The 114,417-nt window shown below is 40.4% G+C and overlaps 1 protein-coding gene across 8 annotated transcripts; it reads right to left on the bottom strand.

Moving 5' to 3' along the window:
* Positions 1–41,579: 41,579 nt before the first annotated feature.
* Positions 41,580–112,779, bottom strand: SLC39A12 (solute carrier family 39 member 12). 8 transcript variants are annotated; one of them, XM_070408085.1, is made up of 14 exons: positions 112,700–112,779; positions 111,491–111,835; positions 102,923–103,204; positions 95,599–95,806; positions 90,588–90,760; positions 87,998–88,108; positions 85,504–85,675; positions 80,585–80,757; positions 77,149–77,301; positions 75,228–75,338; positions 72,226–72,292; positions 68,198–68,356; positions 66,132–66,319; positions 41,580–42,202 (listed from the first exon to the last, which is right to left on the bottom strand). In XM_070408085.1, the coding sequence occupies exons 2-14, from the start codon at positions 111,749–111,751 to the stop codon at positions 42,074–42,076; spliced, it is 2,187 nt and encodes a 728-aa protein (XP_070264186.1). In that variant the 5' UTR covers positions 111,752–111,835; positions 112,700–112,779; the 3' UTR covers positions 41,580–42,073. The 8 variants fall into 8 exon arrangements, with proteins under 8 accessions (XP_070264186.1, XP_070264205.1, XP_070264195.1 ...); XM_070408104.1 differs by having other exon boundaries at positions 68,198–68,293; XM_070408094.1 differs by having other exon boundaries at positions 75,228–75,335.
* Between the last annotated feature and the right edge of the window lie 1,638 nt (positions 112,780–114,417).

Below are 114,417 nucleotides of genomic sequence, written 5' to 3'. Positions count from 1 at the left end.
GCTTTAACCAATCAAGTTACATTGCTAATGTGGTTTGTTCAAGCAAGAAATATTGGTCAGAAGGCACAGAATACAAATGCATCAGAAATGGTGTTGCTGTTCTGAACATATCTTAAAATAGAATGTCTCTGTAACCATGGACTGAAACATTAAGCCTAACCATTCACCACATATCTACATGTCTAAATAGTTGGACAGGCAACCTTAAGCATTAATCTTCCAAAAAATGGTATAGGCCTGCACCTGAAGGAAATCTGGTGTTCCAGTTCTACGTAACAAGTATTTGTGGTAAATGCATCAAGACCAGGATAAGGTCTCTTTCACCTATGTACAAAACAAGTGGGATCTATAGTCACAATCAAGAAGACTACCAACATTTTCATTATCCAACTTGGGCATTTTAACCTTTTCTATATTTACTTAGTTTACCCTTCCTCCTGCTAGACTGAAACTTCTTCAGAACAGGATTTGTTTATCATTATATTCTCAGTGCCTATATTGCCTGGCAAAGAGTAAATGCTCCACAAGTATTGAATAAATGGTATTTTTGAATAGACTTGTGGATTACATTGTAGTAGCTGTAATCAATGGTCAAATCCAAAGGGGGACTCTGAAATTTTCCTTCCTAACATCTTAAGAGAATTTTTCATTTTCTGTATGAGCAAGTACAGGCCATGCCAGCAGAGGGCAGTATGACAGGTTATGGCACTACTAGTTTCACAGAGGATCTTTTATAAGACACTGGGGTAGCAGATGTTGTTGACATGTGAAATACCAGGTTATTGTCTGTACAGAATATGTACTGTACACTCATTTTTCTTAAAAAAATAGTTTTGACACTTAGTGTCATATGTCCAGTAGAATGTTCAGGAAAGAAGGAATCCCAGTTTCTGACTGATGCCCAAGTAAAGGGGAGGGCATTGCTTCCCCAAAGTGACTTGGGTCCCGCTGGACCATGAGATGCATGTGCAAATCACTATCATGAATTAACATATTGCAATGTGGCTCTTCAACAGAAATCCAGGTTCTAAAGAGAGATTCCATGCTCATGAAAACAGAAACAAAAATAGAGCAAGTTACTTCCAACAGTCCTGAATGATTGAGTGTGTATCTGACAAGGGGAAAGACAAAGGACATTTATTTTCCCTGCCATGAACACCAGAAGGCATTAACATTTTTGGCAGTGGGGAAGAAAATGCAGAACATTGCTGTAGTTCATCCTCAAAACCCTATATGCCCATTCATTTTCTAGAACACAAGGAAGTATTTTGACTATCCTTTTTGGAACAGAGTAGTGAAGGTCATTCTGAAAGCAATGTGTGTCTGGAATTATTATTTTAGTATTAACTTTCTAGAGGCCCAGTGCACAGATTTGTGCACCAGTGGGGTCCCTTGGCCTGGCCTGTGGGGATCGGGCCGAAACCAGCAGTCCGACATCCCCTGAGGGGTTCCAGATTGCAAAAGGGGACAGGCCAGGCCGAGGGACCCCACTGGTGCACAAATTCATACACCAGGCCAGTTTTGGCCCGATCCCTGCAGGCCAGGCCAAGGGACCCCACTGGTGCACGAATCCATGCACAGGTCCTCTCTCTATATAAAAGGCTAATATGCTAAGTGTCCGACTGTCTGACTGGTCACAATGATGCGCGCTGACCACCAGGGGGCAGATACTCAACGCAGAAGCTGCCGAGCTGCAGTGACTTGGCAGCAGTGGTTCTCCGGTGATGCACCCTGAAACCAGAGAGGAGGGAGCCCGAATCCTCATGGGGCCGCACGATTCCACCTTCAGCCATGGGTTCTGTTGTTGCTGAGGCACTGTTGGCCCCAAATCTGATTTACTGCACACTTGAGTTTGCATTCCACATTCTTTATGACAGCAACTTTGCAGAGTACCCTCTTGCACTCCAGGACCCCTCAGGGGATGTCAGAGAGCTGGTTTCAGCCCAATCCCCGCAGGCCAAGCTGAGGGTCTCCACCTGCCAAAGGGTTATCACTCACTCCTTTCGAGCCATAGTGCTATCCCAGGTGCGGCCAGCCAGGGAGGGACCATGGGAGGTTGGCTCCAGGGCGTGTCAGGCCCAACTCACCCAATCCTGCCCCACTGGCCACCTTCTAATTCATTTCCTTTCAATGTGCATGAATCCATGCACCAGCCCTCTAGTATGCATATAAGATCTTTGGTTAATCTCTTCCTTCCCTTCCCCCTACCCTTTTCCCTGAGATTAATCAATCTTTTCCATATTTCCATGCCTGTGCGTTGAGCGTCTGCCCCCTGGTGGTCAGTGTGCATCATAGCCACCAATTGGATGGTCACTTAGGCTTTATAGATATAGATAATAACTCCTGGTGATTATGGTTTTTTTCCCCCAGTTCATTTTAATAACTATGGGAATGTTTAGAAATCTGAGATATTGGAGACAATGTACCTTTCAGAGCACTCCTTAGTACCCTCAATGCAATAGACATTTATTACTTATTTGCAGTGTGTTATATACTCTACTAGTCTCATTTTTTCAGTCTTCAGGGAACTCTGTCTAGTTTCTTAACACCTATAATGAGTCTACAGAATATAGAAGTTGAGCTGCTGGAGTCCATTATCCCCTTCTTCCTTCCTCAAGATTTTATTGTCCTTGGCACTTAAAAAAATTTATTTTTAGCAACATGTATTGGTTCCCTAAGAAGGGCCTAGCATTTGGAAGGTGCGTAAAAGAATCGTAGAACTTGCTAAGTATTAGGGAAATTCTGCAAATGTGGAGGGTTGAGAATTAGGAGATATGGATTCTAAAGTTGCTTTACCACAATATTGAAAGTATTCTTGTTGGGTGCACAAATATTTGGTCAAACATTATTCTGGGTGTTTCTGAGGGTATTTGGGATGAAATTAATATTTGAATTGGTAGGCTCAGAGTAAAGCAGATTGCTTTCTCTAGAGTGGGCCCTTCTAATCAGTTGAAAGCCTGAATAGAACAAAGAGGCTAACCCTCCCATGAATTAGAGGGAACTCCTTCTGTCTGATTGTCTTTAAGCTGGGACATCAGCGTTTCTTTTTGCCTTCACAGTTGAACTGAAATATGGGTTCTCAAGCTTGCTGGTTTGTGGAATGGGTCAGCTCACCCTCTCCTGGAGAACCAGCCCTACGTACATCTAGGGCCAGAAGGGTAGGCCACTTACTACCTATCCAAGAGGAACTCAGCATTCCAGTTTCCAACTAAAATTAATGCAATGACTTGGGGAAAATAGGATGGCATTTTCTTCCCATAATCACCATAATGAACCTACTTTAATAATTAAGAATGCCATGTACCAAAAATCCAAATCAATCTCAAGAGTTCATCAATAAAATATAAAGGAGATTTTTCTCTATTAAAAACTAAAAGAATTTGAAATGAAGTCAATCTGGCTTAGGAGTTTTGTTTCATTTTTTAACCAACACAGATTTCAACAGGGTGATGTTCTGAATTTGTTGTTTAGTGTAGAGAGAATTAATAGTAGTAGTTCAAGCAACGGAATGGAAAAGTTAGCAGAGTGAATGTATTCCACAAAATCAGCTAATGTCTCCCAACTCTCATGATGCTCCCCAAAATCAGTTACCCAAATGAGGTTGGTTGCCTGAAACACAACTTTGGCTTGACATTGAAATGCAGAAATTAAACTGGAACACGTGGTTTTTCCTCTGGGCAGGATGCAAAGGTGATTTCCCAGGTTCTTGTCCAGGTGGATTTGAAGAATGAAGCCACGGACAAAAGGTGGTATAGGAAAAGGTGGACATTTGGGAAACAAGCAGACTCCCACATGGGGAGGGGGAGGGAGACCCACTAAGTCCCTCTTTTCTAAGGGATATTTGTGTCCTGATATCCCTCTGATTAGTCACTGCAGCAGCTTCACATTGGGTTCCCCTCTTTTTTCTCCCTCTTGTTTTTTATTCCCTGTGGCCTTCCTCTTTTAGGTTTTCTCTAATAAACAACATAAATCTATTAAAAGTGTTTGTCTGTGTATTACTTAGAGCCAACTCATGTTTCCCCTTCTATCCACATATCACACTTTAGGAATAAAGGAATAACAAGTAAGTTTCTCTAAAGAAAAGCAGATGAACATAAACTGGTTAAGGATTTGTGCAGAAAATAGATTTGACCAGGGACTTTGGGGTGAATAAAATCAGAAGACTCAGACAAGAAACAATTCTAAATGCTTGAGCTAATCAGTACCCCATGAGGTCAATTAGATCTTCATATATCAATGAGGCAAAGCAATAGGACACAAATGAATGGCAATGTGCTTCACTTGATTTGTGGACCCACAGCTGATCAGAAAGAGAATAACATATGCAGAAACTATGTCCATTTATGTGGGATTACTGAAACTTAAATAAAACAATGAGGTAATATACATCAAGTGTTTCTCATTGTGCTGTAGAGTTCTCAATAAATGGTGGCTATCTATATATATAAAAGCCTAAGCGACTGAACAACCAGTTGACCGGTTGCTGTGATGTGCACTGACCACCAGGGGAAAGACGCTTAATGCAGGAGATGCCCTCTGGTGGTCAGTACACTCCCACAACCAACCTCCTGTGTCTGGCCAACCTCCTGTGGTCCCTCCCTGCCGGCCAGCTGGGTGGTCAGTGTACTCCACAGTCAACCTTCTGCGGCTGGCCTGGGCGAGACTGGGTGAGACGGCCCTGATTGGCCCCAATTGCCGGCCAGGCTGAGGGGCCCCACCCATGCACGAATTCGTGCACCGGGCCTCTAGTTATTATAATAATATAATTCTTATTATCATAATTTATCACAGTGTTACCTATAAGTTTCAACAATTAAGTGCCAAGAGAAATACAACAGGGGCTCCATATCTGGCAAAGAAAATGTTCCTATGGACTATATGCAGGTACTCCAGAATGAAAGTAAGACAATTTAGTCACTTTTGAAAGAACACAACAGTCTGGTGAACCAATGAAATATAAGATCTTGTTCACACTCTCTTCTCTAAGGGACCCTGGGCACTTTCTAAGAAAAATCCTGTCAGAAAATGATAGAGTATGCAATTTTGTTTATTGTTCATATTTGCTTTACACTCTGAGGATTCACTTGGCTATTATAACAGATACCCAATTTATTTAAGGAGGGAGCAAAGGGCAGTTTTCCGGAACCTCCAAGAAACTGGTAAACCTGCAAGAAATCCAGATAATTCACATGAGCTCAGGGAACAATTTCTAGTGGACACAACCACTGTTTCTGTTTCCATCTGTTAGCTGCAGTAAAACAGTAGTCATATTCGTAACTCAGCTTTGCTTTTTCACAAAATGCAATAAACATGAAAATTCACTTAAAGGCAGTTGAACCGAACCAAGAGAGTAAGACTGTAAAGTTTGAGAGAATCCACATGGGCAAATATGGTTTAATAAAATCAAATAAAAGGCATATTTTGCTAACATGTTAAAAAGATAATAATCTTGTATTTCCAGAACTTCTCTCTCTGATGAACTCAAAATATTTTATGAGAATAAAAAAGCATTTAGTATTCCTGCAAGACAGAAATGGAGACAATACTCCTATTTTGCAAAGAAGAGCAATTATGTGATTTTCTGCAATCTTCACCTCCCTTCAGAGTTTAATAGTTTGTGAAATATGTTGCCTATGGCAACTGTTTAAATCTTAGTGATTTAAAATATTCACCAGTAGGGCATAGACAAAGGACTGTCACCTCTTTAACAAGTTCAGAGCAAATTTTGTGTGGTTTTTGTTCTAATGCAAGAAAGCATCCTGGGTCTTGGGTTTTAACCTACCCTGTTTTTTGAAAGACAGTCACACAGAAATCTGACTTTACCTTCCTTTTTCTTCTTTTTAAAACAACCCCATTTAGTACATTCTCATAGCCACAAATCACTCCGGCTGCAACAGATAAATAAATAGTACACGAAGTCAAATCATATCCCTGTTTCAGAGTGCTTAAAATACCACACAAACAGGGGCCCCACAGCACAGTGGGCTCAGGCATTTCCTACCCCCCCAAAGTAGGGATGCAGAGGGGCCTCTTGAGAAGTGTTGAAGTGAAGGATGAGTGGAATCAAAACTCTGAGTGCTCCTGGCCATGCCTGAAAATCCTGTTAAAATGTGACCTTCTTAGGGACATTCTGGGAATTCTTTTCGGAGCCTTGGCTTTGATACCACTTTCTGAAATAGCCACGTGTTTACAGATAGTGCTGTGATGTCAAAAGGAATGTTACCAGGGCCCAGGCATTATGCTATGTAAGTCAGAATACCAGGAAAACAATCAGGGACCAACAACTCGCACTGAGTCATCTTCACTTGTTAGGAGGAGGTATTATTGCCTCCTAAAGGCAATTTTGTGGGTAGGAGTCACCTAGATGACTAGTTATGCGGTGCCAGAGTCTGGAGGCTGAGTCTACCTGCCACAAACAAATTCAGAATGTACTGGTGTTGAAGAGTGAGTACAAAAGACTGCACTTCCTCCTCTTCATTCGTGATTCTTTTACATAGTTGCTCAAAGGTTAGAGTTCCCGCAGCCTGGGACCCTTGCCAGAGAGCTGGTCAGTAGCCAGTGGGGCAGACTATTGGCCAATCAGAATGCCTTTGCTACTGTAATATGGCCAAAGGAGGTTCGAGAGGAGGAAGCCAGGTCCATTGCCACTGAAAACCACACATTTGTCCCTGGATTGATACAAACCTAGTTATAGAAAGACATGAAAATCCAAGCCCCAAATCCTTTTTTTCTTTTCTTTTTTTCCCTAAGAAAAAATTATTGTTTAGAAATCTTATCTTTCCTTTTTCTAAAATCTCTTTGTAGATCTCAGATCTAGATCATTCTGAGCTGGCCATGCAGGACATGTAGGGGGCAGTGGAAATCACATGGGACATCTGCTATATGCCAAGTTCTGTTTATTTACTTATCTATCTATCTATCTATCTATCTATCAGCTATGTATATCAATAAGCCTTCAAGGTTAGCACTGTTATTTCAGTATTGCATATGAGACATCCCCAGGGAAGTTAAAGGAGCTTATTGTAGTCTAAACAGTCATGGAACTAGGATAAAAAGACAGGTCTGTCTGACCTCCTAATACTGTTATTTTTACCTGACCATAAGGGCACCTCTGACTTTGATATTTGTGTCTGAGCCCCCAGTAAGGGCTCCATCAGTGTACCCTTAGACTAAAGTCACTTTGGGGAAGTAATTCCCAGTGAAAATCGAGTGAGGGCTGCACAAAGTAAGGAGGTAGGACCACAGTCTGGGGAAGCCTGAGGCTTCCTGTGCAGAGCGATACAATACACCTGCTCCTCTAGTTCTGCCCTCACTGACACTTCTTGGAAGGCTGGAGCTCCTTGGAAGACTCAACTATCCTCCTCTCCTTTTTCATAAGCTCTCTTCAGTTGAAACATTTTATTAGAAGGGAGTGCACACCATTCCCTCCTTTGACACAGGAATGACATTGTTATCCTAATTCAAAAAGAATCTTTTCATATTGGCAACTAAGGGATCCTCAATTACTCTGACAATGTTGGACTATGCCTGGAAAGCGATTCTGTCTGTCAATGGAGGGAGTTATTCTGAGGAGAAAAGACCTGTTAGGTAGATGAGTAGGTAGGAAGACAGGGGGTAGATAGGTATAGAAAGATAGATAGATGATATATATGATAGATAATAAATAGATGATAGAAATAGGTGATGGATAGATAGATTGGATGGATGGATGGATGGATGAGTGGATGGATGGATGAATGGATGGATAGAAGATAGGTAGATAGAAGGATAGATAGATGTGGATGCAAATATTTATGATTTATTTCTGAAAAATTGATTTAACTTTCCAATACTAATGGAAATCTAAATAAAACTATGGGTGATACAATCAGCAGCTTTAGGGGTCTTTGCTAAGATTTCATACAACTTGTAAATGTCTCCAATCTGACAGTTACCACATTGTATTATAATTATCTGCTTACCTGTGTTACTTATTAGTATCAGGTTTTCCACCTTTCTAGGATTATTCTTCATTTTAATATTCAAATAAACATCTTAAGATACAATTCTTTGTGAATTCTAGCACATACTCCCAAGAATCCTGTGGAATCTCCAGCTAGGGGTGGTTGTTTTAATGGTCTTCTCCTCTTATGAATTCTAACTCCTAATATATTCTCAGTCCTTGCTTATTTCCTTTTTCCTGTTGTTCACAGTCTGCACAAATTTTCTCCAAGTGGGGCCCCCATCTTCCCTCTTAATGGTCCTTCCCCTCCCTCTTATGTTCCTTCTTCTCCCCTTTCTTTTCTTTTGTTAAAAGGTATTTTTTCATGCTCTGTATCTGCAACTAATACAAAATAATATGGAATGTAAACTCTAATTTAAAAATTTTTTAAACATAAAAATTTTTTTAAAAAAGATAATTTTTAAGATTATATCATGATGCTCATATAAACATAAAATGAAAATATGCCGATTTAATTTATTAATAAGGGAACCAGTAAGATGTTATCATTGCTTCAAACGAGAATTTAAAAAAATACAGACACATATGCTGAAAAAAATTTACAGATCAAAGCAAAAATGATCGAGACTGCATGGACATAATCAACTGCATCTCCACACAATTTTCACTTTGATGGAATGAGAATCAGTCACCTTCCTACTGCTAGGCTAGCCGTAAAAGAGCTCAAAGACAATGAAAACTGGAGATAAGACAGAAGGGCACTCTGGACCCTCAGTAATCTTTTCTCCATTACAAAATCTGTCATAATTTTTCTTGATATCTTTTTTTTGTTCTATGAAAATATTTTTAACATTTTTATTAACATTTAGGATTATTAAAAACTTAGATAATAGCACAATATAGAAAAGCAGGAGATGATTTGAAATTACTTTAGTTTGATAATTGGGCATCACTTTACTTTGACACCCACCCTCCACCCCCACCCCCAGTCATCTGAAGCAATGAGGCTTTCCCACTGGCCAACTTTCTCCTTAGAGAAAAGTCCTCCTCATTAAACTGTCTATCGGCACATTTTCCCTCTCTTGTCTCCCAGGAAGCCAGCCTCTTTCCCTTTCTCACTGTGACTAGCTCTAAAATTTACTCATAGACTCTAAAGACCTACTGGGTGTTGTCTCATATAAAGACCATTTTTCTACTGAAGCAGTATCCTGTTCCTCTGAGGCAGTATGTCCAAAACTCTGTCAGCTTTCACATAAGAACAGTTTTCTTTTGCTCCATAGCACTTAGGCTCTTTGAGAATAACCTTGGAATTTCCAACGCTTAGCACGCATTGAGCCTTCAGTAGAATCCTGTTCTTTTACAACTTAAGTGAACAAAACCAAAAGAGTGCCTTGAACTCAGACAATTTCCTCCCTTGTGCCCTAGGCCCTCGGCTTCCCACATCAAGATCTGAACCTATATGATAATCTGAAATAATGACAATCAGAAGGCTAAAAATGAATTCAAACACAACATTTCTTGTACTTTAAATCATTGCTATTTGATGTATTTTCAAAATGTAATAAGCCAAACACTCAACCTTGTTATTACAGAAATTAAGGTTTGTATTAAAAAACAAAACAAAACAAACATTCACTTAGGAAAAGACCAATTTATTTACAAGATAATTGCAGCCAATACAGAGACATTCTTTTTTAAAAATTTACTGTTTATATTCAATATTATTTTATATTAGTTTCAGGTATACAGCATAGTGTTTAAACAATCATATAATTTACAAAGTGTTTCCCTTAGTATTTCCAATACCCAAATGATACCATACATAGTTATTATAATATCATTGACTATATATCCTCTGTCGTACTTGACATTCCCAGGACTACTTTGTAATTACCAATCTGTACTTCTCATTCCCTTCACCGTTTTACCCAGTCCTTCAACTCCCCTCCCCTCTGGCAAACATCAGTCTGTTCTATAATACAGAGGCATTCTTTTTTCTGGTGAACTATCTCACCTGGTTTTTGTTTGTTTGTTTGTTTTGAAATTTATTTTTATTGTTGAAAGTATTATAGATATCCTCTTTGTTCCCCCATTGACCCTACTCCCACCCCACCCCAGGCTTTCACGGCACTATTGACTGTGTCCAATGGTTATGCATATATGCATAAAAGTTCTTTGATTAATCTCAATGAACAGAGACATTCTTTTTTAAAAAATATATTTTATTGATTTTTTACAGAGAGGAAGGGAGAGGGATAGAGAGTTAGAAACATCGATGAGAGAGAAACATCGATCAGCTGCCTCCTGCACACCTCCTACTGGGATGTGCCCACAACCAAGGTACATGCCCTTGACCGGAATCGAACCTGGGACCTTTCAGTCTGCAGGCTGATGCTCTATCCACTGAGCCAAACCAGTTAGGGCAACAGAGACATTCTTGACAGGAGGACTAAATCAAAGCATGGTAAGAAGAAGAACCCCTGCTGATACCTTTTTTTTTTTTTTTTTTTTTTTGCTTTGTTATATTGCAAATGCTACTATCTATTGGAGTTGGGTTGGGGAGACAGGAAGAAAAATTAAGTGTATAAAGTGAGAGGTATGTGTACAGTCTGTGTATACATACACATCATGGCTTTGCAACTTGAAGGACAAATATCTCCTGGAAAGTCTATGCTGGTATTTGGCAACCTATGGCCTATAATTTGGGACTAAATGTTCCTCCCCCAAGGCATGGGTAGGCCCTGGCAATGCACAAGTTTTCAGGTTCATATTCTTCCTGCACATACAAAGCTCAGATATAAAAAGTACAGGGTGAGTCCCAGGTACCACCAATTCACTAAGCCTGGATGTTGAGGGACCCAAGTGAGTCACAAATGGTAAACAATGATGCTAATGAAGTGGGCAGACCTGAACTTTCTTGTCACTGGCTCCATGAAGAGACTTACCAAAAGGGCAGATGGGATATTTAGGCAGCACCTAAACCGAGCACCATCTAGATGGAGGCCCATGCCAGGCTGACTAGATTAGGTCTTCCTGGAATGGCTCAAACAGTCTTTGTTTCCAGGTCAAACAGTCATGGTGAGAAAAGAGTGGGTGAGCACGCAGGGCATAAATCTGCCCAGGGTCAGGATACTGGTGAGGGCAAGGTCATTTTCCAGGGATCCTAGGGGACTCTCAGCTAGGGCCTTGAAACTCAAAAAGATGTTGACCGAACTCCTAATGTGCATGCACCCGGTGCATATTTGCCAGGGGCAGGCTATGAAATTATAGTCCTGATCCCAGTTGTCTCTACTTAGGAGCTCTCAGTAGCTCCCCAACTAGCAAAAGATACCACGCGACAACTCCCCACTTACCCAACTTCTCATTTCAATGTTATCTAATGGGCTTTGACTCAAACTATATTGTGTTTCCCGTTCCCATTCTCTCCTCAACCCACAACCATCAGTTCTAACCTCTCACAGAATTATGGGCCAGTTGTTCTCTAAGTGACTTACCTTTCCACACATATAGCCTTTTCAATATTGTTTTAAAATAACTAAAGGATTTTCTCTAAAAGACCCCAAAATATTATACCTTCTAAAAAGTGAATCCCCAATGTTTGTTTGTTCGTTCGTTCATTCATTCATTCCACGATCACTTACTGAGCATTTGCAACCTGTCAAGCACTGTGCTAGGCTCTAGGGAAAGCATCCAAAAAAAACCTAGGCACTTTCCTCAAGGAGCTTACGCAGTTCCTGTTGAAGGACAAAGTTTTAAAATGTCATTTTATGTTCCCTTAATCCTCATTTCTTCACAAAGAATCACTCCAGTTCTCTCACATATTGCACCAATGCTGCTCATAAGCATTCAAAACCAAACATCGACTGATCATAGAGCATTATTGTATTTGGCTCATCTTTAAAGAATATGGACAAGTTAGGGAATCTCTTGAGATAAGTTAAATTTGAGTGAATAAATGTTAGTTTGCTCCCTCCCAACTTCATGCATTTCAACAGTCATCTGAAATCTGCTTATGTGCCAAGTCAGAATCCTATCATTTGGGGGACAATTACATTATGGGAGTTTATATACAACTGTTCCTTTCTACATAAAACTTTGGTTTTAGCTACTCTGTAATTTCTAACACTATTATATTTTGTTAAGCCCACCCCCAAAATGCAGCCTGGGTAAAGCTGATGATTAAAGGCAATAGACATGGATAATAGGTACAAGGAGACCAGCACATTCTGAAATATTTGGAGATCAGGTCACGAAGCAAAGCCCCCTCCGTCTTTTCTAAAATGATGATGGCCTTTTATCTACTGGTACTCGGAATTTGTTCAGAAAGGGAGCTTTGAACTCTTGCATTGGGCACACTTCCCAGGAGTTCCACATATCTCCCCCTGGCTGTTGGCCAACAAGCGACAGCTCAAGGATGAGGTTGGGCAGTGTTTGTTTGAAGTTATCTGTGAATTCTGGCCTTGCGGTCTGGGGTTGTCCACCATGTGTTTAGCTCTCTTTGCAGCCAATCAGAGATCTTTCTTCTGAAAACAGTTTGGCCCATGAATTAGAGTTCAGAATCCAATTCTGCCACTTCACCTTCCTTTGTCGTTACTAAATTTCCAGAGAAAGTAACAGCTGGATTTCCACATTAAATTAAGTGCCTGTGATAAGTTGTCTTGCTCCATGGTTAAACATTTCCTTTAAAAACAGAACGTATTCTTAAGGCCATGATCGTCAAATTCTACACTGGGAAATTAATGAGCAGTTTCAGCCAAAAGCAATGCAGGGCTCGGCACGCTCAAATGCTATGGTATTGGTTTTACAAAAAAATGACAGTTGAAAAAATATTTATGTGAAATGTGAAACTGAATAACATTATTTGGCACCCATTGCTATTAAAAGCTTAGTATTTCAATGACTTGCCTTTTATGGCACTTTTAAAAACAATTCCTCACACATCAGGTTTTGACCAACTTTTGAAAGTAAGGTATCCATTCATCTACTTGCTGCTGTTATTTTGTCACAGGTCCAACTGTGTCCCAAAGGAGGCCCAAGTCCCCACAAGATTTTCTCTAGTCAAAAAATAGCTTCCTTATACCATCTACCAATTTACATAGGATAGGAATTAGGAGTCAAAAGCTATCTACATGATGATTTATCAGATACTAGAGTGTGTGTGAGAGAGAGAGAGAGAAAGACAGAGAGAGGGGGAGAGAGAGAGAGAGGGAGAGAGAGAGAGAGAAGGGGAGGAAGAATTGGAAGGCAGGCAATATGGGGAGGGAAGAACATAGGAAGTAATAAAATAGAAGGCTATTCCTGCTAAGGGATAAACAAGCCATAAAAGCATCCCCCCAAACAAACAAACAAACAAACAAAACAAACAAAAAAACCAAGAAGGAAATGAAAAAAGAAACATAGTGGTCTAGAACTGAAATATAGGCATGAGGAGCCAGAAAACAGAGGAGGGTAGCTGTTCTGCTGAAAAGTGTACCTTATAATTCAAGAAACTTAGTCACCAGATTCTGAGAACAGATGAGTGATGAGTGGGAGGAAGTAGTGGGGAGCAGCAGTGGGGGAATATTCAATAAAGCTTTGCAATCCTGTGAGTGGTGGGCACACAATGCTATATACAGATCACGTGTCATAGAAATGTACGCTTGAAACTTATATGATCTTATTAACCAATGTCACCCCAATACATTTAATTTTTTAAAAAAGCTTTGGACTCCTGAACCACTGATTGCAAAGCTCTTGATAAACTCAAAGCTCTATGGAACCTTCAGAAAACTAATCAAGTAATAGGTGAAGCACATAGATTCATGTTGTCTTTCCCATTGCAAATATATCGAACATCCATCTGATTGGAGCTTTTAATAGGGGAGATGATTAAAAAAGGATCTCTTACCACTGGGGTGGTGAGGGCCTGAGGTGAGGGGTGGGGGTAGGCTGGAGGTGGTCAATGGGGAGAAAAGGAGGACATGTGTAATACGTTCAACAATAAAGAATTTTTTAAAAATCTACCACTGGGCATAATTATATTCAATTCTCAAAAGAAATCTGTAAAACATGGCTCAATTATGAAAATGGCCATTTTGTGTCTACATAGCCTCTTTAAAAAACTTCCTCCACTATTTCCCTCAGTCCAAGTTCCCTTATAGCTCTAATTACAGTTTAAGAAAAAACTGCATTCGTTTCTTAAACTGGTTCTATAGAAGAGGAGTAAACACAAAAACAAATGTGGTGCTAAAATAGCGGTTAGCTCATGGTTATAAACACCCAGGTGTAATTTTACACCTCATCGTCAAAACGAAGACACAAAAATCTAAAAATGTTTGTAGAGAAATGAATAGATCCCCCAAAAGGTGTTACTACTGTAAATCATTCTACTAGTAGATCCGTGGACCCCAGTTTTCAGCAAGGGGAGCCATGTATCATTTTTGAACCTAAGAATCAACATGGTCAGGTTACCTCTTGCTGGTTCTGTTTAGGATGAACTGGTGGGTGATGGGGAGGTTGGAGGCAGCTACCCTTCAGTAGCCATTGCATTGCTAGGGTGGAAGGTGAAAGGGCTAAAGGACTGGAACAGAAGGAAGAGGGAGGCCTTTGAGAAAAGGAAGGAAATGTTCAAAAACAATCAACTGAGTAAATGTAAAGATTTCTTTGGCTTTATTCAATGATCAGGCAGCATCCCATCCAGCAGATAGTAAAGAGCTCCAAAGAGCTGTACAAAATGAAAGGTTTTTATCGGCAGAGGGAGGCAGGACAAGGAAGCTACTAGCAAGGAGTGGACTTTTTGTGTCAGGGTCACGCTCCTCTACATCAGAGGAAGGCAGGGTCTATCAGGCAGAAGGCCAGGTAACTCAAGATTGGCTGATTTAAGATTCCATTCCTGGGAGAGGTTGAAACTGTAATTTTTAGGTATTAAGTCTCAGTTTGGTGGTGTGGGTTTAGCATAAGTGACCCCATTGGAGGTATTGTCTCTTTTTTTTTAGCATATGAAAGGCTAAGTGGATCCTCATGGCTCATTAAAGGTGGAGAACTGAGAGAGGAGGCATAAACAGTGTTCTTAAGTGCAAAGTGCATAATGCCTATATATTTAGGTTTTAAGGATCTAATAGAACTATGTAACACAGCAACAAGTTTCTATGTGCAACTGATTAAACCAAACTCTCTATAAGGAAAGCTTAGTTCCACTATAGGTGGGATTTGTGATTGGGAGTCCTGGGTCTGTCTTCTTCCCAACTCTACTAACCATGGGAACTGGAGACCAAAATTCTCGAGGCATCCTTTTCCTGGTCTTTAAAATGTGGGTGGTGGACAGGAGAGGGGACTAGATGTTCAAAAAGAATCACAGAGCCACCTGACAGAAACACTTAGGGGAAAAAGTGGCACCAGATACAAATTAATTCTGGAAATACTTTTGAAAATTGTACATGCTAAATGAATTTAGTCTTTAACAGAGAAACAGATGAAATCTGAGATAAGATTTTGAAAAGTAATTTTCAATAATTGCTATGTTCTCTGTAAACAAGAGTGAGCAGCTTGGCTTTCAGAATAACTGGCCATTTGCAGCTGTCATTGCCTAACAGGGCCACCTGCACAGCCATCCCGATTGCCTGCACACACTTCAGTGTTCAAAGACACAGAAAGAATTTTCATACAAAGAAACTTTCTTCTGACATTAGCAGTAGTTGAATGGGATTGTGATTGAGGTCAACACATTTATATTATTGTCACACCAAGGTTTGAATTTTTTTCTTTTGGCACAATGTAGTTGAAAAAAATAAAATAAAAAATCACCCCTGTTTACTTCAAAGAGTCATGCTGAGTTCTTCGAAATATGTAGCACTTGGATGTTGTTCTGGGCAACTGATTTAATTTGAAGAGACCCAGCCTGTGATTGATGGCGGAAGAAAGGTGAAGTTTATTGGTAACAGATTTGAGATTGGACTGTAATAGGTATGTGGGAAGATATCAAGTCCTTAGAAAAACAAGAGCAGATTTTTAGATATGTGTAGCCAGTTGAGGAAAGCCTATTACATAAGTCTGAGTTATTGTGAGAATTTGCATGCAAGCTATTGGATAACTTCTAAGAAAAAGATTAACCAGAGGCATAGAAATAACTAAACAAAGCTGGCTAGTGCATTTTCACACAGGGAACAGATATCACTGCATAAAATTCAGTCCAAAACATTTTTTCAAAAGGCTTCCCAGTCTAGGTTAGAAGTCAGACCCAGGTATTCAGTACACACATTAGTGCAAGAAACAGCACTAGTTGTTCGACAGTTTCAGACTGTCTGAAAATTCCACCGAATCCCCCAAACCCCACATTTTATATATATTTTACAGTAATATATTATGAGATATGAGTATAATTACTATCATTTTTATTGGCTTACTTTCTTTTTGAAGAAAACAAGCAACTGGTAAAACTTTCAAAGACATGCCTTTTCATCCAAAGCAACATCTCAAAGAGAACTGTTTGTTTAACGCAGCTTCTCGCTAACTGAGTGTGTTTGACAGCATTCTTTACTAAGTCACAGAGTGACTTGGATTTCAGATTGCACTCAGAGCTTTCAGAAGCCATGGATAATAACTGAAACATTCATATTTTTTAGTATTATATGTTTTTCTCAGACAAAATAGACAACTTATTATAATACATTCCTTTGTGTTGTGTACTTATTTGCAGCAACGATGGCATTGCATTTCACTCATTTTTTGTCCATATATCTCTCCTACTTGCTTGAAAGACATTAAGAGAAAAAAATATGCTTCATCTGTCTATTTTTTAGTTCCTGGCCAAGTGCCTGGTACATTGGTAGCTCCTAGTAAAAATGTATTGAATAAATGGGTTCTTTCTTCAATTTTTGCTGATTTTCACACCTCAAAACCCAGTACAGCCTGAGACAGTCATTGAAGGGAATCAGAATATGCCATCCCCCAATATGCCACTTTGGCATAAAGATTATTTTGAGATGAAGACAGTTCAGAATCGACAGATGCGTGAACAGTTCTCCGCCCATTCATTCTCTGCCTAAAGAAGGGCATAGCTTTTATTTTTCGAAGGTATTCCCCTCTCCCTTTCCAGCCCTGCCCCATGCCAGAAAAAGAGCAACTCGTGTCATCAGAGACAGGGGAACCAACACTGAGAGGAATTTGCATACACAGACCTTACTGAATAACTCTTCTCTCCCGTTAGTTCTCCCATATATTTCCTAGTTGCTCCTGCACAGTTTGTCATCCTTTGAAGTCAAGCCCCACCCTCTTTCGTTAAAAGGGCTATAAGCCCCTGATCTATCCACTTGGAGTTTCATTTGTTTTCTGTGAACTTCCATGAACATAAAATTAATAAAATAAAAAAATCTGTCTTTTTTTCTTGCTAAAATATCTTTTGCTAGTCTAATTTTCCAGCTTCTATACGCTGCTAGGATTCCTTGGCTCATTGCCTCTTCCTCCATTTTAAAAACAGCAACAGTGGGTCAGATTCTTTTCACAACACTTTGTATCACTCTGACCTTCTCTTCTGCTTCCCTCTTCCACTTTTAAGGGATCCTTCTGATAACATTGGACCCACACAGATAATTCAGGACAATCTCACTTTTTTAATTCAGTTAATTTGTACCCTTAATTCCAACTGCAACCTTAATTCCATTTTGCCATGTCCCCATCACATGGTCCTTAACTGGAATCAACCTGCAAAGTCCCTTTTGACATATAAGGTGCTGTAATCACAGGTTCGGGATTAGGGTGTGGACTTCTTTTGTGGGGGACATTGTTCTGCCCACCACAAATATATTATTTCCTTTCATCCTCACCGCAATATTACTGTGATGACTTCCATATCAAAGCCTCAGGACAGCAGTGCTATGCTGCAGTTAATGAACCTGATTCTTGGGGAAGTTGAATGCAATGACCCAGAGTGCACACAGGTTGTACAGTGGCGGAACTAAGATTTGAACCTCTGTCTGTCTCCCATGCTTACTCTCTTAACCACTAAAGTGCGCTGATTCTCACAAATGTCCCTTTCCCCTGCCTACTCCCTTTCTCCCCAGAATATTATTCTTTCTACCCTACCCCAAAAAGCATTCCCTCAGGAAAGGATGTGGAACTTGTTGAATATGAAGAGTGCCTAAATGATGCCTTTCTAGGGGTGTGTGCCTTTGCCAAGGAGAAAGAGCACTGGGTAAAGGAATAAAGCTCAGGGCTCAGAAATTGAAGGGGAAACTAGTGACTCCAGGAGGGCTATTTTGAGCTAGAGGTGTTGTTTTTTTTCCCAGCATTTCTGAGGCATAGCTATTTGTCTGCTTTGCTTACTGTAAAGAGAGCCTGGATTCCAGGCAAAGGCTTTTGAGAACAGAGGGTGACAAGATTTTGAGTGTTGTTATCTCAGAGTACGGTCAGAAGGCGGCATGCTGCACTTCTTGTCCTGGGAGCCAGCCACTTCCAGTATCAAAAGACAGACTGGCCACATATATTCAAAATTAGCCTCCACTTAATAGAACATTAAGTTTATTTTTTTTTAAAGAGAAAAAGGCTAAAATACTATTATAATTGTATAGTTGGTGCTCATTTTGAACATTCAGGAATATCAAGCATATATTTCAGGGGAAACTCTTTTTGAAAAGATAAAAGATTATTTTTAAGCTAAACATGCATTATTCCATTGTCTACTTGTTTGTTTCTTGCCTGAGCCTTTTTCATCAGCTAAAAATGCAACATAGCCTCAGGTGGGGGCCGTCCTCTAGTGGCCTTTGGTTTCTTGATTTGAGTGCTGGTTGTGCAGATGTGTTCACCTTGTGAAAATTCAATGAGATATACACTTATGATTTGTGTGCTTCTGTGTGTATGCTCCACTAATAAATAAAAAAGTCAACAATAGAACAGTGTGAGTGGGAGGGAATACACTCAATGAAGAAAGCAGGATGGCTGGACAACAGAGGCCAATTTATCCCGAAGTTAATAAAGTTTAAGTTCTGGGGACCCTTGTCCTTCTGTGTTCTGATGAGTACTAGGAGCTGCTAGGAGCAGTTGAATGTTATAGGTGGAGAAAGGAAGCCAGATTGCAATAAAAAACTGCCTAAAGAGAAAAGGAGAGAAGGAGCTGGTATCTAAAGATCCAGTGATTTTTTTTCTTATTCAAAACACATATATTAATTTTTTTATTTTAAAAAGCAAGCAAACAAACACAAGTGAACCTACCACTTGCTTTGGTAGAGATCTTAGAGCCTTGGATGTGTCCAAACAGCCCTGCACAGAAAAGGAGGAAAGATCACACCCAAATCCATGGGAAGCAGGAAAAACAAATACAATGAAATGCTGCTGTACTGATTTCCAAACAGAAAAGTTTCAAGAGGTCCTGGAGTTCTCGTGCATCTTAATGTCTTTTGAAATCCCTGCCTTCGTGGAACTTACTTTCTAAAGTGGGAGTGGAGAGAGATCTACAAAAATAAAAATAAGCATAGCATATGGTAATTCAAAGGTGTCAAACTATGGAGAAAATTAACCAGGGTACCAGGAAAGGGAGGACCATGGTGGCAGTAACAAAAATAAGGTGTGATTTCTAAATGATCAGGAAAGTCTTCACTGAAAGATAGCATTTAAGCAAACACCTGAAAACGTAGAGTCCTGTGGTCACCTGAGGGAATGCATCCCAATAAGGGGAATAGCAAACAAAAAGGTCCAGAGGTGGGAGACAACACAGAGCTAGCGCCGTGCAAGCAGAGCTGAGTGAGAGTGTGGGTAAGGAGAAGTGCTCATAGATTGAGGCAGATCTTGTAGGAATCCTAAGCCACTGCAAGGAGTTTGGCCTTTCCTCTGAGTGATTTGGGGAAGATTTGATCAGAGGAGTGATATAATCTGAGCAAGACTATAACTGGATTAGTCTGGTACTAATTGAGAAGAGACAATTTGAGGATTGGTGAAGAAGCAAGAAATAGAGGTATGTGCTTATGTGTACATTGATGCATGTAAATTTTAGAAAGAATATACACTGACTGGCCAGATTGTTATGACCACCCCATCAGTACTTCGTTGGGCCACCTTTTGCCTTTAATACTGCGGCGATTCTTCTTGGCATTGACTCCACGAGATGTTGAAAGGTGATGTGAGGAATCTGACACCATGCCTGATGAATAGCACTGTCCAGTTCTGTGAGATTTGATGGTTGTGGAACCAGCTGCCTGATGGCTCTTTTAACTTCGTCCCACAAATGCTCAATTGGATTGAGATCTGGTGATTGTGGGGGCCACCTAAGCAAGGTAAAGTCTCCCTCATGTTCTTGAAACCACTCCTGCACAATATGAGCACCGTGGCATGGTGCATTGTCTTGTTGGAAGAAGCCATCTCCATTGGGATACACCGTCAACATGATAGGATGAACTTGATCAGCAATGATACTTAGGTATGTTGTGCTATTCGGACGTTGTTCCACACGAATTAAAGGGCCCAGATCATGCCAGGAAAACATGCCCCAAACCATAACACTGTCCCCACCATCTTGAAGGGTTGTACTCATGCATGTGGGGTGCATGCTTTCATGCTGATTCCGCCAAATTCTCACCCTGCCATCTGCATGATGCAACTGGAAATGTGATTCATTGGACCACATGACTTTTTTCCAATGTTCGACTATCCAACCCTTGTGTTCCTGTGTGAATTGGAGATGTTTTATCTTGGTAACTGCAGACAGCAAAGGTGCTCGAACAGGCCTTTGGTTGTTTTGCTGATACTCACTCCATGGCTCCAAGCGCCAACAGTCATCCCACATTCAAAGGCTGTTAAATCGCGTTGTTTACCCATATCTTCAGAAAAAAATCACTTCTACTGTCATGGTAAACAACCTGTTTCCCTATTTATAATGGTCTGGACCTCTAGCAACTTCAGTGCACAATTATAGCTAATTTGCCTCCAAAGTCAGGTGGTCATAATAATCTGGCCACTCAGTGTATTTTATTTTATTTTTTTATTTTTTTTTAAATGTATTTTAGTGATTTTTTACAGAGAGGAAGGGAGAGAGATAGAGAGTTAGAAACATCGATGAGAGAGAAACATCGATCAGCTGCCTCCTGCACATCTCCTACTGGGGATATGCCCGCAACCAAGGTACATGCCCTTGACCGGAATCGAACCCGGGACCCTTTAGTCCGCAGGCTGACGCTCTATCCACTGAGCCAAACCGGTTTCGGCAACTCAGTGTATTTTATTTACCCACTCTCCCAAGTGATGTATAGCAAGATTGCCTATAGCTTCCCAATACCAAAAATACTTATTTTTTTTGGGTTCATGTGAGGATTTCTTGAAATGTATGCCTGGGATGAGATTCCTGGTCATAGTGTGTGCATAGGTACCTGGTCACTCTCCAGAATGACAGCATCAATCTACATTTCCTCCAGCAACGTATGAAGGTTCAGATGTCCCCACATCCCTGTCAACATTTGGCATTTCCTAACTTTTTAGTAGGTGATATCTCGTTGTTTAATTTGATTTCTCTGATTACTATTGAGTTTCATCATTGTTTTTTGTGCCTTATAGGCATGTGGCCTCTGCTATAAATTGCTTCTTTGTATTCTTTGTTGACTTTTCCATTGAAATTATTACATAATTTTTGTTGATATTATAACTGAGCAAAAAACAAAACAAAACAAAACACACACACACACACACACACACACACAATGGAAGTTTGGCTGCCTGCTGCAAGGAAAGCCAAACTCTCTTGAGTCAGGTGCTGGTGCAAAAGGAAGGAGGTTTTATTCAGGAGCCACATGACCTGGAAGAATAGTGGACTCCCATTTTAAAGACCAATCTCCCTCCATTTCAAAGGCCATTCCTTCTTCCTGCTCAAACCGGGGATCTTATAAGGATAGGGAGGGGAGGGTTCTTTTTTCCTATTCAATTATCTTGCTAGCTTTGGGCACACTTGGGTCCCTATCCATTCATCCTCCTAGCTTTTGGCAAGCCCTGTCCATTCATATGTCTAGCTTTTGGAGTAGTCAGTGTAAGAGCCTCCCCCTGTGCCATCTTGGTCAATAGGGGAGAGTCCCTGGTGCTCCATGACTGTCTATAGTAACAACATGAAAATGTCTCTTGATTTCTCAGATATTAATCCATTATTGACTTTAGGCATTATAGGTAAATTTTCCATTCTTTCAATTTATTAATTTTGTCTATGATGGGTTTTTTTGCCTATTGTCTGGTATTGTACATTCCTATTTCTCTTTTTATTCTTCCTTGAAGAATAAACCACAAAGCCCAGTATGGTAGGCTGAATAATGGTCCCTGAATTAAGTCCTTTTCCTTTTCTCTGGGACCTGTGAATATTAGTTGATATGGCAAAAAGGGACTTTGCAAGTATGATTAATTTAAAGATCTTTAGATGAGGGATAAGATCCTGGATTATACAAATAGTTCTTTAAAGAGGGAGGAAGGAAGAATTACCGTGAGAGGAAAGATGATGTAATGATGATGAAAGCAGAGGTTGGAGTAATTTATTTTGAATATCAGGAAGGAGCCACAAGCCAAGGAATATAGGCAGCCACTATAAACTGAAAAACACAAGAAAACCTCAGAGTCTTCGGAAGAAACCAGTCCTACAAACACCTTGACTTTAGCCCAGTGAAACTGATTTTGAAGTTTTGACCTCCAGAATTAAAAGAGAATAAATCTGTGTTAATTTAAGCCACTAAGTTTGTAGTAATTTGTTATTGCATCAATAGGAAACTAATGCATCAAATAATTGGTCTCAAGATGTTATATTGAAAAGCTCTTAGTCATAAAACCCAATTTTTTTTCCTTTTCTCCTTCTTTCTTAGCCTTCTTAGGAGGTTTCCAGATATAATAGTGGGAAGAATATGACTTTCAAGGGGGAAACCCAGATCTGGTTCTAATTCATGCTTTCATAAAGAAATTATTCCTTGGCATTTCTCAGAAAATTTCTGTTTTCCTAAATCCTGAGAAAAAAATCATTTGAGAAACTGGGGAAAGGGAAATAGTATTATATTTTTCTAGCAAGTATAACAATCAAAATAGGAGAGGAATATTCACTATCTAATCTGTCATCCTTGCTCATAGCTGTTGCCATGTTATAAGTGTGTATTTTTGGCTCCATTTGCTGCAATAGTGAGTCATTATGGCACATAAAATAAATATTAATAAGTTTATACACATTGTATACCTTATTTAAATACTCTGAATGTTGTTCTAAGAAATAACAAGTTTCAAGATCAAATAAATCCTTAAATTGGCAATTTCTCCAGGAGATTTCTTTTTTATAGTTCCAGTAACCTTTCTGGGATATCCAAATATTGCCTTATTTGAATACCAGCCAGCACTGTTTGGGGGCATTTTCCAGTGTTGAAACATTTACTATACTTTAATAAATACTACTAATTTTAATATTTCTTATTAAATAAGACATTTAGAAATGTAATAATGAGCAAAGTGTATAAAGAATGTTGGAAATATTTTAAGAATAACTTATGATTTGGGGGAATTCCTGAGAAATTCCATAAATAATGATATCTAATTCCTGAACCCCCGAATTAGTATTGATCAGGAATTTAGAAACACTAAGTCAAATCCCTCCCCTATGATTTTACTTGTTGCACAATTTGGGGCAAATTACAATTTTGAGCTTAAATTTACTCATCATTCAAAAGGGAACAATAATGCTACATAGGTTTTCTGCAAGGATTAAATAAGATTATATGTGGGAACTATCTAAGACTTACTAAGTCTCAAAAAAGAAAGATTCAAGAAAACATAGTGGTAAATTTCATTACCTTGAATTTAGCAATGATCTCTTAGGTATAACACCAAAAGCATGAGCAACTAGATAAAATAGATAAATTGGACTTCAACATTAAAACCTCTCGTGCATCAAAGGACATTGTCAAGAAAGTGAAAAGACAACTGACAGAATGGGAAAAATATTTGCAAATTATATATCTGGTGTATATTGTATTATACTTCCCGCATTCATAAAAAACTGAATCTCAAAAACAGAACCACAAACGACCTGTTTTTTAAAGGCAAAGGACTTGAACAGATATTTCTACAAAGAAGACATACGCTGAACAATAAGTCCATGAAAAAATGTTCAGCATCTTTAGTCAGTAGGGAAATGCAAATCAAAACCACAAGGAGGTAAACATTTTACACCCAATAGAATGGCTATAATAATAATAAATAAATAACAAGTGTTGGTGAGTATGTAGAGAAATAAAAACATTCCTACATTTTTGGTAGAAGTGTAAATGGTGCATCTGCTATGGAAAACTGTTTAGTGGTTTGTTTTGTTAAAAAGCTAACATAGAATTACCATATGCTTCAGCAATTCCACTCCTAGGTATATACCCAAAGGAAATAAAATGAGGATTCAAACAGATTCTTGTATAATAATATTCAATGTAGTATTATTCACAACAGTCAAAAGGTTGAGGATGCCCAAGTGTTCATCAACAAAGGTTGGATGGATAAAACAAAATGTGGTAGATACAGGCAGCAGACATATTATTCAGCCGTAAAAAGGAATGAAATTCTGATACATGCTACAACTTGGAGCACCTTGAAAAAATTATGTGAAGTAAAATAAGCCAGACACAAAAGGATAAATATTATGTAATTCCATGTATATGAACTATCTAGACTATACAAATTCATAGAGAAAGAGAGTAGATCAGAGGTCACTAGGGCAGAGGACCATGGACAGTTATTGCTTGATAGCTATAGAGTTTCTGTTGGGTGATGAAGGGGTTTTGAAGTGTAAGTGATAATGGTAGCACAAAACTGTGAATGTAATTAGTGCCACTGAGTTGTACACTTAAAAATGCTTAAAGTGGCAAGTTTTATGTTAAATATATTTTACTTAAAAAATAATTTGGAAAACAAAAGAACAAAAACAACCCCACATAGTTCAATAAGCTAATGAATTTGAAATGCAGTTTGGAACCTTTTTATCATCTTTGCTCTAGGGCAGACACGAGTCCCATGGGTCTTAGCCCAAATTTTCAAGGGAAAACAGACCTTGAGACAAGGCATTTCTCTAAGGTATTTATTTTGGGAAAGGATCCCAAGGAATAGGAGGGGGAGAGTGCAGAGAATAAAACAGAAAATTAAGGCAGCAACTCCATAGTACGTTCTGGGCTCAGTCCTGCTGGACCCTCGTAGGAGCTGTGCAGAATGTGCCCCAGAGGACAGCATTTATCACCCTGCCCCCCGCCCCGTCCTCCCCACTGGGACAGGTTGCCCTGTGGATTAACGTGCTTGCACATCTGGGCCTGCAGGGCCCAGTGTCTTCTAGGATCTTCCCTCTTGTCCTGGCTGCAGCATCAGAGAAGTCCCAGATCAGAAAGTGACAAAGTACGCATGCAGCTGAAGCAAGTGCCATCAGGTGACATCTGGGGCAACAGGGGGGCAAAAAGGGGCCCAACAGAAGCCTTGTGCACATAGTCATGGGATTATAAACCTTCCTATTTAGAAAAGACCTTGTTGGGGAAGCTTGAGTATCTATAGCTTCACACCACCATTCAATTGAAATTTAAAACTATTAACTGACATTTCTGCAGCCTCCACAATTTTACCTCATCTGATCTATTCCAGAATGATCTTCTATGACTCACTTCTTCATACATCTATATTCCAGTGCAATTATTTAGCATTCCCTAAAGCTGTGACAATTTTCCTGTCTTTACACCTTTGTTTGGCCCATTCCCACACTTAGATATCCCTTCTACTTTTTGAAATACCTTTCGTTTTAAAGGAACAAACCAATCTATACCAAAATGTACTTCCTGAACACGCTGCCTGGCAGTTATGAATCGGGGCGTGGCTAAGAATTCGGGGTGCGGCCAGCCAGGCGATTTGCTGTAACCTATGTTTATGTGTATGTGAAGCCTGGGGCTTAGATGTCATGTCTTGAAGGAGCACAAGGGCAGACACAAGAAAAATGGTTTAAAACTGGATTTTTAATCCAGGAAGTTTAAATGGAGAGCAGCAACAGAAGCACATTAAACAAGCTGTAGAAACCAGAGGATATAATCATGAGGCAAGAGCCAAAAGAATAGGGCTCATGCCGGTGGGTGTGGGCGGGTGGGTGGCTGTGTCCTTAAAGGGGCTGAGCTGGAACTGAGTCTCTGGCTGGAAGTTCCCTTTTCCTCCTCTGCAGCCCAATGGCAGTCCATACTCCTCATATGTCACTCAACAGATCTAGTGTCACAATTATAGCTATTTGCACATTTGCTTTATTTCTCCTAAAAGATGGCAAATACCTTCTTGAGAACTAGGATCAGGCTTTATGTATGCTACACAGTAAAAGGCTCAGTGTCTACCCAAATGGAAGTTCAGTAAATATAAGTTAGATTGAATTAATATTACACACCAACACAATTTTGGCAAAATAAAATGTAGCATCATATTCATACTCCCTTTCCAGGTTTCAATTAGGTAGAAAACATCATAAATAACAACTGCCTGGGAGGCAGGGCAGAAGTAGTATTGTAAGTATCACTATGTAATATATCAAACTCTGTGCTGTGTGTATTCACATATATTATTTCACTTAATCCTGACAGTTGTTCTGGTTTATAGGTGGGGAAACTCATGCTGTAGACACTACCCAAAGTTATGCAGGTAGAATGTGGCTAGCCGACTGCAGAGACTCTGATCTCATTAGCGCCAAAGCTCTCTGGGAAACATGTGCTGGGGATCTGCCAGACCAGCAGGGTGCTGCTCCCGGAGTAAAGATCATAATACCCAGGGAGTTAGAAATATCACTGGTCAGATCCATTAGTATGAAGATGTTCACTGTAGCAGTATTTACAGCAGCACAAACTTGGAGAAAATCTAATGCCATTACAGTAGTGGATGGAATAATTTGCAAATATTAAAATGATGATTATGGAGGCTAGAAACTTGGAAAGATGTTCATGACACAATAAGGCATAGGACAGTGTCTCCCAACTATGTAATAATCATGCAATTGAGATAACAGAAAAACCAAACGTGTTAATGTTTATAATGTCAGGGTCAGGTGATTACAGGTGATTTTTATAAAATAAAATTTCCAAATTATAAAAAAATTTCCGTAACTTTTTTTTTTTTTAATTTCTGATACAATTTAATGGGGAAAAAAAAAAGATGCCAAGGGCAAACCTTCCCATTGGAAGTATATAGCTTATTCTGTCATTCTGGGTTTTTTTGTTTTGTTTTGATTTTGTTTTTGCTTTAGTTTGTGAGTCAAGCAGCACCAGAGAAGTCTGTGCAGGACTCCGGAGCTTCATTCCTCCAAGCTCTGCTTCCCTACATGCTGCAGTCAGCACCAGCTCACGCCTTTTTGAAGAGGCAACTGGAGCCGCATTATAAAAAGAGGTTAGAGTTAGAAGGGCATTTTGGTGACCAGCAAAGTCAGCCTCCATCTGTGATAGATGAGGACGCCGAGGACCAGAAGCCCCAGTGAGGCAGGAGCCCCGGCCCGGAATCCTGGCTTCTGATATTCCGACAGCAACTGTGTCCTTCAGCCTTAGCAGAGGTGGCTGCCAAGTTCCCTACCTCACCTGTGTCCACTGCCTTGGACTCCAGCTACCTCTCCCAGCTCTCACAAATCATGAGACATCCCAGTCCCCAGTATACATAATTGCTTGTATTTTGATGAAAGATGAAGGAGATAAGAGAAGAAACAGTAAGCCACAGAGCTGTAGATCTGAAAGGTTGCTGGCGATCCTAGAGTGGGAAGAAGAGAGCGCGTGCTGGAGGTTGGCTGACCCACAATGCCTGGCATTGCTGGATGTTAGGGACTGAATGTCTGTGTCTCCCCCCAATTCAGACAGTGAAAGTATAACCTTCGATGTGATGGTGTTAGGAGATGGGGTCTTTAGGGAGGTAACTGGGCCATGAGAATGGAGCCCTCATGAATGGGATTAGTGCCCTTATAAAAAGGACCCCAGAGGGCTCCCTGACCCCTTCTGCCATGCGGAGACACGGTGAGAAGGCTGAGTATTGTCTGCAACCAGGAAAGGGGCCTTTTCCAGAACCCAACTCTGCTGGCACCCCGATCTCAGAATCCCAAGCCCCAAAACTGTGCGGAGTACATTCCTGTTGTTATAGTGCTTTGTTACAGCAGATGGACAGGAGCAAGGCACTGGGGATGGGTGAGACTCCAGGCGGAATCTCTTCTCTGGCTGATCCAAAATGACGCAAGAGCTGGGGGGAGAGGAAGGGAAATAACAGAAGTTCTGAGTATCACTTCTCTGTACCGCACCCCAGTGTTCCCCCGCAAACCACCAGGAGGCTCTGTGATGAGCGGGTTGATCACCACACACTGTTCTCTGGGCACTGATTTACAGGGGAGAAAACAAGCCCACAAGTAGGAAGTGACCTGCTCAGCACATCCCAGGAGGCTGCAGCAGACAGAGAGCCAGAACCCAGGCTGCATGGCCCCCTGGTGTCCAGATGTTTTCCCAGCTCAGGTGGAAACTACAGGTGCCATTCCCCGTGCCCCAGGGCTCCCAACCCCCTCCTTTCACCAGGAGACTCCCTTCCCAGGGAGAGCTTCTAATGAGATTGCTGGAGGAAAGGATCCCAGGCTGGGAGCTCAGCAGCCACGTTCTCCTTCGGTGCTGTCCCAGGCACTCAGTATTTCTTGTCTTACAAAGACATTATTCTTGCACCCAGAGAAGTTTATTTTACTGTTTCATTTTTCTCCTAACAAAAGAAGACCTGCAAAAGGAACATATGCAAAATCTCACGCGCTCAGATCCACAGGCACCAGGATCCACGCTCCACCGCAGAGTGGACTCAGAGAGCCCGCACTCCCTTGTCCCCTGTTCCCAGAGGCCCTCAGACCTACCTTCTAGGACTGGGAGAAGGGACAGGCTAGATTTCTGGAAACTGTGTGAGACAAAAACTACTAGTATAGTCACAGTCTCGCTTGAAGAACAGCAGTTAAGCTTGGTGGAGCAGGTAGATGCCAGAAGGAAGATGTTGCCGCTCTCTTAGTTCTTCCTCTAAATTTAGAAATTCACCGGGACATGGGGGTTGGAGGGAGGGGTGCAAAGGCGGGTGGCTATGAGTTGGCCCTGCCAAGGCAAAGGCCTCAAGTCCCAGGCGCAGCGCCCAGCGAGGTGCAGTGCAGCCTCCCCAGCTGGTTGACTGTCCTGTTAGCTTTTCCTCACAACAGATTCATTGCAGCGGGAGACCCTGAGCCAGCATATCTGTCACCATAAAACACTAACACGAGGCAGGGCCTACTGCGGAGTTAACCTTATCTGAAAGGCATTATGTGATCAAGGCAGACTTGGCAACCTCCGCGCGCCCCGCTCGGGGGAACGGGCTGAAGTGCTGATTTTCGCTTCTCTAGCTCATTTCGACTCAGCGAAATGAAGGAATAGCAAACACGATGTCAGTGTGATGACTGAACGGACAGAAACCAGATCCGGGCTTGCTAAGTTAAGTACATTCAAAGCAGAAATATTTATATTTTACATTTTAAATAGTCCCCAAGGGATGCGCAATATGTTTTTCATCTCGCTTGTGTTTAAGAACCTATCGTACTTGAAACGCAAAGCAGGCCCCTCAAGCTGTGGATTCAAAGAATGGTGATTTTCTTATCGTGTAGATCAAAATAACAGGCTCAGAATACAAACGAGGCTTTCTGTGCAAACGCACGCGAGGCAGGTTATTCAGAAGAAAAGGCATGTGATTGCACTAACGCTGCCCGTACATTCCGTGGCTCCCTGGCGTTCGAGTGCAAGCAGCTAAAAGGTAGCATATGTCCCCACGCTTCTCCCGTGTAATTATGGAACACAAATGCACATTGTCAGGGACGTGTTTCCCGAGACTCTGGGCAAAGGCTATATAGATTTGTCCAAAGGAGGAATTAGAAACATTCTAGGAAAACTCACAGAGGGGGAGAAAAGCAGTAGATTTCGGATCTGGTTTGACCTGCAGCCTCCGGTGCAGATGGAAATGGGCTCTTTTAAACTGGGAATCTCTTGAGAGAGAAGGGTGATTTTCAAGGCGCCTTTGTGATCAGAAAGCCAGAGGGATCTGTGTGGTTGAGTTGTTCTCTGAGAGACAAAGGACCACCCAAGCAGATGAAGAGAGAACTGGATGTTCGGGAGTTGGAAGAAAATATTATGTAAGGAAAGGAGGGAAGGAGGGAACGCGATGAAAACTCCACGCATGGATCGCATCTCATTCCCATCCTGGATCAGCCTTCTCCATGGGAAATCCCAGTCCTCTTCGCCAGGGCACTTCAGTGCGAGGTGCAGGAACTGGCGGGACAGGGTTTGGGCTCCAGCCTCACCTCTTTCTGGCTGTGTATCTTTGGTTCAGTCACTTAATTTCTGTAAGTCAGTTTCCCTATCTGGTAAATAGGGGAAATAATAGCATTTACTTTTTTTATTCTAATAAATATATTGTTAGGTCGGAGAGAGCCCAGGATCAGATACATAGATACATACAGACATGGGATGAGACAATGGACTCCCCCTGGAATTTCTCACAGATCTGGGATTTCTCACAAGTCAACGTGCCAGACACAGATACCTGCTTCTTCTCCCTGAATCCACATACTCCCCTGCAGCTGAAGCTTCCTCAACTGAATACCTCAGCTCATGTCCCCGCCCCTCACCCAACCCCTCACCCAACCGCAGTATAAAAAAAGCGCCCCCCTCCATGTTGGTGTGAATCCACGTGCCCTGTCTTTGGGGGTACGTGGGTCTCCCGGGGACGCAGAATAAACTTTCCTTTCCTTTCTTTTCTGATTCACTGAACTCTATTTCTTGCGCCGCCTCCTGAGCCACCTAACCTAACATATATATAGCACTTAATATAGCAGAAACTATTTAAGCTAGTTATAGGTATTTACTCATTGATTCTTTTTTTTAAATATATTTTTATTGATTTTTTACAGAGAGGAAAGGAGAGAGAGAGAGTCAGAAACATCGATGAGAGAGAAACATCAACCAGCTGCCTCCTGCACACCTCCCACTGGGGATGTGCCCGCAACCAAGGTACATGCCCTTGACGGGAATCGAACCTGGGACCCTTCAGTCCGAAGGCCGACGCTCTATCCACTGAGCCAAACCAGTCTTGGCATACTCATTGATTCTTATAGTGAAATATAAATGGGTAGTAAAGGTTGCTACGAGAATTAAATAACACAGATAGTTAATTATAAAACAGTGCCCGAAATATAGAAAATGCTTGGCAAATGTTGTTAATGTTATTGCTTTTGGATTAATTGTAGCTTTATTCATTTTCTTGTAACTGGGGTGATACAAATATTGTTAACAGAAATAACAATATAATGATGATATATAATGATGATAACTGAACGGTGAGAAAAGTGTTTTTCCTGGGGTCATGTCTCGTGATGCTGAAGAATGAGCTCCGTGGATCAGAAGATTTAAACAAAAGTGCAGAAATTGTATTACAAGCAGATTCAGACTCCCCAATGGGGAGGGGCCCCAATAATGGGCTGCCCTTTAAAGCCTTGTAGTCCAGGGGTAGATATTTGCTAGAAGTCTGTTTCTTTATCTATCTGTGTCGTCACCTGATTGATTCCCTCCGTTGTACTTGCCCGGCAACGGACCTGAACTTTCCGTTTCTATGTGTTCTCTCTCTGCCCCATAGGCTGAGCTTTTTCCATTTCTATGTGTTCATACACCTTGTTGCTGCAGGCTCTCCCTTGTGTTCCCATGCCTCCCGCTTTGAGTCCAGAAACATTCTGTTATTTCAGCATGGTTGGTTCCTGTGGTAAGGCTGCCTCAAACCGCTGTGTCTGCCCTGCCTATCTCCCACCTGCCTTTGTTTCCCACTGGACCCCTGCCCTGTCTGCCTGCGTGTCAAGTTAACCCTCTCAATAACAGTTATCACTTACAGAATGCTTCTTACATGCCAGGCACTGTGTTAGGTTGCTTATATGTATCAGAGCAACCTTGCAAGGCAGAAAGTGAGGGAGCTTTCTGAGTCCCTTTTATAAGAGCACTAATCCCATTCGTGAGGGCTCCACTCTCATGATCTAATCACCTCCCAAAGGCTCCACCTCCAAATGCCTCCACATTGGGGGTTAGGCCACAAACAACAGCCAGTCTATAGGACAAGGCTAATGGTTTTTAACCACCTCGTGACAGTATTAGAAAAATACCTAAAATACTTTTAATAATTCACAAAAACACCAGACTAATGCTTGTACAACTATGAGTATATACTTCAAATATCTTATTTGTGATTCTATCCAAAAGGTTAGTCTGGCATTTCATTTGATTAGTCCCTTCTGTTTTATTCAACTGGTTTCAGATGTGGAAGGAGATTTATAAATTTTTATCCCAGGAAAAGAATTTAAGGGATAAGAGATTATAAATACCTCCTGATAATTCAAGCCTCCCTTAAAGCTTACATTAAAACAACACTGAAAATAGAATTATATATCCTTTCTCTAAAAACTTGTACTAAAAAGTAGTTCTTTGTAGCCTAAAAATTTGCAGAACTATACCAGGGATTTAACATTTCTCATCACGAACAGCTCTTTAAAACAATGTCATGCCATATTTCTTGACACATCTCGGCAAATAAAAAAATGAATGAATTTTTTTATTAACCAATGTAACCTCAATAAATTCAATAATAAATATAAATAATGAATGAATGGATGAAAGAATCTATGTAGTCACCAGATAATCAGCGTGTGTGAAGCAAACAGAGATGGTTTCTATCTTTCAGTTACTTAGACAAATTAGATCTGCTTCCTATTTGTAAGGACAAAGCAATTGGGCACACTTTTCAAGAAGACCTTGAAAGAGTTTAAAATCCTATTGGTTGAATAACTACCAATGTCGATTGTTAAAGCCCTTTATCTGATTCAGTTATTCATCAAATGCCTTCTATGGCCCAGGTAAACATTATGGTTCTGAAAATATCAACACGAGCAAAATGTAGTTTCTGCCCTCAAGGAGATTAGTGTCTGGTGGGAAAGGGGGCTGTCCAAATGGTGATATTACCACAGAGTCCTAGGCGCCATGATAGAGGCTCATGGGAGGAAGAAAGGTAAAGTGTCATAAACCTCCTGGGCTTGGTGAGACCTTGGAGGGTAAAGGAAGAGCTTCTAGAGAAAGTCATGCCTGGCATGCCGGACCGAGAGACCACCTCACAGATAAAGGGAGGGAGAAACAGCAAGAGGAGAAGGATTATATACACGCAGTCTGATTTGGTTGGAACATAAAACACAACAAAGGAGGGGAGGAAATGCAACTGGAGACATAGAGAGAGGACAAATCATAGAGACTATTTCATGTTAAGTAACTTGGATAATTTCCTGGAAGCAATAGGGAGGAACAAAATATGTTGAACAGGAGTCACATGATCTGGTCTTTTTTTGACAGTCCATTTTAACAAATTATTATTTAGCACCTTCTAGGCAGCATGCTAGGTTCTAAGAATACAAAAATAAATGAGATAGCATTTTATTCTGAAAGAACAAAAGTCTAGTTCTAAAAGGTAGGATAGGGGAAGAGTTAAATTCAAAACTTTTGCTGAGTGCTATGATAGTGACCTGACTTTTTGAGAAAAGAACACCCAGATATAGTTGGCAAACCCAAAACAGCTCCAAAAATAGATGGGAAAGTGCTTCTCTTTCCTGAGTTGCATGTGGTACAAAGTTTGGCTCTTTGCAACACAAATACATTGTCATTCTCCATTCCTCCCAGCAGAATGCCTTTGCGCAGGCCTCAGTGCCCAGGTTGCTAGGGGTCTTAGAGGTCATCTAGCTCCACTTAACTTTATTAACAGCCTTCCCTGACTGAGGGACTGCCTCATTCCAAAGCAGCTGTTTCACTGTTAAAAATCAACATGTGAGAAAGGTGATTCCTGCGTAGTGCTTCAGAATGTCCTCTCTGGTGATGTCTTTCAGCTCCTTTAACTCTTGTCTGAGGCAGTGTGTATACTGGGAAAGTCCCAGGACCACGGAGCCATAGTGGCTCTCCCAGGCACTAACTGTGTGGTCTTTGGGAAGTTACCGAAACTTTCTAATTCAAGTTCCTCATATCTAAAATGGTTTAATATGGGACTTAAATGACAAGAGAAATAATAAAGTTAAAGCAATAAGCAAGTATTTTGCATAATGAAGTTCAACAAATAACAGATCTTACCATTATTGTTAAAGCATGATTTCTGGATATGCATCTGCCCTCACTTTTTAAAAAAATCAAAACTTCCTTCCATAAACTCTCCACATGTAGGTCCTAGTATTGAACTCATTAACTGGGTTCATTGCAGAATACTATCTCTCTTAAGCAAAAGAAAAAAAAAATAGGCAATTTCTGACATCTACTCCCATCTATTCTTTTTATCAGCTTCAATTTCTTTCTTTCTGTAAATATTTATTGTTGAAAGTATTACAGATGTCCTTTCTCCCCCCATTGATTCCCTCCTCCCCGTCCCACCCTCCCCTAGGCCTTCGTCACACTATTGTCTGTACCCATGGCTTATGCATATAAGTTCTTTGGATAACCTCTTCCTGCCCCCAACCCCCTAATTCCCTCTGAGATTTGTCAGTCTTTTTTTTTTTTTTTTTTATTGTGGCAGCTGAGCTTGGTGACTTAGTAGACACCATAGCATCCATCTTTTCAGTTTGGCCTGATAGCCAGGTATTTCCCTTTGCATTTTTTAAAGAGCAATGCATTAAAAACTGTGCATGAGACAGTTTATTTATCCATAATAATCGCATGAGGTGATCTTGCACATCTAACATTTTTTGCAACTGTTCACTTGGTCAAAAGCTCAAGATGAATAAACAGGTTCTGGTTCAAGACAGTGATGTAAAAAGATTCTGTACTCACTTTCTCCCATGCAATTTCTATCCAAATTCCAATGGCATATTTTTCACAGAAATAGAACAAACAATCCTAAAATTTTTCTGGAACCACAGTAGACCCCAAGTAGCCAAAGCAATATTGAGAAAGAACAAGGCTGAAAGCATCAAGCTACTTGATATCAAACTATATTACAAAGCTATAGTAACTAAAACAGCATGATATTGACAAAAAAATAAACACATAGATCAATGAAACAGAGAGCCCAGAAATAAACCCATGCATATATGGTCAATTAATTTGTGACAAAAGAGCCAAGAACATATGATGGGGAAAGAATGGCCTCATTAATAAATAGTGTTAGATAAACTGTACAGCCTTACAGCATACACAATAATCAACTCAAAATGGGTTAAAGGCTTGAACATAGGACCTGAAATCATAAAACCCCTAGATGAAAACATAGTGGGTAAGCTCCTTGACATCTATCTTGGTGATGATTTTTTACAGTTGACACCAAAAGCAAAGGTAATAACAGCAAAAATAAACAAGTGTGACTCCCTCAAACTAAAAAACATCTGAACAGAAAAAGAAACCATTTTAACAGAATGAAAAGGCAGCTTACAGAATGACAGAAAATATTTGCAAATCAGATAAGGCAGTGGTTATCAACCTTCTGGCCCTTTAAATACAGTTCCTCATGTTGTGACCCAACCATAAAATTATTTTCATTGCTACTTCATAACTGTAATGTTGCTACTGTTATGAATCGTAATGTAAATATCTGATATGCAGGATGGTCTTAGGCGACCCCTGTGAAAGGGTTGTTTGACCACCAAAGGGGTCGCGACCCACAGGTTGGGAACTGCTGAGATAAGGGATTAATATCCAAAGTATATGGAGAATACATACAATCATATATATATATATATATATATCTCACCCAAGCAATCCAATTAAATAATGGGCGGAGAAAATATATACACATTTTTCTAAAGAAGACATCTAAATGGCCCACAGGTACCATGACAAGGTACTTAACATTATTAATCAGCAGGGAAATGAAAATCAAAACCACAATGAATTATTATCTCACATCTGTTGGAATTGTTATTATCAAAAGACAATAAATAACAAGGATTGGCAAGGATGTGGAGAAAAGGGAATGCTTGTGCATTGTCGATGGAAATGTAATTGGTGCAGCTTCTATTGAAAATAGTAAGAAGTTTTCTCAAAAAATTAAAAATAGAACTACCACATGATCTAGAAATTCCATTTCTGGGTATTTATTCAAAGCAAATGAAATGCTAACTTGAAAAGGTATCTGCGCTCCTATGTTCATTGCAGCATTATTTACAAAAGCCAAGTGATGGAAGCAACTGAGGGTCCACTGATGAATGGATAAAGAAAAGGTGCTATACAGTTGACCCTTGAACAACATGAGTTTAAACTGTGTGGATCCACTTATATGTGAATTTTTTTCAATTAATATAGTCAGCCCTCTGTTTCTCTGTTGTTGTCTTTATCTATAGATTCAACCAACCACAGATTGAAAAATGTATTTTTGATACAAGGTGGGGATCCACGGATGGGGAGGGCCAAATGTATACATTGTTCTTCACCATTTTACTAGTATGCCAGGTACTTGAGCACCCACAGATTTTGGTATCTGCAGCGAGTCCTAGAACAAAACAGTGTGGATACTGAAGGACAACTGTAGTTAAGTTTTGGAGGAGTCAAAAGTTATATGCAAATTTTCAACTGGATGGGGGTCAGTGCCCCTAAACTTTGTGTTGTTCAAGAATCAACTGTTATATATATATAGTAATATTATAATATATGTATAATGTAATACTATTCAGCCGTAAACAGAAGGAAATCTTGTCATTTGCAACAAAGTGGATCTATCTTGAGGCCATTACGCTAAGCCACATAAGTCAGAGAGAAAAAAACAAAAACAAAACTGAACTCATGGATACAGAGAACAGAGAGGTAGTTGTCAGAGGAGGAGTGGGGGTAGGGTGGAAAGAAATGGCTGAAGGTGGTCAAAAGGCACAAACCTCTAGTTATAAAATAAGTAAGTCAGGAGATGTAATGCACAGCATGGTGACCATTGTTAATAACACTGTTTCATATATTTGAAAGTTGCTGAGAGTATGTTTTAAAAGTTCTTATTACAAGAAAAATATGTAACTATGTGAAGTGATGGATATTAACTAGACTTATTGTGGTCATTTCACAATATATACCAATATCAGATCATTATGTTGTACATCTGAAACTAACATAATTATATGTCCAGTATATAATAAAAACACCCTCAAATGACCTTATGGGTGAAACGCTTTGATTGGTCAAGACCAGGGAGGATTGCAACTATTGTTGTGATTACTGGACTGGAAATCATGGAGACCTGAGTTAAGTCCAATGTCAAATCCTTTACATAGATAAGAGAGCTCGGGCAAGCATTTACCCCAAACCAGTTTCCTCTCTGTATGATATGATGATTACGACCACAGATTCTGGAGCCAGCCTTGGGCAAGTTAAGTGACCTCTCTGGGCCTCAGTATCTGCATTTGTAAAAGGCTGATGAAGACCTATATTCTAGGGTTCTTAACAGAATAAATGACCCTTATAAAGCACTTTGAATGAAGCTGGCACTATGTGATGTTGTGGGCTAAGTCTATGGTACTCTGCATAGTTTATATTTAAGGAAAATACTGAGATCATGAGACACACCTAATCCATAAACCAGAAATCCTAGGTACTTTCCACAATTATGAGAGAAGCCAAGGGTACAGAGGGGAAGGGATGGCAGTCCAGGTGGGTTCCAGCTGGACAAAGCATCCCTCTGGACAAAAAGGAAGATGAAGAGCCTTTTGGGAGGAGCTATTACACAATGAAAGAAAGCTTCCAAGAAGCAAGGGGCTTTGCAAAGCTAAGTAAGGAGTGTGTGTGGTGGTGGTGCTGGGGGTGGGGGGTCTGTATGTCAGAGATTCTCTCTGTCTTTGAGACAGGAACATTGTGGGAAGGGGCAGGGGAGGTGGTACAATGGGAGGATATGCAAATACATTCCAGATGTCCTTCAAAGAAGCAATGGTGTGTGGGGTAAGATCATTATTTATTTTGGAAAATGTCTTTAGCTTCTCAAACTTCCTACATTTCAATTGGGTTTTGAGAGGTGCCTATGGAAGTAAAAGCATGACAACGTGTGGGGAAGGGGAGGCTAGTGCAGGCACGTGCAGCCCCAGGTGAGAGGGAGCACTGGTCTCCCCGGTGTCCTCACTGTCCAGGTTGTCCAGGGCAGCTGTGTGTGCTGCCAGCTGGAAGTCACCTGCCTGTTTAAACAGGCCAAGCCTCCAGTGGGCACACGTCCTGTTTAGCCTGATGGGGCTGGATGCATTTCAGAGCTGGTTTCATTCCTTCGGTGGGTGCATTGGCAACAAGAAGCCATTGACCTACTCTTTGCTCTGAGTTGAAATCATATTGTAACAATAGACATGACCTCAGTTCGGTGCCTCTCCATCAGGTTCTATTATTCAACCTCTCCATCCTCATAAGTGTGATCAGAGTGGAACATAGTAGGTCTTTGCTTATTATAAGAGACAAAGTAAGAGAGAGGGGCTCACACTGAGTGTAAGCATTGTGACACACGGACGAAGGCTTCCCCGGGAGATGGGTGGAGTGGGATAAACCAGAGCCACTCCCACCCATCTCTCTGCCTCTGGAAGTAAGTCAAGGTGGGAAAAGTTTAAGGACAACTTTGAAGACCTGTGGGAGCTGGTGTGGAGAGGATTACAGTTACAGGAAAAGGCTTGACATCCATTTTCCATGAAGACAAGACATTTCCTTGACCCGAAGGTACAGCCCTGAGAGGTAAACTATGAAACTGTGATTTTTAAAAGGTGGGGGAAGGGGATACTGATGATGATGATGATTTAATATTTCTTGAGCCATCAGGATTTTCCAGGTATTGTGCCAAGTGCTTCTTGAGCACTTATCCCATATTGGCCTCACCACAATCCTATGAGGTAGGTCTATTTTTAGCTTCATTTCACATGAGAAGAAGTTATTGTTCAAAGAAATTACAATGCTATGAGGTGGCATCACTTGGATTTGAACCAACATTCCAGTTCAGAGCCTGAATTCCTAATGATCTCACAAGAGCCTTAAGACTACCCGTGTCTAGCAGCCTCATGACCCAAGTTTTCACTCCAGCTTTGGAGAAGAAAGTTGTAAAGGTGCAGTAACCTGAGAGGTGTGTGTAACAGAGGGAGGCACATTCTCACCTCCAAAGTCAGGTTCTGGGAGGAGCGGGGAGGGGTAGTGTCCATAATTTGTGGGCACCTTTATATAACACTCGGGTCCTCTCAGCACACAGCAGTGGGACCATATTCCCAGGCCCGGCTCTCAGCACCGCGGTGACACGGTGCAATCCCTTCCCCTAAAGACGGCTCTGTCAACGGGTGATGGATGTTCAAATAAGATTCTGTATGATTTGCTCTTTGGTTTTCCTCCAGGACCATTTCTAGTTCAGTGACTAAATAAAAATCAATCACCAAGGAGAAATACAGCAGAATCCTAAATTTAGTCCTGGTGGACAAAAATACTCTATCATTATTGAGAAATCTGGTTTCAAGGAAAACACCATTTACCCCAAAGCTCAGTAAATAACACACAATTTAGACAACTTGATAGAATGACGATGTTCACCCATCCCAAATTTAGACTCTGTCCATGTTTAGAAGGCAAATCGTCATAATATTTTTACAATTATCACTCGATTTTGAGAAAAAGAGGATTTCTAGCAATTCTAAGATTGTTGGTATCTGGAGGCCCAGCTCAGGCTATTGCAGTGGTTCTCAACCTTGGCTGCACATTAGAATCACCTGGGAATCTTTTTAAAATCCTGATTTCTGGGCCTCATCCTCCGGAAATTCTGTTTCTTTGTTACGAATGCTGTGGCCTCACCCCATAACAAAGAAACAGAATTTCCGGAGGATGAGGCCCAGAAACCAGGATTTTAAAAAGATTCCCAGGTGATTCTAATGTGCAGCCAAGGTTGAGAACCACTGGGCTATTGGGTTGCAGGCCTGGATAAGCAAATTAATCCACCTGATGTGGATTAGCCAAGAGGCAGTTTTAAGGTAGCTCGTGGGAGCGTTGGAAGCAGAGAGAGGTGCCTTTGGGAGACACTACAGCAAACTGTTTTTAGGATGACCTCTGCATGACCTCTGATGGTCAGGTCTCTGCTTACAGCCAGGGCACACTGGTGACTGGCTTGAAGAATACTCACTGAGAATGTCCCTCCAAGTCCTTCCCACAGCCAGCTGCCTTCAAGCCCCTCTGGAACCAGCCCACAACCTCACCAGAGGAGACATATTAAACTCACTCTAACTTGAAGGGTATGAAGCGGGTAGCTCACATCACAAATTTTAATTCAGATAGCCCCAAACTACTCTAAACTGGAACTTGGAACAAAGTCATCATTAGAGCTTTTCTAATTAAATTGGCTAAAATTAAGGCTTACTGTTAAAATCACGACTTGTTCATAGAAATCCAAACACACATAGTGCCAGGTGCTACTTTATGCAACCTCCACACTGTGCTGACACGTACAAAGGGTTTTTGTTTGGCTGCAAGTTATTCCCTAAAAAAAGAAGGGCAAAACTCCCCGTGTTCAGTCTGCTTACCTTTCAAGGCAAATATGTGTACTATTCCTTATCCAGTCACTCCTGCGATAGATGTGGCTCTCAAAGGCAAGGGGGTCAAGAGAAGGAGATTTTAAACTGGGAACTCAGATCTAGCACGAGGTTTGTGGTGTGTTAATCAACTTAAAATCACATAGCCCCTCGGCAACAGAGTTGTACGAATGCTCTCTGTGAAGCCAGGTGTGCCTGACTTCCACCACTCCTGTGGAGCTCAGAGGGGTGCCCTGATCCGCAGCATCAGCGTTAGCATCGCTGGGAAGTTGTTCAAAATCAGTCTCGACCCCCTCCCCCACCAGGACTTACAGAATCAGAATCTCTCAGGAGGGATGCCAAAAGTCTGTATTTTAATAAATCCACCAGTTAATCCTAATGTATGTCAACATCTGAGGACTATTGCATTTATCATGATGCCCCCTTAAATCAATCTCTACAAACAACTGAAGGAGAAACCCACCTCATTTTTAAAACAAATAAAAGTGGTTGAGAAAGACTATGCTTGGGTGGGACCTGGCAAAGGTATCTACCTCCTGGTGAGATGAGTTTGATTGAGTGCCATGAGTCATTTGGGCAGTAAAATGGGCTTTTTCCCTTGTCCATATATATTATGAAAAAAATAAGAAAAATATTAGGCAACTCTTTTCCAAGAAAAATGACTAAAGCCAGGACTATTTTCTATTTTAATAATTTTGCTAGGTTATTAGTTATGTTGCTTGTATATTTCATGAACTACCTACTGTAATAAGGTTTAGGGGTCTGTTTTCTCAGAAAGAATATAAAATACATCTCACTTGTCAGTAATATTATTCCTATAAACATGCCCTGTTAAATCTGTGTGAGCTGACACATTAATCTACTGCCTGACTTAAGCTTTGTTATTTTTAAAATTTTTGAGCTTTATCTTGCCTGGAGCAGATTTCATTTGGTGATTATATAGAAGAATGCTGACATATTACCCTTCAGGCTTCCCAAGTCTGCCTGTTTATAAGCATTTATGAGCTGGTGAGACAAGCTTCCAGGTGAACGATACTGTATTGTTTTTTTGAGAGTTGATTCTGAATCCGACATCGAGTAACAGAAGGTAATACAAACCACCACATTCAAACTAAATTTTATTACATTTATTTGGAATTTAGTTTGCTTATGGTTATAATCGCACAGAAAAAAAAATATTTTTTATTTTATTTTATTTTTTTTAATTTTTTTTATTGCTTAAAGCATTACAAAGGGTATTACATATGTGAAAAAATATTTTTGACATGAAGGAAGTTGTAGCAAATTTTAATCCCAACAGGCATCTGTTCACTTCACATATTACCAACAAACATTTTTTTTATTAAGAAAATGATATTTTTGACAGTTTACCAAAATTAATTTAGAATTTACTAATAACTAAAAAAGGTATGATTTCCATGATGTTGTAGACTGAAAACAAAATTTTTATTAAGGACAACCTGACATGTTTATACTACAAACACAAAATTGCATTATAAAATTAATAAGTTAATGAACTAAAAGACATACTTCACTAAGGTAAAAATACTTAATTTACAAGTCACTATAGAGTACAACAAAGGGAACAAAAATGAGACCATATAAATTCATTTTTGAAGGATTTTGAGGCTTTTAACTTATATTTTAATATTTTGTTCATATATAGCCAAGAGTAACAGAGAAAGCCAACCTAGGGTCAATCCAAAATTCTGCAGGAGAAACATCAACCAGGGTCGCCGTGTTTGAACATGAGTCATTTCAGGAAGCTAAAAAAAGAATAAAAAACCAGAATAAGATCCAGATATATTCACTGCTGGGAAAAGTTTGGTGGGAAAACATGAGGGACTCTGTTATTCAGAACTTAATAACCTTTAAAATTCCCCAAACAATTGCAAAATGCTTAATACCTACTCTTAACCGAAATTTTTAAACATAAGATAAATTAAGCTGTTTGATTGTGGTTCAAAGGATCCTAGTGTTGCCAGAAGTCCTAAAATAACATAGTTATCAACTGAAAGCAAACCCTTCTTACTTTTGTTTTTAGAAAATGCTTAAATGTGAAATAGATAATAGATGGAAGGTATTATTTTTTACTGTTCTGTTATGTTTATGAATTTGCTAAATACACTGGTTATTACAAAGGATATATTTGTTTCTTTTCAAAGAGATGACCTCAAGTTATCACCTCCTAAGGCTGTATTTTATTCTCTGAGAGACAAGTGACCACCGTTTTATATTTGTGAAATGCCACGCCATTGGAAGGGCGGTGTTCACTCAAACATCTTTGTGAAGTGCCTCAACATGTTATTGTTTCACATTCTTTTGAATCCCTGACCCTGAGAAGATCAGAGTGAGTATATCTCTCTTACATCATAGAGAAAGAGTAGGCTCGGGTCAAGAGACTTAACCTTGTTATCAGTGACATTTGGGGCTGAATAGTTCTTTGTTGTGGAGATCCTCTTGTGTTTTGTGAAATGTTTAACAGCATCCCTGGCTTCTACCCACTACAGGTCAATTGTCCCTCTGCTCCCAGTCATGACAACCCAAAATGTCTTTAGATGTTGTCAACTATCCCTGGGAGTGAGGGTGGGAATAAAAATCTCCTCTGGTTGAGAACCACTGGATTATTTTATATTGCAAGAGAAAGGTCAAACATATAAAATATGCAAGGGTTTTAGATTTATGGCACTATAAAATAGGTTGACATATTTATTTAATGCCTATAGAGGAACATCCTGAATGTTCTGTTTGTTTGTGCTTGAGATGGACATTTCTCCATTCTAATTAGCTCAACAGACAGGAGAATTAGGATGATTGCAACCTGCTACTCACACCCCAGCACGGAGCAGTGGATTAAAGGCAACCGGTTTCCTTCTGTTCTGGCACTTTGTGTCTCAGACTATATCTGTGAGACACAGTTATGCCACCTCAGGTCAAGTAAGGGCTCAAACTTTAGCCTTATTTCCAAATATTGGAATAAGACATTTTATAGTTCCATCTTCTTCTTGGTTTTTTTTTACACAAAATAACTAATATTCATTTATAAGATGTGGCTGAATTAATAGCTTCTCTTACCTCCACTGTCTCTAGTGCCACCTAGCTGTTATTCATCTTTGACAAAATAGTACAAGTAGTTTCTGGAAAGATTTTTCTTGGCAAGTAGTGATAAAATATGGATCATTTATTGAACCATCATGATTATGAGATGTAATGGAGAAAAATGCTTCAGATGAGGTATAAGCATGGTGATGAAAATGGTTCTTGTTCAATAGAACTTGAGATGAATTTTCAAACCATTAATGTCTTAATGAACCTACATTTAGTAAGCTCCTTTTTATTTCCCCTCTTTGCTTCAAACTTCCACTCAGGTTATTTGTTTGGGACGAAGTAGGTCTTGATTAGGGTAGATTTAATAGCAAAAAAAAAAAAAAAAAAAAAAAAAAACCACAAAAAAAAACTGATACAAAAAACACAGGGAGAGAATTAGTGTCTAGAGAATTCCTGCAAATATCAATCAGTTTGTACTGACTAAATTCCCAAATGCCACAATATCTTGTTAAATTGCTTGATCTATTATTTATCTCACTAGCTTAAGCTTATAGACCTGCTGTTTGCTTATAGTGACATGATAGAACTCAATACGTGTGTTTATAAGAGCTTCCAGTCTCTGCCAGTGGTCCCACTCCCAGTGACAAAACCAATAATTCTTTATTCTGAGTAAGTAGATGGCATCACCCACAAGAAAACATCATGAGTATTTCAGAGCTCCAGGAACCACCACTCATATGAAATACAATGTCTTCTGTGGAGTTTTGCAACAGGTTCCCTGCCTTCATTTTTTTCCCCCAAAATAATTGGCTCTATGCTAACTTGACATCCATTCAGGTGTGCCTTCTAGCAGCTCATATTTCTCTCAAGGTCTTTCCGAATTCTCTGGCTGAAGCTCTTATGCAATGTTTATTTTCATTTACATTCGTTTTATTGTGCACTTTCTATATCTCCCTCACCCCATTTTCTTCTCATAATCCTAAAAGAGATAAAATTACTAACTCATTATAGCTATTAGAAAACACTGGCTCTCGGAGGAAAATGACTTATCCAAAGTCACACAGATGTGATGTCAGAACTAGGAAAGAAGCCAGGTGACCTCATTACTATAGAAGACATAGAAACACAAAGACCAGCTCTCTATCTGAATTCATCTCTATTTTTAGCAATACATTTCTACCTAATTAAAAAAAATGGAAAAATGCAAATACTAAAAATGTCCAGTTAGGCATAAAGTAGTCACTGTATGTGATGAAAATATGAAATACAACATATAGATATTAGGCTGCCTTTGTCATAAAAGATCACATCACTGGTTCTGTTTTTAAATCAGACAATATGCACCCAACAAAAGCTATAACAGCACACTAACATTGTAAACCTACAGAAGCAGACAAACAATGGAAATTAACATAAATTAACATTTAAAAAGAAGTTTAAGGAGATTCTCCTCTTGATATTGAAGCTTTAATTTTAACTTGGGTGGTCTAGCTGAGCTTTCCATGTCCACACATAAATAGGTTTGGTAAGAAAACACAGCTTAGCTTGATTTTGAGACAATACTTGGCTTTCTTTTAGGTGATTATAGATGAACATATGAACCATAATATCTCTTGGGTCCATACCAAAATACCAGAGAGTACTACAGAAAGTCTTTCCAAAAGATACAAATATAAAATGCCAAAGCTCAAACCACATCTGATTACAGCATTTCATTGTTTTGAATACACCCATATATATTTTATACATTTCAATCAGTAAATTTTGAAGGAAAATAAAAGTCCAGATGAATTAACTTTAAGCGTTTACATTTTGTTTTTACTGTGGGTTTTTTAAAAAATCTCTATAGGAGTTTAAGTGCCATCATCTTTCCCTGGCTTTCAAGAGAGAAAAGTTACCTTTACTTCCAGGGCAATTAAATTCCTTTATTAAATAATTTTACAGATCTTGATTTATACCCTAAGACCAGAGAGGATGAAATGGTAGAGTATATTGATATTGATGTAAAAGGTAAAAAAAAAAAAAACACTCAAAAAAGAGAGAAGAAATGTTAGCAAAACAGCCTTGCTTAGAGATAGAGCTAAGAGAAGTATTCTTGAGATTTCTGCCAGAAAGTTGGAATCCTTGAAGTAAAAAGTAATCTCCTTTTTTACCTCCATGCTTAGCAAGTTTCCCAACTCAAAACAGTGGATGCCAAGACATGATAGTCAAGGAGTTGTAATTTTCTGGAAAAATATATTTATCTAAAATGCAACCTTTTAACATGCTATCAAGTTCTTTTCTTCAATTTTGAATCAGGTACAGGAAATTTCCCGAGATGCATAAAGTCCACATATTGACTGAGACTTGTCTACAGTTAATGGTTCCTGCAAGTTCTACTAACTAACTGAGATGTAGTTATGATAGTCAACTGCTAATTAAGATTTCTGAACATTTTAGAACAGCGGTTCTCAACCTGTGGGCCGCGACCCCTTTGGCGGTCGAATGACCCTTTCACAGGTGTCGCCTAAGACCATCCTGCATATCAGATATTTACATTACGATTCATAACAGTAGCAACATTACAGTTATGAAGTAGCAACGAAAATAATTTTATGGTTGGGTCACAACATGAAGAACTGTATTTAAAGGGCCAGAAGGTTGAGAACCACTGTTTTAGAAAGTAAATGTTTAAATTTGAGTTAGTTCCCATAACGATATTCCAGTCAAGATGATGCTTTAAAATGAATGCTCACCGAAAATATTAGAACATATCAGGAAAGAAAGTGGACGAATATTAACATCATGTACTATATAATAATTATATACTAGGGAGGACTCATCACAGAGAAGAATGGTCTATAAAACATCTTCTGGAACTAGGTTTTTATCTTTCCTTGTACATGTAAGCTTCAGACTCTTCTGTCATTCAAAACCTCTGTTTATTTCCACCTGTAATCTGAAACTGGCTTCTTATTGGTATAATTGAACACCTATTACTGGATATTTCAACACTTAACTTCAGCATGGTTCATAAATGTACATACTGAAAAAGAAAGCTCAGCATTCAATGCTTCTAAAATATACTGAAATTTTCAAAGGCCCATTGTTATTAAAAATTTACAATTCAAATATAGAAATTCAACATTCATTTATTAAAGAGATTTGGTGATCTCTTTGAAGATAAAATTGTAATTTGAATATTTTTTCTCTCTTAGGAAAGTGTAGCTTTTGGCATCATTAACTCTCAAGAGAAATGATTTTCTTTTTCATTCATGAAGCTCACTTAACTGGTTTATGCCATCTTTCTTTCAGAGGGACCCTAAAGTCCATTGTGCACAAGGAGTCAGGTATACATTTGCATTTGATAAGAAAAACCATCCTTGTTGCTTCAAAAATGTGATTAAAAAAAACTCAAACTTATATTGTAGGACATCCTAATTATGCTTAATTAAGAGCATATATTTTGTGGGCTGCTCTAACTCTGTTACATTTGTAAATGGCTTAATTTTGTCCTTTCAAAAGACACAAAGTTGAGAACAAAATGGGAACTTGTTAGTGTCACAATTTTGGTTGTAAATTTGCAATTATCTGTTTGCATATGTAAACTGTACACTTAGTAATTGAATATCAAAGACTTCTAGTTTCTGGCATGGCACTTAAAAAGATTAAAATTCTGCCAGTGTGTCTTAACAACAAGTAAAAAACTGGGAAAACTGAAAAAACAAAAACTCTTCTTAGATATGTCAGAGAAGTGAGGTCACAGGGAAAACTGCTGGCAAAACACAAGCAGACAGGGAATACCACTTCCTAGAGCAGAATTTCTTCCAAATTAATGTCAGACACTAAGCCACAGATCCAGGAAGCTCAGAAAACATTAAGCAGGATAAATGCCAAAAATACTACCTATAGGCATATCATTATCAAACTTTAGAAAATCAAAGATTTTTTAAAAATCTTGAAATAAGCCCAGCGGGGGGGGGGGGGGGGGGGGGTGGAATACCTATAGGCAGATGAGCAAGGATAATAATTACATATAAATTCTCCTCAGAAATTATGTGAGCAAAAAGAATGAAGTGAAAGAAACCAAGATGGCGGTATAGGTAAACACCGGAGATTGCTGCCTCGCACAACCACTTCAAAAATACAACTAAAAGATGGAACGGACATCATCCAGAAACACAGGAAGGCTGGCTGAGTGGAAATTCTACAACTAGAAGGAAAGAGAAAAGCATACCAAGACTCAGAGGAGGTGCAGTGCGGAAGTAAAATACAAAGGTGCAGAGGTGCATGTGGAGAGGGCTGGCGGCTGAGGTCACGATTGTCTTTTTCAAACGGGAGGGAGTCTCAGGCTCTGAGCTCCAGTTCCGGGCGAGTCTCTGGGCACCCAGACTCATACGGGAGAAACGGGACTATCTGGCATTGGTTGGAACTCAAGAGCAGCTTTCCCTCGGAGGCACACACAGCGATTGCTGGGGCCTCTGAGGACAGGACTGAGAGCAGCCATACTGCTCGATCAGCCCGCCTGTTGATCCCCTGGGACCCCAGCCCGCACAAGCCCTGCACGGAGGCTTTTGCATATGAAAGGCCCGGCCCTTTGTAATCTGAAAATTACTTAACAAACTGCAGCTGCCCCAAGGTCCCAGGGCAACTTGCATTGCTTTACAGCTGGCTTCTGCTGGGTAGCCTCAGGTAGAGGCTAGATTAGCACCTCCTTAGATCCAAGAGCCAGTGTACCCAGTGGTCAGAGTGGGACCATCCAATTACAACTCTGCAGATCCATAAGGGACACACTCAGGGGGAAGACTCAGTGAGCACCAAAGCCCTACTGAAGCAAGTCTTGCCCCAGAAGGGTGTCTTCAGTACAGAAGTTCTCCCACCATAGACACAGCTGATTCTCACAGCCAATTGGCCTGGAGGTCAAATCCTCCCAGTGTTACCCTACAACAATCAAGGCTTAACTACAACAAGACTGTGCACTAAACCCACAAGGGGGTGCACCAAGAGTGTCTACCTCAGGTAATTGGGGAGGCTGAGCCACTGGGCCCTATAGGACACTTAGCACAGAAAGCCACTCTATCGAGACAGCGAAGCATAAAAAATGCCAACACAAAGAAACAGGACACAAATGACAGAAATGGAGGAAAGCAAACTACTGGATATAGAGTTCAAAACCACACTTTTAAGGTTTTTCAAGAATTTTCTAGAAACCGCCGATAAACGTAATGAGACCCTCAAGAAATCTAGTGAGACCCTCGATGTTGTGATAAAGAACCAACTAGAAATTAAGCATTCACTGACTGAAATAAAGAATATTATACAGACTCCCAACAGCAGACCAGAGGATCGCACGAATCAAGTCAAAGATTTGAAATATGAAGAAGCAAAAAAACACCCAACCGGAAAAGCAAAATGAAAAAAGAACCCAAAAATACGAAGATAGTGTAAGGAGCCTCTGAGACAGCTTCAAACGTACCAACATCCGAATTATAGGGGTGCCAGAAGAAGAAAGAGAGCAAAATATTGAAAACCTATTTGAAGAAATAATGACAGAAAACTTCCCCTACCTGGTGAAAGAAATAGACTTACAAGTCCAGGAAGCACAGAGAACCCCAAACAAAAGAAATCCAAAGAGGACCACACCAAGACACATCATAATTAAAATGCCAAGAGCAAAAGACAAAGAGAGAATCTTAAAAGCAGCAAGAGAAAGAAAGTCGGTTACCTACAAGGGAGTACCCATACGACTGTCAGCTGATTTCTCAACAGAAACTTTGCAGGCCAGAAGGGAGTGGCAAGAAATATTCAAAGTGATGAATACCAAGAACCTACAACCAAGATTACTTTACCCAGCAAAGCTGTCATTCAGAATTAAAGGTCAGATAAAGAGCTTCACAGATAAGAAAAAGCTAAAGGAGTTCATCACCACCAAACCAGTATTATATGAAATGCTGAAAGGTATCCTTTAAAAAGAGGAAGAAGAAGAAAAGGGTAAAGATACAAATTATGAACAACAAATACACATCTATCAACAAGTGAATCTAAAAATCAAGTGAATAAATAATCTGATGAACAGAATGAACTGGTGTTTATAATAGAATCAGGAACATAGAAAGGGAATGGACTGACTATTCTTGCGGGGGAAAGGAGTGTGGGTGATGCGGGAAGAGTCTGGACAAAAATCATGCACCTGTGGATGAGGACAGTGGGTGGGGAGTGAGGGAGGAGGGTGGGGTGGGAACTGGGAGGAGGGGAGTTATGGGGGGGGGGGGGGAAGAGGAACAAATGTAATAATCTGAACAATAAAGATTTAATTTAAAAAAAAGAATGAAGTGAAATATTTAAAGTGTTGAGAGAGATAAATCACAAACCTAGAATTCTGTGCCCTCAAAATTAACCTTAGGACAAAAGGAGGAAATAAAGATATTCTCAGACACAAAAATTGAAGGAATTTGTTGCCAGTAGGCCACCCTTGCAAAAAGTGTTAAAAGAAGTTTTTTGGAGAAAGATAAATAATATAGGTCAGAAACTGGAATGTACATAAAGAAAGAACATCAGAAAATGAATAAGTATTTTCTTACTCTTAATTAATCTAACAAATTTGTTCAAAATAATAGAACAATGCATTAAATTATGTATGCCTGTGTGTGTGCACATGCTTATGTATAGTGAAATGAATGACAGCAATGACACAAAGAATGGAAAGATGAATTACAAATATTTTCTTATTACAATGTGCTTACATTATCCATAAAACAGTATAGTGTTATGTTAAAGTAACATTGGATTAGTTGTATGTATGTTGAAAACTCTAGGGCAACCACTTAAAAAACTAAAAATGGAAATATAATTAATATAATGAGAAAGGAGTCTAAATGGAATAATATAATGCTCAATTAAAACCACAAGGCAGAAAAGATGTAAAAGATAAAATTAGCAACAAAGAACAAGGTCAAAATTAGGAGACAGTAACAAATATAGTAGATATTTAACCAACTACCAGAGGCCTGATGCACGAAAATTCATGCAAGAGTAGGCCTTCCTTCCCCCAGCTGCCGGCATTGGCTTCCCTCCAGAACCTGGGACCCGGGCTTCCCTCCTCCGGCCACTGGCAGGCACCAGGGACCCTGGCTGCTTCCCTCCTCTGGCTGCCCACAGGCACCCAGGACCCAAGCTGGCTTCCCTCTGGCCCCAGTTTAGTCAGGAAGGATGTCCAGTCTAATTAGCATATTACCCTTTTATTATTATAGATATCAGTAATCACTCTAAGTGTCAATGGTCTAAATACACTAATTAAAAGACACTTTTCAGAGTGGATAAAAAAAATAAGACCCAACTATATGCTGTCTACAAAAAACCTGCTTTAAATATGAAGAAAAAATGTAGATTAAAAGTAAAGGGATGGAGGAAGCTATATCATGCTAACTCTCATCAAAAGTGAGTGAGAGTAGCTACATTAATTTCCAACAGAGCAGTTACCAGGGGTAAATATGGACATTAGATAAAGATAAAAGACTCAATACTTCAATAATCTTTAATGTATATGTTCCTAACAACAGAGTGTCAAAATATATGAGACAAAACTCAGAGAACTGCAAGGAGAATCAGATGGAGAGTTGGAGACTTTACCACATCTCCTTTAGAAATAGATAGACCCAGAAGACTAAAAATCCATAATATCACAGAGGAGCATCTTCAATAAACTGGATATAATTGGCATATATAAACTACTTCAGCCAATAACAGCATAATTAACATTCTTCTCAAGCTCATATAAAACACTCACCTAGACAGACAACACTGTGCCCATAAAGCACACCTTAATAAATTTAAAATAATAGAAATTGTATAACAATGGAATTATACTATAAATCAATGACAAAAGAAAGCTGGGAAATCCCACCAAATACATAGACATTAGGCAACACAGTTCTAAATAATACAAGGCTCAAAGAAGAACCTTTAAGATAAATTAAAACCTATTTTGAACTAAATGAAAATGAAGATGCAATTATCAAGGTTTTGGGGATACAGTAAAAGCAAGGTTTGGAGGGAAATAGTAGAAATGAAGAAAGATAAAAAAAAATCAATAATCCAAACTTCCACCTCAAGAAGCTAGAAGAAGAATATAAAATTAAATCTTAAGTGAGAAGAAAATATAAATAAACCAGAAATTAATGAAATTGAAAACAGTAAATCAATAAAAAGAATCAACAAAGCCATAACCTGATTCTGTGAAAAGATCAATAAAATAAATAAGCCTCTACCCAGGCTAACTACGGAAAAAAGACAGAAGGCACAAATTACTTATATCCAAAATGAAAACAGGGACATCACTACAATTTTCATGGACAATAAAAGCATAATAAAGAAACATTATAAATAACTCTGTGCCCACAAATTTGTTAACCTAGAAAAAATGCATCAATTCCTTGAAAGACACAATCCGCCAAAACTTACACAAGAATAAGTAGACACTGTATAGGCCTATATTTATAAAATAAATTAAGTAACCTTTCATTCAATACAGAGAGCACTAAATACAGATGGGTTCACCAGTAAATCCTACCAAACATTTAAGGAAGAAATTATGCCAATTTTCTATAATCTTTCAGAAAATAGAAGCTGAAAAAATACTTTCTAACTCATTCTATGGGGCCAGCTTTGTCTTAATGCCAAAACTAGACAAAGGTAAAACAAAAAAAGAGAAAACTACAGACCAATATCTTTCATGAACAGATATGCAAAAAATTCAACAAAATAGTAGTAAATAAAATTTTTAAAAATGTATAAAAAATTATACACCACAAACAAGTGGGATTTTTTTTACATGGCTAATTTATCATTCAAAAACTGATTAATATAATCTAGACCAGTGGTTCTCAACCTGTGGGTCGCGACCCCTTTGGGGGTTGAACGACCCTTTCACAGGGGTCACCTAAGACCATCAGAAAACACATATATAATTACATATTGTTTTTGTGATTAATCACTATGCTTTAATTATGTTCAATTTGTAACAATGAAATTGGGGGTCACCATAACATGAGGAACTGTATTAAAGGGTCTCGGCATTAGGAAGGTTGAGAACCACTGATCTAGACTATAGCATCAACAAGCTAAAGAAGAAAAATTACATGATCATATCAATAAATGCATTAAAAGCACTGACAAAATCCAACATATATCATGATTTTTAAAAAACTCCCAGAAAACTGAGAATAGAGAGAAACTTCCTGAAATTTATGAAGGGAAGGAAAGGGGAGGGTAAAGAAATGGTAGAGAGAGTAATATAGAAAAAGAAGAATAAAAACAGAAGAAAGGGAAATAAAAGGTATACAGACTAGAAAGAAGAAATAAAACTGTCTTTATTTGCAGTTGAGATGATCTCTATGTAGAAAATCCAAAAGAATCAACAAAAAAATACCTGGAACTTATAAGTACGTATATCAAGATATAACGTTAACATACAAAAGTCAATCCAGGAATGAAGAAGTGAAATTTAAATTAAAAACATTACCATTTACATTAGCACCAAAAAATAAAATACTTACTGGTATATATAAATCTAACAAAATAGGTATAAGGTCTATATGAAGAAAACTATAAAACTCTAATGAAAGCTATCAAGGAAAAACTAAATAAATGTAGAAAATTTCCATGTTCATGGACATGACAATATTGTCAAGATGTCAGTTATTCCATAGACTCAAGCAATGTCAACCAAAATCCTACAAGTTTTTCTATGGATATTGAAACACTGATTCTAAAGTTTACACAGAGATGCAAGACCCAGAATAGCCAACTTAATATTGAAAGAGAAGAACACAATTGGAAAATTGATACTACCCAACTTCAAGATTTACTGTAAAGTTACCATAATCAACAATGTGGTATTGGTGAAAGTACAGACAAACATACCAATGAAACGGAACAGAGAGGCCAGAAATAGACCCACAGAAATAGAGGCAGCAGAACTTTGACAAAGATGCAAAAGTGATAAAATGGAACAAAGATAGTCTTTTCAATAAATTGTGTTGGAATTACTGGCATGTACAAAAGAAAAAAAAAAAACATACACAGGCCTTGGTTATTCCTTGTGACAGAAATGTAAAGGAGGGTGTTAGAGTGCATTTTCTTTTAGCATCGTATTTTATTATTAACTAGAGGCCTGGGGCACGAAATTCGTGCATTGGGTGGGGGGAGTCCCCTCAGCCCAATCTGCACCCTCTCCAATCTGGGACCCCTCGGGGGATGTCCAACTGCCAGTTTAGGCCCGAGGGGATCGGGCCTAATCCGGCAGTTGGACATCCCTCTCAGAATCCGGGACCACTGGCTCCTAACTGCTCACCTGCCTGCCTGCCTGATCAACCCTAACTGCCCCCCCTGCTGGCCTGGTCGTCCCCAACTACGCCCCCCTTCCCCCCCTCTCCCCCCCCCCCGCTCACCTGGTCATCCCTTACTGCCCCCCGCTCCCTGCTGGCCCAGTTGCCCCCAACTGCCCCTGCCAGTCTGGTCACCCCTCACTAACCCCCCTGCTGGCCTAGTCACCCCACACAGCCTGTTCGGTCATTCATTCAGTTGTGATGGTCGCTTAGGCTTTTATTATTATAGATCAGTGATGGCGAACCGTTTGAGCTCAGCGTGTCAGCATTTTGAAAAACCCTAACTTAACTCTGATGCCATGTCACATATAGAAATTTTTTGATATTTGCAACCATAGTAAAACAAAGACTTATATTTTTGATATTTATTTTATATATTTAAATGCCATTTAACAAAGAAAAATCAACCAAAAAAATGAGTTCGCGTGTCACCTCTGACATGCATGTCATAGGTTCGCCATCACTGTTATAGATAGTAAGATTCTGAGCACAGATTGAGGTATTGACTCAACAATATCCCAAAATTGGGAGATGTGTTCCTACTGACACAGGTAGGGCCTATTTTGAATTTAGATCTTTTTAAATTAGCAGTTGTGTTCACAGAAAAGCTTAATACAGCAGTCTTAATTTTTCTTATCAAGCAAGAAAGCAAAGACCACAGGATCTCTATGTATCTGGAATTACCAAACTTAGAGGCTTATTGTTAAGTTATTTATTAAAATTCATCATTAGATATTTTGTTAAGTATTTAAATACAGAATATTATAGATTCCTAAATTGCAATGGTATCTGCCCATGGGAATTCATGAAAAGTAAATGAAAACAGAAGATAAATGAAATTTTCCTTTTTGAAAACTGAGCTATAAGACACAGACCATGACATTGTCATTCACAATTACGAAAGACAAAAATGTTACCTGCTTTTCACTGGTACTTAACATTTTACCTTACTATTATTTTTCCGTGGGGAAAGTCAATTCAGCTAGAAAAATTTTTTCTGATTTAGCTCAGCAAAGAGAGTCATCAGCCAGCTTTAGCATTTTCCTAAAAGATGGATTACTTTGGAAGATACATGTTTGTGTGTGTGTACATGCACAGGCACGATTTTAGGAGACTCACTGGAAGAAAGGAAACACAAGTAGCAGAAAAATACAAATATTTCTGGTAGTCATTTTTTTCAAATTACAGAGTTCAGCATTCATCCAAGTTGTGTCTATTAATCATTTTCTCAGTAGAAAATAACCTAAGTGTAGGATTTTACTAGTTTTAGAGAAAGATAATAGAAATCTTCCAAAAGTGTTGGTATGAATGATTCATCCTTCTTGCTTTTGTGAAGAAATAATTGTGAATGTTAATTTATATTAATTTTGCTGCTGAAGTGGCTTTTAAATGCTTGTCTTTTTTTTCACATCAAAAAAATATTTGAAATGGTGTCAGTTGTATTTATTGATTTTAAATACGATATATGTTGAAAGCAAATATGTATTTCAAGGCCATTTTACATGTATTTTTCAAACAAAACATTCCTTTTCAATGCATGGATATTGTTTAAAAGGCATTACATCTAGGTATTGCCAAACTATAAAGAAAGGATACCTTACTTGTTTTTTGGATGGAGAAAGAACTTATTTACCAGAGCTGAACTGCATTGGATTTATCTAGATTTCTCTGAGAAAGAAACACTCAATCAAACAATACATTGGAATATAAAAAATAATGGACAGGAGGGAATCAGATCAGTATCCTAAAAGTATAGATTCTATTTTAGTTTAATTTCATAGTCGGGTGATTATGAGGCGAAGCCTAGCTAGAAACAGCTGTTTTGTGTCAATTTATGTTCTTTTCACCAATTCACTATGTTGAAGCTGTTACATTTACTGAACTTAAACAATTGTAGAGAAGCCAATGGATGCTTTTCACCTGGACTATTGGTGATCCTATTTATTGACTGGGCATAATATTCAATCTTATTTTTGTGTATTTGGGTATATTTTCAAAGCAAAGGATCTTGAGTTCAAATTCAAAATACTTTTTACACTACCTTTCGTACAAGAAAATTTATCTGGAAATTGGAAAATGCTCCAGGCAAAGTCTGGCTGAGATTTTACTTGGAGGAGACACTTGCAGGAAGAGGAGAGATAAGCAAATTGCTCTAAGTGGCTGTTTTTCAATCTTGCTGTATCCTCCCCTATTATTATATAAGTGAAATTAAGATTGCAAGAACTTTAATAATAGTCTCAACAAGGAAGTTAATTTTTAAAAGAACGTCTGCAAAAAATGTACAGAGGGAAGGCCGTTACATTGGGAGAACTGTGTAGTGGTGGAGGCTGGAAACTATTCTCAACAGATCTGCCTTGATGTACTCAGAGGGGGCACCTGAATTTTGGTTTGTTTTATTTGGTTCTGGCATGAATTGGTGAGTGCTTCTTTCTCTGAGTTACAACTCCCCCTGTCAGCTTGGGTGTTATTAATGCATTGGGTCCTGGGCAGTCGTCCAGTTCCACCGATTCTAGGGACATCTTCAGCTACATTCATAGTGAGAGCTCCTTGAAGTTGCCATGGGCCTATTGCTATGGAAACCGTCTCACAGGATCTAAAGCCGTAGGAAAATTGCCTAAAGATTTGAAACTTGTTTCAGGTCCAAAATAAACCTTTCCTTGGCATAACCTATTTATATTTTTAATAAATTAATTTAGTATTTAAAAAATAAGTCACATTTGTTAAAAATAAAATCTCTCTTATCCAAATTGCTGAAGAAAACAATATTCTCAGAGCTTGTCTTTTCCTCATCTTTGAGAACTTTCATAAATGGTAAAGAAGGTAGAGCTGAGAAATCCTCTTGACTTTCAGTCTGAGAAGTTTCTTACAAGGAATTCGGTTCTGAGCATCAGATGCTCCTACATAGCTGCCTCTCTTTCCAAGTACAACTATACCAAGGTTAGCATCACAAGGATATATTCATCTTCTATAGCTGCTGTTAACAAACTACCATTAACATGGTGGCTTATAACACAAATTTATTATCTTATAAGTATCTTACAGGGTCCCCAGGCTAATTTAAGTGGGTCAGCTGTGCTGCTCTCCTTTCTGGAGCCTGGAGAGAATCTGTTTCCTTGCCGTTTCCAGCTTCTGGAGGCTGCCCGAATTCCTTGTCTCCTGGACCCCTTCCTCCATCTTTAAAGACCCTGCTCCCGTTATCACAAACCTTTCTCTGACTCCTGATGGAGAAGATTTTCCACTTTTGAGTACTTATGTGATTAGATTTGGACCACAGATAATCTAGGATAATCTTCCCTTCTCAAAGTCCTAAACCTTAATCACATCTGCCAGTCCCATTTGACATGTAAGATAACACATTCACAAATTCCCAAGATTAGGACATGTATATCTTTGGGTTAAGGGTGGGTCATTACATGTCTAGAGAACAAATCTCATGAAATCTTTGTAGCAAACATGGGAATATGAAAGATGGCAAACCAATAGAACTGATTATAACCCAGATTAAGAGAAAGTGGATAAACAAGATAAATGGATACTAACCTATCCATCACAGGGATTATTGATTGTATCAGATGCTTCTGTTATATGACACTTCAAATATTCTATCTTACTTTCCACAGATAGGTGGAAGACAAAAGGATGGAAAAGATATTCTGTGCCAACAGTGGGCAGGAAAGCAGATGTGACTGTATTAATGCCAAAGAAGATTTCAAGACAAGGAGTTATACCAGAGATAAAAAGGTACCTTTCAGCATGATAAAATGTGGATTCATCAAGAATCCTATATAATAAAAGATTAATATGCAAATTGTCCCCACAGGTGGGAGTTCAACCAACTGGGAGTTAGACATGCACTGACCACCAGGGGGAGGTGCAGAACATGGCAGACATTGGCGATGTGGTGCTGGCAGTGGGCAGCAGTGGAGGTGCTGCCGAACCTGAACCTGATGGGCCCCAATGAGAGTGGGACAGGTTGGATGGTGGAGCAGGTGAGTGGGCGGCATCAGGCCAAGGCAGGTGCTAAGGGAGGCCCCAGCCAGCAGCCAGTAGCCTATAGGAACTCTACCTGTGCACGAATTTTGTGCACTCGGCCTCTAGTATATAATAATCCTAAATAGTCATGCATCTAATAACAGAAATTCAATCACATAAAGCAAAATTGATAGAACTAAGAACAAAATAGGCAAACCCATGAATATAGGTTTATATCCTATACTAGTGGCCTGGTGCATGAAATTCATGCATGGAGGAGGGGGCGTTCCTCAGCCTGGCCTGCACCCTCTCCAATCTGGGACCCTTTGAAGGATGTCCTACTGCTGGTTTACAGGGATTGGACCTAAACCAGCAGTCGGACTGCTGGCTCCTAACCACTCTGCCTGCCAGCCTGCTTGCCCCCAACTGCCCCCTGCCACCAGCCTGCTTGCCCCCAAATGCCCCCCCCGCCAGCCTAATCACCCCCAACTGCCCCCGTGCCAGTGTGCTAGCCCCCAACTGCCTCCCCTGCCAGCCTGCTCACCCCTACCTTCCCTCCCCACTGGCCTGCTTGCCCCCAACTGCCCCCCCGCTGGCCTGCTCACTCCAAACTTCCCCACTGCCCGCTGTCCTGATCACCTCCAACTGACCCCCACTGACAGCCTGCTTTCCCCCAACTGGCCCGCCTGCTGGTCTGCTTACCCCCAACGGCCCCGCCCTCCACCAGCCTGATCACCCACAACTGCCCTCCCCTCTTGGCCTCTAACCGCCTCTACCTCAGCCCCGCCACCATGGCTTTGTCCAGAAGAACGACCGGAGGTCTCCTGGAAGGTCTCCCAGTCTAATTAGCATATTACCCTTTTATTAGTATAGAGGCCTGGTGCACATGTGGGTGGTGGCTGGTTTGCCCTGAAGGATGTCCCGGATCAGGGTGGGGGTTCCCTTGGAGCATGGGGCAGCCTGGGCGAGGGGCCTGTGGTGGTTTGCAGGCCAGCCACGCCCCCATGGGGTGAGGGTCTCCACTGGGGGGGTGTGGCCAGCTTGGGTGAGGGGCTGAGGGCTGTTTTCAAGCTGGTCATACCCCCTTCAGGGTGGGGGTCCCCACTGGGGTGCCTGGCCAGCCTGGGTGAGGGGCTGAGGGCTGTTTGCAGACTGGCCTCGGTGACTCAAGCTCCCAGCCCCTCCTTTTTTTCTTTTTTTTTTTTTCAGCGCCTCCTTGAGTGGAGGGAAGCAGGTATCTGGGATTTATTTATCTTCTATAATTGAAACTTTGTAGCCTTGAGCAGAGGCCAGGCTGGCCAGGGCGGGCAGGAAGCTTGGCCTCCTCCATCGCCGGGGACAACCCAAGCCTCCTGCTCACTTTAGCTCCATGGCTGCTGCCATCTTGGTTGGGTTAATTTGCATACTCGCTCCTGATTGGCTGGTGGGCGTGGCTTGTGGGTGTAGCAGAGTGACACCAATTTGCATGTTTCTCTTTTACTAGTGTAGACTAGAGGCCCGGTGCACAAAAAATTTGTGCACTCAGTGGGGAGGGGGGTCCCTCAGCCCGGCCTGTGCCCTCTCGCAGTCTGGGACCCCTCAGGGGATGACCACCTGCTGGCTTAGGCCCACTCCCTGGGGGATTGGGCCTAAGATGGCAATCAGACATCCTTCTGGCAGCCTGGCAGCCCTCAGGGGATGTCCACTTGCCAGCGGGGAGCAGGCCTAAACTGCAGTCGGACATCCTTAGCGCTGCTGAGGAGGCAGGAGAGGCTCCCACCACCACCGCTGTACTGGCAGCCATCAGTCTGGCTTGTGGCTGAGCAGAGCTCCTCTCATGTGAGAGCGCCCTGACCACCAGAGGGCAGCTCCTATATTGAGTGTCTGCCCCCTGGTGGTCAGTGTGTGTCATAGTGACCAGTCATTCCCAGTGTTTCTGCTGTTAGGGTCAGTTTTCATATTACCCTTTTACTATATAGGATAGAGGCCTGGTGCATGGGTGGGGGCCAGCTGGTTTGCCCTGAAGGATGTCCCGGATCAGGGTGGGGGTCCCGCTTGGGTGCCTGGCCAGCCTGGATGAGGGGATGATGGATGTTTACAGCTGGTCACACCCCCTTCAGGGTGGGGGTCCCCACTGGGGTGCCTGGCCAGTCTGGGTGAGGGGTTGAGGGCCGTTTTCAGGCTGGCAGGTGACTGAAGCTCCCAACCTCTCCTTTTTTTCTTTTTCTTTTTTTATTCTGGGATTTATTTACCTTCTATGGCTGTCACTGGAACTGAGAGCCAGCTTTAGCTCTGAGGCTCGGCTCCAGCTCTGAGACCTCGGCTGCTGAAAGCCGGTATATGGGTTTGTTTGGCTTCTATAATTGAAACACTGTTGCAGCTCCAGCTCTGAGGCCCGGCTGGCTGAAAGCAGATTTCTGGGGTTTGTTTAGCTTCTATAATTGCAACATTGTTTCTTAGAGTGCAGCTCAGTGGCCAGCAGCGGCAGGCGGGGAATCTTGGCTTCCTCCATCACTGGAGCAAGCAAGCCTCCTGTTTGCTTCAGCTGCCTGGCTGCTGGCCGCCATCTTGCCTGGCAGTTAATTTGCATATCGCCCTGATTAGCCAATGGGAGGTGTGTTGGAGGTACGGCTAATTACCATGTTTGTCTATTATTAGATAGGATAATAAAGAGCTAATATGCTCATTAGACTGAACAGTAGAACCACCCAGAGGACCTTCCAAATGACCATCCAGACGACCCTCCGGATGAAGCCAGGGCTGCGAGGGTTGGCTGGGGCTACATGGGCCGGCCGAGGCAGCCAGGGCTGCAAGGGCCAAGCCCCTTGCATGAATTTCATGGATTGGGTCTCTAGTTTTAACTTAACTTCCTCAATAATTACCAGAACAAGTGGAGAAAAAAAAAGATACAGAATTTGAATACAACTATCAACATTCACAGTACCCTACGCCCAACAACTGCTGTACTCATGTACTTTTCAAATGCACAAGGAGCCACTGACCAGGATAGATCATACGCTGGGCCATAAAACAAGTCTCAAAAATTTAAAAAACTAAATATATATTCTCTGACTATGATGGAATTAAAGTCGATATCTAAAAGATATTTAGAAAAGTCCCAAATATTGAGAAATTAAGCAACATACTTCTATATAACATATGGCTCAAAAAATTACCTGGGAAATTTTAAAACATTTAAAAATAGTTAGTACTGAAACCACAACATATTAAAATACCAGGATTCAGCTAAAGTCATGCTAGAGGAAAATTTATAACTTTAAATGCTTAAATTAGTAAAGAAAACAAGATTTAAAATTAATGACATATCATTCTACCACATAAAGCAAGAAAATAAACAGAAAAATACAAAGTGAGTAGAAGGAAGGAAATAAGAGATAAGAGCAGAAATAATAGAGAAAATCATGAAAGAATGGTAGCTAATCACTGTCAGTTTTTCTATTTGTGGAATTTGTGCTTCCTGTTCATGCAAACATTAGCACTGTCAGATCACCTTTATCTTGAAGAGAATACACCAGAGTATATTTTCACTGAACTTGAAGATGTTACTACCACCTGGTTCTTTGAGGTCCTTATATCACTGGAACAACCAACAGTTCAATATTGGTAGGAGTAACAGTCACTGGTTACCTTGAGAGTAGGGGTTATTGTTAAGCAATAGAGTAAGCAAGGAATATAGCCAGAAACCTAGGGATTCCTTGAAGCATCTCTTGGTGCTTCCATGCCTATTGACAATGGTGAACACCCAACTACAGGAAACATGACCTGACAAGGTCAAAGCAGATCTCTCAGGTGAAGCCTGGGCTGCCCTCTGAGGGAAGAAATCTAGGTCAGCCAAAGTGTTGCCTGAAGATGAGGAGGATCAAGACTGGGTGCTGGAGGAGAAGGCTGATGAATATCAAATATGGCCTCAAGACCCAAAGTGTTTGGAGCTTGTTTCACTAACCATTTTGTATTAAGTCTTTGTGGAGTTTTGGCTGGCTACCATGGTGAAGGGACTTTGACATATATGTGACTTAGAAGTAAATGAGAACATGAGCATATTTGAGTGGTGAAAGGGGTCAACTGTTAATGGACATCACTCATGCTATTCTATATTCTCTCAGCACCATCTCTCTCTCCAGCCACACTTGCAGAGACCAGTTCCAATAAAGTGTTAATCTGTTTTGCATAGAGCCTTGCTTCAGGCCCATACTGCATTCCCCTGTCTCCTGCCCTGGGCTTCTCTGATGTGATGGCATGGCACTGCCACAGGAACTCCCTGGGCACTCAGGCATGTATAACCTGAGAGGGGGGAGATCATGTTTGTGGGGCCAGCTTTGAACAATGGGGACAGGAGTTCCTTCTGAAGGTCCTGTGATGTTATGGATCCCCCAGAGTGGTGGTCAATTTAATAAAAACACGTTGTTTTATTGACTTTTCATTCTTCTCTGTTATACTTGATCTGCCCTTTAGCCCTGCTCCATGGGATCACCTTCCAAACGAATTGCCTTCACTCAAGTCTTTGTCTCACCCTCTGCTTAGAGAAAACTCGGTCTAGGACAGGAGTGGGCAACCCTTGGAAAGTGTGCCAAACATGGCACGCCAGTAACTTTCGCTGGCACGCGAAACCCTCTCTTATAATCTTCCATTTACAGTTTTTTTCTTAATATCAATTTTTTTATTTCTCAGATAAATTCAGTGTAGGTGCATCTTAGATAAATAAATAAATTTACATAACAAGTTATCTTAATGACCATAGACATGGATTGACGAGAGAAGGGAAGAGCAATTTCTATGCCTCTGCCTTAACTCTCCCTGCCTTCCTAGATCTGACCAGTGTTTTGGTTTCATCCACATACGCTTGTGAATCTTTGTTCTCAGTGATGAATTTTGTTAAGTCTTGTAATAGGAGTAGCCTGATGGATGAAAGTAGTAGCTCATGCATATCTCTGAAGGTCACGAAATATAAACCTGATGTAAAATCTCTGTCATCAGTGATGCAGCAGCAAAAGTCCCACTGATAATATCAAATGGAGTCATAAAGTTTTCTGTCAGACTATCAGTGTACATGTATACATTAAAAAATAAATGTATTTTTCATCATCATATACTGTGTTTTTGTCGCTCGAATGAGTTTTATTATTTCTTCAAGGTTCTTCACATACGTACACCTTAAGAGATATCAAGTAGGCATAACATGTTCTCAAAAAATTAGGGTTGGCACGCAGAAGAATTTTGAGTCAGAGATTTTGCTGATTTTGGCATGCACTCACAAAAAGGTTGCCCACCCCTGGTCTAGGACATGGATCTTCCTAACAGAGAACGCATTTCCTCTGGCCACCCAGAGCTACATGCATCCTTCATTTTCTTTAGAAACCATTCAATGCAACTAGAAGTGAGTGTGCTTGGATGGGGCAACACCACTTGGGAGAATTCAGGCTGGCAGGTTTCCAGAAGACCTTCTATCTTGTTGACTTCATTGCTAACAGCCCCATTTTTGCCCCTAGTTCTTTTTCTTTTAGGACTTTGAAACAACACACCCAGTTTCTTTAAACAAACAAGGAAACCAAAAATCTAGCTAATCTTTCCTCATTAACCCTGCTGGTAAATTTCCAGGGTTTAGTAAATAACCCGTGTGTGGAAGTATTCCCCCTTACCCTTCAGTTGTTGTCATTTATTTTCTTTGCTATTTACAGAGTCGTGAAACCTTGTTTTCTTTGCTTTAAATGCAAAAGACTGTTTGCTTTGGCACAGCCCCAGAGTACAGCAATGGTTAAATTTGCTGCTGTGTGAAAGAGCCGGATTTGTTTAGAAGTTACGCAAAAGGCCGTGAGAGCAGGAGGCCTGGATGATAGGAAGTAACCCCAGGAAGCTCGGGGTATTTTATTTCCTGTCCTTTGTGCCAGCATGCTGGTTTTTCCTGGGCCAATAGTAATTTGAAGTAAGGTCAAGATTATTCTAGTTGGAATCTCATAGGATATCAGGCACATTGCTTTCTTACAAGCAGTTTCTTACCCTTACAAAATCAGAAGAAACATTGAGGAGAAAATGACATATGTAGCTCAGGGTTCTACGTGACAAATGACTCTTGACAAGCTTCTCAGGTCAATCTTGGGAGAGAGTCTCCCTAACAAAGAAAATGAATTGACTGCATACATTCACATCCATCATACTTGAAGACAGTGTAAAAAAAATAATAATACAATAAAAAATAAACCTCAAAGAAATACAGCAACTGCTCCCAACTGATTCCTAAAGAGAAAAGAAATTAGGAAGCTGAAAATCAGGAGGCTCAAGAGTGAATGTGAGGACTGATATAGAGACATTGTAAACAAAAGGTTACCTCTCAACATTCAATGATGAGTGACAGCTGTGCTTTTGAAATGCCAAAGGTTAAGGAATACTGGGTTCTCAAACTGGAAAGGTCAAAGGATCATGTACATTGACCTTGGGTTGATGGTTGGGGTTCAGAAAAGGTTGAAGGGTAGAATTTGCCCCAATTTGAGCTATCTTCACTATCAAGATTAAGAACTTTCCTGAGTATTATAAATAATATGTGAGAATATGTCTAAACATGGAAATAGATGAGTTTCCTCATCTATTTGAATCTTATGGGAATTAAGGAAAACAACTGGAAAGTCAAAGGCATTTACCATAGAATTGAAAATGGTGGTATTCACGTGAAGAGTTCTCATTGAACTTTACTTCCAGAAGCACTGTTATTCTGATGCTATCAGCATGGGTTCCTGCCTTCTAGATTTTTTTCTTTATGGAACATTTCTCTTTATCTACTTCCAGGATAGTACCTGGATGCTGCCACATCATTAGTCGATCCTAATGGTCCTGTTCCATATATTATCTTCACAATAGTTTATTTCACTTTTCTGCTTGAGGATATGTAATCACGTATTTCACTTTCACTCAGATTGGTGATCTATTGTTTCTCAGTATTAAATATTTCTTTTGATAATTTATAACATTTTTATTTACCTTATTCTAACTTATGAAAAAGGATCATCATTATGACTTTCATCTTAAGATATTTAAGTTGTAAGTTAATTTTCTAGAAAGTGCCCTTAGAAAAGACTGGTTTATCTGATGAAGACCAGAATTTAGAAGGCAAAAAAGAGTAAAACTTCTTAGGTTTAATTTTTATAAGATTATAGAGGATGAAAAGTGATGGCTGAGTTACCATTGGTGTCAGCAAGGATACCGTTAGGAAATATATGTTGCAATTTTAGAGGCCTGATACTATAACAGTCTTATTTCACCACATGATAACCCTCTGGCAATTAAAAGTTAAAGATAAAATCATTATTTTTAAAAGTAAGGTTGGTTCATTAAATTACACAGCTATTTGATGAAATAACAAACTTAGTTGAACTATTTCCCAATATATTAAAAAACTAGAGGCCCAGTTCACAAAATTCATGCGGGGGGGCGGGGGGGGGGGGGGAGAAGATTGTCCCTCAACCTGGCCTGTGCCCTCTCCAATTTGGAACCCCTCAGGGGATTTCTGACTGCCTGTTTAAACCCAATCTCACAGGGATCAGGCATAAACTGGGACTACTAGCTTCTAACTGTTCACCTGCCTACCTGCCTGATTGCCCCTAATCGCTTCTGCCTGCCAGCCTGATTGCCCCCTAACTGCCCCCCCTGCCAGCCTGATTGACACCTAACTGCCCTCCCCTGCCAGCCTGATGGCCCCCAACTGCCCTCCCCTGCTGGCTAGATTGCCCAAAACTACCCTCTCCTGCCGGCCAGATTGCCCACAACTGCCCTCCCCTGCCAGGACCTGCCTCCTCTGCACGAGGCGGCGGAGATGCCAGGACCGGCCTCCTCTGCACTACGCAGAGCCACAGGACCTCCAGGCCTCACCGTGTGGAGTGGCCACCGGGCCCCGCCTCCGCTGTGTGCGCAGCCATCTTGTGGTGGCCACCTTGTGACGATGTTGTGCAAGAGTGTGACACCACCTAGGCTTTTATTATATGGGATACCTGCCTGTTTAATTGAATTTTTCACTTTTTAGCTAGAAGTATAGACATCAAATACAGAGGCAAAGCCAGGAGAATCAACTGATGGGCACTTTTTTGACAATTATAAAGGTTTCATTCATTCCACTTTAGTTCACTAAAAGAATGTCAATATTTTCTGCGTCTCAATTTGTTTCCTTCTGCTTTAACTTACTTTCTTGGATTGCAGAGAATATTTCTTTAGTCTTTTATGTGTTCTTCTCATTTTTCTCTCCCTCTATTCTTTCATTTTATTGTTTTTTTCTCTGTTTTGCATTTTCAATGTTTAGAAAACAAAAAAGAAAAGCCACAAAGCTTACCATTTCCACCAAGGACAAATATAAGAACATCCCAGCAGTAACTGTCAGGATCCAATTTTGAACACAAGGATCAGTTGATACTGAGAGGCCAACGTACAGTCCTATGAAGGCAGTTAGAGCACTTATAAAATTCATCAGGATGGCAACTTTAATAGGAAGCCCAGAGCTTAGGAGCACAGCAAAGTCTCCTAAATTTTAAGGAAAAAAAAAAAGAAAATATAATTATCGATTCACGGATGATGGCTTTGGCAGAGTAATGTGCTATTAGATTGTTTCAAGTGTCAGCAACTGGGAACAATTTTATAAGTTAAGTTGAATGATCAGTTAAGAAACCATTTTCCTATATTTCTCTAGGATTCATAGCTAACACATTACACAATTAGGAAGTTACATTTCAAGAGTTTTATTCCTTTTACTGCTCCCGAAGATAGTGTAGTGGGAACTGTGACATACTCTTTAGCTTCTAATGTCCTGCTGTCCTGTGGCATTTTCAGCTTAGATAAATGCAAAATAAAGCAAAAGGAAGGAACTCTTGCCTTTCGTGACAGCATGGATGGACCTGGAGATTATAATGCTAAGCAAAATAAGCCAGAGAGAGAGAGAAACACCATATGATCTCACCTATATGTGGAATCTAATGAACAAAATAAACTGACAAACAAAATAGAAACAGAGGCATGGAAGTAAGGAACAGACTGACAGCTGTCAAAGGGGAAGTGGGTGGATCGGAGAAGATAAAAAAGGTGAAGACAATGGCCAAAGAACATATATATAAAAATTTAAAAAATAAAAATAAATAAATAAAGCTCTTGCTGGCCCAGGGTTTCTAAATCTTTTTGCTTGGAAACTTGCCAAGCAAAATCACAAGGTAGTAAACATGATGTGGGCTTTCATCATTTACTTATGTCAGAACTGCTTGGGGAAAAGAGAAAAACACTTAATATGAGATTTTAAAATCATTGCCAAAGTTGATCAGGAAAACAATTTTTTTTATTTGGAAAATGTTTAAAAGCCTTGATGATTTGAAAAACATCGCATTCTCTCTTTCCCTCCAAGAGAAGAACCGCCTATTAATCTGAGAGCCTCTATTTCTTCACATTCAGTTTTTAGGATTGAGACGAAGCTGAAACTCAGTAGACAGCCAAGGGACTGAGTTTCCCAGTTCCATTGTATAATTGGTCCAATGTATAGTTGGTCTTAAAACACCTTTGCTGGCCTGTCACCCATTGCCACTCTCCCCTGTGGTTTTATTATAGTAGGTTAAAGCAGGACCATAGAATAGGTCCACCCAGACCAGGCACATTTCAATGGATTCAGGAAGGGCATAAACTGCTTCAAGAAGCTTGGGTCTGTAGTGAGTTGACAATAGGTCTTCAAACAATAGCCACTAAGCAAAGAGAACAGGGTTGGCCCAAGAGGGCAATGTAGGTCTGAAAATGGGAGCAGAAAGAATGACAGCCAGAGTCCTTTTTCTAAGGTACATGTGTGCCTGGAGCCAGCCTCCCCCCTTTCTGGGTCTGTCTCATTAATGTATATTCTAGCTCATCTTGGTTCTTGGGAGGCAGCATTTGAATTTCAGGGCTATTAAGATTATCCAGAAAAAGAGTCTTATGCGCATCTGTTACCATACGCCTGTCATATCAATTTTACAGTTGGCTTTAGATGTCTTGTATAAATCCGGTTGATGAAACCATGGTTTGGCTTTCATTTAAATATTTTGTCTCATTGGCCTGTTTACTGACATCATGGGTAAAGTTCCCCAGTTGATGTTTTCCCACAGTTACTATGCAGATTTTAAAGTTCTTTAAAGGGAAGTTTCTCTGAATGACTTTCTCCCACATAGAATTCTCCAGAATCCAGAGTCACTTCTGGCCCTGGGAAACATAGAGTCCAATTAAATTTTATCCCAAGGTACAGGATTTTTTTCTAGTTCTTTTCTGCTTTTTAAATAAATTCTGAAAGAAAAATATTCATCTTTTCATCATATTTTGTAAAAGGAAGCGTAGGAAACCATAGCTAGATATCTGTTATGACATTCTCAACCAGCAGGAAGCAGTTAGACTTACCCATTTCATGTGGAATTTCATGACACAAGATAGCAATTGTCGTGGTTATTCCAGACTCTGATGAAGACGAGAAGGCTGCTCCTATCACGAGGCCATCTGCAAAATTATGCAGGCAGTCCCCCACCAGTATCATTATTGCTAACGAGCTCATGGGTTTGCCTAAAATATCCAATAAAGGTGTGAGAAGCATTAAAACAGCGTTATATATTTCATGGAATCCGTCCAACACAGCTAACTTTCCCATCCACTTGTGACATTCTTAAATTGCATCAGATTGGGTAACCCCATTTTGTCTCAGTTTTCGAAATCAGTCAGGACTGAAGATGAAAATGCGTTAACCATATACTGTCACTTTTTTAAATGGCTCTATTTTTTAATGAGATAAATTGTGCACTGGCACTCACTATTCTATCACCTTGTCCAGCTGTGCCAAAATTAAAATATTTTTATAACCTCCCAAAATACAAACAATGACCTTGCCATGTGTGTCCTTTGTAAAGCATTTTAAGATAACTTAAGAACCTCCTTGCAGAATGTCATTAAAATGAAGTCTTTTTCCAAAACTGTCCCCTCTGAGTTAGACTGTCCTTAGTGGCAACCTGCAGGAGTGCCCTTTCTGCCAGGGTGTGACCACTGTTTCCCTGTCTGGTGGTTGTTAATCACCCTGACAAAGTGTCTCATCCACTGACCATTGGTGACCTCGGCAGAACCACTTCCAACTCTGCTGATCCCACAGTTGGCTCTGGAACAGCTACTTAATGTTCTTATCTTTCTGAAATGTCAGTGTGAGGCCAGCTAGACATTGAACAAAATATGGAGACGCTATTTTCATGGGATTCTATTGCATAATATACACGATCTGATTGGTGAAGAGTCAATGAGCTAATTTAGATTATAATGGGTCTAGTTATGAAATAATTTGGATCATAACTGGGTTCAAGTTTTTAACACAGAGAATTTCTGTTTTCAAAAACCTAAGAATGTATGTCAGCATAACAATTAATGGAGTTGCAAAAGGTATTTCAGAGATAACATTCTGACAGTAAATGACCGAGGCATACCATTTGATGAGAAAAGTCATTAAAATCAAGTATCTTACTCTAAAACTTCATTAATTACTCACTTGTTCTCCATTGGGTGACAGGTGTGAGTAGTAGCTACTGTTGCTGTTAGAATTGAACACAGCATTCTAATAATTCTACACTCAATAAAAATAGGAAGAGGGTGCCTCCTGATTTCTGTTACATGGTCTAAGGCCACAGGGGGACTCTGCTACGATATGGTTTGCTCTTTTATTTGGGAGGATATAACCTGACTCATTTCATGTCCCACATCGGGAAATAAGTAACTTCAGTCAAGTGAACAGAAGATATAGCCCAGACTGTAAGCCAGGAGATAACTGTTTTTGAATGTGTTGCAAAGATTTCCCATGCATTTTGCTTCTAACAATCATGCTTTATTTAGAACTATCACTGTGAGACTGACTTATATCCTCCTTGTAGTTTACTAATTCATTTTATTTTTTATTAAAAATAAGAAGATTCCAGGCAACAGTCATAAAAACACAGACTACCAGTACATCTCAAATTATTGAATTCTGGGAGTTCTTGTTGGCTTTGCCTGGAAACTCTCAGAATCTAATAGTGCTTACCAGGTCCTGAGCTATTCCTGCTACTTTTCAGAAATAAAGCTCTTCTTTGTGAAACCATAATAAAATGAAATAATTTAAAATAATACATTGAACAACATTGCAGCATGCAAATAAGTTGTAATTCCCACATGTCTACATGTAGGTAGTATTGCTATTAATAGCATATGTTCAAAGTGAAAAATTTTTACCCAGTTTATATTCTACTAAGAAACAGTGTGGCTTGTTTTTGTTTTCTGTTATTTTATTATCTCTGATTATAGGTTTCTTAATAACAAATCATGGGCATGTAATAAGCCACAAAACAAGTTACATTTTTGCATGTAAGCCAGAGGAATATGTTGGCATATTGTTAAGATAATTGAAACATTATTCAGCAGAAGGTAAACCCAGCGTTCACTGGTGATTTAATGTACTCATTACAGAATTATCAATAATATTTACCTCTCCTTATGTACCTGGCAGTCATATTGAGTTACATGTTTCTGACTTACCAGAGATTTTCCATGGTGGAACATGGGCTGGACCTTGTATCATTTTGCTTTCTGTTTATTTAAATCAAACTGTGGGGAGGATTTTCACATCCTGTCTTTGGAAACACAAGCTGAACTCTACCAGTGAGGTAATATGAAATAAGTAATCAAATATTTGAAGCTAATTCAATATGTTCCTGGCAAAAGGGCAGTTGAGTAATTGAATTTGGTTTTTTTCTCTATTCATTCTGTATGCCAAGCTTGATATCTGAAGTGGATAGATATGAGGCCTATAAGATATTTGAATAGGAGCACTGTGACTCCCTGAGCTAGCATCTGCTCTTTGCTTCTAATTTGACTGAGCACATCCTTCTTGCCCCTTGCTTCCTTTCAAAAACAAAAACAAAGAAATGTCTATTGTCAGGGATTCTAAAATATCTCCTAGAAATGAAGATTTAAAAGGAAACAATTTCCCAACAATGTCCTGAAAGCAGAATTGGATACATTCTGTAATTATATATTTTGAAGCAATAAATAAATTACAGGAATATATCTAACACGTTTAGAATGGTGATCCATCCCAACCACGCTGCAAACTATAAATAAAGACCATTCTTATTTTAATTATCTCATGCATCAGTGTCTGAAGCATGGCACGTTCTTAAATGAATGAAAATGTAAGAAGCCACATAGGCACATGCATTAATAAATGATCACAGAGAAGTTGTTGGTACATTAGCATTTCCTCAGTGCCTCAATGCTGGAGCTCACTAGCTATGTAATCTTGGGCACTGACTTAGCTTCTCTAACAATTGGTTGCTTCACTTGTATAATTTGGATAATAATTATTCTTATTTTATTAAACTGTAGGAGGGTTAAATGAGATAACCCATGCCTAGTTTTTAGCACTGTGCTTGGCATATAGTAATTGTTCAATAAATGGCAACTATTTTTATTATTGGGAAACTAACTTATTATAGTAGAATGGGAACAACTAATCATAACTTAGCATTGATCATGCTTAACATTAAAACACTAAGAAGAGTGTGTCACAAAAAGGTAACATAACTGAGAAAACTGGGACAAAGATTCAGGAGCAACTGATAAAAACTAAAACAGACCAAAACATTCTAAGAATTAGTCACAAACATAAGCAAAAGGAAAAAAAACTTCTATCCAAAATTGGTAAATTATATTCAGAAAAGGATTGGTTAAAAATTACATCAACAAAATAAGTTGTAGAATAAGATGTGAATATTAAGGTATCACTGATTTGAACTTCACCAGCTTAAATGACAATATCACAAATGAGATAGGCATTTATGATCAATTTTCAGTAGACAGTGATAGGAGACAAAAAAACAATGATGCCTTCATACTTCACAGGAAGTGAAAGGCTTAATCATCATGTAACTATGATTTTAAAGGAACTCTAATAACCACATATGTACTTACACTAATTGAAGTTTTTAGAAGATCAGTTTTATGCAATTGGGGGAAACAGCATTTTTTAAAGAATGGAGTAAAGTTGATATTAATGTTTGGTATGTTTCACAGGCTGATGGGAATAAGCCTATTAAAAATTCTATTGCAAAAATTTTAATAATGAAATACATAACAAATTTTTGACATTTATTTCAAAGCAGACATAACCTTTATCTATGACATTTTCTACCTTTAATGTTTAGCTTTTATGAATTATTACTCACATTTTCTTTTTTGCATATATCAGTAGTTTGTGTATTGTGGGGTAGTATTGTTTTTTTCCCCTTTTTATTTATTTTTCCCCATTACCATTTATCTCCCCCATACCCTCTTCCAGCTCTGCCCACCCTGCCTCCCCCACAATCACCACACTCTTGTCTGTGTCCATAGGTCTTCCTCTTTTCTTCTCTGTGAGTACTCACATTTTCTGTTGGAGGCTGTCATACCGCCTATAGGAATTTCAGCTGCCTGGGATTCCTCTGGGCCTTTCTATTTTAAATGAAAAAATAAATGATAAAAGATAAGCAATGGTCATCTTTTTGGTTGAAAAAATGAAGCATCTGAAGAGTTATGTTGATTTTTAAAGGATAGTTGAACACTCTAGAGCAGTGGTTCTCAACCTGCTGGCCCTTTAAATACAGTTCCTCATGTTGTGACCCAACCATAAAATTATTTTCATTGCTACTTCATAACTGTAATGTTGCTACTGTTGTGAATCGTAATGTAAATATCTGATATGCAGGATGGTCTTAGGCGACCCCTGTGCAGGGTCATTCGACCGCCAAAGGGGTCGCGACCCACAGGTTGAGAACCACTGCTCTAGACCATATTAGAAGTTCTAAATTTCACAGACACATATAGAAAGTACGGCTGGGAATCTGAAGGCATTTGCATCATCTGCCTTTAGGTGCAAGTAGCCCTAAGGGAGATCAGAGCCCTCCATGGAGTGCCAGAAGCTACCAAGACCGTCTGTAACGCAGGCTCCTGAATGATGGAGCCTTTATGAAACCTAAAGTTGTAAAAAAAAAAAAAAGATTCTTAACTCTTGACCTAATTTAGCTCTTCTCCTGATTGTAGATCTAAAATTCATCTTTTGATCTTTAAGCAGATTGTGTATTGTGGGTGGAGAAGTAACCCATGCCAACACATACTTCATTTCCTTCATCGTGCCATAATATTCTGATTTTCTTGCTTTAACAGTCAGTAAGAGAATCTTGGCGATTAAGAAGGAATATTAACAGAATGAGAAAAGACAAATATATTCATTTTGTAAAGTTTTCTCATCCTTTGATATGCTGGGGAAGTGAGATTTTGAAATGGATGTCTATGAGTTAGGATTGTGTGATTTTATTTCAGAGATGGACACGTGGTTCAGTTCCTGGAAAGTCACTTTTCCTCCCTACACCTCAGATTTTTATTTTATTATATGAAAAGAATAATTTTTACCTTCTTTTAAATATGTTGTTTTGAAAGCACATTTATATAATTCCATCATCCAAAATTGTGGAGACTTTGAGGCAAATTTAATGTGAGACATAGCATCTTTTTTTTTAATGTAAAACAAGAAGTAAACTTAAAGTTCACATGTTAAATAACAGCAGGTATTCAAAAAATGTCATGATAGGAGGTTTCTTAGAAAAGGATGCACATTAAAGGAGGTAGAAAGATCTCTTGCCTGAAATTGGTGTGTCTAGAATGATCCCCCCAAAAAATGTATTTGTTTGTTTTTTTAGATTATACTAGAGGCCCGGTGCACAAAAATTTGTGCACTTGAGGGGTCCCTCAGCCCGGCCTGCGCCCTCTCGCAGTCTGGGACCCCTTGGGGAATGTCCATCTGTCAGCTTAGGCTTGCTCCCTGGGGGATTGGGCCTAAGCTGGCAGTCAGACATCCCTCTGGCAGCCCAGGAGCCATCAGACATTAGTCAGACATCCTTAGGGGCAGGAGAGGCTCCCACCACCACTGCTGCACTGGCCAGCCATGAGCCAGCTTCCATCTGAATGGCACTCCCCCTGTGGAAGTGCACTGACCACCAGGGGGCAGCTCCTGCATTGAGCGTCTGCCCCCTGCTGATCAGTGTACATCATAGCGACTGGTCATTCTGCTGTTAGGGTCAATTTGCATATTATCCTTTTATTATATAGTATTAAGGCCTGATTATAATCAAAAGTCACTATGGTTCCATTAAAAGTCAGGAGTTCAAATGTTTATTTCAGGATATTTTTCTCCAAAAAGCTATATAATATCATACTCTGTAAAGGAATTTAGAAAGCAAACATCCATAATTCCTCATTGATTGGAAAGGATTGTAAATTCCCTTCCTGCCTGAAGAATGAAAAATTGAACCAAATAGTTCTTAAAGTTCATATTATTTCTATTTGTTTAGCTTTGATCTTGCAGCAGCTTAAATAATAAAAGGAATGGTGAATATGTTATTAATGAACCAGCATATTCAAATACAGCCAAACTCTTTAAGTTGGCATCAGAGATTCTCTTATACACATCTTGGGGTTCTGGACCCTTCAATCAAACATAAGAAATGGAGTCTACATTTAGAGTGATTTTTAAAACTAATCTCAGCCTAAAGTTATCTTCTTTCCAACCACATGTGAAATAAACACAACAGGGCTTTTAAAATCAATTTTAAAGGAACTGTTTTGTTCCTATCTTTGAATTAGCTCTAGATCTGCAATCTGCTGCCTGACTTCTGTTTTGCTGGGTTACTGCCTCAGGAATAGCTTACTTGTCTCTACTCGGTTAGGAATCTATCCTTGGACTGTAAAGCCCTTCCCCAGGGCCACGGTTATAGGAGGCAAGTTTTCTGTCTCTTACATATTACTTTCATATTTTGCCTGTTTCTTTACTTGTACTTTGAGAATTAGAATGGGAATACTGTGTTGAAGCTGATTGGATGTTGTGTTTTGAGAATTCATATGGACAATTTTGTTATGGAAAATACAATGCAACAGAAGGCACTTAATGAGACGTCTCATTGGGCAGACATCCACATTGTGAAATGAACACCTAGATGCACACCTAGATGCATGAATTCCTCATTTAACACTTATTTACATCCACCTAGCCATGGCTAGGGGTGACTCAGAATGCAAAACTAAGTCAAGGTCAACTGGTTTATGAAAACTTGTAAACCAAATCATTAAGTTGCTGTATATTATATCACTCTAATCTATATTTGTTTCAAATTGGTGCAGATAGCAAAGATTTGAATCTATGGAACATGTTTTTTACACTTTAAAACAGCTTTCAGGCACTTGGCAAAGTTTTCCAAATTATTTATCGTGGTCAAGAATATAGGTGAGTCAAGAGTGGATTCTATATCTATCCTACTGATTTTCTATCTAATAATCAAGAAATAGAGGAGAGAAGGTAATCAAACTAGTATTACAATTCAGATCGGCAACCTACCAACGGGATAGTTGAAGCAGACTTGCCTCTGCCCGACTGGTCACTTACTTCAGAGTTGAGTGCCAGGTGATGGGAATGTCCCACGTGCCCATTAACCAATGGCACGCTCTGCTGGGTGAGGATGGTTTGAAATTAGTTCTGAGGGTGAAAGAATGCAGGTGCAGCCTTTGTCAATTCCATGGTTCTGTTTAACATTTTGCTTTTTGGCCAAAGTGGTGGGTGACACAAAAAGGGGAATGGGAAAATCTCACTGTGATAAATAGTTGCCAAAATGCCTCACCTTGGAGCTTGAAGAACAGGACTGCTTCATGCATATTCGGAACGCTTTAAGAATGCAATTTTAAAAGACTCAGACAGTGATGGCTTTTATAATGTCATTTTTATTTACTACAAAATTAAATTTTGATTTTTTTTTCTGATGGAGATACCAAAAGGATGGTAAGTGAAACTGTATCATACCCTAAGACAACTAAATAAAAACCTCCAGATTTTAGAAGCACGTGTAGCTTCTAAAACACGTGCGTTCTTTTTATTTTACACAATATCATGAATCTTAAAATTATGTTCTTAAAACTTATTTTAAGTTCCCTGAAAAATACAATGACAATCTGAATAAATGCTACATTTTCAGATTTTATTTCACTCATTTCCATTCTGGTTGAATTTCTCATTATTGCACATCAGTTGATTCATTGGCTTAGCAATTTAGTTTTCCGAGTCCAGGGATGCTAATATATTGTGTATACGTGGTGATCTATTATTGTGGGGTTTTTTATGCTTATTAAGTTTAGACCCGCTTTTATGGAAATTAATGTCCCAAACTTCTTTAGCAGGAGATGTGACTGAAGCTTGAATTGTCAATTTTAAGTCACATCCTAGCTTGGGCTGGAGGCCAAAAAACAAACCTGCTTCATAGAACAGGAATTGTTTTTCAGGATTCTGTTGAAAATCTATTTATTATAAAAACTTTCAAATATACAGAAAAACGGAAAGAACTGTGATGTGAACACTTACATCTACTTCCTGGTCCTGTCAATGACATTGTGCTCGCTCTATTTTTATCACACATCTAGCCACCTAGTGGTTCTACCCATCTACAGAACCATCTTCTTTGATACATAAAGTAGAATTTTTGAATAAACTTAGGAATGATAATAAAGAAGTGCTGATATTTTAAAGGTCTACTAAAGTTTGGCCTGAGCACAGTCAGGGTTAAGAAAAATCCATAGAAGACTGCAGAGCATCAGGACTTTGTAAAGAAAACTTGCTTTATTTTAATCCCCTGGAGTCTTCCAAAAGTGTTTACCTTTTAACCATCCACCAAACAGTTCAACTATTTTCTTATTGGTGCAAAAAAACCAAAATCATAAATTAACAACACTGTGTTTTACGTTTCATCATATATGTAGAAATTAATCAAATACAGCCCCAAATGAAAGCAATGATTCAAGCTAAAATTTAAAAAAAAAAAAAGGATTTCTTACAAATACCATTTCTGAGCTCCTTGTTTTTAATACTTTTAAATGTCCTTAAGATACAAAATAATGGATAATTTTGTGAATTCTCAAAATTTTTGTTTGCTTGTTTGGTTTTGATTAGAAAAGTCATTCAAAACATTGATTGATAGCTAAGCCTCTGGGCCCCTTCATTCTCAGACGTGAAATAGTCCCCTGTTTCTAACCTAGCCATGAAGGTCAGGTTGCAGATTGTAACAAGTACATCGCCAAGCCAGCTACAGATGTTTCAAAGATTAGTAACTGGATTCACAGGGAAGTCAGAATGACCTGTGTATTCTGGAAATCAGAGCCTCATCCCTTACATAGACATCTTCATGAAAACGTCAATTACTTTTGAACAAGTACAGTAAAAGATGGATATTATGAAGCCCAAAAGCAAAGGATATATCAAATTTAAACTGTACCTTGACATTTGGTGATACAAGAAGAATAAAACATTTTTCTATCAAGAAAAATCCATGGATTCCTCCAATGAGTCCCAACAGTTTCCAAATGTGACCTTTGCTTTCATGGAAATGCCCAGACTCTGAGGCTTCCTGCTTATGTAAACCAAGGACCTAAAAAAAAAAAATTAAAAAAAATAAGAGAGAGAGAGACATAAAGAAATAACTTTTGATGATTTAAATATTAATTAGTAGGTCCAGTATTGAATATATTCAACTTTCATTGTGGGGCACCCCATGACAACTGAAATAATTCGAAGCCCAGTTTGCTTTTAGATGTATAAATGCTTCCACCACAGGGTTTAATTCCCGTCAAATAAAATGTGTACAAGATGAAAGAAGGGAGAGCTGTGAGTAATTTCTGCTTATGAACACAATAAAGCCCAAGCTTATTTCAGCAAGTGGCCTAAATTTTCATACATTCTTAGTCCTTTCGCTGAATTGTTTTCCAGGAGTTCAAAAATATCTGCACAGCAATGCCTTGTAGCAAGTCACTGTATTTTATATCCAGAACAAATACAAAGGTACATTTCATCTGGCCTTTATTTTCCCCATGCCCCACTGAAATTAAAGAATATTTTTAATAATTGTTCAGAGAAGTAAAAAATCTGCCTGAAAGACATTTTCGGTTCAAGGCATACTATATGCCCGGCAATACTGTCAGCAACCTGAGACAGAAAAGGATACAGGAAAAGCATTAGGAATTTTCCTCTAGTTGACTCATCTATTGGTTGACTCACTACATTGGTTGACCTCATAATCTCTTATGAGCTAGTAATCATTATGTATCATATTCCTTTCCCAGGAGATGGCAATTTAAGAACTAGCTCAGTGGTTTCCACATTTAGGGTGTTACTGACCATTAAAAAAAGAGAAAAACAAGATTATATATGCACATATTTTATATGTATATATTTATACGTATATGTATGCAATAGATATTTATGTGTGCAAACATATATTTACACACAAGTGCATGAATGAGCATATACATTGAGTTACAAAAACCAACATATGTTGGTCAACTTTTTCTTTTGGTAAAGACATTAACGGATGCCCACCTAATATTTGTAATTATGACATAATAAAGAGGTAATATGCGAATTGACCATCACACCCTCGCATAAGATGGCTCGCAGAGGAGGGCAGGTGAGGGCAATCAGGCCAGCAGGGGAGTGTAGTTGGGGGTGACCAGGCCAGCAGGGGATGGGAATTGGGGGTGATAGGGCCAGCAGGGAGCAGTTAGGCATCAATCAGGCTGGCAGGGGAGCAGTTAGGGGGTGATCAGGCTGGCAGGGAGAAGCTGTTAGGAGCAATCAGGCAGGTAGACAGGCAGGGGTTGGGAGCCAGCAGTCCCAGTTTTGTGAGAGGGAGTCTGACTGCTGGTTTAATCAGACATCCCCAGAGGGGTTCCAGATTGGAGAGGGTACAGGCTGGGCTGAGGGACAACCCCCTCACCCCCAGTGCACAAATTTCGTTCACCAGGCCTCTAGTTATTTCATAACATAGAGAATATTGTAATATCAGAGAACAGGAAAGAAACACAGTCCTGGAATAAAATGCACATCTTTAAGTGGAATAAATTTAGCTAAATGGCATTTTTGGGGGGTCATTTCTCTGCAGCCCTTTGAACACTTGTCATGGATCACATTCAGGAACCTCACTGCTTTTTTAGCTTTCCACCACCTTTGTACTGCATCTTCCTCTTCCCAATAACGTTCGTCCTCGTCTGGCTCCTTGAATAAAACAGCCTTCCGAAGTTCATGAAACCCAGCTAATCTTTTCAGTTCCCCTCATGCCTTGTTTCTGCAGAGCCAGTCCACAGTCCCACCCACACCAATCCACCCCTGCTGCCTGGAGCGATGTCACCCTGACCTGGGGAGACCCAGGAGGCCTTCAGATCCTTTTGCCGTTTCCCTGGATCCTGGGAGCAAACAACTCTGCAGCCACTGCAGTGACCTAGAAAAAGGCCTCGGCCACCGCCTCAAGCCAAGAAGCCCTGAAATATTTCCAGAAAATTAGATTACAGGGGAAATTAAAACTAATAATGGTTTGTTTCATTTCTCCAATGCTCAACTGGCAATTTTCAGAATGTCTAATATTATTGAGCCTCTAAGCAACAAGAGTGACCCTGTAGGAAAGTGCCAGAGGCGCGTGGAAAATTTTAACATCTCAGACTTTCTGAGAGGATGGATCATTTGTTCATCACAAGAGATTTCAGAGGAAATGGACACCCTCATCTGAAGACCCTTCTGCCTGAACTCGTTTGCATCTCAGGTCCTAGTCCTTCCATTTCTGACAAATAAAGAGCCTTAAAACACTTCAACAGAGAGCCAACTTCCTGGTGCTTCCACTTTTCTTACAGGAAATCTGTACATTCTCCATCGGGCATGGTGGTCCAAATGAGGAGAGGTTAATGATGCCACTATTACAGAGGTACAGGTGAAGTCAAGGGTGCGGAATAATGAGACAACCAGAAACCTGCCAACCCAGGAAACCATTAGCACTCGGGGATGAAAAGGCAAAGGTTGGAAGTAATGTTGCTGAAGCTCAGTGGGAGGCGGAGCTGGGAAGAGGCCTCCATGGGAGCTGTAGGACTGCAGGTTGACTGCTGCTTCTACACCGGCCATTTTCAACCTTTGTCGCCTCATGGCACGTACACTAATGACCAAAATTCTGGGGCACAACAAAAAATAGGTATAATTTCGATTCATTCACACCAAATGGCTATTGTGTTGGCTGTTGTCATTTTTTTATTTGACAATCTAAGGGGAAAGAGGTCGGTATCCCTGACTAAATATTGCAGCTTTTAAAAATTACAATTTAAATTGCAATGGCACATGGGTTGGAAGTCGCTGTTCTAGAGCAAGTACCAGAGCCAGGAGGGGGCAGGAAGATACACGCCTGCCCCTCACGCCTCCTCCCCTCACTTTCTGTTGGGCCTCACATTGGCTGAACCCAACAACAATAACAGCCTGCGAGGGGCCTGAGGAGGTGCAATCTTCCCAGCACAAAAGACAGCGAGAAGGGCAGAGAATGAAACCGATGAGTTTGGGGGGCACTGGGGAAAGCCAGTGTGATGCTTACAGCCCATTCATCTTTATTTACAGGTAATTAGTAAGTGCTTACTGAATTTTTCTTAGTAGGAATCTACATCTGGTCACCTTTTATTTATTTATTTCAAAAATAAGCATAGCGTGGTGAACATAATAATTGGTCATCTCTTTTTTCCTACACATGTTTTGCAGACATAATATGCATTTCCAAGGAAAACACTGGCCACTATGCCTACTCATCCAAGGTGCTGTGAAATCTTGCATAAGTACCTCCAATTGCTAAACTTAAGGAGAAATTGGACCTACTCTATCTGACATGGAAGGAAAAAAAAAAAGCTTACCTGAGGGATAAGGTGGAGCAGAGCATCCCCAGAGAGTGTCCCAACAGCCAGGCCCACAAACAGCTGTAGGATGAGCCTGTAGTTCTCCCCGCAGCTGTGGAAGAGGATCAGCGCTGTCCCGAGCATGGAGCCCAGTGTGAGCAGGGCCACAGCCACCGTGCTGTAGCCGTATTCTAAGTGGGAAGGAGAATGCGAAAGCAGTCAGTGCTCACGCCCTCTGCGAGTGCCTCAGCTGGTGCGAGTGACAGAATAATCTGTCTTACTGTACAGTCCATAGGGCTATGAAATTGTTTATGTGTTATACTGGGTAAAATGTTTTCATTTTTAAGAATGAGAAGATTTGCCTTAACCGGTTTGGCTCAGTGGAGAGAGCCAGGTTCGATTCCAGTCAAGGGCATGTGCCTTGGTTGCGGGCACATCCCCAGTAGGGTGTGTGCAGGAGGCAGCTGATCAATGTTTCTCTCTCATCGATGTTTCTAACTCTCTATCTCTCTCCCTTCCTCTCTGTGAAAAAAAAAACACACACCAATAAAATATATTTTTAAAAAATCAATAAAAAGATATTTTTTAAAAAAAAGAATGAGAAGATTTTCACCAAACATCCCTGCTGCTTTAAAATTACCCCAATGACCTCTTATTAAAAAAGAACTGTGGGCCCGAGCTGGTGTGGCTCAGTGTCAATCCATGAACCAGGAGGTCACGGTTCGATTCCTGGTCAGGGCACATGCCCAGATTTGGGGCTCGATCTTCAGTAGGGGGCATGCACCAGGAGGCAGCCAATCGATGTTCCTTTCTCATCGATGTTTCTCTTCCTCTCACTTGCTCTTTCTCTAAAATCACTAAAAACATATTTTTAAAAGAATCACTGTGGCAAGCAAGGACCTAGCTCACCTTCCACTCCCAAGATATTAATTTCTCTCACTTTAAACCACCACCTCCATGGACAGGTAGTGGTAACGATACCCATCTAATCACACTTAAGCCTTTCAAAGGCAAGGCGGCAGTGTTATGATGGGAGCATGCTGTTTGGGCCCATGGAGACCTGTGTTTGTATACAAAGTGAGTACTTTCTTCCAGAGGTTCTCAAAACTATTTGTAATGTCAAGAGTGTTTATTATTCTCAATGACTAACATGAGTGTTTGCGTTGGTAAAATCTGACCAATGAATGTGTAGCAGTTGGTAATAAACTTGGACAACCTACATTTTGGATTATTGCAATAATATTTTGTAACCTCTAAATTTATTCCATGTTTCTAGATTCTAGATTTTTTGAAAAATATTCAGAAAGTACAATTTTTAAATTATTCAAACAAAAACAAATGTGTATGTGGGGAGAAGCCAGAGAAGAGGGAAGAAAGAGTAAGATTAATAGAGAGAAAAACGGCTTTCAGATATAAATGATTTGGAGAAAAAGTGTTATTCAAGCCACCATTTCCCTTTGGTTGCAGATACTCTGCTTTCTACTTACTTAGACATTATTAGTAAGTCATGGAAAGCTTGTTTATAAACAATAAAGGAAGGTAATTACCAAATTAAACTGTCATTTCCTTTAGTGACTACATACAAATAAATAATAAGTTAAATCAAACAATATAGTTATATTCTTTAAAGTCCATTGTAGATTTTAAGAAACTATCACCTTAAAGCTAGCTATCACATAAAATAGCCTATTCTCATTATTCTTGTTCTGTTCTGGAACATTCACCCTCTACATTAGATCATATTAATGATTCTAGCTGATAACATGGTAATAGGCTTGTGATTTTTAAGATGACCTTTACTGAATTATAAGTTCTAATTATAATTATGACTTACTGAATTATAAGTTCTAAATTATATAGGAGTGTAGTATTAAAATAGAGTTGGTGGTATATTCAGAGAAGGCAAAAAACTTTTAAACTTTGATTTTCTCACTCTCATCACCATTCTTTCACTGCTAGGAATCTATTATAAAGTGGTTGTTATTCAATGGATATAGAGGTTCAGTTTTGCAAGATAAAAAAATTTTAGAAATCTATTGTACAACAATGTGAAAATACTTAATACCACTGAACTGTAGATACTACATTTAAGAATGATTAAGATGATAAATTCATGTGTGTGTGTGTGTGTGTGTGTGTGTGTGTGTGTTTTACCACAATTAAAGTTTAAAAAATGATAAAAATGGTTTGGAATGGTCATACACCTAGAAGTATTATTCTGTTCTAATTTAGCAAAAATACCTATGTTATAAAAAAGATTCCTAGAGACATTTAACCAAGTTTCATATCCCATTCTTCCACAAATAGATTCTATGTGGGAACGTAATACATAAAGACTTTTGAAGTTTAATATGAGAACCTGGGTTCCTAATAAAATTCAAAGTTGCCACATTTTTAGGGTAGCTACAAAAGATCATAAAATGACAAGAACTCACAAAGACAAATTAGGGTCTAACATTTCTGAGGTAAAAGGCAAAGTTTCAAGTTCTGCAATCCTTCTCCCCCTCACCTGCCTTGTCCTGAGGGCAGCTACCAGGTGGTATGGGAAGAGGATGAACATTTCCTAACTTTAGAGTTTATAGATGTTTTTATGTCCTCTGCGAGCCAGATCTCACCTGCTCCCATATGGCAAGGACAGCCTGAAAACCATAAAGTCTCTGACTTTTGTGGCCATCGGACTCTGCTAACTAACTTACCCCAGTTCCCTTGGCGTCTTGATTGGAGTCAGGTGACTGACAGACAGGTGCTATGTAAATGTTTCTCATCGTTACAACAGAACTTAACATAATAGGATGATTGGACTTTGGGTGGTGGGCACACAAAGCAACTTACAGATCATGAGTCACAGAAATGCACACTTGAAACCTATATGATCTTACTAACCAATGTCACTCCAATAAATTTAATTTAAAAAAGAATAGAATAGCCCGGCCAGGATTGCTCAGTGGTTAAGCGTTGACCTATGAACCAAGAAGTCACCGGTTTGATTCCCAGTCAGAGCACATACCCAAGTTGTGGCTCAATCCCTAGTAGGGGGCGTGCAGGAGGCAGCTGATTGGTGATTCTCTCTCATCACTGATGTTTCCATCTTTCTCCCTTCCTCTCTAAAATCAATAAAAATATATTTTAAAGAGAACATAAATTCTTAGCCATTCCCGAGCAGCTACTTTGCATGGGTCTGAACCTTGATTTGTACATGGTAATAATGCTTTTTCCTGGAAACTGAATTGGAGGTGATGCTTAGAGATTGAATTTCACCACACTGTTTTCATAATAACATCTCCCTGTGTCCTTCCCTCTTCATCTTATATTTCTGTAATTTCAAAAGGCCAATACAAACCTTACCCTTTTGTTATATAATGCAACATTTTTAAATTGAGAACACTAATGTTCTCTAGTGAGTGTGATTTGTTTGAATGTTTGAATTTTTCTTAGAAAGACTGTTCCGTGGAAGGGTCTAGAAGGTCATTAGAAAGATAAAAACTTTTCCATGAATCTGCAGTTCATCAACCCATCCCCAGGGGCCTGTGTGTACCAAACACTGTGACACGAGGTGGAATACAGACATGCTCATGGAAGCTCTAGGTGCCATAGTTTGTCTGCCTCATCATTTCTGAGTCATCATTGACCACGAGGTGCTGAATTATTTAGCTGCTCACTTTTAAGAAAGCCTTCTCCCTCTCAGTAAATGTGGAGTTTTAGCTATGTAGGCCTGGCATGTTTTTGTTCACCTAAAATCTTCAAATGAGTCTCTTGATGCTGCAGAATCTACTGTGAGTTAGAAGTGAGTAGCCAAACATTTCAGCTTTTATGGGCACTGCAGACTATCTCAAAGAAAAAGAAAGGTTACTCTGAAAAAAACATATATAAGTCCCCTAGGTTAATGGTAATATTTTAAAGGTTGCATATGTTAGCTCAAATTTTTTTATCCATCATGGATGTTCTTAGGCAACCTTTTTTTTCTTTTAAATATACAGTGCTTTAAATTACAAAATGCAAATTTGTACATATTATCTCATTTGAACCTCACAGGTACCTTTTTAAGCCTTACAGTAGGGTTCACCTACTGCCCTGATCCAATGGGATACAGGCGAGTGCACTGCTGGGGGTGCCAGCCAGGTCTGGGGGGCTGGTACCTGCCTGCACTGGTCACCATCATGCCAGATCAGCCTCTTCGGTGTACCCCAGTGTGCCTTTGTTTTTTGTTTTTTGTTTTGCATGTGCCCTGATGTGTGAAAGGATGGGAAGCCTGTAGGACATCACTGCTTTCCCACTGTGCAGAACAAGAGATGGGCTCCGGGAAATAAGGAGATTGCTGAAGATCACAGAGTTGGCTGGGGATGGAAGCCATGACTCAACTCTGCATTTCTGATTCCAACATTCCGTGTGTTCCTTCTCTCATACCATGCCACCTCTCAGCTATGCACTTCCGATTTGGTCTATAAGTCCGATAGAGGGGACCAAATCAACTTTCATAAACTGTATACAAGATGTAAATATTCATTGAAAGCTAGCATAGCACAGTGGTTAAAAACAATGACTGGGGTGGTGAAGGCCTGGGGCAGGGACAGGGGACAGGCTAGAAAAGGTCAATGGGTGGGAACGGGGGAGGGGACATAGGTAATGTTTTCAACAATAAAGTTTTTTTTTAATAAAAATAAAAGTAAACAATGACTCTGGGACCAGGTTCCCTGGGTTTGAATCCCTTACCAGAGGTGTGTCCTTGGGCAAGTCACTTAACCTCTATGTGCCTCAGTTTCCACATCTGTAAGATGGGGGGTAATTATCTCGCTCATGGTGATGTTGTGAGGATGGCATGAGTTGATACATGTAAAATGCTTAGGACAGTGCCTGGATCATAGTAAGGACCCTGTGTTCACGGTTATTATCACACATATTGGGTGCATTCACTTTCTGAGGGAAGAATCCGATCTTACTCTCCAGAGTGGTCGGCGGAAGGTTTGCTTGCTGGTCCTTGGGCAGCTGGCAAGAGCAGCTGAGCAATTGCTGGATGATTCCTGGACTCATTTGCTTAAAGTCCTCCTTAGAAATAGCTGAAAGGCTATTCTGTAGAAATATCTCCACGAGTTGCCCAGCAGAGAAGCAAGTCTGTGTGGGAAAAACATACATTGTTACTAACCTCAGCACACAAACTCACCATCAGTTGGCCTTCTAGCTAAAATGGACACATGAAGCCGTAGCATTTAGCATTTACATACCAGCTAGTTGACACAGCATTTGTCAATTGACATCTCTTCTCCACAGATACTATTGTTTTTATCTACTGATATTTACATAAATCTTTGCAATTTTTATATTGTATAGACATAAGAGATGAGGATTATAAATAAACAGGCCTCTAAAAATTGCCACAAGGCATTTGTCTATCTCAGAAGTGTTAAGGGTTGGTTTTGTGTATCAAAAATTACATTAAAAAGTTTTATTTTTTTAATTTTTAAAAAAAATACATTTCTTTATTGATTTCAGAGAGGAAGGGAGAGGGAGAGAGAGAGAGAGAGAAAAAAAAAAAAACATCAATGATGAGAGAGAATCATCGATCAGCTGCTCCAGCACGTCCCCCACTGGGGATCGAGCCTGCAAACCAGGCATGTGCCCTTGGCCGGAATCGAACCTGGGACCCTTCAGTCCATAGGCCAACGCTCTATCCACTGAGCCAAACCAGCTAGGGATAAAACGTTTTAATATGTGGGTGAGAGTGGTGCATAGTTCCACGGGCGCAGAGGGGTGTCTTCTATTGAAATAAGACTCCATTACAATGCCTTTGTGATCTTTAGTTACAATCAGTCAGGATTTTTTTTTTTTCAAATTAGTAATTTAAAAGCCTTGTCTCTTCAGAGCCAATTATCTTCTCCTTTCTGTTCCCCTCTGCAGATATCTATTATTTTTCAGTCTGGCCCTTTCTCTGATAGAAAACACCTGGACATAGAAGCCCCAGCTCTGAAGTGAACTTTCAGTCCCAAACCCCAAGACTGAGCTGATTCTGCAAGTCCTGACAGATCTGACGGCTTCAGCAGAGCCACAGGGGGCTCTCTCGGGTCAGACACCCATCCAGTTCAATAAGTTTTGCCCAGGAGACAGGAGGTGGGATCATGCTGCTTAACCACGGCTGCCAGCCTCATTCCTGTGGCAGAGGAAGGTGTTCCCCAGCAAGCAACGGGGCAAGAACCCAAAAAGGTATCTGCTACAAGAAGCAACATCAGAAAACTAAACGTGATTTTTTTCTCCTTGTCAAAATAAAAAAATCACCAGAGACTATTCTCTTTTGTATCATTTGTTACTAATGGAATATAATTGCTTCATTAAAAATACTGACAACCAAAAGAGAAACTAGCAACAAACTTTGGTAATGAATCCCCCATAATAAATATTCTTATTGGAGGATGTCTAACTGGTAAGTAAAAGAGTGGAGAGGAAAACAGGAACAGAATGCCATGGACCTTTCCCCAGTTCGTTGTCAAGAAATTGAATATTCTATTGTAAGCTTCTGTACCCTTGACCTTTATTTGCTGTTTCTGTGCTATTTAGGTCACTGTTTTACATTTCTTCTGAAATCACTAACAGGAATGTTCTTAAAAGGCAATGCATTATATTCTATAACATTTTAAAAACAATACATTTTTTATTAAAAAGAAACTTGAATAAATATTTGGATTACTCAGACAATGACCTTTAAATTTTCTTTATTCCTTTAGAGAAAACTTCAAAATATATGTATACTTGAGTTTATATCAGACATCTACGGTAACTTTACAAACATATTCTAAAGTAATGGTTTGTGAACCCCTTGGAGGGGGTTTTAAAGGCAGTGCTGGGTTCATTCTCAGAGTTTACGACTCAGTAGATCCTGGGATGGGCCCTGAGAACTGGCATTTCTAACAAGGTGCCAGGTGATGCTGATGTCACTGACCCAGGGACAACACTCTAAGAACCACTGTTCTAAAATAGGAAGGATTGCCCTAACCCATTTGGCTCAGTGGATAGAGCGTTGACCTGCAGACTGCAGGGACCCAGGTTCGATTCCAGTCAAGGGCACATGCCTGGGTTGCGGGCTTGATTCCCAGTAAGAGGCATGCAGGAGGCAGCAGATCAATGATTCTCTCTCATCATTGATGTTTCTATCTCTATTAAAAAATAAAATAAAATAGGAAGGATCCTCAGATCTAGTCTCCTATCTTAGGGTCTCATCCAGAGGCACAAGGAAGGTGATATGTTGTGGCAGAGGAGAATTGTAGAAGAGGTTGTTTGGTTAATTTTGCATAGTTAGCACAGAAAAATGATTATTATTGTTCTTAGAAAATGCATACCTTAAGTAATTTTTATAAAATAACCTTAGTTAGTTTGGCTCTGTAGATAGAGCATTGGCCTGCGAACTGAAGGGTCCTGGGTTCGATTTTGGTCAAGGGCACGTACCTTGGTTGCAGGCTTCTCCCAGCCTGAGCCCGGGACATGCAGGAGGCAACCAATGGATGTGCTTCTCTCACATCGATATTTCTCTCTGTCTTTCCTTCTCTTCCACTCTCTCTAAAAAATCAATGGAAAAATATCCTTGGGTGAGGATTTAAAAGAAATCATAACCTTAGCCCTGGAAGCTTTTAAAGAGACTTCACAAACAAGGATTAATATAAGCATTAACTCTTGTCACCTTCAGTTGACTATAATAAGCATTGAAAGAGTCCATGTAAATAGATACCTTTTAAGAGAAAAGTAAAAAAGTGACAGAAATTCATTTTTTAAAGCATATAAAAGTAAAAATACATGATGCTGCCCAATCATGCATTCATCACTTATGGGAACAGCATTCAACAGTGTTAAGAATATGTGAGGAATTGTACTCTTTTAAAATACAGATTGTGCTCAGTAAGAATATCAGAGATACAAATAACAAAAGCAGCTTTTAGTTATTTAAATCAACATTTTCTAAGTAATAGCATAGTTGTTAAGGGCACTGAATATGCTATCAGGCAACCTATGTAATAATCCTCAGTTCCTGTGAATTTAAGTACTTACTTATTAGCCCCATGCCTCCATTTCTCACCTGTAAAATGGATTAATCTGACCTAACCTCTCATAGTTATAATAATAATTAAATGAGGCAGTGCAGGTGAAAGAGCAGTGTCTAATACATAGTAAGTACTCAATATATGTAAGCCGTTATCATAGAATATCAATTTTTTTCTATTTTAAATGATTAGGGCAGGGAAGGATTCCATGGTCAAAGTTTGAGAAATACTAGATTAAAAAAGAATAAAGAAGTTTATTTACTAAAGGACTTCCCAAAAACAGTGCAATGTGTTATCTCCAGTATTTCCCAAGCTCATTTGATCATAGCACCCATTTTTAAGAAGCATCACAGTACACTAGTGAATGTATTTTGGAATACAACTTTAAGAAATATGGAGTGTTTATAAGATCACATATCACCTTTTCTCAAAAACCATTTCAATGCTACCTACTATACAAATATTTCTCTGTTGCTCACAGCCCAAAGTAATCTCTTTATATTCTAATCTAAATTAATCTAATCTAAGTTTAAACTATTCATTCATTAGTATTATAAGTATTTATGTAATGTCTATATCCCCCCACTACTCTGTAAGCCTGCAAGCTCCATAGGAGCTGTGACTGTTTTTGTTCAATTCCATATCCTTAATGCCCACAATAGTGATTGGCACATAGTAAAGGCTTAATATATGTACATTGAAATAATTATTCATGCATTCAACATAGACCCAAGGGAGGAAAGAGTAGTATATCTTATTCTCTTAAAAATCGTGACCTCATGTTTATGTTTGCAGAGAGCCACTTATAGAAGGGGGGAAAAAATGACCATTCTGTGGAAACTAGGGGCCCGGTGCACAAATTCGTGCACAGGGTGGGGCGGGGGGGGGGGGCAAGATTCCCTCAGCCCGACCTGCACCCTCTGTCATGTTCCGGGACCCTGGCCGCTCCGGGCCTAGGTGCAGGCCTACAGGCTTGGGGCGGCCTGGCTCCTGAGGCCCCATTTTATCAAGAGAACAAAGTTGGCGTTAGTTACAGCCCTCACCAAACCCAGTACAGTGCGTCTGTGCGTACAACTGCCTCGTTCATGTGCCTGCTTCACCCTACTGAATTACTAACATCTTGAGGACATAGCTCTGTCTTATCCTGTTTCACCTTCAATGCCTGGCTTGGTGCCAGGGACCTGGGAGTGTTTGCTGAGTGAGTGAGTGAGTGAGTGAGTGAGTGAATAAATGAGTAAGTGAATGAGTGAATGAATGAACAAATTAAGTGAATGAGCAAGCGACTATGGGGGACCCTGCTCCCAGCTGCCTGGCGCCTGCCCCGGGAAGTTCCCACCCCACTCCCGACTGCTCAGCACCCCACTCCCAGCTGAGTAGTTCCCGCTTTGCTCCCGGCTGCCTGGCGCCCACCCTGGGAAGTTCCTGCCCTGCTCCCAACTGCCCAGCGCCCACTCCTGGCTGAGTAGTTCCCACCCCGCTCCAGGCTGCCTGGCGCCCACCCCGGGAAGTTCACGCTCCACTCCTGGCTGCCCAGTGCCCCGCTCCCAGCTGCGTAGTTCCGTCCTGGCTCCCAGCTGCCCAGCGCCCTGCTCCCGGCTGCCCGGCGCTCATCCCAGGAAGTTCCCGCCCCACTCTCAACTGCCCAGCACCCCACTCCTGGCTGCATAGTTCCCACCCTACTCCCGGCTGCCCAGTCCCCCAGCCCCTCCTTCAGCAGAGGCCAGATCGCCGGGGGCAACCCAAGCCTCCAACTCCATGGCCACCGCCATCTTTGTTGGGTTAATTTGCATATCACTCCGATTGGCTGGTGGGTGTGGCTTGAGTGTAGTGGAGGGATGGCTAATTTGCATGTTTCTTTTTTATTATATTAGATAGAATATTCTTACATTTAAGAAAAATACATATTATTCTTTAAGGTTTCTACAACTCTTATGCCACTTTCAGAGCTGGGATTTCTTTGACAGTGGCAAATGAAGATATAAGAGGAATAATGACAATACCTGATCCCAGGAAATTGGACCATCCACTGACTCTTGGTTCATGGATACAGATAGATTAGGGTAACTCCCATCATGAATTGTTACATTGTTTTTTTTCCTTTGAAGCTGATGGACTTGATCTTTTCTGTTACAGGTAACTTTGGTCCAGAGAGTGTTTAGGAGTTGGTCTAGTTCTAGAAATTTTATACAAAGTCAGTGTCACATAGAATAAAGACAGGTCAATTTCAGAATAATCACAATTTCACATGACCACAGCATTGATATTTTATTAAGTAAATTTAGTTCTAATGAAAAGAAAATTTTATTTTGAACAATAATAAATAACATTTATACTTCACATGGATATTGGTTCCTTCACAAGATCTTGGCTAAGCTTTGGGGCTGAACCAAACATATATATATATATATATATATATATATATATATATATATATATATACTAGTATACTAGTATATCTCTTGGAGAAGATGAAATAAGCAATTCCACCAATGGAGTGCCTTCCATTGGGCCAACTAATTCTTTTTATAGATGTTCCCTACAAAAAGGTAAATAAAAGATGAAACTGGCCTAATCCTTAGAAATTTATTCCCCTGAGACACTACACAACTTTAAGTTGACTAAAAACTTTAATGTACTTAAATCAATCAAATTATTTTTCTCTTAAGTGTTCATGCAAAAAAGAGACAGGAAATGAAAAAATGTTGAGGTTGTAGAGACAAATTAGAACTTCTTTTCTAATACTACTGTGGTATGGTTATCAGTTCATAGATTACAGTTAAGTTTCCCTCGGTACAGCTGTCAGCTTGTACAAATTGATACAGAGAATAATTACGTATAATGGTGAAATTCTTTGAATTTATTCATCTTTTTACTTGTGAATAAAATATCTCTGGTATTTTCCTAAGTGTTGCCATCAGTGGTAGAAAAAAACTGCAAACTAATGTTACTACAATATTTTATTTTAAACTAGAGGCCCGGTGCACAAAAATTTGTGCACTCGGGGGGAAAGGGGGTTCCTCAGCCCATCCTGTGCCCTCTCCCAGTCTGGGACCCCTCGGGAGATAATGACCTGCTGGCTTAGGCCTGCTCCCGGGTGGCAGAGGGCAGGCCCAATCCCTGGATGCAGCCCCTGGTCGGGCTCAGAGCAGGGCCGATTGGGGAGTTGGGGCGCCGCCCCCTGACACACACAGAGCAGGGCCCATCAGGGGGGTTGGGGCTCCATACCCTGTCACACACAGGGCAGGGCCCAACAGGGGGTTGAGGAGCTCCCCCCTCTCACTCACAGAGTAGGGCCAATAGGGGAGTTGGGGCACCGCCCCCTGTTACACACAGAGCAGGGCGGATCAGAGGGTTGGGGCGTTGCCCCCTGTCATGCACAGAGCAGGGCCCATCAGGGGGTTGGGGAGCTCCCCCCGTCACACACAGAGCAGGGACCATCAGGGGGTTGAGGAGCTCCCTTCTGTCACTCACAGAGTAGGGCCGATAGGGGAGTTGGGGCACCACCCCCTGTCACACACACAGCAGAGCGGATCAGGGGGTTGGGACGTCGCCCTCCATCACCCACAGAGCAGGGCCGATCAAGGGGTTGGGGCGCCGCCACTGTCACACTCAGGGCAGGGCCGATGGGGAGGTTATGGCTCTACCCTGTCACACACAGAGCAGGGCCCGTGGGGAGGGGGGGGTTGGGGCGCCACACCCTGTCACACACAGAGCAGGGCCGATCAGGGGGTTTGGGCGCTGCCCCCCATCACACTGATCCGGTGCCAGGAGGCCTCTCGGCTCCGCTGATCCCAGTGCTGGGAGGCATATTACCCTTTTACTATATAGGATAGAGGCCTGGGGGCCGGCTGGTTTGCCCTGAAGGGTGTCCTGGATCAGAGTGGGGGTCCCCACTGGGGTGCCTGGCCAGCCTGGATGAGGGGATGATGGCTGTTTGCAGCTGGTCACACCCCCTTCAGGGTGGGGGTCCCCACTGGGGTGCCTGGCCAGTCTGGGTGAGGGGCTGAGGGCTGCTTTCAGGCTGGCGATTGTTGATTGAAGCTCCCAACGGCTCCTTTTTTTAATTTTATTCTGGGCCAGCTTTAGCTCTGGCTCTAGCTCTGAGAGCAGGTATCTGGTTTGTTTCGGTTCTATAATCGAAACAATGTATAACTTCAGCTCTGAGATCCCGGGCCTATATTTGTTAGAATGTTTCAAACTGCCAGCTCAGAGGCCGGAAAGTCAGGCGGGGAACGTTGGAGTCTGCAGTCCCAGGAGCAAGCAAGCCTCATGTTCGCTTACAGCTGCCTGGCTGCCGGCCGCCATCTTGGCTGACAGTTGATTTGCATAAGGATATGCTGATTAGCCAATGGGAAGGGTAGCGGTTGTACGCCAATTACCATGTTTCTCTTTTATTAGTGTAGATGACCAGTTTTCAACAACAAAAAATCATGAGACTTGCAAAGAAATGGGAAAGTGTGACACAGAACTTATGTTAAAGTTCAAATGAAAATTTTGGAGTTGGAGAATACAATAATTGAAATGAAAAATTCACAGCATATTTGAGTAGCTCACAGCATATTTGAGATGGTAGAAGAAAGAATCATTGACATACACACAATTTCCATTTTACAGAAACAAAAAAAAACAAAAACCATGTTTAAATTAGGGAAATGTCAACATTAATGGAAATTTTTACATTAAGGAATCATTAACGTGATATTAGTAATAAGGTGATTTAAAAAAATTCTTTTAGTTTATATACTAGTAGAAATATTAAGATTGATTATTTGCTTCAAAATAGTCAAGTAATGAGAGAGGATGGAGGCAAATATAAGAATATCCAATTGATGTTAATTACTGAGGCTAGATACTGTGCCTATGTGGGTTAATTATATTATTGTTTATACTTTTGTTTATGTTTAAGAATCTCTATGATAAAAAAAAATTAATAAACAACAACACTTAAAACTAGCATACTTCTTTTCCTCCCAACCCAAAATATAATCAATTGCAGTGGAGCTGTAGCTCAGAGGCGGCTGTTGGAGAAAATGTTTCATGACTCCTGTAATGAGTATCTAACTGAACTGAGATGGAATGGGGCTCTGAAATGGAATTGAATTCTCAAATGCAAAAGTGGCCGATTCTTTGGAGTGGTGAATAAACAATACCATATATAGATGATGTATTATAAAATTATACAACTGAAACTTATATGATTTTATTAACCAATGTCTCCCCAATAAATTCAATTTAAAGAAAACCTATTTGAAAAAATAATAACAAAAATAGACAATACAAGTCTAGAAATCACAGACTTGATTAACCCACAGAGGCCCACACGAAGACACATTATAATTAAAATGCCAAAATTTAAAGACAAAGAGAGAATCTTAAAAGCAGCAAGAGAATAGCATTAGTTATCTATAATGGAATTCCCATAAGACTATTAGATGATTTCTCAACAGAAATTTTGTAGGCCAGAAGGAAGTGGCAAGAAATATTCAAAGAGATAAAAAGCAAGAACCTACAACCAAGATTACTCTACCCAGCAAAGTCATCGTGTAGATTGGAAGGGCATATAAAGGGCTTCCCAGAGAAGAAAAAGCTAAAGGAGTTCATCACCACCAAACCAGTACTACATGAAATGTTAAAGGGTCTTCTTTAAGAAGAAGAACGGTCAGAAATATGAACAATAAAATGGCAATAAATAGTTATATATCAACAATTTAATCTAAAAAATATATACAAACAAGCAGAACAGAAACAGACTCATGGATACAGAGAACATTTTGACAGTTGCCAGATTGGAGGGGGGTTAGGGAGATACTTAATATCTCTTAAAAGCAATTATTTAGATGTTTTAACCAGGATTCATGATGATTAATATCTAAACAACTGGCTTTAACCTTACAGCACAGCTTGCTTCTAACTGTATTTTGTATTGTAATATGATGTCTCTTCCAATTTTTTTAGAGTAATCAAGCCCTTCAGTAGCATAGATTTTTACATTAAAATACTTGAAAAGTGGAATCATTGCATGCCTTCCCCTGAAATGGAAATTCTATTGCTAAAATTTCTCAACTCCTGGTTTTCATATCAAAATTATTCTCAGGATAATATGCCTTTCCTGGTTTCTTTCCTAGTCATGACAGCTAGGTAACACAGTTTCATTGTATTTCAACTTTCATTTTAACAGAACATGTAAATAAGTTGTAGAAAAACACATCTGTCATTCAATTTGTTGTACAAACATGTCCAGAGAAAGATCAACACTGAATTGTATGGCTACTAGTTCTTAATCCCTTCTTTCAGAATTGGGAGATTTATACAGGTCATGAGGGTATTGTTGCTCCCTTAGTAAATTCATATCTCCCTTTATGTTGTGACTTCCCAAGAGGAAGTGTGTTGGCAGCAGCACCAGCTATTATACAACACACCAGGATCCCTTGGTGTGCAAAGTTGGACATTTTGATGCATATTAAAAAAATAAGTCCTTGCATTTTTTAATGTCTTGCCAAGAACAATGAAATCTGCAAAACAGATATTCTGATTCTATTCCTGGCATCTTTGAGCCCCAAATACCTGGCAGTCATGGATGTAACCAAAATAGATATTTTATATTACTTTTATTTAAAATTAAATTACTTACATTTATGGTTACAAGTAAACTGCTACCCATGCTTTTGCACCATTTGGCATTCTACACAATGTTTCGCCACCCCTGTCTCAGCACTATGTACTAAATAGGAAAGTGTTCAGTCACTGTCATGGCAGATCATTAAAAACTCACTTTGGCTCTGCATTCATGATTTCATCATCACTGCCGAAATGAGCGAAGTCCATAGTTTTGCTTCAGCATCACATAAATATTATCATAGGATGCTTGTTAAAAAGATTACCTGAGCTGTCTTACTACAAACTAAGATAAAATGGTGTTTAAAATGTGCCTGACAAGCATCAGTTTTTCTTTTGACACAATTTGTTTAGTGGGTGTGACTTGGAAGTTAAATTAATGAAAAACATCCTTACCCGATAGGTGAAGAGTATTTGTACTATTCAAGGAACCGAAAATATATTCTGTAAAATAGTCTGGGGAAGGTAAGTTGCTTTGCCCCAGACATACACCTTGAAGAGACAAAGCAATGATTGTTGCCGCCAACTGAGGAAGCGTATTTTCATCAGCACCGTCACTGCTTAGTATCCCAGACTTTTTCTGCAGCATTTTGGTTCCCATACACTGAAATCAGATACAAAGTCAGATGAAAATTTTAACCTCTGCAGTCATTTTTTAAGTAAAACGTCTCTGGGATTTCCCCAAGGACAAGGACTAGTTCTTCATCTAAAAGAGGATTGAATTATTTGTGGAAACATGGCTACCATTGTTTTCTAGTCTGAGATATACCTCTATTTGGGAAATACTTGTTTAGCTAACATTTCTCATTACTCCTATAAAGATGTGTCTTCTCTGAGGAGATCTCTTGTTTTTACTATTCACATCCTTTCATTTGGTGGATTCTCTCCAGCTTCAAGTACAGCCTGCAGTAATGACTTTCAAATCTATATCCCCAACCTTGAATTCATACTTGTTCTGCTGCCTTGTATCATCACAGAGCACATCCCCTTTCATACTTGCCTTTAGTCTCAAGCTCAGTGTGTGCTGATCACAAATCAAAGATAACATAGTGTATGGGTTCTTTGAACTACCATGGGACATAGGACATATGACATAGGGTCTTTTTCATGCATACAGCAATTTTCTTCATTTAAAATATGAGCTCCCGAAAGGCTTGAATTTTACCTTATATATCAATAACATTCCCATTTATTTATTTAAATACTAGAAGGCTGGTGCACGAATTCATGCACAGGTAGGTTCCCTAGGCCTGGCCAGCAATCAGGGCTGATTGGGGCCTTCCTGCTGCCAGCCAGGGCCCTTCCTTCCAGCTGCTGGACAGGGCCTCCCTTCCTTGGCTGCTGACTGCCAGCTGGGGCCTTCCTTCATTCTGTGCTGCCCCCTGGTGGTCAGCACATGTCATAGCAAGTGATCAGTCTCCTGGTCAAACTCTGGTGGGGAAAATTTGCATATTAGGCTTTTATATATATAAATATCTTTGGTGCCTACCATGTGACAGACACTATGCTAAATCCATTACATATACACTGTCTTTTTATTTTCCCAAAACTCCATGCAGTGGATATTCCTTTTCACAGATCGCCTAGCCAAGAAAAGGCAGAGTCACAATTTATCCTTAGATCTGACTCCACAGCCTATGCTCTTCAATACTCTTCCTCTTGTATATAGAAATAGATTGAGCCCTAGCCAGTTTTGCTCAGTGGTTAGAGTGTCAGCCTGCAGACTGAAGGGTCCTGGGTTCAATGCTGGTCAAGGGCACATATCTCGGTTGCAGGCTCATCCCTGGCCCCGGTAGGGGTGTGTATGGGAGGCAACTAATTGATATGTCTCTCTCACATCGATGTCTCTGTCTCTCCCCCTCCCTTCCACTCTCTCTAAAAATCAATGGGGAAAAAATCCTCGGGTGAGGATTAACAACAACAAAAAAGAAATAGAATAAAATCCAGGATGGTGATGGGATTTTTATATCATCAAAGGAAGTTCCATAGCATAGGGCTTGGGACAGAAAGATAAGGCTTTACTACTATCTCTGCGATCTCTAACTAGATAAACTTGGGCAAAATGATTATCCTTATTAACCTTTCTATTCATTATCTATAAAAAACGACAATGCCACCCAACACAAAGATTATTAAGATGAGATGAAATAGTGTGTGTAAAACACTTAATATAGTAGTTAGTATATAGGACACAGTCAGCTCATCTCAGCTATTGTTATTGTTGTTCCCAGAGTCTAGAAGTATATCTGATATTAGCTGGAGAAAGTGGCAAGATCCAGATCAAGAAAGACCTTATATTCAGCGCTCTGAAAAATTTTCCTCTGAAGACTCCAGGGGAACCACTGAATGATATAACAATAGAAAAATACAATAAGGTATTTTCTAGAAATATTACTCTGGTGGAAAAATAGTGAATAGATAGATAGGGGTAGAATTCCAGGGCAGGAAGTCTAGTTAAGAAGTTATTAATTCAAGATATTTCTTGACCTAGGATAGTAGAGCTAGAGATGAAAAAAAGTAGATGCATTTGAGGAATATGAAGAAAGTAGACTAAAGGACTTAGAGGAAAATGGGAAGGAGTGCAGTCAAAAATGACTCATGTTTCTGGGTTTGACAACTATATAATGGTAATGCTATCCACTAGCGCCCACATTTTTCCTAAATACCCAGTATAGGTCTGCTACTTTTCTAGACACTGGAAATGCAATGGTGACCAAAACCAAAAGCATTTCTGCCCTGAAGCTTAAAGTTAGTATTATTAATAAAATAATAATTTAACCTATATATATATAAAAGCCAAGTGACCAGAATGATGAAATGACCAGAATGACTTGAACAGCTGGTCATTATGATACACACTGCGGTGGCCAACTGGCCCTATCAGGGCCCTAATTTACCACCCCCAACCTCCCGCAGGCCCCCCCCCGCCCAGTCGGCCTGGCCCCAATCAGCCCCTCCCACCCTGATTGGGGGCAGGGTCAGCCAGCTAATCTCCCATGTCCCCTCCCCCCTGCCGGCCGGACCCCACCCATGCACGAATTCATGCACCGGGCCTCTAGTCAAATATAAGATGACAACTGTGGCAATAGCTTTGAAGGAGAGGCACATGGTACAATGAGGGTAAAAACAGACAACTCTTCTACCCAGTCAGACAGGTCACGGAAGGCTTCTTTGAGTTTGTGACATGCAGACAGATCTGAAAGAGTGGGAGGAAGTGGGACAGTGTGGACAAAGCTTTGGTGGCAGGATGGAGGATGGCAAACATGAAGGGCTGAAAGGAGGGTAGTAGCTGGGCAGGTAGAGTGAGGGGGCATGGTGAAAGCTTAAGGTCTCTTGGCAGGTAATGGAGTTTGCCCCTTATCCTAAAATCAACAGGAAGCCAAAGGGGGATTTTTAGCAAGGAAGGGAATGGGGGTTATATAACTGGATTTGTTTTTTGATAAATCTACTCTGGCTACATGGTGGAGAATAAAAATATTGGAAAGAAACTCAAAGTAATCACTACCAATACAGTTAGAAGGCTATTGCAATGGTCAGGTAGAAGATGGTAGTGATGGTAATGGAGCAAAGTCAACAGGTTAAGGAGATCTTCAGGAGGTAACAGCAGTAGGACTTGGAGATGGATGAGACATGAAAGGAAAAGAAATAGAAAACTCAATTTCTAGTTAAGCAACTGACTGGATGGTGATGCCATTTGCTAACACGTGGAGCAGGCCTTTCTATGACCTTGATTTTGGATATGTGAAGTGCCTTTACAATATCCTTTTAAAAAAGATGCTGTGTAAGGATACATGGGTCTGCAACCCAGAGGAGAAGTCTGGAATAGAGATACACTCTTGTGAGTCATCTTTATGTACAGGTGCCCTAGCCTAGACAAACCATATGGAATGACAGGAGGCTGAAACCGGGCCTCCAGAGCACGAATGCTTAAAAGCTGCACAGAGAAATTAGAACCGGCACAGGTGAAGATGGGGCCAGAGAGAGGGAGAGAGAAAGAAAACCAGGACTGTGCAGTGTTATGCAGGCCAAAGCAGAGAATGTTTCCAGAGCTACATAAGTAACACCAAAGAAAGGACAGGTTCAGGAATAAAAATAAGCCTTAGATTTTAATACTGAGTTTCAAGTGCCAGGAAGGTATCCAAAAGGAAATTTCTCCCAGATTGGTGCATCTATGCGTCTATGGCACAAAAGAAAAATCTGGGCCCACAGCAGAATTGAAAGCGATCAGTATTTAGTTGCGTATGAGGCTGTGAGAGCATACCACTCAGCAAGAGGATGCAGAGTGAGTAGAGGAAAAACTGAAAGGGGGGCCATGAGGACACCAAGATTTAAGGGAGGGCAGATCAAGTGCATCCTCCAGAGGAACTTGACACAGAATAGCTGGATGAGCAAGAAGGAAAGTAGGAGATGTGGGTTGATTGAAATAGGAAAAAGAAAAACATGAAATATGGGATGACAGAAATCAATGAATGAAAGTAAGTTTTATGGATGCTTTTCTTTTTCTGTGCAGAAGCTTTTTAGTTTGATGTAGTCCCATTTATTTTTTTCATTTGTTTCTATCGGCTAAAATCCTGCTACCTGAAATGTCTGCAATTTTATTACCGATGTTTTCTTCTAGGATTTTTATGGTTTCGTGACTTACATTTAAGTCTTTTCTCCATTTTGAGTTTATTCTTGTGCATGTGTAAGTGGTGGTCTACTTTCATTTTTTTTTGCATGTACCTGTCAAAAATGGGGGACATCTGTAATAATGTCAACAATAAAAAATAAAATAAAGTAAATTACATGGAGGCAGGACTGGACAAAAGGGAGAGAGCAAAAAGCAGAATGTAGGTTGTTGAGAAACAAAATGTATGGGAATAATAAAGAATAAGACAGAAGCTCTGACTGGTGTGGTTTAGTTGGTTGAGTGTCATCCCCTGCACCAAAAGGTTGCTGGTTTGATTCCTAGTCAGAGTACATACCTAGGTTGCTGGTTTGGTGTGGGGTGCATACAGGAGGGAACTGATGTTTCTCTCTAACATCAATGTTTCTCTTCCTCTCTCTCTAAAGATCAATAAAAACATATTTTTAAAATATAAGAATGAGAGAGAAGAAAGATAGTTCCCTCATGAAGCTCGGCTTACGGAGAAAGTCGGTTCATCAAGAGAAGAATCAAGAGAAGATTGTTGTGTCTATAATGCATTCTTGTGACATAGGACAAGGAGTGAAAAGTGCCAATTGGATTTTTTTTAAGTTTATAATCGCTGAGCTTGGCAAGAGCATATTCACATATGTGGTGGAGAGCAGACTGAAAGACTGAATCAGCAACCCAACTTTTGATAAATTTGAAGAGGTAGCCAAAGTTCCATGGATGAAAAAAACAAGCTGAAATAACAGATAGTATAAACCTCATAGAGGTAGGTATGCTTTTTCCGTGGAGGTTGTAAAGAGTAACAGTCTCAATGTGACATTGAGAAGAAAAAATTCAACCACCGTTTCCATCCCCCAAGTCCTTAGGATGTGGTCATGATGCCTGTCCCCCACAGGCAGGGCTAGTGGAGAACCGGTTAGATCCCCGTTCATCTACCGTGGAAGTGGCAAAACATGGAAAGAGCAAAGAGAAGTGGGAGCATTAAAAGATTGATTCAGGAAGATAAAGCAGAGTAGTTGGACAAAAGAGAATGAAGAAATGGAGGGACGATTATTCTCTGGGCTACTGGGGAGGTTGACTGGACTAGAGTACTAGGGTGTCAAGTTGTTTCTCTTGGTGAACTGGTTAAAGCCCACCTGGAGCAGCTATCAGCGGCTCAACCTACAGAGGTTGAGTTCTGTGCAGATCAAGACCTGTAAATGCTAGTAGTGGTGGGTCTGGTCTGCCAGCACCTTCTAGTTGGAGAAAGCAGCTTCCTGCAGTGAAGTTCAACAGGCCTCCTGTTCAAATCTGGGTTGACTGACTTCCTAGCCCAGGTGAATTGGCTAAAGTATCCTTCCCGGGAACTGGAGACAGTTGTGTCCTCCAGGAGGTAATGTACTAAGGTCTCGCAGTGGGGTTACGACTCAACAAAAGCTCAATTCTTTATGACTGAATAGCTGGATAAAGCAGGTCTACACATAATATTGGATTATTTTATTCTGTTCTAGGAATGTTTAATCTCACTAACACTTGGGAGCCCAGGTATCTGCAATAGGTGTTGAAAAAAAACAAAACAGAAATCTGTATTAAATATACACATATCACCTACTTTTTAAATGCTGGGTTTCCATTTAATCTGCATCAAAAGGCAATAACAGATAGGATGACTAAATTCTAGTGCCTAATCTGAACTGACCTTGTGTTATAGAGATGTTGCAGTGAAGAAATTATATGTAGGAGCACCTCCTTATTTAAGTAAAACAAACAAAAAAAACTGCCCAAACTGAATTGTATGAAGAAACCTTATTTTTTAAAACATATTTACAGCAAATTGGAGACATATTTGCTGGCCATTAAGCAGCAACATGATTGCACTGATAACTTTGGGCTCCCGAAGACGGAATTGAGGTAAAAATCTAAATTCACTTATACATGTTGCCATAATCTGAATGTTTGTGTTCCCCCAAAATTCATATGTTGAAATCCTAATCCCCAATGTGATGGTACTAGGAGGAGGGGGCCTCTACGAGGTGATTAGGTCATGAGGGTGGAGTCCTCCTGAATAGGATTAGTGCCCTTATAAAACGTACTCCAGAGGGCTTCCTGCCCCTACCATTATATGAGGATATAATGTGAAGATGGCATCTCTGAACCAGGGGGAGGTCCTCACCAGACACTGAATCTGCCCAGCTCCTTGATCTTGGACTTCCCACCATCCAACACTGTGATTTCTCATAGTATCCGTTGTATATAAGCCACCCGGTTTATGACGTTTTTGTTATAGCAGCTCACATGGACTAAGACACATGTCAATGAATATTTCAAGAGAAAAAAACATGTTCCCTCACACTCTTCAAAACGTGGTGGTAGCTTCTCAGCTGGTTCTTTCAGAAAATATGCGTTTGAAAAACTTTCTTATGATCAGAGAACTTTATCTGCTGAAACTTCATACTGCAAAGAGGAAAGCAAAATGGTAATTGGAAGGCCAGCTTCTGCAGGGATAGTAATGAAGGCAACAAGAGACCAGGGTCCATTTCCTCACAGTAGGAACTGTGGGAGAAGAAAAATTGTTGAAGGGACCCCTGATCATATGCAGCATGAATCAACAGCCATAAAAGACATACTGTCTGTGCTGACTGTCATGAATCATGCTTTTTACAAGCATCTTCTTTGGTGAAATAACTACTAAATTCATGTCTCTCAAACTGGTCTGCTTTCTCCTTCCCTGGCCAGAAGGCAAGGTGAATAGGCACAGTGCCCTGACCACTATGGGTCAATCCCTGGAGATTGATTGAAAGTGGCTACACTTCCTGCCATGCTCAGTGTGGGGGCGCAGGGGAAGAGAGCTGCCCTGTCACTGGGCCTGCCCACCCACCCACCTACCCAACTTCTGGCTCAACCTCTTCTTAAAATAATTAGTCACTACATTTCCCATTTTAGACCTAGATTTTTAAATTATGTCACTTAACAACCATATCTAAAAAACACAAATACTTATTTCTCTTAGAAATCCTTGAATGTCTTAGGAATAACTAATTGGTGAAAAATCAGGCTCTGGGACTGTATCTTAGTAGCAGAGTCAGTGAGCAATTGTGCCTTCCTTACCTGGCTTCCAGAAGTGTCAAAGTGCTGCCTGGTGAGAGCCAAGATATCTTCTGTCTCGTTCTGAGACAGGAAATACGAGTCTTCATCCTGCCTCAGGCTGAGGAGGCTGTGCAGGTAAAACTTATACTCCTTATTGCTCATGTTGAGCTTTGAGGAACAGATCTCCTCCTGGTGAATGATGTAATAGAGGAGGAGAAGGGAAACTCTCTGAATCACTTCCTCTCTGAGCTGATCTTCGAAATTTCCTCCAGCAATTAGCAGCAGGGCATCTGGTTCAAAGCACTGGGGGGAAAAGCATAAAACAAAGACAAAAACAGAAACAAAACTCAGCCATAGGTCCTTCAACATTAATTACCACAGTTTCCACTGCTTATAACTCCATCAATAGGAGGGGAAAGTGGGTAGGCCCAATAGCCAGATTCAAGTAAACCATGGTTGGATTTTTATGTAACAATGATGTCCTCCCAGAAAGTCCTTATTCCCTAAAAGTGGTCCCTCTATCTCCTACTACAGTGCCACAAGTTGTCCATTTGTTACCTTGAATAAAAGCAGCTGACTCATTGGCGCTGAAAGCAATGGCCCATTGCATTTAGAATGAAATCGAAGCTCCTTATCATTGTCTCCTTGATCTGGCTCCTGCCTCCCCTACATTACATTAGCTTCTCTCCACTTCTCTCAACAAACTTCTGCCCCTGTGACTTTTCTGGCCGTCACCCAGCTCTTTCCCACCATCTTTCAGGTCTTCTTATTCTCCTCACCTCACTCATCTCAGCTTTAAGTGCCACTCCCTCCTAGATGTCTCTGGCACACACTGTCTAAAGTTGAAAGCCCCCTGCTCCATCCCATGTTCTCCCACACAGCGCTGTTCAATAGAAATAGGATGCAAGCCACAAATGTGAGCCACACATATCATTTAAATTTTCCAGTAGCCACATTTTAAAAAGTAAAAAAGGAATGGTGAAATTAATTCTAATAATATATTTTATTGAAGTTTCTATGTGCAAGATACAATAATTTCAACATGCAATTTAAAATTTTAAAAATTATAAATGAACTATTTGGCATATATATATGCATATATATACACATATATATGCATATATATGTATATATATATGCATATATATGTGTATATATATATATATATATATATATATATATAATGTGTATATTGATTTCAGAGAGGAAGGGAGAGGGAGAAAGAGATAGAAACATCAATGATGAGAGAGAATCATTGATTGCCTGCCTCCTGAATGCCCCCTACTGGGGATTGAGCCCACAACTGAGGCATGTGCCCTTGACCAGAATCCAACCCAGGACCCCTGAGTCCACAGGCCAACGCTCTATCCACTGAGCCAAACCAGCTAGGGCTATTTGGCATTCTTTTTGTCATGGTAAGTCTTGGGAATCTGGCATGTATTCTAAACTGACCAGCAGATCTCAATTCAGGTGAGCCCCATAGCAAGTGCCCAAGAGCCAACTCGTGGCAGAGATAGCACACACCACTTTTTTATTTTCTTCATAGCACTAGGATTTGAAAATTACATTGTCTACTTGTTTTTTCCCTCTTTCCCCTTGATGACAACTGGTCCATTAAGTCTGGATTTTGTCTGCTTTGTGCACAGTTCAGCCTCAGCATCTAGCACAATGCCTGGCACTGACGCGGTGTGAAAATGGAATGCATGAATGCCATCTGTCTTTTACCCTACGTAAGAGAATTGCTAGAAGATTTTTCATGATGCTTGATTCATTTCACAGCCCATACACCTGGCTCATCTAGTCTGGCAAAAGAAGGTGTTTGGGGAGATGTGGTGGAATATCGAGGATAAAGATAGACACAGAGGTTGTTGAGGGGAAGCTTTCCCAGCTAGACAGGAGCTGCCTTTCCTGAGAGACCAGTAGGGAGCGCCTGAGAGTTCTCCGGGGACCCCAGAAGCAGCCCATTACAGGGTATCATCCTCAACCTGAAGGTATCGAGGGATACAAGGCCTGAGCCTCCGAGGGTTTGCCCCACTGTGGGACAGTTTATTATATCTTTTTTAAAATTGAGGTATAATTGACATATAACAGCATATTAGTTTCAAATGTATAACATAATGTTTCAATATTTATATATATATATTGCAAAATGATCACCCCATTACATCCCCAGGACTTATAACTGGAAGACTGTACCACTGACCAAAGTGTCTGAGTCACAAAGAAACACACCATCCATCTCTAAAGAAAAGCATTAGGCACATCTTCACAAGCCACAGACTCCAATCTATCCCCAACTCAACTGCAAGGGACGAGAACTCAGCAAACACAGGGACAGGTTTCCCAATAAGACCAACTCTTAAGATGAATATCAAGCCTCACCACTGAAACCACAGTAGCCTTCCTGCTCCCTAAGTAGCCCACAAGAAAAGTCTATGAGTTGGTTGTTGTTGACAGGGATCACACCAAGACCTAAGGAGGTGAATCAGCTGAAATAGGTATAATAAAGCCATGCTTTGTACCAAATAACCTCCTGAAACCAAACTACAGACAGTCCTCGGGTTACATCGGACTTGACATATGTCATTTTGTGTTATGCCACCATCTCCCATCTACACTAATAAAAGAGAAAGATGCAAATTGACCGTACCTCTGCAACGCCCGTCAGCCAATCAGGAGTGAGTATGCAAATTAACCCAACAAAGATAGCAGCAGCCCTGCTCCCCAGCCACTCTGGGCCTCTGGGCAGCATGCATGCAGGCACAGAGTGGCCAGGTGGGGCAGGACACCTGCTATGAGGGGGAAGGCAGGGGACGGAGGGAGCTACAGGAGCGGCGCTCCGGCTGGAGCGAAGACTGAAGGCTCCGGTCACAGCGAAGATGGAAGGCAGCGGCCAGAGCGAAGGCCTGGGCAGCCAGGGGAAGGAAGGCCTATTGCATGAATCTTTGTGCAACAGGCCTCTAGTTTATTTATAAAAAAAAAAAAAAAATAGAGTTCCATCATTTTGACATACGTACATATGTGCTTTATGTTTTTTATTATTTATTTACCACAAGTAAAGGTCAGGAATTGCTATCTTTCTTTCAAATTTTTTTTTACTGTTTCACTTCATTATTGCTGTGTATGTGCTCCATGTGAGTGACGTCGGTGTTTATGTAGGTGGATTCTGACTTACAGTGAAAATCGCATTATGTCGTGCGTAGGAATGGATCTTTGATGTAATCTGAGGACCTATTATATTGTTGTATTAGCTACCAGTTATTGAAAGCCTTGTGTCCAAGACAGTGCTAAGCACTTATGTATTTTGGCATTCCTTGATGTATAAATCTAATTGGTTTTGAAAAAGGTGTCAAATAATGATTTTTTTGGATAGTGGCAACCTTATGCATTGTTTTAAATGAAAAACAAAACAAAAAAAAACAAAACAAAATCTAGACAGCCTATGTAAAAATCCACCAAACATTTCTGCATAGTATAATGCATTTAGAATTCCAATTCCCCAATTATTTAATGCATGATGAATTAATGGGTACATTTATATGTAGTATGCAAGGATACTACACAGAATCAGGTTTAAATTATGTTTTCCCTCTGAGGGAGGTATACCGACGATATATATAAAAACTCAGTATAAGAGAGGGTAAGTAACATACCTAAAGCCACACAGCTAATAGCACTTGCCCAGTCTTAATTCCTGCTCTGCCAATGATATATTTTATTCTCTTACTAGAGGCCCCGTGCATGAAATTCATGCATTGGGGGGGGGGGGGGGGGGGGTCATCCTTCAACCTGGTCTGCACTCTCTCCAATCCAGGACCCTTTGGGAGATGTCTGACTGCCTCTTGAAATCTGGGATCACTGGCTCCTAACCACTCCCCTACTGGCCTGATTGCCCCTAACTGCTCCCCTGCTGGCCTGATCGCCCCTAACCACCTCTGCCTTGCCCCACACCCGGGACCCAGGATTCCCTCCTCTGGCCAGTCGCAGGCACCCAGGACCCGGGCTTCCCTCCCTCTGGTTGGCTGCAGGCACCCGGGACCGCAGGGCGGGTAGCTTGTCCCTCTCCCAGGCCACAGCCCCAGCTGCTGGTGCCTGGGACCACGGGGCAGGCAGCTTGTCCCTTTCCCGGGCCACAGCCTGGCTGGTCCCCATTCCTCTCTTACGAGCTCATTTGTGCCTGGCTAGTCCCCATTCCTCTCTCCTTAGTGTTGAGTGTCTGAGCCGTTATGGCATGACAACCATTTGCATATTAGCTCTTTATTATATAGGATTCCATTGTTTTGTGCCATGGAGAGTATATACTGTGGAACTACCTACATAATTGCTATGCTGCCCCTCACCCAATAATTTTCTCTCCCTCCTATTTGGTAGGAAGAAATTTGGTCAATGAAGAGGCTAGGGGATTGTAGTGCTCTAATATCTATCAATGAGACTATTTTAAAATCAGAGGGTTGAATGAGGTCCTGTTTGTAGATTTTTAAGTGCTATTCAGGTTGTTTGATGGGACCAGGTAGGTAGAAAGAAGAGCATCAAGAACACAAGGAATATGACCTCCATGAAGCCATCAGATCATGCACATGTGGCCAGGGCTTGGTTGACAGTACACAGCAGTGTACGTGTCCCCACTTCCCCTCATCTGAAGTGCCTGAGACTCCTGTCCATTTGTGGCTCCTCCTCAATGCTCTTGCCTCGTCTCTTTCTAGGGTTGGAAGAGGAGGAGTGTGGTATGGGGCAGCAGAGGATAGGGTAAGGTCTGTAACCCTGCAGATGTTCACTCCAGAAATGGCTTATAAAAAGCATACAACTTGGAAAGTACACTGGTGTATGAGTTTGAAAAGTTTTAAATAGTTATGGAAGCAGCTTATTCTGTCTGACTAGAGATTTTGGTCACCTTGAATACATAGATGTTGCCTACCCCTTACTTTAATTTTTTGAGGCCTGATGAAAGGAAGCTGTCAAATTATTATGGGCTGAACACTTTGTGCTCTTTTATGATATTTGAATCTTAAACAAGTTCCCTTCATGGAGAAGGTCGTGGCTTGAGGAAAGGAGTCTGCAGGGAGCATCAGAGGAGCTCGTGTAAGAATATGTAGATTTCCTCCTGAGCACAGACGTGGCAGAAGCACTGTGGGAAGGGGAGCTGTGGGGGGACCAGAATTTGCAGTGCATCGCACTGGGTTTAGCTATGAAAGTGTTGCGGCGGTTCAGTAGAGTTTGGGAGAGGATATTTAGTAAAACTGTGCGCTCATTGGCACCCCAGAGGCATCAAGACCTGTCTAAAGCTCTGAATCCAGGGAAGTAACTTTTCGTTAGAGAAGAATGGGCTCCTTCAGAAGTAATCCGTTGGTTTTTCTTTTAATCTTATCAGATGGGGGCATAAGGTTTGAGAGGGGGGAAACACTGATTCCGGAAAATTGTTTTAAAATTTCCATAAACTTTGGGGAAATATTGGTCAAAATGGTTAGAGGTTTTCCGTGGCCTCCGTAGTCAAGTCAGATCGCCTCCCCTAATGCAGCATCATTCATGGTTTATGTCTGCCAGGTGAGAGCCTCAGTGACAAAAAGCTACACAAAATCTTTCTTCTTCTACGGGAGCCAAGCAGTTGTCAAACCTGCAGGACCAACTTGAAGGGCTTTAGACCAAAAGATGTTTAGAATTTGATTTGGGATTATGACTAAACCCATATGACTAAATCTAAATTCTCAGATTTTTCTAAGGTGTTGTTTTTTAAGGGGGTAGGAGAATGCTAACAATTGACCGTAAAATACAAGAGGGAAATTGTACTTCTCTTTATTCTCCCACACAAAGATCAGGAAGGATGTTAGCTGATGGCAGGCACTAGCTTTGTGTGGGTCTGTTCTAAGACTTAGGGCATTTCTGACTTCCAAAAAAGAAAAGTCTTAACAGAGAAGAGTTAAGATAAACTTGTTAGACAAACAAGATAAAGCTTGATGCTTTTCGTTTGCACTTTTCCCATGACAGTTAGACAAGCGGAGGGAGGGGTGCGAATTAGATGCGGATCCTTAAAGCAGCCATTCTCTTCCCCTGAAATGGTCTAAGAATCGCCTGGAGATTTCCGTTAGAAACCCCAAGTCCCTGGGACAGCTGAGGGGGCGGGGGACAGCGGGAGGGGGCCAGCGAGGAATGTCTCATTTCTCAGCAGCACTGCAGGTACTTCCCAAACACCGCTCCAGTGTCCCTGGAAAAGGAGAAGTGGACATTTCCTGGAGGAATAGGACATGTAAGGGGACAGGGAGAGCCTAAGCTCCTGGGTCCAAGCTCATTCACACATGGCCACGTGGTCCTCACGGAAAGCAGCCTGAGGAAGGAATCGCCACCTCAGTCCTCTGTCTTATGGATGAGGATGTTGAGGTTCTGCATGTCCTAACAGCTGGAAGGTGCCAGAGCACTGCTGGCTGACTCCGCACCCCACCAGGTTCCTTTTCCTTCACCACACCTGCAACCCACGTAGGATGGTGGTTTTCATTATTACTGAGTGGAATTTATTCTTTTGGAGTTACTTAATTCCTCATTAAATTAATCAAAACTCCATTTTAACCCTTCTCATTAAAAAAAAGGAAAAGCCACAACCAGGCAAGCTATCCATTTCAAAGGCTGCAGCTTGGATAAACTTATTCTTAAATGCACAGTGCCCGAAAATGCTTCAATTTATTTTATTTTATTTTTAAGTATTCAGTTTATACCCAGGCCTCAAATAAAATTAGGAATACTTTTTTCCTCTCCACCTTCCTCTTTTTCCAGATATTTGGGGATATGAACTCACCCTTTTGCCCTCTTTTTTTACCACAAAATTTCTAATATGAATGCTGCTTCTGTGGACAAAGTCCCTAAAAAGACAAAAAAAAAAAAAAAAAAGATTCAATGACGACTGAAGTCCTGTGATTTGCCCCAGGATGTGGGTGTTAGTGAAATCTGTCTCTCCTCACTGGTTGAGAATGACATGGGAGATGTCATGGCTCCTCCATTATGGGTGTTTCAGACGAACTGGAGCCTTTGATCAGGTTAATCTGAAATTTGTCTTTTTTTTTTTTTTTTAACCCCAGTCTCTTCCAAAGAGAAATAGTAAGAAGGCAAAACTATTACAGACGGTGTTTGACTTCCTAGGAATGGAACTAATTCAAATGGAAGCTAATTTAGCCAAACTCTCAATAATGTCACAGGAACCAAAAAGTATCAAACAACCCCTCCTCCCCAAAGGAGTGGAGAACAGCTCTGCATGTTTACATTCCCCCCGGCTAAACGAATATTCGAGCAGCCTTAACAAGGCACATCATGTCATTAGAGAACATTTCCCTGAAGCAAATTCTCAGAGGACATTAATAAGATATGACTCCTACTTATTTCCAGTGGGAAGTCTTATGTTGCTATATATATAAATTAATGTCATCACAGATGAGTTGCCGATTAGAACACATGTTTTCTCTGGGAACCCCTGGGGATAGTACTAATTATTGAATTATTTATTGTTTGCACAGAGCAGAGAAAAATTCTCTCCATGAGCAAGACCCTTCTGTCAGGAAAAACAAAACACTGGCCAGAAATGTTGCCCCGAGAACCAAAGGGGATTGAGAAAGCCGGCCAAAATTTATTTTGGGGGGCAGTTGTTTGCTTGTCTTATTGATTGTTTGGCATCTTCGTTTATGTATTTGTTTGTGGTTCTTTCTGAAACATCTCACCGGGCAAGAAAGAAATGGTGACTCGTGATTTTGTTTGGAGTCAATTTAGGACATGGGTTCTTACCGCTTGTGCTGCTGCTATCAATCCCCCCAGCATGCCATCCACCCACCCTAATGGGGACATGCTGAGGCCACATTAATGCTGATTGTCCATTACAGTGGCCTGCAGACGTTTTTTTAAAATTCCATCCTAGGCAAATACAACCTCAATCTCCAGAAGAGGAACCCCCAACATGGACATTTTGTGAAATCTGCCCGGGAGACACCGACTGCAGCCAGGGTCTGAGCCACCTCGTAGACTGGGAAAAGGCTTGCACTGGACCTCAGGAGCCTGGGCCTCATTGTAGCTCTGCCCATGGCACTCCCATCCCCCCGCTCAGATCCCCTATTTCCAAAAAGATGATTATCACTACCCACCACGCAAAAAAAAATTAGAAAATGCCAGTTGATATCCAGGAAAAAAAGTACTTGAAATTTCAACATTAGACAAATATCCGATTTTCAAGCCTCAGAAAACAAATAGCGTTTACCCAACCCATCACATACAAGTTCCCACAAACTCCCAAAAGAGATTAGTAAACCAGAAAGAAGACAGAACTAACTTCTCACTCCCAAGGGAACACCTCCCAGCCCGCAGACGGGGTGTAACAACACTTTCATAAACATTGCCATTTTAATAAAAAAGAACACGTTCCCTGTCTTTAGCTGCTATGCGCAGGGCACCGACTGACTTTTTGTCTCGCAAATAGGGGAACTGTTAGGCCGCAGTGCGCTGCGCTCTTGGTTCCTGGAAGGGCCTCGTTGGCTGAGATTTACCGAAGTTAATGGCTGGGGAATCTATCACTCTCTTTTGGGAATGCCCTGGCACCTGATCCCACTCTATGGCACTAACCAGGTTGCAGCCTCCTCGCAGTGCATTTGTCCTGCGTGGGCAGCCAGTTTTCTCCAACAACGTTTTGATGAGGCTTCTGGAGTGGTTCAGGGGCGGGTGGTCGCCAGCAGAGAGGACGCGGAGGACTGCTGTCAGCTGGCCAGGACTCCAAGCGCCGCTGCTGTCCCGGGCGGAGGGTTTCTGTGTCTCAGCAGAGGGCACAAGGCTGAGGAGAAGGAGCAATGGCAGGCAGGGTCCCGAGAGCCTTTTCCAGAAGCACATTTCCACTCCTCCTTCGCCTGCAGTGTGTCTCTGATGGAGTAGACGGGTTGGTGTCCACGGGGTGCACTTGTACCAGAGGAATTTCTGTGGCGAAGGGGGAAAATAAGGCTTTAATTATTATGCCTGCCACGTGTTTGAAAGAGTTCATTAATTGGGTGGCTAAGCTGCTTTGCAATGACAAGCTGTTTCTGAACAACAGGGTGTCTGGTCTGTAGGTCATTGCTAACCCCAAACAGCAGGAAACTATCCTGGCTGTGGACTTTCAAACTGTAGGAAAACCAAGAATGTGGCTGTATTGCCTCTCTGAACTAAACCTAGAGTCAAAAATTAAGAAGAATACGTTTCTCTGTTCATCCTGGTATAAGTCATAGGACCCGGGACAGGAAACACCCTCATTTTATCTCCTTGGTAAGAACTCCCAGGGCTTTGTGGTCCCGATCACTGAAACATGTAAATAAAACTAAAGAGAAATTACATTTTTAAAAATTGCCAATGTCATGTAGAGTTGGAAGGTTTTATGTAAAGAAGGGTGCTGGAAGAAAAACAGTAACATTCAGAAAACACTGGTCTGCCTTTAGATTTTAGTTTATTTAAAGTACAAACGATCTTACAAAAAAGAAAAAAAAAGAATTTCAAGACCTCATGAGCCATGATAAATCCACGTACTCCGTGGTCATTAAAGGGGTAAGAGGACAACATGAGAGCCAATCAATTTCTGGAACAAAATTTAATCTCTTCAAAACAATTGCTTAAGAAATGCAAAATGTTAACAGTATCTCATGTCCAATTTTGGCCCAGAGATGAGCTAATAATGACCGTGGGGTAGTAACAAAAATATTGGGATTACTTTTATAGTTTAAAAAAAAAGGTGGAAGAGTTAAGATTCTTCAGTTAGCAATTTAAAAAATGACAGAGGATGATACAAACATTTCTAAACCTAGTGCTTACCTTCAGAGGGAAGACAAATGGCTATTTATCTGGAGCTCTTCGGCCTTTTAAACCTCAGAGAGCATTTTGTGGTTACAAAGTCCTCTGTTTTTAAAATTCCTTGACTGTGTGCTGGGAGCTGGAAGGGATTATTCCAGCCCCGTGAAGTTTCCAGTTGCCATGGAGAGAGCTGCTCTGAAGGTAACAATGAAGGTGGATAAAAGTGAGAACTTTCGTCTGGCAGGTTTTCAGGAAAATCAAATAAAACTGATTCATGAACCCGACTTTTTCATATTAATATTTACCAATGTTCATAGAGTCACCGACAGTCACTTGCCTTTTAAGGGGCAGATCAAAGTCAAAAGATTTCACCTTGTAGAATGGAAAAGTTTTAGTGTCAGATTAAGGTGTTTTTTTTCCTTTCCAGTTGGTTCTGTGATAACTGTTTCAGCCACACTCCAACCAAGCATTTGTGGAAAAGATACCTGGTAGACTCTTTAGAATCTTATTTATTTTACAAGGTAGAGAGGTTTAACAGATTTAACATGGTTATAAATTGATAAATAGATATTTTCAAATGAGAAGGAAAGTATTTGTGGGAGGAATAAAGTTCTTACCTGGGAAATAAGTGGATGTGAATGGAGAACTTTAATTAGCTGTGTACGTTATGATCTCTGCATCTGCAGTAGAAGTGACTACATAGGATCCTTCAGACTCTAAATCGGGCTCCAGATAAATTACTAGTGAATAAATGACTACAAGAACAAAGTGGTCAATTTTACAGGACGGAAGAGAAGTTAAAATGCAAACTTTCAAGTGGACTAAGTACACATAAATGGCACATAGTACACAGAAACACAAAGTGACTCTGCAGAATGATGGATAGAGATTTATGAGTTCAATTCCATAGGTGGTAGATGGGAAGGAGTGGGGCTATGGTGAAGAGGCAGAGGAAATGAGAAGAGAAAGAAGTTAGGATAGTTTCCTCAATCACTAATTGGATATGAAAACTTGGAACAATAGGGTGAGATAATCCTAAAAGACCGCTGGTAACATTGATAGAAATATGGCTGGCACAAAAGCTCCCAGAAAATGCCTGCTTTCTTGTTAATTCCAAATATGGAGGACTTGGATTCATCTAAACTGTCAAGGGAAGGGGCTTGGCCCGTGGTGGTGAAACCTAATGCAGTTCCAGCTGCCTGCTGCAAAGAAAGCCAAATTCATGACACAGTGCTGCTGAGAAGGAAAAGGGCTTATTCAAATGCTGGTCACCTGAGAAGATGGGGGACTCTCGTCCCAAAGCCCTTTTTAACATCTCAGTGCAGGCAGGGTGTTTTTTTTTTTTTTATCAGGAAGGAAAGGGAAAGCAGAACAAAGATATCAGGGGGAGGGGGCTGTGGACATGCAGGCGGTGTTCTTGCTGGTCCTGATATAGATCTTTAACATCAGCCAAAGTCTTGTATTCAAGCTGCCCCAGGCCCATGCAGGATCCAGGAACAGCTGGTTTCTTCAATACACACCCACACACAAAAGGTTCTTGGCGATTTATGGCAGGCATGACTAACCTGGCCTTCTTTGAAGACTTATATCCTGTTTTCTGACACAGGGAAAAGTATTGTTCATTATATGTTATTTAATAGAGAAGGTTATTTTTCAGGTTAGTGTAAGATTTCATGTAAGATGTGCCGGATGCACGGGCTGTGCAGGATGTCTTCCCATGGGCCTTAATATGGATCTTT

This window comes from Myotis yumanensis, unplaced genomic scaffold (genome assembly GCF_028538775.1).
Source record: "Myotis yumanensis isolate MYYU_CA2020_CCGP unplaced genomic scaffold, mMyoYum1.0.hap1 SCAF_1, whole genome shotgun sequence".
In the NCBI taxonomy this organism is placed as follows: Eukaryota; Metazoa; Chordata; class Mammalia; order Chiroptera; family Vespertilionidae; genus Myotis; species Myotis yumanensis.
The sequence above is the reverse complement of the archived record's forward strand: the minus strand, read 5'-3'. Positions and strand labels throughout refer to the sequence as shown.

Excerpts from the sequence above, each read along its gene's own strand:
- SLC39A12 (XM_070408085.1), bottom strand. The coding sequence starts at position 111,751 with ATGTGCTTCTGGAAAAGGCTCTCGGGACCCTGCCTGCCATTGCTCCTT. Across the intron at positions 88,109-90,587 it reads GTCCAATTTCCTGGGATCAG|AGAGAGTGGAAGAGAAGGAA; the intron begins GTATTGTCATTA and ends TTGATTTTTTAG. Across the intron at positions 77,302-80,584 it reads TGCTCCACCTTATCCCTCAG|GTCCTTGGTTTACATAAGCA; the intron begins GTAAGCTTTTTT and ends TTTTTTTTTTAG.